The sequence below is a fragment of the Cygnus atratus genome, chromosome 1, assembly GCF_013377495.2.
Source record: "Cygnus atratus isolate AKBS03 ecotype Queensland, Australia chromosome 1, CAtr_DNAZoo_HiC_assembly, whole genome shotgun sequence".
NCBI lineage: Eukaryota > Metazoa > Chordata > Aves > Anseriformes > Anatidae > Cygnus > Cygnus atratus.
Window position 1 is genome coordinate 48,011,556 of NC_066362.1, and position 133,588 is coordinate 48,145,143.

A 133,588-nucleotide genomic window follows, 5' to 3' on the forward strand; every position below is an offset into this window, starting at 1 on the left:
CTTGGTTGCTTCAGAAATGAGCCCAAGGGTTGTCTTGAGCCTCTTCTCACTTAAAATCTCATTGATTTAAATCTAAGCCAGATCAAAACACGGAGAGTCCTCGAGGGCAGATCTTCCCGCACCCTTAGGAAACAGCTACTGAAAGAAGTTGGAAGTACAGCTGCCAATGCTGATTTTCAACAGTCCAGCCTCATCCTTGCTCCAAGGGGTGACATCTCATGATCTCACGTGTGACTCTCACTGCTACCCTCTGCCTTGTGCTGCCCCATTCAGAGACCCCTTGCGCATGCCTGCTGTGGAGCTGTGGTTCTGCCCAGCTTGGACCTATACCAGAGCTGGGTGTAGCCTCCTCCTTGTGCATCCAACAGCTGTCTACAGCTCCTTTGGTGGTAGTGAAAGAGGTTGTGGGCAGTATTCATTAGCATACTTTTCCAAAAAATTAGCACAGAACTCTTTGTATATTCTTGGGCTAAGCTACCAGTCTCCTACTTTGATCATGCTTTTGCAAGGGAAATGTGCTGTGATTCTTCAGTAAAGCTTCCAGTAATAGCTTAATTTCATACTCATGACTGGCATATGAATGGAAGCCTCCACAATAAATTGCATTAGCTTTGCAAAATCCATTAAGCTTTTTGTCCACTGAAGGGCTTTATTTCTTTTTGTCACTGGCACAGACATGTTGTTGATTGTCTTAATGGAGTTGTGATCTGTCTATACACCTTGCAGCATTCATACTTTGATAGGTATGTTATTGCCATTATGTGGTACTAAGGTTTTTAGCTGTTTACTTTTAGCCTGGCAACTACAACTGGTTTCCAAACTGCTCTAAGCCCCTGATTAATACCTTCCAAAATCTAGCCTAATTCATAGTGCCGTAAGTAAACCTCTGTATTATCCAAATAATATCTGCAGAAGCTACTCCAATGGTAGCTTGAGTGTTCAGTGTTTGAGTTGCTTGCAAGTGATCTGCTTTATTTTGTGTCCAGCTTGAATATAGCAATTAAAAGAGCTTCAGAGTGTCTCTGCCTCTCTGGGAAAGCTGGCCTTCAAAACTGCAATCCCCTAAGCCACAAGGCTGTTCATTAACACCATTACTAGTGTAATGAGAATGGACCCGTATGTGTGTAAAATGTGTGAATAAGAATGTCTGAAATCTCCCTGTGTTCAAAAGAGGGTGCCCACGGTCTAATTCCCACCCCTCCATTGCATTTCAGCTCTCTGAGCCTCACTTGCACATGTTAAAGCTCAAGGTTGGGTTCCAGTCCCCAGCGGACAGCCAGCAACCATGTGACACAAAGGCAAGGGGTGGAGGCAAGACTTGGAGACCACTCAGCTAAAATGGTGCAAACTGTTACCTACAGCAAAGCCTCCTTACTGGGAAAACTAGAAGAACAACTGCTAAATGCAACCCTTGCTAGCAGGCACTGGTGGGTGAGTTAGCTGCCTAGAAGGACACTTGCAAGGTGGCCTGGAGATGCTCACAGTTGTGTTTTTTTATTATGTGAAGAAAGGGCATCAGCCTCTCTTTCAAAAGAACAATAAACTAAGTAAATTTTAAAAACAAACAAATGAACAAAAACCATAATTACAGTGACATAGCTACTGACATAAAGTAGTGAAAACTGTAGGCTGGCAAATGACTCTGCTGCAGACAACCCATGGATGAAAGGTTGTCCCTGTAGATAAATTCTCTGATAGAGCCCTGACACAGGCAAAGTTGTTTTTTCCACCACCTCCATTTTAAACATCACTTTCATAGCATTCCTCCCTCTCTTCCCAGTCCCCTCTGCCTTGTACTGAAAGTGTCTACATGTGAAGTGGACTTAGCATGAAGCTCTGGGGCTCTTTGGACTCACTACAGCAAATTGCAAATGATGTGATCTGATGGTATGAAATGAATAATCTCTGCAAATGGCATGGTGTACTAGCCTGTTTGCTGCATTAGTCAGACACACGCTTCAGTTCAGCAAAGTGCTGCCAGAAATTCTGACCACACCCAGAAAGAAACATGAAAATATTCCTCCCAGGAAAACAGAGAGCTTATTTTAGTTAATTTTTCAAACGAGATGGTGGCCAGCTAACTGGATTTGACACAAAAAGAGAAAAAAGCAGTATAGCCTTCCTTCCTCACAAAGGAATTATAAATCATTCAAAGGGCTCTTTAATTACTGGGCCATTACTAAAATGCAGACAACTGCTGAATGTGCGTGAGCATATATAAGGGCATGTGTCAATCTAGGGATAAATGTGTCCATGTTCATAGATCCTATGCAAGTGGACTTCATATCATTAATGTTCCCTTTGAAGGTTTCAGAATAGAAGAATATAAGAAATAAAATTAAAAAAGCTCTGTTAGGTCAAACACAGGCCCAGCCAGCCCGGTATCCTGACTCGGAGAGTTGCCAGCAACAGATGCTTCGGAAAGAATATAAGAAAGCAAGCAAATATAGAGTGATCTGACACTTCCAACAGTCAATTAGGGGCTGTGGGGACTTTCTTAAGATGGAGGCTACATCTGGAGCCCAGTTCTTAATAGTCACAGAGGTGCGTACTGCTCAGGTGGTCTATCCACACGCCACAGAACTTCACCTTGTATCTGAAGACCAGCACCAGACACTGCACTCATCTGCTGCAAGAGGACCTACCACCACACTTCTCTGCCCCCATCTCTTGAAGAAGCCCCCACTTTGGGCAGTATTCACCCCTGGGTTTCTTTGCTGAGACAGCCAACTAAAGTTATTATAATTAATTTAAATTGTGGTGATGGCCTCCCTAATTCTGTTCAGAGAGGTTATTATACAGCTATTAGACTGCAACAAAATGTGGCCACTACTGATCTGGGCTGGTTTGAATTAATGACCCAGAAATGAATGGCTCTGCATGCTATTAAAAATCTGCCAAGCCATGCCAGATCCCATTACTTTGGTTTATTTGTAACCTGTCATGAAGGACCCAATGTAAATCCAGATCTGGAGTCAATCCAGAACAACTCCAAAAGGCAGCTCCACAATCTCTCTCAAATAACAGAGTGGCGTCTGGCTATTTTCACTTGGCGTGTGACAGTGGGAAAATATTTATTTCTGTGGGTTTTTGTTCACCTGGACAAATGTCAGAGGATAGTGGAAAGTGACCGGTGAGACATGAAGAAGGGCTTGGACGCCCACCTTCCGAAAGCCATCTACTGCACTGGTATTACTTTGTACATGTAAATATGAGAGAATTTTCTTAAATTTGTAACTCAGGTCAGTGTGCACCTCCAGTTTGTACTTCATGGGCTCCAGCTGGCAGAAGAGTGCTGGGTTTGGCAATGGCAGGGCAGCAGGCCTTGACACGTGCCGTAGGGCATAAGCTGGAGCAGATATCCCTGTCACCAGTGACTTCTGACTGTGGTGGTTAGTTTGAGCTGGTGGGACCTTCCTGCTGGGACAGGGCCACCGCAGCCAGGCTGGTGCAAGCGGCCTTCCCAGGGCATATTTCAGCCCCAGCCCACCGCCCGTGCCTGGCTCTGTGGAGCTGCTGTTGCTGCCTGATGTGAAGCCTAGGTACCAGAGCAATAACTTCAGGCTGTCTGTGTCTACCAGCAGTGAAACAAGAGAAAACCAAGAACAAAACGCTGGGAGCAAGTTGTGATCACTGGGGCCTGGACTGCTCTGGGCTGCTCGCACCACCATGGCCTGTAGGACAGCCCAGGTGTGCTGGCGTGGCACTCATAGCATGGCTGGTTGCCACATGGGCTTAATTCTGAAGACTGACAGTTAGGGATGAGCATGCCCGTGGGTTGAGTCAACCTGCAAAACATTACCCCTTCCCTCCCTGTTGTTTGTGAGTGACGTGAAGGGCTTTTCAGATGAGGAGAAGAGGAGAGAACGTGGCCTGAGCACCCTGGGCTGCCGCTCCTGAGCAAGCGGCTGAGCAGGCACCATCCATCCATCCCAGCATCGAACTGCAGCCCTTGATCCAGTCCAGGCTTTCTGCAGATCCCTACTGGAAGGAGGCCATTTTTCTTGAGTGTATTTCCAAGAAACAGTTGACAGGCTTGGCACAGCTATTCCTGGAAATGTTCAATAGGTCATCTTCTGGAAGAGAGTGCTGACTGATGGAATTGAACAGATCTTGTTCTTCACTCCGCGTGCCGCTCGCTGCCTCCGTTGCCATTGCTTGTCATCTGCACCCACCCCGTGCCCGGGACCCCCTGGCACCGTGCCCCCGCCACAGCCCTACCTCAGCATCTCCCCCGGGCTCGGCGCTGCACCAGCCTCGCACAAAGAGCACCCTGCACCGCACGGGCCCGCAGGACTCGGCATATTTGGAGTCTTATTTCCTTTCTGGCAGCGCTGCTGTGGTTGTGCTGCGCTGCCAGAACAATTGCCGCATGAAGACGGACGGCCCCAGACTGTAAATTGCAGCGCTGCCCACTCGCACACATGCGCCGGTGCGACGGCAGCCCTGCACGTGTACGGCCGCGCGCTGCCCCACCGCCCTGTCCCGGCTTGTCCCGCGCCGTCACGCCGAGCCGAGGCGCACGCCGGAGACGGGCTGCTGCTTTTGCAGCGTGTCGGGGTTTGCCAGCAGTGAGAAAGCATGGGGTGAAGTCATGCTGTGAGAAAGTAGCTTAAGGTGAGGAATGCTGGCGAGGAAAAAAAACAAAGATCCATGTTGGGTGGTTTCTTCAGCACTTCTCGTGCGTTTAACCTGTTACTGGCAGTAATTACCCTGACGAGATCTATCTCCTTCACTGGTTTTGGGGCGGACCCTGGCACCTCTGGCTCACTGAGGAAAAGGTCCTGGACACTGGCGGCAGCCCGTCTGGGGCCAGGGCTGCTCAGGATGCTCTCTGGCACTCCCACATAGCCGAAGGAGTGATGCCGGCCAGGCTGCCCCCGCTGCCCCAGCAGGGATGGGCTGCAGACAGGGAGTCCTCCAGCCCACCCAGCTGGAGGTCATCAGCCCCAACACGTGGAAGGTGCCAGGGGTGCTGTTCTGAGAGGTTTAGCGTGGCTGGGTTTAATTCTGGCCTGGAGAGCACCTTATCACATTGAAGCGTCTTTGCTTCTGTACCAGCATGGCTCAGCAAGTACCTGCTGGTACCACAAGCAGCAGCCACGCAATGCTCCCTGCCTCTGTCCCATGAGAGCAGCACAAACAGTGACTGCCTTTAACTGCCTCGCCATGAGCAGGAGGTGGGTAAGGGCTGGGAGGGCCGGGCAAGGTGCTTGGCTAGGTAGGATATGGTGGAAAAAGCCTCCCTTGCCTCTGCATCCAGCCTATGGTGATTGTGAGGGTCTAATACTGCTTTTGCCTGGTGTCCCATGAGCTTTCTCTTATTCTCTCAGCTCTGCAGTCTGTGAATGCAGCTGTTCACTAGTATGAGTTTTAAATGGAGTCCTGCAGGTTCTGTGTTTTCCGTATTCAACTCTATCCACAAATAATGTACTTGCTCTCTGCCAGGAGTTTAATTGCATCCATATCTGTAAAAACATCAAGACAAAACACACTTGGCTCAGTTTCCCAAACTGGCATCAGACCTGCTGGATCCCCCAGCAGAGGCTCGGAGAAGCCTTCCCTCTCCCTCTCTCACATCGTGGATACATTGCACTGCTGCTTGATTTACCACCTTATTGACCCCTTCCTGATTCCCATTGGCCTTGAGCTCATCTTGTCCAGACTGTGGGCTCCTAAAACTAGCTTAGCATATAACTGCAGAGTACAACAGGTTTTAATAAAGAGCCATGAATTTTAAGACAGGAAAAATGAGGACTGGAAGGTAGTTGTGCTGGCAATGCAAACATGGGCAAACATGCAATGGGCAATCAGTCCCTGCATCTCAGGGGCACACCCACTTCACACCTTCCTATGCACTCTTAGATGTTGTAAGACTTCCCCTTTCAAAAAAATCAAAGCAATTTGCAAACGACAAAGTACAATCACTGCCCTATTTTACAGGTGAGTGGAGAGAGGTGTGAAGAGGTGCTACACTGCTCACAGCTCCCAGGACCCCAGGCTACCGATTCCAAACAAGAAGCTCCCCAAAGAGGACCATGGTGCTCGAGGCTGTTCACCCCATTACAAACACAGGAAGCAGGCTAAACCATGAAGTTTAGCCCTAAATGGAGACTTTCCCCAGAGCTGGGGGCAGGTATGAAATAATAGTGTCATTTTGGAGAAACTGATCCAAAGACAAAAAGTTGTAACCCTTCTGAGTAGAGAATGAGAACACATCTGTACTGTTCATGAGTAACTCCTTACCTCCAAAGAGTGGGACTGGGGAACACTTGGCCCACAGACACCCTCTTATGCCTGGGTGTAGGTTGGGATGAGGGCTGCCTTCCCTCCTTCCCTTGCCCCTGCCCCTGTGAGTCCTCCTGTTCCTGAAGATACCCCCAGATATACAGGCACCATGGGCATTCTTCCATATTTCTCTAAATAAAGCTCGCTGTGGGATGCACCTGCTCTGTAACATTGACAAAGCTGTTTTTCCAGATCTATGTCTTCTAATCCTTTTTATGCATTAATCAAAACCTTGAATCATCATTCGTTACTAAGTTAATTACCAATTATGACCACTCAGCAAATAATTCAAAGAGTTGACAGTGGGAAATGCCCTGTCCTGTGCAGTTTACAAGAAGAGCTCTTGCAAAGAAAATCTCTAAAATAAAAAAGGAATCATTCATAGTGACACTTTTGGAGGTCCTTTACCTCTAACAGGATGACTTACAGAAAAATGTGAAAAAATCATTAACCAGCATTCATTTATTCATTCAGAAAGAGGTTCTCAGCAACTTCACATAATTTTCAGAAGCTCATGGACACCAGGGAGACCAGCTGCCATGCCTTCCCCAGGGGCCTGGGGCTCCTGCCCCAGCAGAAGGGAAGCTGCATCTTCATGCTCCCTGTGGCTGGCACAGGGCTAGTGGTGGGAAGATCACCTGGAGATGGAGGCTTTGCAGGATCATGTCAGGCTGAAGAATATGTCTTTCACCTGATCTTCAAGAGACCACTTTCTTTAAAGAGAGACTTGCCAAGTCTGCAGAAAATGCAGTTTATGGGTAAATGCACATAGGTCAGGCTAAGAGTGAGGAAGGGGTAGAGCAGAAGGGATCAAATTGTGTTTTTTGAATAGCTGTAGGAGAACTCATCCCTCTCTGTCTGAGAAAGAAATACTAACTTAGTCTAGGACAGGATTCACATGTAAGCTATATCTTTTAAATCATACAGTGTTTATTTATAGAATATGCTGTCCTTCCCTAAACCTAAATTCCCTATAGTTCAGTGTCTTCTGATAAGCAGCTAAAAGTCAGTGTTGCTTTGTCATTTTTGTTGATTTTGTTGTTGTTGTTGTTGTTGTTGTTTTTTTTTTACAAGCCATTTAGAAATGTCTCTTCCATTTTAGTTGCTTATATATCTCTCTGCTGTCTGGCCAGCTTGTGGCTGATAATCCTCAGTGACTCACAGATAAAACCTATTAAAAAAAAAAAAAAAACAAAACTAAGCAGTGACGCACCAGATGTGCAGTGAAATTTTAAAAACATGCTATGACTTTTTAGGAATACATGCAATTAATATTAAACAGATGCCTGAAGTTTCCTGCACAGCTGTTTCTCTATTACGTGTCATGACTTTTAATGGCACTGAGGTGAGACATACAGACATGAGGAAATGCAAGGCTATTCCAAATTCAAGCTTTTAAAATTCCAGCAACAAAGAGAAGAAGAAGGAAAAAAAAAAAAAGAGAGAGAGAGAAAAAAAAAAACCACCAACAACCTACCAAACCTCTCACCGTGCAAATGGAACATTTTTGCTCCGGTGCTTCACAAAGCAGACAGTGAAGAATGTCTGCAAAGGTAACATATAAGGTGTACTGCTTGGTTGTTTATCACCTTTGTTAGGCACCATCATCTTTATTGGCTTCCTCTGATATATTTATTTTTGCAGCAGAGATCCACTCTGTGTTTATACACAGCTAAGACTAGAACTGGATTACAAGGCTGCATTTTGTTCCAGAATCCCTCTTGCTGTGTGTGAGCTGTTTATACAAACTGAGTAGGTCTTTTTCCAGGGAAGCTTGTCTACCAAATTTCAATTTCCTTTTATTGGATACACGAGCCATTTATTACCCCATGAAAGGCCTCCCTGAAACCCACACTGTCAGGGCCCCCACGGACCTCCACGTTGGGCGAGGTGGCAGCGGTACTGCAGGGGCCATCCATGCTGGCAGCCAGAACCGTCGGGAGCGTTCAGTTCCTGTTGGAGCATGTTGTCTCCAAAGACCAAGTTCTGGGGTGGGATTCATTTAATCTGACAGGAGGGACGGGGTTCAGCTCAATAAATGTCACGCCTACATCTGAGACAGGCATCAATTATAGTCACTGGGGTGGGGCCTAATCTAATCCTAGCAAAAACATGTGGAAAAGTAGATAAATTGCACCCAAAAGGGGCCCGCTTCTCTCCCTTGACTATAGAAGGATGTGATAGGAATCAGCTGTGATGTAGGCATCTCTACCGTAGATTACTAAAGTTAGATTAATCCTTCCCTGGCTTTCTAAAGTGGAATGGTTGGCCAAAGCAATTCATCTAAGTTACCTCGATAGCCAGTAAAAGAGATCCCTCTAGATGTCCCCCACATCTATCTACCTGGCAGGTGGGCTGAGCTGTGGCCGGTGGGGCCCACCTTCCTTCTGCTGGCTATGGGAGAAGCGTAGGCTGCACGCCTGATCCTTAGATGGCGCAAGTCAGACGGGAAGAAGCAAGGTCTCCATCTCGTAGGGTTACCTTGCTTCAGGATCACACCCTCAGCCATGACCTCAGTAAGGCCTCATCTCGTCTTTTGGCTGTCATGTCACAAATGCAGTGGTGCTTGCACGGTTCCTGGGATATCTTTCCTGGCTCCAGGGTTAAGCAGTTAAAGTGACAGAGGAAAGCCTCTGTATAATAAGCAGCTCCACCTCAAGAGATGGTCCTTACCTGGAGGATGCGGTCCCCACTCCCACCCACTGCCGTCCATCTCAAGGGGATCTCCTGAGGCCGCAGGTTCCTCCAGCAGCAGCTGCTGTCACTCCCTGTGTCCCTTCGGAGGCTCATTGAAGTTCTGATATGTGCTCTCTCTCTATTCATTGTGCCTTCTCTGGGGAGTCACAGCCAGTTTATCAGCTACCAGGAGCATGCTTTGTGGGCTGAAAAGCAATTTCCTTTTCTCCTCTTATTGCAGGAGCCTAAAAGGGGTTTGATTTATGCCATCAGTTTTAGATTTAAAAATCTTCAGCTTCACCTTGGTACATTTCCTGGAGATCGGCAATGCTTAGTATAGTAAGCATTTAGTAATGCTTAACAGATGAGTAATTCTGTTATGGCATATGATCATCTTCTATAAACCAGGCCTGGATTTTTCCTACCATGTTAGTTATAGCCACTGTCAAATGGTGCTGTTCCTCTTTTCCTCCTTCACTTACCAAGCTTATGTCCCCAGGAGAGTTCACAGCAGCGAACATGGCAACACTCTGCCGCTGCTTCTGATCAGCTGCACTTCTGGTATACTTTTGTGCAGCACTCCTACTTTGTTGCTGTAATGGCCCTTAAAAAACATAAGCATTTGCCAACATGCTCAAGTACACGAGAACACAATGGCACTATTGGAGAAATGCTGGCTTTTTAATGAAAAACTCTGCTGTTTGCCAGGGGAAGTGGCATTCACCACTGCATGGACAACTGAGACTCAACAGGCCGCACACTCCATTACCGGGTTGCTACTGGGCCCGCCACAAGTACACTGCAGAGGCGGTTTCTCTGGGCAGGTCTACGTGTTTGCCTGGGTACGGGTGCCCCTGCCTGCTCCTGGCACAGTGCCTCCAGCTACTAGTTTCCATGTTGTTATGACTGGTGGAGCCCTGGCTGCCTGCAGAGCCAGTCAGGCCTGGCTTCTGCCCACGTGTGAGTCCTCCCACAGGACTTCTCTGGCTGGTAGCACTGGTGGTACCACCACAGGGTAGGGGGCACATGGGAGCGAGCAGGCAGAGGGCACCATGAATGGTTTCACCCTCCCTGATGGAGGTCTCTGTGCCGGTGAGTGGTGAGAAGGAGCAAGATGGACTGAAACGTGCTGCCACAGTCCACCCTGAGGGGCCATGTGAGCCCACAATGGGGCATGTTCACCAATGGGGCAGGAGCATGCACCTATGCATCAAGCCCAGCACTCACCCATTCCTCTTCTTGCTAGTGACGCTTATTTTTGTGACACTTAAGAGAACAACCTAGGATGAGACACTCGAGAGAGGCTTTGAAGCAGCCAATGTTTCTGTTGACTTTTCATTTCGTTTCCCAAGGAACCAGCTATTTTGGGTGCGGGTTTCTCTGAGCCAGGCTGTGTATTGACTCGCAGTCCCACACTGGAGCGGGGTGAGTCCCTCAGCGCTCACAGCAGCAGGGAGGTTTTGTCATCCGATGGAGTCTGATCTTCCCATGATGTCCTCCAGCACCACAAGGCTGGACCCAATGGCTCGAGGTCAGGCAGGAGGTTAAACACCTCCCCAGACTGGGGCCCAAAAGCCAGCAGGAGGTCTGGCACGAGGCAGCCGGGGTGGCACATGTCTGTGTCCCAACGTTGTTCTGGTGCTCACGTCTCCGCACGAGATGGTGGTGACGGCTGCGTGCCCCTCACATGGCACTAGGAGGTGACAGCCGTGGCCAGGAGCGTTTGCTGTCAGCCATGCTTGACTGCGTGCCTGCTGGCACTTTTTTGGGATGACGGCTCTGCTTCAGTCACTCATGGTTTATCACCTCGGAGGATCCCTTGCCTCCTGGGATTAACTTTTGGATATGGCAGCTGTGTGCCCTGTGAGCAATGTCCCTTCTAGGAAAGCACGTTAAACCTGGACCCAGTCTGTCAGCTGGATTTCAGGGTGAAATCTGATGTGTCAGTTGTGTCTGCCCAGTGAAAGAAAAAAATAAAAAGACAAATCCTACCTGCTGTGGCATCTGCTGAGGTCAGGAGGACTTCTCCTGACAAAAGGTCTTGTGGCAGGGGCAGGGAGGTGCTGGGAGCCAGCCCTCGGCTTTGGAGTTCATTCCCTCCTCTCCCACTGCCTTTACTTTTGTCGCCCTGCTTGTTGTCCCCTCCATGCTCGCGCACACGTGTCCCTCTCCGCCCTGTTTGCTTTTCCCTCTGCCTTTAGCAGGAGCTGCGGGGGCTGAGTCACCAGAGCCCTGAGCTGCCACCGAGGCAGGGAATCTGACAGCCCATGGCACAGAGCCTGGTCTGGGGCTGAACTGGAAAAAAAAGCATAGTCCTCAAACTCACAGCTCAGCCAGACTCAGGATTTCACTTCTAGTCTGGCTTTCTTCAGATGGCTGCCTGTGCTCTCACGTGCTTCTGTGATGTGACTTTTGCTTTGGAATGCTAGCTCCCGTCACTTTTTGTGCAGACTTCTGTGGGACCCAAAGACTTGGTGCTTTGTGACAAAACCCTTGTGTGTCGCAAGGAGAAAACCCCGTGCTCTGCCCCCTGAAGGTGCACGCCGACCCGCGCCGCTCTGCTGAGGCTCCTGTGCTGCACCCTGCTCGCAGCGCAAGGTCGGCTCGCTCAGGCAGCAACCCCCAACATTTATGTGGTAAATAATCCAGAGCTTGCTACAAGTTAGTCAGGCTCCTCTCGTAGGAAGCCTGTAGGTGGTAGCCCGAAGTGGTTTCTCAAATTTTGCTAAGTCAGGGCCGGCAGTGGAGAGGAAGAATATTTAATTATGGAGACTCATTTTGCATGCAGACATCTGACCCGATGGCACAGAGAGCCCAGCATGAGGCGAGTAAAATTCCATCAGAAGGGTTGATTTCCCAGGTCCATACGTGGCCGGTTTGTTAATTCTTTTTCTCAGAAGTCTTTATTATTGAGAACAGGGGTGTGTGCTGATTGCACGCTGTTTCTTGGAACTTGATGGGAGGCACCGCACCGGGAGGTAGCTCGGGATGGGAATCTGAACAAAAGGTGTTGCTTAAGCATTTTGAAGAATAATCGAGCACTTGTTATGCAGCCTGCTTAATAACCTGAAAGAAGGATCCTTATCAGGAGGCTCCACATGTTCTAGTTATTCAACTGCTTTCTTATTTAAATAAAGCCTAGCAAAAGTGTCCATAAAAATAAAATTACCTTATAGAAGACAGTATCACTGGGGTCTGCCTGCTCAGCTCATTGAAAGTTACCTATTTTCCTGTTAGTATGCCTTCCTGTCCTTTTTTACAGGGCTGTTGGGTGCCCCTCAGGATCTCGAGGGCAGAGACTGGGCTGCGTACACCCAGTGCTGTTCCTGCCAAGGTACCACCACGATGAATGGGGCCATCAGCTCATCCCTGCCAGCCGCAGCTGAGCGGGAGCACTTGGAGCTCACGGGGCTGTGCTGTGTGAGCCGGGAAGCATCACGCTCCTGGCAAAGAAGGTATTGCTAAAAAATCAAAATGAACGTCAGCGGAGCGTAAGAAGCTCCGTGTGCCTGCTTCCTAGGGAACGGTGCTCAGCGCGCGTGCGTGAAGAAACCGCTCTGGTTTGTGAGGATAACTTAATGGCTCTCTTAAAAATAAGCCAAAGCTCACTGGCTTGCACTTGCCGAATGGCCAACAGCAGGGATCCTTACCACGGGACCCCCCAGAAAAAACAACAAAAAAACATTGTCAGGAAATAGCCCTGAAAATACACCCTGCAGGAGAAGCACTGCTGATGTGACATCTCCCAGCTGAGGCTTTCCCCTGCCCCGAGCCCACTGGTGTCTGTGCCCTGCGGCAGCAGCCCCTGGGGCAGGCACATGTGGTGGGTGGGCACGCACTGCTCCGGCAGGGTGATGGCAGCACTCACTGAGAGCAATAGGCAGCCAGCAGGCGGGCACAGCCTCTGGGTGCTCTGCAAGGCGCTCCTAAGGGGCTCCTGGGCATCCTCTCTGCTGAATGAGCCTCCTGCTGGTGCAGAAGAGCTCCGGGCAGCATCCCTGAGGCTGGTGCCTGCTCTGCACACCCCAGGAGGATGTAACACTGGCCATGGCAAGGCGTGCTGGATACTGCGCTCCCCCCGGCCACTCTAGGTCTAAGTGCCTGTCCCTCTTCTGGGCAGATGGCTGGTCAAGGACTTGGCTCATTCTGTCTTCTGTGCCCTTTTCTGATCCTCTCTTCTTTTTCCTTTCTCATGGCGCTGATTTTGAAGTGGATAGTGCGAAGTAGCACTCGAGGCAGAGAAAAAAGGACCCCGTAACCCAGAATGCTTCCTACACCCACAAAAAGCCTTCACTTTTTATTGCCCCAAATTCATAAAGACTGCTTTTCAAAGGGAGGTAGTAAAAGTACCACGCTTCAGCAGGTTCCAATTAGAGACGGCCTAATCCAAAGCGCATTGAAGTCAATAAGAGACTTTTTGTCTCCTTGCTTCTGGGGCCTGGATCCGACATCCATGTCAGAAATGGCATCTGCAGCATGTGCAGACATTTTAATGCAGTCACTGCTGCAGAAGTGCCAGGAGCCTTCCCGCGCCATCAGCCCCTTCAGTAACCGCTCCGCTACACTGATCGTTCAGCCCTCCCTGACAGCTTCAAGGGGAAATTACCAATTCATCTGTCTCACAACTAAAATGCCAGCTTCAAAAGTGAATTCTGCTAAAATACATACTTTTTTAATCTGGAAAGACGTTTTGAAGTATTATTTCCGTTTTCAGCAACCATGCCTCTTTTTCAGAAAGATATTGTATTCAGGCCAAAAAAGAAAAAAAAAAGCCAAATCACTGGGCTTATTTTTAGGTCTATTTATCAAGTGATAGAAAGGCACCTTGAAAGTAAAAATTATTTTCGTTTAGTGAAATTTGGACACTCATTGTAAATTCACAGAAAGAAAAATCATTGTAAATATGCAAACCTTTTAGGAACTGCCTTTTCAGCTCTACTTCTGCTGTGTGTTGAGATTAGTCTATGGTTATTGAGAATATGGAAGCTTATAAATAGATTAGCTCTCAGAGATTGTTTTTATTTCCAGTAAGAAACAAAACTGGCAGCATGACTGTATTTAGATCAGATCAGTGTGCCTTTTATATTCTTTGAATATAATATGACTTTGTTTATTTTTCCAGCCTTTAGCAAAATGTTTTATTCCATAGATCGATGGCTGCTGTAACATATGACTCAAGATGGAAACGCCCCCTGCATCATCTGGGAGAAGCAGCTCGAAGATGACTGCATTTTAGTTTTCCTCTATACTCCGGGCACTGTTCGGAGCAGCATGAAGCCTCATTGACCCGCCTGCGCCCTGAAGAGGTCCCTCCTTTGTGACAGCCCGTGTTGCTCGGTGCAGGTGGGAAGTAGTGCTCTTAGTCCTTTCCTATCGCTGTGCTAAAAGTTCACCTGTACTCACAGGGTACAAAACAGCTTTTATAAAGCCTGCTTACCACTTAAGAGAATTTAAGTGGGATCTCAACCTCTCCTTTACAGACCAAGGAAGAAAACCAATGGCTGCTTTTTCCAAGAACTAGAAGTCAAGCCATCCATTTCTGTAGAAGGTCCATCAGGGGCCACTTTGCTTTCCTCTCTCAGGCCACCTAAACGCTGCCACAAACCAGAATATAGCGGTCACACAATTTTCACTCGAAAGGCTTTTTCAGCTTCAGCTAAGAAACCCCAGTGCATCAGAAAACACTTGTCACTGGCCATACCCTGCCCCTTGCTGAGCCCCCATCCCAACCTGTGGTCAAGGTGGCCACAGGCCCCCCTGCCCACCACGAGCAGTGGCCGAGGCAGGGCTGGGGTCCGACACCAGAGCTGCCACCAGGTATGGTGGGCAGGGAGCCCCATGTCCTCACCCCAATGTGCAGCAAAGGGAGGGACAGGCGCTTGCTCACGGGGCTGCCTCCATCCTGAACAATGAGAGCTGGAGTCACTGGCTCGCCTTGTGAGTGACATTTAAACAAATAACATTTGCTCCCAAATTAGCCAGAGAAGAACAAGCCTTTTAAGATCTTTTGGCTGGCTTAAGAGCGAATGAGAGGCGTTGCTATACATCTGAAGAATTAAATTGTCTTAATTGCATCCTTGTGTAAAATAAAGCGTTACATACAGAAGAAAAACATTTTTAAATGGATGGAAAAATACACTGGATTAAAGGAATACTACTGTCAAGTTAAATGTGTCCCTGTATTTGTGTGGTGCAAAAACAAGCTTCAATAAAACTGAAGAGTCTAATAGGAACATTTCCATGAATTTAAAAATAACAGCAATGGAAACTGTCTCATAAAATAAGTAAACCTCTCCCTTCAATATTTGCAGCTCAAGTATTTCAGCATTAATTTAGGGCCTGGGAATGTGAAAGTAACTATAAATTATGAATTCAGCGCTTTGTTCTACAATACGAGAGACCAGGTTTTAAATTCCTTGTCTAGTCCCGGCTCTTGTCGTTTCAGTACCACTGCTGGGATGCAGAATTTAGCCCATTTAAAGACCAGTTTAAAGACTATGGAGAAATTGCCCATTATGATAGTGACCCATCAAGCTTCCAGTGGTCCATATTAGATACCTGGAAGGATACCTTACTTGTTAGGAAGGCTTCTTTGGCATAAGATTTCATACCTACTCCAAACTATTTTCTTAAAAATGCTCTATATGGGGCTAGTTATGGGTAATCTGACATTGGTCTTGCAAAAGAAGAAAGTAAAATCCAAAGTTAATCCAAAGAAGAAAGTACCAGGGCTTGTGAGCACACCCACTATTACACTGCTTTACTGCCTGGACTGGTCCTATTCCCTAGCACTGTGTTCAGGCTGGTTTAACTGGGGATGGCTCCCTTGGCCACCCCTTTGTGTTCAGACCAGGGCCGTGCTGGCTCAGAACACGATAAGGTATTTGCATTTACGTGATGGGGAGCTTTCTCCTGTAAGTCAGGCTTTTAGTAGTTTCTCCTGCTCCCCATTTCCAGCTTTTGTTCCTCCAAGCTGCTGCCACTGACACTGCTTTGCCCCTCTTCCCTAATGTGCCAGTCACACTACTGCTTAAGTCCCAGCAGAACAGGTTCAGAGTTCTCACATCCCCTGCTCCAAGCCTTGTCTATATGAATTTGTGAGATGTCTCTACACCTGCTCTAGCATGGTTTTCAACAAAAAGTATATGCTGGCATTAAAGCATCGTGAAATAGTAAAATAAATAAATAACGAGGCCTAAATTGCTTATTGTTTATTTTGGACTTCTTGGTAGACTTAAACTCTGTAAGTAGTTGCAATAGGATATAATTAGTTAAGATCTGAGTGAGGTATAACAGGATCATGATTTACTGAAGGTCAGATCTGTATACAGAAGACTAAAATACCATCTGATTGCTTCAGGACCTGCAGGAGAACTGATCCTGCCAGGATATGTTCTCTGTTTCCATGCTTCTGAAATACACTGCAGGCAGGATGTCCTTAAAATTTCTTTGTCTTTCCTAATTTCCCATCTTCAGGAAAACTCTTCAAAAATCTGTGTAGAAGAAGAATTTTTAGAAAAAAGGCAAAAAGGCTCATTCTTTCTCTAGTACAGAATTCTGACAAGGCTGTTAATCTGTTAAATTATATGGGGCAGATCCTATAAGATGGGAATTTATCTGGCAATGACTCTGTATAGATTAAATGGTCTACCAGAACTTGCTCATAAATAGACCTGGAAACCGTGCATCCAAACTTTGTTCCTAATTTAAGGTACAGTAAAGTGTCCAGAAAGAATTTAAATTCATTCAGCCTCTTATCATCAGGTCTCAGAGAGCAGCTGGCCACTCCTGGATATATACCATACTGCAAAGACCCCTTGGACATCAGCTTATCTTCCAGTTTATTAGCTGAGATAAACATAGACAACCTAGAAGTCATTTCATAGGCACCTTCTTGCTCTGTTTACCATCCCCTGCCCATCCTGTGATCACTTTTCTGCTGCATATCTTTCCAGAGAGTTCCCCACCCATGCTATGCTTAGAGACAGCATACAAGCACAGTGCCTGCCTCCTTGGAGAAACCTACATCCATTAAATAATAATGGGAAAAAACCTCACAGGCATGCCATGTTCCCGTTACTTCCGCTTGGGGCCAGTTTCAAAGGTAGACTAAGGTGGCAGCCATCTACCCTAGCAAAAAACTGTATGTGCTAAAACTTCAACAAATGTGAAATGGGCCACCTGCAATAACTGTTATAAAATTGTTAAATTAGTAACAGTGATTATTCTCATTTCTTACTGGGATATCAGGGAACTAGCACGGAACAGCAGTAAAAAAGGCTCCTACACAGTCCAGAATATAGGTTAAACCAAGTGTTGCGCCCGCAATGAAACCAGAAACCTTGCTGAACTCACTGCAGGGCCTCCTGCTTGCAAGGACTTTAAGTGTCACCTTATATCCCCGTTGGAATAGTACAAAAGCGAACAGGAAAGAGTGATCCATTTTTTAATGCCTGCTAAAAATTAATCTGGCATGAAAGGAATTATAAATCACAAGATGCCACAGAAAACTGGAATGTATAAGCTTAATAAAATCACAGTTCTCAATCCCAGTTCTTCCAGTTTGGTGCACCAGATCTTCAATACATCTCAGTGAATCCTCTTTATTTAATTTAGCAAAGTGTGTGAAAGCTCCCAAAGCAAGGCTTCACTCGAGCATGTACTGTATCACAGAAGGATCCACTTCTTCTGCCATCAGACTGGCTTGCAGACTTTGGATTGTTGCTTTTTTCCCAAAACGCTGTCTCCACAGGACAAATGCTGCTACAATCTGTGACTGCACATTGTGAGGGTGATTGACTTTACATCGATAGATGTCAGTATGGGACAAACCCAGGCACAGAACAATATGCTCCCATTCAGGTCCCAGTCTCTTTGCAAGCTTGTTCATCTGCTGATCTGTTGGTGAGCTCTTCAAAATACATGGTGCAATTTCAGTTATGTCTGTAAAAAAAAAAAGAAAAAGAATATGCATACACATCTCTAGGCAATGCTGCAAATATTAATGTAAAACCTTGACAAAGGAGAGAATAAGCAAAGCCGAGGTGAAAGAATTAATTAACTAGAGAAACAGAATGCACACTCAACCAGAAAAATGAATTACATAATCAACCAGAAGATTAATTAGAGGAAAACTAATGCTCAATGGACCTTATTAGAGAGCCTGGAGCTTCTGAATGTCAAGAATCCAGATACCAGAATTCTACTCTGAAGCCAAGACTTTCAAAAGTAATTATAGATTTTGGGGTAGTGAACAAGAAAGGTTTAAAAGGAACGTGCTTCCAGCAGTCAGCACCTTCTGAAAATCAGTCTGGTTGTACGAGTATGAAACAGTGACAAATGACAATACCTTATTGCTCCTGTCGTGTGACTCTCTGTTTATATACTTCACAAATAATTGATTCCTTAGTTACCAGGTATTGCCCCATTTTTTTGCTGATGGCTGTTCACAAGAAATTTTTCTGTCTCCTAAGATGCTACTTACCAGAATATATTCCCCTTTGTGCCCTCTCATATATGGCAAATCCATCTTTGTTTTTTTTCTTCTTTTATTTGAATAAACTGATAAGCATGGTTCAGGTGAACCCCTATGAACAAGCCATCAACACCGTTTCCCAAAATAAAGCATAAATGTAGCTGTAATTATCATTGGTAAAAAAATCTCTTAGGTACCGAGCCAAGTATTTCTTAAAAATACAAGTGATCTCTTTGCTATGGCAATCTGGTCATTTCAAAAACAACAAACAAACAAACCAAATTAATTAAAAAAGTGTTAATAGCAGAGTGAGACGACAGTGCTATTCAGAAATACGCTGCAAGGGTTCCATCCCACCCAACTATAGATAGCCCCTCCTGAACTCATCGTGCTATGATTAATTATTGCTAAGGAGAGAAACAGGCTCTTCTAGGAGACGATCCATTTCATCAGAAAGAAGATGTCTAAAATAGACCAGATGAATTGCTCCTCTGAAAATGCACATTTCTCTCCGTTGACTATAAAAGGATCGCTGGGTATAAGCTCAGATGTTGACGTCGATGCTGTAAACACCCAGCGCTGGTGAAATGGTTCTCTGCCTGCAAATTCAAACCACAGACCAGTTGCTTTAAAAAGGTGCATTTAGAAAAGCAGTGTATCTATAAAACATTTTCAGTCTCCGATACCTTTTGAGATCACAAGCTGAAATGAACGGTCAATGCTGGCTGCAATTGCTACTCTGCTTTTGTCACTGAAGATACTGCGTCAAAACAGAACAAAAATATCCTCAGGAAAATGCTAATTATAGCCTGCCAATCCAAAGCAGCAGCCTCCCTCCAGAAGAGCTGCTCTGCAAAATCTAATTTATAGCTCCTATACCATGCTCACAGTCTCTGCCACAGCAGAGCAGCAACACCTGAAAGTACCACTCCTTCATTTCCTCAAAAAACAAAATGAGTTTGCATAGAATACCCAGTGCCTGTGAACATTTGTACTGCTTGAGCCCAATCATACATGAGTGCTGCACAGAGATGCTGTGAGTAAAGGCAAAATTGCTTTCTGAAGAGCATCGAGGTGTCATGGTTTTGGCTGGGATAGAGTTATTTTTCTTCATAGAGGCTCACGCAGTGCTGTGTTTGGGATTTTTGATGAAAATAGTGGTGATAACACATGGATGGTTTCAGTTGTTGCAGAGCAGTGCTCGCACAGAGCCAAGGCCGTTCCTGCTCCTCGCGCTGCCCTGCCAGCGAGGGGCTGGGGGTGCACCAGGAGCTGGGAGGGGACACAGCCAGGACAGCTGGCCCAGGCTGACCAGAGGGATGTCCCACACCGTGTGGCGCCATGCTCAGCAATAAAGCTGGGGTAAAGAAGGAGGAAGGGGGGACGCTGGGAGTGATGGCGTTTGTCTTCCCAAGGAACCGCTCTGTGTGACGAGCCCTGCTTTCCTGCAAGTGGCTGAGCACCTGCCTGCTGATGGGAAGCAGCGAATGGGTTCCTTGGTTTGCTTCGCTTGTGCACAGCTTCTGCTTCACCCACTGATCTGTCCTTATCTCAACCCGTGAGTTCTCACACTTTTAGCTTGCTGATTCTCTCCCCCATCCCACCTGGGGACAGTGAGCGAGCAGCTGTGTGCGGCTGAGCTGCCTGCCGGGACTAACCCCGGCCACTTTGATCTCTGTCTCTGGATTGCTAAAGGAACTGGGGCAGCGGCTGGTTTGGGAGCAGGGCACAGGACGCACCGCTTTCCCCACAGGTCACCGAGACAGCCCAGGCTGTCCCAGCTACGACAGCAAAGGCTGAGCATCGAGGCCACCCTTTGGCCTCAATGGATCGTGAGACACGAGGGTGCGTGCCGGGATGGTGGCCCCAGGCCACATCACAGAGCTCAGGAACACCCGATCTCCTCAGGCCTTATCCGCAGGCACTAGAACAGATACGCCTGTGAAGACAAGGCCCCGTGGCCTACAGCTGCCCGTGCTGCCCCATGGTCGGCTACTAGGCAGAAGCCCTGTGCCCCAAGGAGTATGACCTGCCAGCCTGAGCCTTTTGCTCTCACACTGGAATTTTTACATCCAGCAGAACGATTTTATGGTACTGAAATATGATCAAGCAGGGAGGCCTAACAACAATACATGTCAGCTTGTCCATCCAGCCTTTGATATCAGGCAGATTTTTTTACTACAACAAGTATCTTGCCTTCAGCCTGTTATCAGCCCTTTAATAAGAATAAGAATAAAAACCATCCAGGAAATCTTTTCATCTTGAGCTAGCATCTGATTCTAATATGGATGCAGAAAATTCTGGGACAGAAGCCAAATGTTAAATTTAATACAAAGGCCTGTTATTTTAGGCCCATTTTATTTTCTGTGATAGCTCTTTTTCAGCTCCCATACAAAGTCACTGAGAAAAACCCCAGACAAGTATTACATGACAGGTAACATTATTTAGAGGCATACTGAAATATTTAGTGAGACCATTTCGTTATGGTAAATGCAAAATCATATAAAGGTTTGGATATGATCTAGGACTAATAACACTCTTAATTTAATAAACACAAGGGCATTTCAGGTAAAAGGGAAACACATTTTCAGTCCTCAGCACCCAAGCTGCTTTGGACACACTGCGAAAACATTAAAGATGGCTTTTTAAAGTTATTTTTACTATAGACCCTCACTTATAATCTGCATTGGTCAGGAACAGGCTGAGGGAGGCAGCAAGATTATAGAAAAAGTTTCAATTATGCAGATCCTCCAACTACATTTGAGAACTACTTTTAGGAAACCAAGACATCAATTTGCATAAATCCGAAGCTCTTCTAGCTTTAGGTGGATCCCCTGTGAAGATGTACATGACAAAATAGACGCAGGCTTAGGGTCAGAGAATTTGTTCCACACTGTTGGAAGAAATGGGGCCTGGGGATAGGTGAACTAAATGGCATCCACTGGGCTGCCTGTTTCTTATCAGGCTTGCTGCAGTGCTCTGAAGAGTGTCTTACACAGGGACCTGGCAGGTGATGAAGGGTTTCCCTGGGAAGATCATTCGCAGCGTTTCTACCTCTGGTGAGCACACCAAGTGAAAGACCACAACAGCTGTGGACATGGTCTGTGCTGTGAAGTGCCACGGCTGCATGCTGTGGAGAGAGGGAGCCCAGCCTGCTGCTGCTCACACCAAAACCACCAAGCGCCTGAGAAACGGCGAGCTGACAGCTCTTTGCTGGGGAGCGAGCTGACCTGGGTCTGCCTGCCAGATTGCTGGAGCAACACTGGAACCATGAAAAGCACCCTTCTCAGGGCTGGAAGCAGGGGGGATGTTATTCACCCTAGTTTTGTAGTAGGAACAGACCCAGAGAAAGAACTGCGGCTCCTTCTGTTTGAAGTCGCAGCACGAAGGAACAGGTTTCTCCCCTTCTCCACCTGCTCCTTGCCGCCAGCTCTAGCTGTTCAAGGAAGCTCATCCACCCTAAACCTTTATCCCATCTGTCCCAGTTGAAAAAAACTACTTCTGGCCTGTGTGTACGTGTGTGCTTCCAGACCACTGCACAGACAGGGAGATACGGCCATGCTGGTGAGCGTGGACAGGAAACAGACCTGGATATAAATAGAAATTATCACAGATATGGACCAGACAAAACAGAGTAACCCAGATACCAAAGATATGTCTGGGGCAAAGGCATCTGGTTGCCACTTCTGCATTTCTTTTCCTTCAGGACATTTCCAGCTTCCAGCATGAGACTACAAGATGTTGTAACAATCAGGGGGGTGGAAAAGGAACTCACTCCAGCTTGCCCCACTTTGGCAGAAGTGAGAAGATGTAACATAAAGTCCAGTGAAAAATGGGCTTCGAATCACTTAAAAACCTTTTTTTCACTTTTTTTTTTTTTTTTTGCTTTTCTCGTCACCATCTAGGTGACAAGAAAAGCTGAGATCATCTCAGCTGATGGCTGTCTTGAGCCACTGAAAAATCTTTACCAGCATCAAGGAATTGACTTGCTCTCGATATCAACGGAACTCAGCAGGGAGCAAATGAGCTTGGCTCCAGCATAGGGCACAGCAGCGAAAAGCATCAAGGCATTTTTGGGTGATCTGCAAAGTACCCAGCTGATTCCTCAGAACCACCAGCAGCCCAAAATGCCTTACGGTTTTGTACAAAGCACTCTCCTTTATGGCAGTATGGCTTCTCTGTGTGTGGCAAAAAGCATCTGTAAGAGTTTCAGAGATCTTCCTCCCTTATGCAGTCAATTCATTTTTACATGATGTAATGATGTAACGCAAGGAAAAAAAAATAAAAAGACTTTCTGGCTTTTGCCATCTGCTATGTAAAAGGTACTTTGATGGAAATAATGTACCTGAATCCAAAGTGATGAAAAAGTCCCAGTCAGCTACAACCTAATCCTGTGAGGACAACTCCATAGCAGTTCAGGATACCATTAGGGAGCCAGGGATAACATGGCCCACTTGTTATCTAATAACTGCTGGTAAATCTGCCCCTTGGGAAAGGAGGTTCTGGGGACTGGTTTCTTCTCCCAGCACCGCCTCTGTATTTTATCTATTAAAATGACCACGTACACACTCACTGGATAAGAAGGAAGAAGGAGACCTGATCTCTCTGAGCTGTACATCCTAATGCCGAGATGCACAGACATGCTCCACTTCATTTCCTTTCTCCAGATAAATCATTCCAGCAAAAAATAGAAAGATTTCCCTGGGAAGGGTCAAGAACACTCCTTAGCCTTCAGAATGGAGCCTGGTGGAGAGAGAGAAAACTCTCCTGGGAAGAAAGGGGTATGCTGAGACACAGCAAAATTGAATGCAAGAGTTGTTGGCTGAAACAATGCTAGGCAAACGTTCTAATTATTGTATTATCACATCACAAACAGGCAGGTGATTCTGGACTTCAAATTTTGCACAGCTGGGAATGAGACTGCAGAAAGGAGTAGTTTCTTAGGTATGCATCTGGCCTCAGCATCTCCTGTTGGTAGGTGTACGGAGTCCTTCACTGATCTGGACTCAAGTCCCTAACATTTTTCACTTGACCCCCTAACCGGAACCGGATCATAATATCTAAACAGTTCAAAGCAAGCATTTCAGAGTCCTCTTTAATCAACTTTCCTGGCATCTGGAGTACATTTCTTCCCTGAGAAGTGCTAAAGTTAGAGCAAGCAGTCCCACAAGCAACAACCCAAGAAGCCTTGTTCACCCCAGGTGTGAGTCCTACAGCTGACTGACTCCTGCTTCAGCCACATTCCTCACAGGGCCTCTCCAGCTGCCTCCTAATTCTCAAGAACTTCATGAAATCAATTCTCTCCACAACAGCATCTAGGCAGGCTTCCTGAAGTTGGCCAACAGATTTAGAAGCTCCTAGGGGTAGACACATATACACAATGGCCCTCAGAAGAGGAGAGCACTGTAAGCAATACAGTAGGAAACCGCACCAAAGATGTTGGGAGCTCCCAGCAACAACACTCCACAGAACAATCATCACTGATGCACCAGCAGCCAGTCACATTTGGAGCTCTTCAGCTAAAGGAAAACACATATAATGAAGAATTTGTGCCAGCCTCTGCTTCCCTCCAGCCCCTTCTGAGTGCAGCACACTTACTCAACTAGTATGAACCACGGACACAGTGCTGGATACTGAACGGGCATGACCGTGGTTGCCAGACTGTGTGCTGTGTATTTTGGCAGGTGTGTTATGTTCCAGAAATTGTTTAATGACTAAATGTCATAGTAGCAAACAACTTGCGTATAACCATGTAGATTCGCTTTAAAGTGTAATCCCCTTGGCCCGAGCACAGCAGGCAAACTGGGTCTGTCGTGAAGCAGAACAGCACTTGGAGGATCAGGTTGGGACAAGCTTTCAAGAGCACTGAGGTGGGGTTGCAGAACCTGAATTGGAAGGTGAGTGTGTAACGCCCCTGGTAAAGGAGGGAGCTGAGACTTCAGAGAGCTGCAGCCCCTCACGAGCTGCCAGAGACCCTGGATAAAAGGGAAAGAGATTACAAGTCTTGAGGGCTCCCAGTGGGTGCTGTAATTCACTGAAGTCAAAGACCAGAAGGTGAAGGTGGTGATGGTGAGAAGGGTGGAAAAAACAGGTTAACTGCTAGATAATTGCAGGGGGTGGGTTGGCTGGATTTGTTAGAAAAGGGGATGGGTGGTGACAGTGGGCCTCCTTTTGTGCACTGCTCTTCTGCTTTCTTCTTCAGCTGTTCCCTCCCAGCCCTGTTCTAACAGGCGGAACGCAGGCAAATGCCTGCCCTCCTCGCACAGCACATCCAAATTCACCAGCACTAAGCCAACCTGCGGCAATGGATGGCTGGAGTGCCAAATGGGAAAGTATCATGCTAGATATACAGCATTTGGCAGCACTGCAGCGCTTATTCTGTCCTGTGCAAATTAAAAATGGTAATGAAGCACCATAACGTTATTTCCTTGTTGTGAACTTCAGAAGGTCTGATTCAGGACCCATTTAACATGAGAAACTAGCTCAAATCACTGATCAGTAAAAAAAGTAGAACAGACTATCCAGAAACCAACCCCTGCTGTATAATTTGGGTGTTGTTTTTCTTCTTGTTGCTGCTAATTAAACACCAGACTGATTCAAAGGCAGGGAAGAGAACGCTGGTGTTTTGTAACAGCTCCAAATAATCATGCTCCAGGGAACGTGGAAAAATATTTCTCTTCCATATATCACTGTAGAGCTATTTTTTCTATAACTCTGTGAACAACATGGATCATGCAACCCATCCAAAGTATATTGAAAACCACTATGGTCCACCTCCTGGTGTCACTGGGGATCAAAAAGTGTTTTACCAGGGAGCAAGAAAAGCAGAACCATATCCTGTAAAACCTGAACACTGACAGCTGACCCCATTATAGATATCTTTCTGTACATAGGGTTAATACGCTCAGATTAAAATAATTTACAGAAAAAGATTAAAATGACTTAGAGAAGATGTATAGCCTTCTGCTTTTAGCATGTGTGCAGCTGTTTCTCTGTCAAGTTCGCAGACTGTGGTCATTGTTCCACTCCTCTGTGCTTGTTAGCTCCTCTGTATGTTTCTGCTCACTACCAAAGAGACAGCCATGCCTACCTCTTTCAACCCGTTTGAGTATATCAGAGGACACCATTTTATGACTGCCAAGTATACGCTTATCCCTGCTTGGGAACTCCCTCTCCTTCAACAAAACTGAATCAACATGGGAAAATCCTAGGGATGGAAAACCTACACCTTTGCAGGAACAACAGGTCCAATTAGCTTCCCAAGAATGCCTGTATAAATCCAGAATAAATACTATCTATTGCCTCTAATGCAATCAAAATCAAATCTTGGTCAATTAAATACTCAGACTGAACTACAGAATGGAACCTGTACCATAAGCACATTTGAAAAAAAAAAATAAACCAACGGTAGAATGCTGCACATTTTTTCCACTGACAACACTACAGCAAAACGAAATTGACAGAGAATTTTATGTTGAGTGTATGCCATAGGTATGCTTCACAACTGAAGGATTTTAAAGTTTCTGTAAATTGATAATTTGTGGTCTGATGAATCCACATAGTCATTAATATACAGAATGTGTATGTATAAAATCCAACCTCTGTCAATTACGGATCATAAAATACACTTAGCATAAGTGTACTTCTATTATGGTAATTTACATTTCCACTTCTCATAATTAAATTATCAAAGACACTAATCAAAATGAAAGTAAATATAAATTATTAAGATTGGCTGTGTTCTTCCACATCGTGCTGTTTTTTTAAACTTGCACTACAAGATAGGAAGTTCTCTGTCTTATTTTAAATAAATTTGAATCTAATACCATGGCAGTCAACATGCAGAAAAAAAAAATGTGGCCATGATTTTGCAATAATCAAATCTATGGCAACTTTAAATGGTCTCCCTCAAGTGAAGCAGAATCCACCCGTGGTACCAAGTTCAACTCCTTCCTGCCAAAATCCTCCTGGGATTCTGCATTACTGCAATAATTAAAAGGTACATATATCTTCATTCACTGGCACTCTCTTCTCCTTTGTGCTCTCTAAAGCTCCATGCTTTGTGACATTAAATGCATTTTTGGTACTGGGGTATGAAAAGAAGGCAGCATAAAATTTTGTAAATTTACAGGCAATTCGAGAATGCAGATGTTCCTATTTGGCTCGATACCAGCAGCAGCTAGTTCATGTATTCTTTATCACTTGCTAATGACTGCATAGTAGCTGCGGATGTGGCAACAGACTGCTAAAACCTGAAACATAAACATTCAGATTTTGTGACAAAAGTTTTCAGTTGTATTCTCACTACTCAGTTCCAGTAGCTGCCCAGTTTTCTTGAACGTTTCTGTAATGTGTCTTACACATTTTGTACTTCCACAGATTTCTGCAGTACTACTGATGGCCTTCAGTACCAGCCCATGTTTAATCCATGTTAAACAGATTGACAGGGAAGCCCCTAAATAAATCCAAGCTGTCTTAAGTTTTCACCCTTTTCAAGCCGTAGGAAGCAACCCCTGTGTTTGAGAAGCTGAAACAGATCCACGTTTCACTTTTCATTTGCTTTTTATTGGGAAGAGCAGGGATGAAGTTTCAGCAGTTAATACTGTGGATTTTATTCTGTGTCCTGTGTGAAAAATGAAAGAATTACGATCCTATCTAGTATTTCTCTGCAGTTGCATACCATGAAATCAGATAAATGATTCCACAGATAAAATGATGGCTATAGATGCATACAAGGAAAATAATATCTGTGTAAAGAAAACACAAACACAAGAGGTTATAATAGCTGCTCTCTTTTTAGGCTGGATTAACTAAGCTTTACAGACAAGATTGGACTGAATTATACTGTGTTTTCATACTTTAGTTTTTGCAGGATTTGATACTGCTCTAGTACCTGAAGTGGAAGCAAAATTTGCTTGATATTTCCTATAGATTTCCATATTGTTGTCTGTAAATAAGCCATACGCACCAGCACTGAAGCCACAGCTAATGATTGCATCCTTGCAGTGACACCTTTGGTATAAATCCATGAACAAGCGTGGAATGTCACACTAAGAAAAAAAGCAACGTCTAGTTAATGGAAAAGTTCTGAGGAACACCTGAGCTTTTAGGAATTATTTGGAAGAACTGCTTAAATACAAATACTGAGCATTCAGATCGTGGCCAAAGATTTTTCTGAATATGCCTTGAAAAGTTATATGGAAAGAACAGGTGTGCCCGTGCTTTTGGAAGCTAGGTGCACCCATTTGCTAGCAGAAAGCTACCTGATTGCGTAATAGAGCAGAGACAAGAGTCCCTGGCTTTCACGCCATCCGTCACACCAAGAGTCAACACTAGAAATAATGCTGAAAATCAAATTCTAAAGCATGTCAGTGTCTATGTAATTTTGAATGCTCTGCAGTTCTTAGTGAATTCAGTGGAGTTCAATAATACTCATGACACATTCAACCATTAATTACCAGTCTGAACCATACAGAGCCATCATTTCCCTCAATCAAGTCTCTTCTCCATACTATCACAAATAATAATTAACAATCGGTGGATGGTTGTACGAAGCCATGACGACCATAAAGCGCATTAATACTTGCAGTAGACTTCTCGTGGTTCCATAGGAAGCAAATGTTTACCCAGGTGGGCAGGGCAGCTCTGACAGAGCAACTCACCCACTCTAAGTGCAAAACAAAGACAACCGGAGCAATTAATGATTATTTTGTCAGCTATGTGACAAACTCATCATGCAACTTTTGTCACGGAGATTGAAATTTAACTTCTTGTGACAGAAACCACTTGAATGCTTATTTTAAATAGCTGGAGCTGTCTTTCAAGGAGCTGAGGCAAGTATTAATTCCGCTGTTCCTTTGCAAGTAAGAGCCACGGCAGAATCTACAGGATGTTTATCTGCTGAGCACAATAAGTAAGTATTTTTTTTCCCAGCAACTTTCCTACCAAGAAATCTTTCTAAAGGCTGCAGCATTTCAACAATAAAATCATGCGCTTGGACTTAGCTGTAGATGTTTCTCTCCTGCAACAACAAAACTAACACTGCCAGCATTAAGGGCTGTTTTGTTATGTAACACAACCAGTCACACATTTTTCCCTTGCAGGACTTAAACCAAGTATGACAACAAGCCATTATACTTAGCCTTGATAAAACTGTTCATTCTGCCTAGAGATTTTTCTTCGAGCTGGCTCTTCTTTTTGCTTTGGCTTCAGTAAGTCAGAAATATCAGAATCAAAGATCTGCACAACAGATGGAACTCGGTTCAGAAGAATGCCTTTGGCTGGTGAAGATCTTTGCCTGGCAGGTGTCAAACCAAAATTAATACTGCACATATTATGCTTTACCGAGTTTCAGATTTTAGCCAAGTGAGACTGCGTTCCTTCCTGACCACAAACATATATTAATAGAACGAGCCATGCAGAGCAAGCTAAAACAGTGCTATCATTATGCTGAATCCTTCACTGCTTGGCATTTTATTCAATCATTTACACCCATGAGAAGCAAGTAAACAAAGTGCTACCAACAGGTTAGCTGAGTGTCTCTTTATAAACATTTTGCACAGGTGCAAAAGACTTCACAAAGTTCCGTAAGCAACATGGACTTAGATCCCTCCTGTTTCTTTTTCCCTCCTTTTCTTGTGTCAGGGCCTTTTTCCTTAAAGGCTTATGAACTTTAGTAGAGTTTCTGACATTTCAAAATCCACAGAAAAACTGGTACTAAAATACACTGCTCAGCTACGGCCGGTCGCTATGCCTGGCATGCCAAGCCCGAGTTTCAGCAGCCCGAGTCATAAGGCAGGGTTTTCCATAGGTGCCGGGAAGGGGAGCTTCAGGTGTCATCATCTGCCCCTCTGCATTTCCAAAGGAGTGGGAGGTTCAGCATCACAACCGGCCCTCTCTCGTGCCAAGTCACTTGAAGATTTGAGAGAAATTAATCGGGAATCTCATGACTTGTTTGACACAGCTGTACTGCCTAAAAGCAATTTCAGCTGACTGATGGGACAATAATTTTAAAAGGTCACAGTCAAAGGACTTTTAATTATCTGTAAGGCAAACGTCAGATTATATCTGTGTGTGCATATGTGCGTATATATACATATGAACATTCCACATTTCTTAATAAAAAAGATGAAAGTCTCGTAGGTATCTGCAAGTCAAATTCACTCCCTTTTTAATTTCATTTCTACAGATTTGGTTTAGGGAACTGGCACACCACCCTTTGAGGAAAAATGATGGAAAGAGGACAGTGGGTGCAGCCATTGCATACCCAGAGGACCTATTCCACCGAGCACTTTACGTGACCGGGGGGCCGGTGAGTATTTCTTTCCCCTCTTACTCAGTACTGATCTAATACCCGGCAGGATTTGCTCTCCGGCGTGCTTCGTGGCTGTCCAGGGACACGGCACTCCGACCAACTGCGCTCATTAAAGGTCCCAAGGCAGTACTGAAAGTAATGAGGTGACTCACTGCCGTAGCCATGCGCTTGAAGGCTGTGGGCCCTATTACTCTTTTTCTCACTCAGAAATAGTATTTTGCCAAAGCGACTGAAGCAAGTTCAAAATCAAACAAGCTATTAGCAAACACGTGTATTACTTGGGATATTTGTATAAGATTTATGCCAGTATTAGTGGGACAATTCCTATACAAAACACAAACATCAAAAATCCTTGTGCTCAGATGATTAATTTTCCTATCTCACACATACAGAACAATGTTTTCCCTCACAGCTTTCTAGTCTACTCACTGCCAGATTTTGATCCAGTATCAAAATTTCAGTCACTTCGGCTTTTGTGTGTAGCAAATCAGAAATAAAAATGTCTTAACATCAGAAATGAAAAGGCTGGAAGATCAGACAGACCATAAAAGATTTGTTTTACTTGGTTTGGGAATTTTACATAACTATGCTTAACCTAAGTAAGATTGAAACAAAACCAAAAGGCAAAACAAGAAACTAGACAATTCTGTTCTGTCCCAGAGATGCAGAAATACAAACTATGTTTGTAACCCCATGGGAGCCAAAGCTGAAACTGTGCTACGAACAAGCAAGATGGGCTGCTTATTTGCTCCACAACTGTTCTTGACATGACAGCTATCTCCTAGAGTTAAAAATGGAAAAGCAATCTCAAAGAAGAAAAAAAAAATCTTAAGCAAACATCTTTCTAGTTAACAAACTCATAAACAAAGAGATCAGGGCTTTTTATAATGCTGACAATTTTCGTTCTAGAACTGCAAACTTCACTGTTTTTCTCTTCCTTCCTTTTTCAGAGGAACTGCTAGGTACTGCTTGACTTTAATACAGAAATAAAACACGTGGCGAAGCAATGACCTTCTAATTGGTTTTGGTGTTAGCCAAGGCTGACTATTTCGAGCCTCACGCTAAACATGTTACCTAATTTTGTGTGGGGGTTGCAGTAAGAATAACCAAATGTTTTTGAGATGCAAGGCTGACACATTCTGAGAAAGTGTCCTCAAATTTCCATTTGAGGAAATACAACATACTGCATCAGCATATATGAACCGAACTTTACTGTGTAACAAACTACACAGAGCCCTGCTACCTAACCTGACCTTCCACTTGCACATTAGTGTGCATAAATATGCTAATAACAGGTACAGAGGGTTCATGTGCAAAGTTGACAAGTTCAAGTGCAGAAGACAGATGAAAATTTGGCTTAAATGTTTCAGTTTTTCCTCAGTTTGTGAGATCCCAACTTTCTAAGACGATTATGAAGCCTTGGAGTTCTGTCCTAAAGATGTAGGATTGATTTATATAAACATCTTTATTCATTTTTTTAGATTGAAAATGAGGTCTTCTTGTCCACTTGAAAGAGGTCAACAACAATGTGAAAGTACCTCTGACTCGGGCCTTTTAAGACACATTATTTACTGCTATTTATACTGTATTTAAATTGTCTTAACTCTTCAGCCACACCATGAAAAGTTCTTGCTACAGACACCTTGGCATCTAAAGATTTATGAAGGTATTCACTTCCAAAATTGCCAGAATGAGTTGGGATACTCAAGACAAAAACTACAAACAGCCTCAAGAGTTTTCAGGAAATTCTGTGCAGGTAGGCTGTGAAACTGTGGACAAGAATCTCAATAACAGCACAAGAAGACAGCAGTCATCTTTAAACAAGCCAGATACAAAGTATTTGACTCAGCAGACCTCTGCCATAAACCAAGCCAGGAAAGCACAAGGAATTTTTAATATTGTTCTTTGTGTCTTGCAATTATTTCCACACGCAACTGGAGAAACTTAGGCAACCAAAGATGCTTGCATCTGTAAGTGCTGCAGGAGCACGCTGCCTACAGGGAGCAGAAGTATGTTTGGAACTACTGTGTTCAGCTTAATGAAGCAATTTCAAACAACATATACAATTGTTTCAGATGCACAACTGTAAAAAAAAATCATAGCTCTGTAGCCCCACAGACTGCTATTTTAAAGACAGTTTCATTAAGAAACACAGCTTGAGAATATCTGTCAGAAAAGATCAGAGCTTCACGGAGGGACAGCGGGAGGCAGCTGAAACAATCTGCAGCACAGCCCTGGTGCTCGTCGGTCTCTGACCCTGAGAAAAAGTGTAATTACTGCATGAATATACCTATTAGACTGAAAGAGAAAACCTAGGGAAAGGCAAAGCTCTGCTAGAAAGAGATGGTGAGAACTCCTCTGGTTTTATGCAAGGGCCTACAGCTCTGTATGTCCCAATATGATAAAACTTTGTTAGACTGACAACACAACTGTAGCTTTAATTTGAAGTTCACATTTTTCTATGGGAATCATTAAATACGACTCACTTGCCCTGTTCCACAGAAAAGCAAATCTGCCTCTACTTTTTATTCCTCTGAAGCCTTAACTTAATTGTGCAACATTTGATTTAGAAATATATTTGAAGATGTTTTAGATATTACCTCACTTGTACACCATCCCAGGCTTTCCAGGAAATCTAACCCAACAGCCTTCTAGCTTTGCTTATATCTGAACTACTGTATTTTATGGCTTCCACACTGTACTGTCTGGAAACTCCCAGTGAGACTGGCCTCACTGTATTAAATATGAGCATGTAGGAAGGACACACACTGTGCTGGAGAGTTTTCAATCTCAGGCCTAGACCCTGAAAAAGGCTTCGCACGTATGAATTTATGTATGCAGAGGATGCCATCAGAGAGTTCCAACAACTCTGAGGAGCCGGGCCTACACAGGTGAAGAAGGAGAAGCATCGGAAGGGATCAGAGAGACAGTAAGGAACAATCTAGGTCATCCACACTCCATTTCCTGCTCATGACGACTGCTTTGACAGGTGTCCATCTTTAGATGCTGGTGGAGATCCATTATGCCTCTGCTGTTTTAACCATAAAGCTTAATTTATGAGGTCCTAGAAATGTAAATAATAAATTGTCCCAAATCCTTGTAAGTATGGAATTGAAAATACTGGAATTTGAAACTCCAGTGATATACTGATAAGCAATGGGAGCAGACTGATGGTCAGTAGTTCTTTGAGCTAGAAGGGCTGAAATGATACAGAGACTCTGTGAGACATGTCTTTGTTACAAGGCTGAGGCTCCAATCTTGCAGTTCTACTCAGTGCAGGTCCTCCTGACACTTCTGACCCATGGAGCTGAGGCTCTACACAGAGGAGCTCCCCCACACTTAAACTGCTGGATGGAAACAGCGAGGTTTCACCCAACCGTGTTTCATATAACTTCAGTGACCACCGGTAACTCATTAAGATATCTGTAAATATCTCCTGTCTGTGAGACATTCCTGCCACAAGTAGTCTGCTCCTTGCCTCCTCCCGCTGCTCAGCCTTTGCAGGTAACGCCCTGATACACAACCACCGCAGCGGTCCCGCTGTGTGACGCGTGTCATGCTGCATGGAGGTCGGTGAAGTGCTTCACCCACGCCAATAGCCCTGGTAGTTTGTTTTCCTAAGGCAACTGTGGGCCTTTGGCACCTTCTTGTTGTGGACACAGGTGCTGTCACAACCATTTCTCAAAGGAACTGCTGCCTTCACGAAAAGCTACACCAAGACGACAGAAGATTGACTGCCACAGCCTATCCGTGCATCCTTCAAAGTCTGCACCTTGTCTCCACTCTGCTGGTTGCTTCTAGTTTTTCATAAAGTGGAATTCAAGACATTGAGATTAATTTGAAAAAACACCTTTGAGCCAAATCCTGACGTCTGCACTTACACAAAGTGATAGATTTTCCCAGGCAATCCACAGTGTGAATTGCTTCTGGTCTCCTACTCTTAGCACTGACTTAGACCTCCTGCCGTCTCATCCATCCCTCCTCTCTTTCCAGCCTTGTGCTGTGGCTGGCAAAGGCTCCTGGAGCTGCAGCAGTGTGCTACCCCCGTGCCTTCACGAGGAACACAGCCCCTCCTGATCACAGATGTGCAAGATGCAGTTGTCTGTCACACAATCCATACTGGCCCAATATGCAGTACTTTGGCCAGATGGGTGGAATCCGTTGCGCCAAAGGTGTGTTGCAAGCTTTGCTGTAATAAAAATCCCATCCCACTTTTAAACAATGAATTTCTTTTCTCTTTTTTCTTCTTTCTCTAGCTTTTTCGCTCCTTCCCCTCCCACTTTTTCAAGTGGGAAGGAAAGCGACAGGGAGAATAACGATTTCCTCAGCTTCTGTTGGAAAAAAAACATACAAAAAATTCCACCACGACACATTTTTCTTCTTCTTTTTTTTTATTTTAGTGAAGTTGAGAATCCATTTTTTTTATTAAAAATTTCCTACATGAGTGCCCAGCTAACACAGGCATTTGGAGTTGAAGGCAGCAGGGAGCTGGTAACTCTCTACCTCTGCTTTGTTTATCAGAAAGCCCAGCCTTGTGTGTGGCAAGAGGTTAGCCTGAATTTTTCTCTTAAACTGCATCTTCAAAAAATGTTTTTCGGGGTCTAGGATGTATAAATCACACGCCATAGCCCAGCGTGGAAGCACAGCTTGCGATGCTTTCCTTCTGCCAGTTGGCTTTACACACCCCCGGTGTAATCCCCACCGTCTCCGCATGTTAGGGAAGGAGGGAGAAAAGCCCCTGTGAATTATGAGACGACCGGGGTGGACAAAAGCGAAGCAGCTTTCCCTTGTGCGGAAGGAGAGGCAGAGACAGAAGTGACCAGCGAAGGGCAAGACACAGTCCCCAGGACCACAGACTTAGATGATTTTGATGTGCAGAGGCTTGAGCAAGTTTGGGATCCCAGAATCACTGAGGAGGGGTGAGCATGTGCATGCACTGCACGCTGCCTCTGTTTCTACTCGGGAGTCAACCTTGTTTAAGGCTTGCTTTGTCTTAGCAGATGGCAAGCACGATGGCTGCTGGTTTAAGATTCTTCTGCCAAACCAGCCCCCGGCTGTTTTCAGAAATAAAGAATGCTGCTCTCTTTACCAAAGCAAAAATAGCTCCTCTCCAATTCTCTCCCTCAAACTATTATTTTACGTGTTTCAGGAGTAAATATCTAGCCAGACTACATAATTGCCATTACACAATTTTTAATTAGCTACCTACAACAATCTTACCGCTTTAAGCGGTGGTGGTGGTGCTTTGGTTTTGTGGTTGGGTTTTTTTGAGGCTACAGCAGAAATCTGAATTCCCAGCTGGAAAATCCCACAGTTCAGAGCATTACAGCACCAGGTGCAGAATGCGACCTGTCGCGCTGGTCATACTGAGTCTGCCACAAAAAAACTGTTTGTGACACAAGAACAAGCCCAGACCTCATTTGCACTAGCAAGTATGTAAGGCAGGACTGCACCAGAAAAGACAGTGACGGAAACACATACTGATTTAGTTCATTCCTTCTGCTGCTTTTTTTTTTTATTATTATTATTATTTGGCCAGGAACCTCCTATAAAGTTTGGCTGTTAACCCAACCTGCCTGTGCCAGCAGAGTCTTCAAGGGCATGCTGCAACTACCCGGCGGCACGGCTTCCTCTGGGAAGGCTTCCTTCCCACAACGCAGAAGGGCTCCCAGATACTGCGAGATGTAACTCAATGCCTCCCTCAACCAGCAGCAGGGCGTTGGCTTCCTCATGCTCAAAAACTACCTACAAAACACGAAATAAGTGAAAGTCCAGCAACCTTCGCTGGCACAAGTAAGCTCCATGCAAACCAACAAAAATATCAGCTCTTGGAAATATGATGAGGTCTGGGGACAAACAATTCTCATACTCTTTCCCCTACGACTGGATCTGCTTACACCTGGAGGTACGGACGGAGGAAACACACCAACCACACACACACACGCATGTAACTTCTCAGCAGACCACCAGCAACTGTTCAGCCAGAAAGTGCAGCTGGAACACAGCAACCCTACGCAAGTGATAAAGCACCGATGGGCTGGATTTTATGGTGTCAGCCCCAACTCAATAACAGCATCACAGAGTATATATATCCGTCAGCCAAGCCAGCTGTTCTCCCAGGTTTCAGCGAGCCTTTAGCTGCAGCGCGTGGAATTGCTGCTTTCCACATGGAACGTGTCATTGGGAGCAAAGTCTGCCACGGCAACTGCAACAGCACCGCACATTCTCGGTGTGATAAGCTGTAGTCAGTGGAAAAGTATTGCTTTGTGAGCTGAAAAGCAAACCAAACAATGAGCAATAAAGTCAGGAGCTTCAGGCCAATAGTTCTAATACCTGGTGTTTGTCCTGTTTCCCAAAACCAAGGACAGTTTACGCATGCTGTAGACACTTTCTATTCGCAGCAGTGCTAGCGCTCTTTATGTACACTGCACGTGAAGCGTCCTCTAGTCCCCACACAAGACAGCCTGATATGGACCCACCCTGCTCTTGTTCTTGTGAGGAAATATAGGAAGCTGGCAGAGGCAATGGGTCCAGATATTCTGCAACAGCATCAGGCAGAAAAAAACATGTGTGTCCTTCCTTGCAAGGCACCAGGGCCCTCCCAGGATTATTTTAATTTTGCCTGTGTCGAGGGGAGTGGAGAACGGCAGGCAAATCTGTGGCAGAGCTGAAAAGCCAGGATTTCTGGAGTCTTGGTCATGCACCATAATTGCAAAATCATGCTTCCTGTCTTCCACGTACACAGCAAGTCTTCCTTCCCCCTTCGTCCCAGAGGGGATGGGATTATTAGGAATTTCCTTAAGCTTCCCTTGCTTTTTTTCTTTCCTCTTTCCTTACCCTGACATCAAAAAAAGATCACACCATTAAATGTAGTCTGGACTTTTGCTTCCAAATACCTTTCAGTACGGATAGGACCAAAAACCAATGGAATAACCAAGCAAGTCACCCTATTATGCAACAGATGGTTAAACTATTTGTGTCGGTAAACTGTGGCTTTCATTCCTCTGAAGGCTGCTTTCCTCCAGGGGATTCCAGTAACTGGACTAACTGAAGTGTGTTTTGACAAGTTATAACAGCACAGAAAACCCACCTATGAAATTACATCCTGGTAGCATCTTCCAAAGTAAACTGAAATCTTGGTATCACAGCTCATTTGGGAAACTACTCTGTTTTCATTTGTTATGAGAACATAGCTTGAGTTTTTTTGTAGATAACAACTGTTCTTATACCTAATGATATGGCTTAATCTCCTCCAGAATTAGGTTTTTGCACCAGCACGGGCGCTGTAGGATCATCTCCTGCGATTCTCACCATAGTAAGAATAATTTATTTTCATTTTCAGTCTTAATTTATTTTCGTTTCATCTACTTTCTTTCACTGTATGTAATTCCCTCACAAAGTCACCAGATCATCTCCAGTGTTGTCTGTCTGTCCCCAAGATGCAAACTAATCAAAGAAAATGCAAACAAGGTGCCAGTGTAGATGCCATCCCGTTGGGTGGGGAGGGACACTAGCAAAGTTCAAGGCTCAAGCAATGCTATTCTGAGGAAGGCTTCTTACTACTAAAAATGTGCTCCGCAGTAGTGCCGGTGAGCCCTAGCCATGTGCTGGTGAGGCCTGTCAGGCACAGCACCTCTTCCTATCACGTATGTTTTCTTGGTTTATTCCCTTAAACCAGAAGCCTACCGGTCTCAGACTGCCATGGCGAGAAAATATGTGGTGGGTGGGAAGCTCTTGCTGAAGTGAGCGGGCCCCCTCGCACAAAGCACCGCCACCAGGCAGAGAAGCAGACCCAGAAGAGATGAGTGACGGCTTGCACAAGTCCCGAAGTTGCTGACTACTGAAAGCAGGAACAATAAGCACAAGGGTCACTCTGTCTGTGTCCTGCTCTTGCGTTCCTCCAGAAGAATTTGCTGCTGCCTGTTCTCGGAGAAAGATCTTTGATTGCCATCATTGCAATTGTTAAAAGCAGATAATCTTTGACATTTGTGACTGTGCTTTCCCCTGTCCTGACCAACATGTGTGCCAGCAGGATTGGGAAACAGCCTGCACAGGGTGGGTAAGGGCAGAGAGCAGCTGGATCCAAGCTAAATAGAGAATAACCAGTCCAATTCCTCCCTGTTAAACCCGAGGTTTTTGCATCGTGACTGAGTTTAGGCTAGAACCTCTTTAATATGGGGCAATGCTTTATATACAAGTAATTTAGGATTCAGAGGGCAGATGGCTCCAGTTCCAGTAACCACCTCTTCTTCCTCCGGTAAGCTTTAAAATGCTAGTGGTTAGAGCATTTTGGACAGGGAGGGACAGACTGACTCAGTTCCTACTCCCAAGTGCAGTTGCTGCCTGGACGAGTGAGCACATACGATCAATATCCATCAGGAAAACAAAGGAGACAGAGGCCGTGAAAAGGAAGGAAGTTGCAGACTAAAACATTTCATTTTTCCATATTTTTCCTCACAAATATCCCAAAACATAACGCAGACAGATTTTTTGCAGAAGTGACCAGGATTTATTAAAGACAGGATATTGATATGAAACATTCATGACCCTCAACTTAGCAGTATTTCTCTTGGATGGGGTAATGAAGTGAATTTATTACATATCAGTGCCAAGAAGCTCATAATAAAAATACAGATTATAGTTCTCAGATTCATCAACTCAAACCAGATATTTCTGAAAAAAATACGCTGCAGCAGAAGGAAGAATGTAAGTCTCATAAGTTACTTGGGTTACCAAAGCTGCATGTGAAATACATATTTTATCCAACAGCAGGATACAAAGTAAATGATTTGATTTTAAAATTCCGGAACAAAGGCACTCTGTGAAGACATGAGAAGGAGAACCCTTGTTGTGTTATCCCAGGTGTGGGGAGTAAGGGGGAAGATATATAGTTATGTTGGACACAGACAAAGCAAGCAGAGATTTTATTGCATTGCAAGTTGCTGATTTTACGAGACTTGAAATAAAATAATAAAAGATGGATAAAGCAAGATAGAGAAATACTGCATCTTCTCAGGAAGCTTGGCTTCAGAGAGGATTCAGACAGAACACGGCCACAGCAGAGCTTGCCATTGATCCTGCCCTGATCGCTTGCTCTCCTATTCGCTTCTGCTTCTGACCTTCGCTTCTTTCTCTGCTGGGCAGTATCTACTGGGGAATCAGCCAAGGAGGATCCATTTATTAAATTCTTAATAGTGAGCTTTGAATATTTCATTCAGCTTCCGCCACGCTCTCTGCAAAATGGGAATATCCCTCTTCAAAACGTTCCCAGAGCTTGCCTGCATCGCTGCATGGTCTGCGTGGCTTCGGGAAGACTGAACACATCAGCGTGCTGTGAAAGAAGGAACTCATACATCTCGCGGTGTGACTGAAGGCACTGTCACACGGAAAGCTTCCATACATCACTGTGTAAGGGACCAACCCTTTAGTGACTCAACACTCTTCATACACAGACATGCTACCAAGGGGAGAAGTTTATTTTGAAGTTAGTGCCAAGGATTTCCAGGGTTTCTAATTCCTCACTTCTTCCAGCCCATCCTCAGGAAAAACAATGAATAAATAAATAAATAAATAAATAAAGCAAAGAAAAATAAATCAAAGCAAATACCATGGTGCTTCTAATTTCCCTCCAACACAGAACAGGCAAAAAAGCATTTAAAACTGCTTTAGGTTTGGGAAATTACTAATCATGAGATCTCTAGTGTGTGTCTGTGTTTAGCAGAGAATGTAATGGAAAAAAAAATAAGAGTATTAGTGACTATCCAAGAAAGATTTCAAGAAAACAGGGTGGAAGGGAGTTTGTTTGGATTTAATGTTTCCCCAGCAGCATCTCTAATCCAAACATTACACCACAGGTCAAATGGAGGGGAGCCAGAAAATGAAGCACATTAAAAATAGCCCTTAAAAAGGAAAGTGAAAGTGACCGGTCTCATTCCACCTTTTGTGACCATGAAATGCAAATTCTGTGATGAAAACCAAATTTGGGCTCTGGTGCCATCACTGACTGTACGTAAATACAGCAATCTATGCATGCGAAGTCCAACAGAAAAATACAGAGGCAGCCTTAAAATTCTTCCAGACTTAGAAATCCAAGCTGGTATTACTGCTTGTAAGTAAACTTACGTTAAAATATTTCTTTTTTTAACTGATAGGATTGATTTAGAAATCGTGTTATATCAAAAAGCTGTCACATGTCAGTTTTAAATACATTAACTTAGTTTGACAAGTCAGCGCTATAAAAACTAAACAAATATTATGCCACATTTGAAATACAATGAACTGTCCTCAGCCCGTTGTCCTAGCGCTTCCAAGCTGCCTCCTCGCAGGCAGAGAAGTTCAGCAAAGCTCTCACGAGGCTGCCTGCCACCAAGACCAGAGAAACATCTGCATCTGGCAGCTGCCTTGGTAGCAATTTATAGCCATAAGGTTAAGTCTTCACAGCCCTGTATCTGAGCTAACAGCCTGGTTCACACATTGCAATACTCAGTTTTCTTCTGGGTGCTCCTTTGAACTGAAGGAAATTAACCTTTTTTAATGTTTGATAACACTCAGACTTTGCATCCTGATGCTGATAGAGTCTCATTTCGCCTTTATTTCATGGGGCCAGGAATTAGAAGAAGTTAAGGGGAGAGAAAGCATTGTGGCCATAGAAGGCAGTGACATCGCCCCTAGCAGATCCTCCCAGACAGGAGAACCGCAGTCCCCCCCAGTGCCTCTCAAACTGTTGCAAAATGCCTGTAAGGCATCTTTTCTCTCTTCTCCAGGTGCTCCTTGAGAACGAGATGTGCACCATTAAACAGGGAGCCAGAGGGTTAAGCACTACATTGCCTGAAGAGCAGAGCACTGGAGGCCCGAACAAGCAAAATGCCTTAGTCAAAGAAAAGACAATTCCAAACTTCTTGTCATTGAGGAAAAAAAAGCGATCTTACCAGAGGATGAAATGACCAGCAACTTGCAGCAACAAAGCAAGAATTATTTGAGCGAAAAATCTGAAGCATTCTCAGGGAGTGCTGACAAAGCTTGAAAAAATTAATCTCTCCTGAGGCTGGAGGGAGACTCCCTGAGAGGGGGGACACCTGCCCAGCCTGACGTGTCATCTTGTGGGAAAAGCAGCTAGGGAGAAAAAAACGAGCAAAGACGAGTTCTCTATTCTGGAATTCACCCAGACAGGGAAACTTGTTCAAGTGCTGCAAGCTGATCACTTGAGGCTTCTGAAAGGAGCAAGCTCTGCATCTCTTAAAAGGAACAGGCTTCATGTAAACAGCGCTCCGGGGAAAAGACGTTGATGAAAGGTATTGTGCTGTGTGCTTAACATGAAAAGAGAACACTGCTCCAAACAGCTAAGGGCTCTGCAGAGGTCTGAACAAAGGTAAAGTGGGAAATGCAGACTTGCAAGATTTCAAGGACTGGGTTTTGATGGGGCCTTTACGTGCCTTCCTGAATGGTGAGACTCCCTCAATGTGAGAAACAACTCACAGGAATGAGAAACACCAAGCCATGCTCCTCTCCAGACCTTGAGCACCTCGCAGAGGGCTACCAGGAGGTGCCTCCATTTGGGGTTCTCTGCCCAGAAGCCTCTTCCAGAGCTGAACAAACCCTTTATTTCACAAGCAAGCAATGTTACAGTCCGCTCTAATACGATCTGAGGACCAGTGCTGCCGCTGACCCACTTCATCCAGCATCCCTTGGCACCCACCGTTCATTCCTACTGTTTGAATCCACACCTCTCAGTGCCGAGAAGGATGCTCCAAGCTCTCGTCCCTGCTAGTGAAGCCGTTCTTCTGGCTGCCTTCTGACACAGAGAGCATGCGGGGCTTTCTAGCATCCTGCCTAGGTGCTGGGGGTGTTTGCGCTCAGCCTGTTACCTCCTGTGGTTGGGATGAGCCTGACCCCTCGCATGACCCTCAGCACGCTGCACAGTTTTTAGGATGATAATAAAAGAGTCAGTTCTGAGGCCTTACGGGGCCAATTTCCCCTTCAGACCCGTGGTTTCGGGAGGGTTTGCAAATGGCCAATAAAACTCTGGGCCTGAGCCGCAGGAGATGAGTCTGAAACAGAGCACAATGAAACTTCCCTGTCGCAGCAATTCCAGCGGAAGCCAGGGAGGAAACGGGAAAATTGAGTCAATTGAGTAAGCAGTCGTGGCCAGGAATGTCTTTCATTTCTAAACTGCCTGATTGAAAAAGAGAAAAAAAAAGGGGGGGGGAGAAAAAAAAAAGGCTGTGGTAGAAAAAGCTCAGTCAATCAATTAGTCAGTCATTTCCAGTTCAAATATTTCCATAAGTGCTTGGCAGTGTTTTCTATGTAAGGGATGTCTACTGCTGGTGAAAGATTTCTTAGATGGCAGAGAATTCCTCTTGATGACAAACTCTCCTCAGACAAACTCCAGTCTAGGCAATTTCCCTTTGGAAGCCCTCACAACTTGTTAATTTGTTCAAGGATTTTGAGCCTTCTTAAAAGAAAAGCCAGTTGGCTATCAGTTGCATTTCTGAACCTGATACACTGAAAGAGAGAGACAGTACTGAAGTGTAGGAAAATTCCTAAATTTAAGACACCAGTAACATGTTATGTATCTGACCTGAATACTCTACCTTCAGAGAAAACATTTACACAAGTCTTTGATGTGTCCCAAACAGCTCTACAAACAAGCTGTGTTTAAGAATAATTTTGACTATTACTGAAATTCAGCCTCATCTGAATTATAACTTGGCAGCTGAAAGCTGGCAACTCTTAAATAGAAAACTATACAGCTGAAAGTAAAGAGGAATCCTGCAATCTTTTATATTCTGATAACCTAAACTCCCCCTTAAGTTATAAAATCTAATTAATTTGAGATTTGGCTGTGTCGTTTGAATTTAGGCATCTCTTCTTACAGAAAATATTGTGGGTTTTTAGTCAGTCCCATGAGCTCAATAGAGATTTACAAGATAAGGAGTTCGTGATCTGGCTCTGCAAGCGGGCGGCCGTTATGTTCCACTTATTAAAGCTATTAAAGCATATATGAACATCATGGCTGGTCTGTCATCTTCTGCTCCACTGCCGATGGGCTATGTCCTTTGAGATCACCTTTTATGCTTCCTGCATGAATCAAATTGGTCATGCAGGCTTGCTGGAAGTCCAGAAGGCTTTGCCAAGAACCTAGAAGCTGTTCTCTCCGATCCATGTCTTCCTCACAGCCAGACAACTGCCTCACAAGTCGAGCACTGTTCATACGAACGTAACACGCCTGAGTCCAAACTGGAGAGCAGGGCACAGCCAGACTCTGATTATTAATCCCAGATCAGACCATACTCCCACAATGGGATGTACATGACAGCAAGCACGCAAGCAGGATTAGGAAAACTAATGACACAAAGGCAAATTTTAATTATGGCACGCAAGTGCCTCCACTGGGCAAAAATATCTAAAAATATCTACTCCTTTATTCCTAAACTTCAAGAAGTCGTTACAATGCCACTAATGGAGGGTCTGCAATCACAGCACTTGGTGGCTTTGTCTTATTTTTCTTAATTTGTTATGCTGGCAAATTACATATGAGGACAGATGACAAATATTCCTCATACTGGAGAATGCTCTAATGCTTTCTTATAAAGAGATCTAAATTATGCCATTTCTCAGGGTGTTTATTTTTTTTATTTTTTTAGCTTTGAAATGGGAAGCGAAGTGCTCATCAGCTGCAAAGTGCTACTTTAATATCACCCATGCAACAATTACCTCTGCAATAACCTTCATTAGATTAAATTACATACTATCCTTCCTCAGCTCAGTGTGAAGACTAGCTGAAGAATAAAACAAGAAAAAAAAAAAAAAAGGATTGGAAAGCCATTGTACAGTACAGTGCCTGTATAACAAAGGTGAAGGTACTTGCTGCGTGGAAACCATGCATTGCTTAAAAGCTACCTGCCTTTGTTTGAAGTCTTAAAACCTAAGAAGTCCCTTACCTATTTCAATATTCATTTTACTGATGCAGTGTCATTGCTGAAAATACACATGTATGACTGAATAATTTGAGTTTTGCAATACCCAGTCACGAGGAGTTAAACAATGAAGAGAATTTTGCTGTCTTAATTTTTAATAATTCTTGTCCCAACCCAAATATTCTCATGAGGTCTCTTTCCATATAGAGCAGAGATTTATTGATTCCCTTACTTTCTCTAAATAACCAGTAATGGTCTGTTTCTTTCTATTCCATTCTAAAAATATGTCTGTCTGTACTTGCTGGCTTTTAGCAAACATACGTAGCTATTAAAACTTTGAGTTTTTAAAGTGTGATTTGCTCTGAAAAGTGTCTCATCAAAATGACATTGAAATTCTTCATGGTTTATGTCTCAATGGCTTCCAGATAAAATTAACTTCATTTACAAGGCATACGCTCGGGGGGAATTTTTCATAGTGTCTTTTTTTCTCAGCCCCACTGACTGCCTAGGAGTTAGAAACTCAGCTGCACTCTTTTTGATTTAGACATTAACACTGGTAATAGCAAATATGCAGGACAAGACATGCATTTAAGAGAACAGAGCAGTGTAAGCAAAGGCAGAACATAATAACTGAGAAAAGAGCTAATTCAGTGACACTGAATAGAAAATAGTTCATAACTGTACAAAATAATCTGCATTCTGAAGAAAAAAGCAACAAAAGTGGGACTGGTGGGTTTCAAGATGCCGTGGGCAAGGCACATTCTTCATTGTCGGATAATTCTGCAGCAAGGCCATAAACAGCACCAGCAGTGAGAGGAGATTGAGAACGACTGTACCACAAGGGTGGACTCTAACAGAGCTGACTCTAAGATGAAGGGTTCTGCTTCAGGATCTGCAGCCCCAGAGCATAGCTTGAATACTGAGCTATGGGTCTCCTCTGCATCCTTTGATAGGCAATGTGCTGTGCCAGGACAGACAGCTCAGGGCCATGGCCGTGGGCCCTGTCATGGCACCTCCCCACTCCATGCCTGGCTCTGGACAGCTGCTGGTCCGGGTGATGTCTTGCCTAAGCTGGACCAGTAACTCTGATCGTGTGTGTAGCCAGCATGTTTGCTGGAAAGAATGTGGAACTGCTTATGGTCTTTGACATACATTAACACTGTGAAGCAAGCACCAGCTGCTGAAGTCTCCATGGAGAGTGGACTTTGCCAGCTCTACGCTAGCTAGCTTGGGTCTCTGAAAGTGGTCATGGCTTCCTCTCCTTGGCCTTTGGAAATCTTGTTGAAACTGGGGGAACTGACTGAGAAAAAAAAGGAGACCACAAGCAGCGGGACAATGATCTGTGTCCCTGAACTCATGCTCCTGGAATAAAAATGTTGGCTTTGTTAATGCCTTTGTCAGCAAATAGATCACAGAAAGCCCCACTGATCTTTATCAGCTCACTATCAGCTTCTTGAGAATTGCCCTTCCGCTCTACAAGTTCACAAGTTTATCTTTACCTCCCGAAAGTGAAGAGCTAACAGATACTCCATACAGATAATCATCTCCATCAGGAGTTCGAGAGCTCTCAGGTTTCCAAAGAAGCATGAAGGGACACTTTTTTCTTGTCAAGTGTCACCAAGATCATGTCTATCAGGTTCTCCACTGTAGATTATTGATAAAAGTGAGAATACAGTATCATATTTATGGGTCAGTGTTCCAAAGCATTCATGGGATGTGATGTCTTTTAAACACCGTATCTGGAAGCTACATATTCAGCTAGGCTCCCCACATCATTTTGGAAACATCTATGGTTTCTGCACACACAGGGCAGGTGCTCCAGCCTCAGCTGTGTTGGTGGGCTTTCAGTGAACTCATTCCAGTTTATCAATGTCTTCCCTGTACTCGGGGAGCCAAAACTAGCCACTGTATCTAGGCGTGATCAGACGACTGCTAGGGCAGATAATCAGTTATCTCTATCTACTGGCCCTGCTTCTCTTGACAGAGCCCAGGACGCTGTTGGCCCCCTTTGCTGCTGGGGCATACTGCTGGCCTACGTTTGGCTTGCTGTGTATCACAGCCCTACAATCCCTCTCAGCACAGCTGCTCCACAGCCAGTCAGTCCCCCGCCTGTATTGCTGCCAGGTGGTCTTCCTTCCACGTGCAGGACTTTGCATTTGTCCCCGCTGAATTTCATAAGGTTGTCACTGACACATTCCTCCAGCCTGTCTAGGTAGCTCTGAACGGCAGCCTTGTGCTTTAGCATACTGACTGGTTCCCCTAGTTCGATGTCATCTGTAGGCCTGGTGAATGCACTCAGTCTCCTACACCCAGGTCCCTGCCGTTAAAAGGAGCATGTCCCTGGACAGGCCCTGCGCTACTCCACTTGCTGAAGGTCCAGGTTGAGTATGACCCATTAACCACTGACTCCAGTCAGTGGAGCAATGACAGATGACTCCAATGACTCCAAACATTGACTCCAAACTCACACCACCACAGATCAGGAGGCTGCATCACCTATGCGAAAACGAGGGCTTTCACAACAGCAGTATCACAAACTGCTTTGTGAGCTGCAGTGCTTCAAAAGATCATAAAAATGTATGTGCTTATCTTATTGGCACTAAGTGAGTCTGTGGACACTAAAAAGCCAGCATCTGTGCACAGAATACATAATCTTCTTGAAAAGATTAGTTGCCCTCATACTTCCCATTTGGTAATCATATTTTTATATTTAGTACCTATCACCATGTCAGCAACACTCACTGAATACAAAGGAAGAGAAAGACAGATGCAAGCCACCCTTGAGCACAGGTGCTTACCAGGTTAACAGGCAGCTTATACGTTAAAAAAACGGTAAGGAAAAATTAGCTTTTTTCCTCACCCTACAGTTTGCCAAAATCACAGACACAGGATGTTCTGGAGGCTAAAGTAAAACTGGGTTCAAAACAGATTAGAAAAATTCAGAGGATAAATAATTTCCAGTGACTACAAAACACAGGGATCCAAATGCTGCTTTAGAGACACTTAGGTCCTCTACTCCACCAGTATCTCCTACCAGCCTCTTTCAGAGGTACAGTACTGTGCCAGGCAGGCTTTTTCCAAGCCAGTCCACAGCTGCTATTAGGCCTTTCTAATAAAGAGAAATGGGTAAGAGGCAATGAAATGTGTAACACGCCAACTGGCCAGTTTGGATTGCACTGAGAAGGTGGGAAAGGTGATGTGGTGCAGGACAATGTGAGCACTCGGGTATGGCATTTGAGAGGCAGGGCTGAGATTAAGTTTTGGTAAGATATTTGTAAGGTCATTGTGACACTGATTATATACAAAATCCACAAGTAGGGTAAATATAACAAAAACAAAATGCGATGATCTGATCTTATGATTTATAAAAGGATCTGTATTCATGGCTTCCTCCAAAATGAAAACTCTTCATCTCAACAGAGCAAGATCACCAAAACGTAAGTATGAAAGAGATCTTAGGCTGCTAGAAGAGTTATGCATTTTAAGAATCTCTCTTTGATTTTAGTAACAAAGCATGTTTCTGCTTACACCAGTTGACAACTTTAAGTACCAAATGATTTATTCTGTGCTATGATAATTTATGTAAAGTATGACTTAGAGCAGGAACCATATGTAAAATGAAGATGACACTTTGCATTTACATAATGGTCCCTGTTTATTCCCTTAGTGTGTAACAAAAAGCCTTTAATAAAAATAACAACAAAAATGCACTAATTAAAGCAATGTTTCACAGTCAAAAAAAAATAATCTGACAACAAATACCAATTTGCCAGTGATGTATTACTTCCTATCATCTTCTCAGCCCTATGCAGAAGGACCAGAGCTATTACTGTGTTCTGAACACAGCTCCCCAGGAATTGTAATTTACTGATTTCTGAAATGCATTAGAAGTGCTGTTCTTATTTTGAGGCCAGTAATTTGCATAAACAACTTTTCTCATAGTTGGAGTTTCTCTAGGCGGGTCAGATAAGAGCAGGTAATCTGCTTAGCAATTCATGCCAGAGATTTCTAGAGAAGACTAGTGGAGTTGATGGGAGCTGAACCCTTTTGTAACTCTCAGACATGGTTCAGAACGATCTGTTGTTTCTGAGTCATGGGCCCACAGACACAATTCAGCCAGATGTGAAGCATTCTCGATGCCATGCTGGTTTCAGTGGGAGGACCATAAGCAGTGACAGAACTGTGACCTAGCTGCAGGAGTCGCAGTGTACCTTCTGCTGCCATAAGAAAATAATTTCACTAAATTATATGGGTTTCTTAATTGCTGAACGCATTATTAATTCATAGCTGACTCATCTTCAAGGCCTTACACACGCTTAGGATCACAAGAAAAAAAAACACATTGTGTTCGTAGTACCTTCCATCCAAGGATCAGAGAGTATACTATCCACACTGCTAGGCATCTGTGAATTAGCCAAATGTTTTCTCTGTTGTAAAAACGGGCATTTTGAGTTACATCACTTTTGCTCCTTGCCCATCCTCTCCTTGTATCTGTTCTTCTAGAACAGTCTGACTGGCTTCACCAGCAGTCAGGTTCACAGAAGGACCACTTGGGAGCCACTTGATCCTCTCTGAACTGCAGCGTGGGAGGTCAGCCCAGGCAGGGCCTTACAAGTCCCCGCTTCCTCCCACCAGCCCCAGTCTTAAAATTGCATCGAGAGGATTCTTCTCGCCTGTTTCCTTCCTAGGTCTTAACCACATGACCGTTTTTCCTCTCCATCCTGGAGAATTTGGGGTTCCTCAGCTCCATCCCCCTGCGGTGACACCATGGCGGTGAAGAGCAGCTCCCCAGAGCACCTGCTCCGAGCTTCTCCCTCATCTTGCAGTCGCTGAGTTTTGACTGGGGGTAGATTACCTTGTCTTTCTAAATGACTGTATCCACTTTTTCTACCCTCTTCAAGCTTTTCTGTGTATCTAATCCTACTTTAAGCAGAGTTTTTACAAGCGTGACAAATACAGGACAAATTTATGTTTGTGTACAGTGCGTCTTCCAGAAAATCCTCTAGTCTTTACTTGCAGGTATGGGGAAATATTTAATTTGCCAACCAGCAATTTTCTCCAAAGGTTAGCCACCTCTCTTATTAAAAATGCGAACCCTGCTTCTAATTTGAATTTTTCTGGCCTCAGTTTTCAGGCACTGATTCCTGTTATGCCTTCTGCTCCTGTTAAAGTGACCTTTTGGCAACCCACTATTTTAGCATCAAGTATGTTTTCCCCATGCACTTACACAGTACAAATGACCCACCACTTTAGTTTCATTTTAACGGGAGAACTCAAACTGTTAAGTTTAACTGTCTCCTTAAGTAATTGGAGGTCATATTAAAATATATATATATAAAAAAAAATCTTGTTTTCCTTCATTTCTTCATTCTGTTAATCAGAGCAGAATGTTAGAAATATCCTCAGAAACGCAGAAATAAGCAAGACATCCCTGCTTGGCCTAGTTATACAGCATGACTCAACAGTGGCCACAGACTTGCAGCACATTAAAACGTGGTTTTTTGTTTTTTTTAAATAAAGAAAAAGCACTACTTATGCAGGCAGTGAGCCAAAGTTACTCCCTGTAAATCTAGTATAGTATTGAACACTTATAAATGATTAACTAGCACGGAAGCTAGAAAGTTAAAGTACAAGAGAAAAAAAGACTCCAACATGAACAGCAACACTACACAAAATTCCAGTCTCCAGATTTCACTGTGATTTAGCTTACGGTATGAATTTAGTCACATTTAAAAAGCTGTAATAGTGCACTGTTACGTGGCCTTCTTGCCTGCAATGTCTAATAACCTTGTAAGCTGCTACTGCTAACCTCCTGAATCCAAAACTGAAGAATGTTTTTGCATTGATTTTGTGACTTTTGTGCAACTAGGAAAAAAAACTCTTGAAAAGGTTTATTAATTATTTGTTAAATTAAAATACATTTCCCATCTTAAAAGTAGCCAGCTCCAGTGAACGAGAGACATGGACACATTGCACTGCATCAAGTGAAGGTCCAGGAAGATGATAAAGGGCTGAGAGCAACTGGCACTTGGGGGGGGGCTGAGAGAGCTGGGAGTGTTGAGGCAAAAGAGAAGGCTCAAGGGGATATTATCAACATGTGGAAATACCCGACAGGGGGATTGAAGACGAGCCATTCTTCTCAGTGGTGCCCCGTGACAGGATGGCAGGCAATGGGCACAAACTGAAATACAGGAGTTCCACTTAACTACAAGAAAAATATTTTTTACTGTGGGAGTGATCAAGCACTAGACGAGGTTGCAGTCTCCATCCTTGGATGTATCCAAAACCTGACTGGTCGTGGTCCTGAGCAACCTGCCCTGGTTCACCCTGCTCTCAGCAGGGTTTTGGACTCTATGATGTCCAGGGGCCCCTGCCAACCCCAACCATTCTGTGACGCTGTGAATGTGCATTAGGGATATCGTTTTGCCACTCAGAGAAGTCACTTGCCCTAGCTGCAAACCAATGTGTTTTGAAATTCCATGCTCTGTGCAATTTTGTTCCCCTGGCCTTTTTGATTAACAGTTCTTTTCCTGTGCCCCATCCACTCTGTAAAGTATGAAATTCCTCCAGTCTGAAAGAGTCTAATGTGTTCTGGGGATGAAAAAGAATGAAGAGGAAGATAATACAGGATGAATGGTTAAACATCACTTCTTATGCTAGCAGAAAATAAAGCAGGCTATATTTAGAGAGGTCAGCAAATGGACTCTTGAAGATGACTTTGTCAACACCCATGATAACTGGGACCATCCATATGGTTGAAGTTAGGTGTGTGATTAAGAACTCCATTGAATAAAGGCCTGAATTCTGCTCAGCATATGGACAACGTTTACAGTACAAAATCAGCCAAAAAAGCCAAATTTAGGAATTCTCAAATGCAGTGGTATCCCTTATGGGTTTTCACTAATTCTCCCTCCTACAGAAGATATTAAAGCATGATGTACTAATGTACTATATAACCAGTAGCCCACTGTTCTTTAACATACAATTGGCCCTTAAGGTCTAGAGGACTGAGGGAAGAAAGACAGGGAAGTTCTAACCAGTTTCACTACTGCTCACTAAGAAATCAGCTTAGCCACTTGTCCTCAATTTAATTTAGCTATTCTAGAGGGAAAATAAAATGAAAATCTGGGGACAGAAAACTTCAGAATAGGTAGTGGTGTTCCTTGGGAGTCCCACTCTGCCTGAAGTTTGGTTTAGGGTGTTGTTTTGGGTTTGTGTGTGAGCATGCTTTTTTTTTTTTTTTTTTTGGCGACTTTGAGAGAAATACCTGAGAGCTGTGTGTTTTTATGCTGCACAGAAAATACCACTTCCTACCGGACTGGTGAACAAATACGCCCTAACTGCATTCAAAGAACTCTTTTTTATTATTACATGAATAAAAGAAACATGGAAGGAATCAGTTTTTCCCTTGCTTGCTCTCTCTCCTTCACATAAAATACAAGACAGCCCCCAAATGAATTTTACTGTTTAACACACAAATTAAAAACTGCAGCTTTCCTAACTCTCGGGTTCCTTATCAAACACCATTAAATTCTCTAAAAATACTGATCACATTCCACACCTTCTGCAGATGTCAAAGACTGCCATTTACTTCAAAGCCCCAAGGGGCCTCCAGTTCCCCTTTAACTCCAGTGAAAGCAAACCCCAATTCAGAGAGGAAAAAAAAGAGATTCAGTGTTTTGGCCTTGACACACAGATTCTATTAGAACGAGCAAACAAACCTCAGGGAGAAAAGAATACCAGGAATGGGGGGATGCTCTGAACACTTAAGCCACCTGCTCTAGTCTTTTTCACCTCAATGACTGTACCCAAGTTTCAAGGATTTCTTTACTAATGGTGGCTTTAGAAAGCTCCGATTTACCATGGATGAAAAGTACTTCAAGTCACTTTAGAAGCCTAACAGTATTGTAAAAATGAAAAACCCAGCACTGACCATGTCTGATCACCCCTGGTTTCTGCAAACCCCTCTGCTATTTGTATCACTCCATCAAATGAACCTCACGCCAAATGGATGTTTTGGCAGTGGTCCCAGACATATGCCACCAAGTCCCAAGCAGCTCACTGTGACACTTCTCCTACTAATGAGAAGGAGCAAGCTTCAGCAGCAGTTCCTCAATGTTCTTCCCTCCCTGCTCTCCTGGGGTACATTCCTCATGCCCTCTCCTGCCTTTGAGAACGGGTGGCCCTGGGAGAAGGTGGGAAGGGAGGGATGGGGAACTGCAGTCTGTGTCCTACGAGGACGAGGCCGCCCTTGCTAGGAAAACCATGGGGAACTCAGTTTGCAGTGGTTGGGCAGGGATGGCAGGAGGAGACCCACAAAACTGACCACAGCGCGAGGAGGGCAGGCTGGCAGCCTCCATCACGGAAGACAGAGGCCATGTTGGCTGCTAGTTACCACACGCTCCTGCTTCTCCTGCCCTGTGTTGTCTGCCCCCCTCCTTCATCTTCCCCAAGCAGGTGAAGGCTCCCCCACCCCTGCACAGGTCCCCTCATCCTCGATGCTCCCTTGGCTCTGCCACCTGAGGCACAGCACGGCCTGGCCCGGCCCGGCCCCACCATGTAGCCCACATTCCCCTCAGACAGAGGTGTGTCCCAGCCTGGCAGGCCACCGTGCGGCATCGCCGGGAGAGGAGAACAGCAGAACATTATACGGTGCAAAAAGCCGCTTGGATGGGAGGGCAGGCGGCTGGTATGCGAGAGCAGGAAGATTCTGCAGGAAAAGCTGCCGAGCAAAGCCAAGCCCAGCTGAGACACTGAGTGGTAGGCACAGCAACAGCAGGAGAGAGCAAAAGTAAAGACAAAGATCTTCCTTCAAAAGAGCTGGAAAGGATTATGTAGGATGGTGACCACATCTTTCCTCAACCATTCAGGCCTGCCTTCCAGCTAAGCAGAAAAAAGGAGAGCTCATTTTTTATTATGTGTGAAGAAGCTCTGGGAAGCTTCTTTTGAGAAGAGCGGGTATTCCTCAGTCAGGGGACAAGAAACAGATTTTTCTTTTGCAAACTGCTTCAAGTACTAAGATAACCTGGGCACTGGTTTCTCCCCGAATCCCAGGAAAAGCCCTACTGGTACACAAAACGTTCATAAGCAGAATAGTTGGCCCATTCCAGAAAGCAAACAGATCCACCAGACCGTGACAGCACGTGTGCATGCTGGAAAGCAAAGTGGACACTTTTGGGAGCAGTCAGAAGGGGAATGGGTGAGGACAGAGGCCTTGGCCACGCACAAGGCCCAGAGGTCTAATAGAAGGGACCGAGGTTTTGGAAACCAGGGAGTGGAAGCGTAAGCAGCTTGATGTTTCTAAGGGAAATCAAGAAGAGAATCATGACTGGGAAAAGTTGCTAAAATGGAGAGAGCTCTCTAAGGAAGGCACTGAAGCATATATCCATCACATCCATGTCTTCCCCTCCAGGGAATTGGCATCTCCACTCTATGCACCACGCACCTGGCTGGGGCTGTGTGCATGCCATATCACCAGGAGGGGGGAGTCCCTGCTGCCGCATAGGCAGGACCTAGCACAGCTCTCCCTGTCCAGCAGAAGCTGCCACAGCCCTGAAACCAGATCTAGCATTCTGCTAGATCAGCAGAATTTGCTCTATGGATAGCCAAAGACAAGGGGGAATGAAGGCAGTTTCCCAGTGTGGCTTTGGGGTGTGACACGAGCCACACCACAGAGCCCTGAGTCAGCCTGCCTCCATCTGCAGGGCAGAGGCCCCTCTTCCCAACAAGCCCACCAGAGGCAGGGACTGGCAGATGAATTGGCTGGCACACTCTCAAGGGGACAGTCCTGCAGAGAACAGGCAGCGTGAGAAATCACTGGGCATCTCTGGGTTAAGAGGTTTTGGACGGTTTACCTTAACCAACTCTGTGGTCAACATTTCTGAATGGGAGAAAACATTGCAGTGTGTTCAAGAAAAAGAAGGTTCCAGCCTCCTCCAGCGGAAGGAGGGGATGACAAGCTAGAAACAGACCTAGTAGGTGCCAACAGAGCCACTGCCTGAACAGCAACATGCTAAGGGCAGCAATCTGCTGCCTCTTCCAAGCAGGTGTGCCTGTGGCGATGGCAGCCAGCACGGGGTCTTGTATGTAGCACTCGGGAGTGGCACAGCTTCAGGGGTCCAGCACACCTCTCCCTTGGAAGGCCTTCTGCAGATTGCATCACAGTTAAAACACATTTCATCACCAGTGAACACACTTTCCTTTCTTATTTTCAGTTATCTACCAAGAATTCATTTGAATGAAGGATTACCCTCCAAGACAGCACAGGCATTTATCACACTCAATTTCAACACCTGGTCCTAGTAGCACAAACCCAGAGATGTTTTTATGGAGGGATCTTCTATTTTTTTCTTGTCATTCCTATGTATTTCAGCAGCCAGAGACTTCTTACCAACAAGATCATGCTGTGTAGAAAACTGTTAAGATCTAAATAATTAATCGTAAATATTAGAAGCTTAGTTCTCAAAGTGATCCTGATGGGAAAAAAAAGAGCTGCAAAAAGCAGGATAGCCAAATAACACAACTGATAGCAACATTTTAAGTGAGTCTGTGCTAAAAGGCCAACTCTGCTGCTGTTAGGCAGGGAGAAAATTGCAGGCTGGGATGAAAACATGCCTTGAAAATAGAGAGCTTCACTCAATTACCTTCTACAATGAAGTGAGAAAATGAATGTCACCCCTGTCACCTGCAAAAGAGTAAACTCAGGCCAGTCTCCACCCACAGGTACAAGTGCCAACATGTCAAGCAAAAACATGCCTATCAACAGGAATGTAGTCTTCTCAGCACTGAGAAGGCTATAATTCAATTTACTATGGTTGGCATAAAGCAAACACCAGCTATAAGAAAGGAGATGGAGTCAAAGATTGTATCATTGGGATCTTCAGAAGCTCATCCGCAGAGAAAAAAAGCTTTTACCCAGGTAAATGCAAGTGAAGAAAATGAATTGCAAGGCAATGTTCATACTGGAAGAAGGCAATCAGAACAATTATCTGCCCCAGCAATCTAAAAGAGCCGCATTAAGTCTTGAAATCGGTATCCGTGTATCTGGTTCTAAAGGTCTCCTACAGAACCTGAGAGAAACGCAGGTGTTACGTGCTCCTGGTTTATTCCTTGCTTGGTTATCAACCGCCACTCATTGGTACAGGGCTGGCTCTCAGACGGGAGAAGTGAGGAGCACATCCCGGCATGCGTGTCAGGACAAGGAGGAGGGAGGCACACTGCTCTGGGAGGCGGCAGGTCTTAGCTCCTGGGGGGCTGCCACCAAGCTGGTTGGATGGAGGCGAGACAAGGGCTCACGTGTCGGCCCGTGCCTGCTGGAGGAGAAGCTGCTGAGCCCCAGGTCGGATGGGAAGGGCCATGGCCAGCCCTTTGCAGAGATGCGGAGGAGCAGAAGCTGCCCCTGGTCATGCTCCCTGCTGGGACAGGGCATGAACTGTGTGCAGCAGCCACAGGCACTCCTCTCCCTGCCGCAGGGCTGGGGTGCTCAGCCCTTACTGCATTCCCCGTCCCCCTGCCCAGCAGCAGCACTGGTTGTGTTTGGCACTTCTCAGATCGGGGAGGGGCAAAATGGAACAGAAAGAGTCTGGGAGTCACAGTTCTCCACCAGCGAAGAGGCAAAACAGGGACAGAAACCATAGGAGATTTTTGTTTGAAAGGACAATATGCCAGGTCCGGTCCTCCAAACTTGCACCTACTCAAGTGAATGGTTCACTGAGGGAATGTGACATGGGGCATGACTACTACAGAGATGGGTCAGGTTTAGCAACTTATCTGAAAACCAAACTTCAAATCACTAACATTTCCTGCGTGTGGTGGCAACTGATTTTGCTACCAGCTGTCTGCTTCAGAGCTGCTTTCCCCAAAGCTCCTCTTGCACACATCAGTAATACTTACTCATACAATAAAATCGGGCTGTGATAAATAAAGTATTTGTGACTGTACACTGACTGAGTACTGGGAGAGCACTTGCATTCTCAGCTGACAACTCAATTAAGTTAAGCGCAGGGTCTTTCACCAAAGACATTATTCACTTCCCTCAGATGGCAGAAACTGCTGTAATCCCAACCAGGATTAGTGGAGCTGTATCATTTTACATCATTGGGAACTGGCCTGTTTACCTTAAACTGCATTTAACTTTATAGACTACTTATTTCATCTCTTCCCCGGAGTGATTATTGTTATACTGAAAAGAGAATGAGGTGAGCCACGATGGATATTAAAAATAAAACAGGATAGGTCTGGCTGCCTCCATCACGGAGGGCAATAATAGGGCAAGTGAATTTCTGTTTCTGAAAACAAGCTTAAACTCTGCTGATGTGATACCTGCTTGTGTTTCACACTTACTAGCCTAGTGTTTCCTTCTCCCCTGTTTTTTATTAATTTAAAATTAAAAATAAAATAAAATAAAATAAAGGCAGCATCGATGATCAATTTCAGTTTGCAGCATCTGGTGCCGGTGACTAAGGGAGGGATGTCATCTTCTATTCTTCACTAAGAATAAGGTTGGTCCCACTAGCTTAAGAAAAAGACTGTTATGGTTTCCTCTGAGTACTGAGCATCACTGGTGCTGGGTCCTGAGAAGTGAAAATAAAAAAGGCAGAAAAAGACTAAAGATAGAATACTTCTGAGGAAATAGTTGGAAAAGGAAGTGAATAAAATCAGAGAAAGGTCAAGTTTTGGCATCTTTAATGTGAAAAACAAATTAATAGGAAAATGGTAGAAAAGAAGGAACTTACTACTTTCACAGAAACCAAAAAGAACAAAGATCAGATATGTTTCATTCAAGTGCAGAGGAGAATGTCGAGAAGATATTACATAATTTCTGCATTTGAAAAAACTCGATTTTTATTATTTATTTACATATCTCTTCCTTCCTTATTTGGTTTGTTATTAAAATCGCCCTCTTTTGGAGGGCAATGTTTGTTTAATGTAGCAAGAATGTATCTGCAATTACTGTCTGTGGGTTTTTTTGCTCCACAAAGTGCAATTAAATTATATTAAACATGTTTACAAGATAGCACATAGAGTAACAAATTAGAAACCTCTATTTCACTGCTCTTCCAAACTTAAAAACAAACTCCCTGAATTGAAAGCTTTATGTTTTCAATTTCTAAGTAGAACATTTCTTAGTTCCAGAATTCCTGGAAAACAGTAGGAGTAACTGAGAAAAAAACTAGGAACAGTAAAAGCTCAACAAATAGCAACTGTAACTTAATTAAAATTTACTTAATTTCTTAGTCAACTACAGAAGACAACTGCAATTGTAATAGAAATTCCGGTTTCTTATTCAACTATCAGATTGAAATAATTAATCAATATTCTATCTGAATATGTTTTTAACATAGGTTTTGATGGAGAGGGAGGATCATCTACTGATTTTTCGAAAGATTTAAACTATGCTGTTCTGTAGTTAAAAAAAATCTTCAGTCTCGAGAGAGAGTGAAAATGTAAAGCTCTGACTGTGACTCCACTAACAAACAAGCTTTACTGAAGTAATGATTCAATAATTCCCCAATTACTGTAAATGATTTACATGAATGATAAGAAATTATTCTGAACATTGCCTGCATTTTTTCAGGCTTAAATATACGATGAGAATTAATCTTATTAGAAATCAGCCATATTAAAGAAATATGTGTCTTTAGTCCATTAGTTAGGCTTTTATACAGCTTCAACTAGCGAAAAGTTAATTTACAGAAGCATCTTCATTTTTCAGGAAAAGAAAATATTCTCTGAAATTGCAACTTTAAAGTATTTCTGTTAATACATGCAGTCCAATATTAAAAAGCTTTCCTGCAATGCTGCCGTGCTGGTTTTGTTGGTATGTGTTCTAGTCAGATGTTTCTTTACTACAGTAACAAGCTATATTAAATTCATCAACTTTTACTACACTGTATGCAATTCCTCGATGTAAGTCTTTCTATTAAGCAATTCACCAAGTGATTACGGTATGTATTTTCTTGAGAAAGAAGCCAGTAACCATGGAACAGATCCAGCAGCCTTGGAACCAGCGACGGAGAGCAGAAAAGAGAGCTGTGTTCAGGAGCTTGGAAGAGGAAGGTTTTTTCTCATTGTTTTTGTTGTTACAAATGTGAGGCGAGGATGAGAAAACAACGACAGTGACTATGGCTGCGGTGGGGCAGACCCAAATAATTACAAAGACAACAAAGATGACTGGATATTGAAAGTGAGATGTCCCTTATCCTCGACTGGGTATTTGACAGATCCTTTTTTATACAGGAAGACGACTGGTACAGCTCCATACCGTGGCACAGACTTGGCACAGATTTGCAAAAACAAAACAAAACAAAACAGAAAGGTCTCAGAAGAAGCCCCTACATAAGGATGATAATGTGAGCTGAGGAAAACAGCATTACAAAAAGAGAAAAGAACAGAAACATCTAGGGACTGGACACTGAGGAACAGCCTGGCACTGTACTGAAGACTGCAGCTTACACAGAAAGCAGGATGATCCACGGACAGAAGGATTGGAAAAGAAAGGAATCAGCTTCATAATGACACCAGGAACAGGAGGAAGATATATATACTCGATGGGAGACTGCTGTTAGGAAGATCTGCAAAACCTGTCATGCGACTGGATCTAGAAGAAAAAAGAACAGTGTGTCAAATGGATACAGGATATGGAGTTAGGCTGGAAAATTATCCTGAAAAATCTTGCTTTTAAAGGTATGGCAACGGGAAAAAGAATGTCAATGAGGGAAAAGAAAGACAAAAATGAGGAAGAAAACAGATCCAATACTGCAGAGAGCAGTAATTGAGAGGAAACACAGGATTATACCTAATCCGGTGAGGGAAATGGATGTGGTTAGTGAGAAACGAGTAAAATGTTTGTGTACTAACACTTAGGACATGGACCAGAAAAGAAAAAGAGGAATTTTAATTGCTGGTGCAAAATGTGAAGCAATACATTGCAGGAATAACAGAAAATGCAATCAGGACCTAGACACAACAATGTTCAGGAAAGATGAAAACACAAGTAAAATGATGGGCAAAAACTGAACATGAATAGTATCATTGGCAATGATAAGAATCGTATTTATAATACAAAATCTGTTTAGAGGAAGGAAGCTTTGCAGCAGTCTCTGAGTTCACTTGCAGCAGATTTTTTTTCCATTTTTCCCCAAAGAAATTTTTCACCTGAGACTCAAAAGACAGAATTCCTAGTAGAAAACAAGATTTTAATTTAGGAGATACAGACAGCAGAACACATGGAACAGCAGGGGAACAGATATTTCTGGATGTGAGATTCTATGTATTTCTTTACCAAATAACTATTTAAACAAGAGGGCCTGTGCGTATTCTCAGGGTTGATTTGGAAGTAGCAAAGATATCTATAATACAATTGGATTAAGAAAATAATTAGAAGTTGAGAGACCATTATTTGCTTTTGTTTAAATTAAGCAGATAAGCAAAATGCCTGTTATAAAAGTTCAGGACTTCAAAAGGGCAAGTTTGATAAACTAAAAGGAACCACTTTATTAAATAATCATCTGGACCAAGGAGATATCAAATCGGAAGAACTAACTGACCTTGTGAAGCGTAGATACAGAAATGAAACTGAAAAAGGAAGATCATGAACAAAAGGACTAAAAGCAAAATTTCTGCCATAAACTGGAAACTCATCAGGTGAAAATGTCAAAGATGACAAACCCATGAAATCACACAGATAATCCCCCTGAAATAATCATAAAAGACAAAGATTCTTCTGAAGTGTATCAGACGAGTTTCTGTTAGATACAAATCACTGCCATTCTGTAAAGCTTTAGAAACCAAGAGCATGGAGCACTGAGAAAAGTTTTTATTACCCATATTGAAGGAAACTGGCCTCAAACTGATGAACAGCAGGGTTATTAGAACGGTGATGGGAACAGACCAGCTTCTGATACAAGAGAAGAGGACCTGAGGAGCTTGGCTTGGTTAGCCTCAGGAGATGTAGGCTGAGAGGGCTACAGAATGTGTTTCTATAAATATATCACAGAGGAAGTAAAAGAGCTATTTAAGCAAAATGACAATGTTAACTGAAGAACAAGTGGATATAAACAGGCCACAATGAAATTTAGGTTGAAGTTAGAAGAAGGCTTCTAGCCTGACCACACTGAGGTTTTGGAACATATTTTTAATAACAGTAGTGAAGACAAAGAACTTAACAGGATTTTGATCACTTTGCAAATGGAATAGCAGGAGGAGGTTGCCTGGAACAGTGAGAGAATGAATGCTAGATTCAGGAAATCTTTTCCATTCCTAATTTAAATAAAAATTTGTTCACTGAAACTTGGCAGAAGTTATTCAATACTGTCTTTTAATGGATGTCTTTGTTACTTCATGAAATGTACTTAAAAGGAGTGTTAAAAGGAAAACCTGTCTGTTGAAAGACAGCATTGTATTTTTACGATATACAAACAATAAGTACCCTGGAATCCTCACAAGTACATTGAAAGGCATTAAAAAAGTTGCAGCAAATTCATTATTAGCAGTGATAACTATAAAAATGAGGAATTACTGAAACAGCTTAAAGTTCATGCATTCTGGAGTTATGTATTTTGGTAAAATTCCCCAAATCCAATTCCAGATTCCAAGTGAAAATTCAGTGCAAATAATCCGATACCTATTCTTTATGCCCACTGGAAGCTAACGTTCAGACATGTACAGCTGTGCTGCAAAAGAGGCTCTCTCTTTTTAACACATTCATCCCTGTGCTGCCCAGTCCCCAGAGCTCCTGGATTCACAAGGAAGGGAGCAAAAATGGTAGGAAAAAGTATTTAGAACTAATACAGGGTTGCAACATTTCAGGAATTTAAAGAATTATTTTACCAGGTTTTCTAGAAAACACACACACTCGTGATTTTGAAATAATGCCTCGAGTAACTGTCTACAGAGGAAACCACAGTTTCTCTCTTTTGGGAGACTACAGAAGGATTTAAAAGTGAGCTAGTAGGAGATTTTAATCTCAGAAATTAAGTTACTGCAAATAAAGTAAAACAGGTACTATTTTACTACTTAAGAAGAATAGGTACTAGACCTTAAAATACTCACAGGTGAAGAAGGACCAGTGCAGTCAGCTCTGAGGTACCGCTGAAAAATAGCCTTGAAAGATTTAAAATTACTTTATTTAATTGATGATAGGAAAAACTGTCTGTGGTTAGGACAGTGGACTGGGACTTAATAGTTCAGTTCCTGAATCTGCCATAAACTTCAGGGAAACTATTCATTCTGCTGCTCAATTTGCTGGCTGTAAAAGTAAAATAATCATCTTTTTTCCCTTGCCCTACATCTGGAGGCCTCCACACCTGGAGACCGTGACTGACGAGAACAACAGGGCCTGTTCTCATTTTACGTTCTCACATTACTGGGACCAGCGAGTAAATATCACAGTATGACTTTGGCTCCACTGGCTTTTTCCCAGTGTGTCAGCTTCTGGTGACTGACCAGGCTCAGCTGTAAAGTAAAACCATGCAGCAGCCTGGCGCTGAGCGACCGCAGAAGTCAACCAGTCAACCACGCTCCCCTCCGCAGGCTGCCCCCGGTCACCGAGACCACCAGCTCTGCTACTGCTGGAGAGGGCAAGGAAGCTCCACAGTCCCAAAAGGAGGAAACAAACGGGTGAGCATAACCCCCAAGACCACGTATCTCATGCCTCTCTGGGACCGGTGAAGAAATGAGCCTCAAGATGTGAACGTGCTTTGTGCTCTGCAAGTGCCCAGTCACGGCCCAGCCATCGCCATGCTGAGGAGCCGTCTGCCATCTGCCATGTCCTGTGACCCGTTCCGTGAGAGGAACACCAAACTAACGCCGAAATGCAAGCAGTCATGAATGACACTGGCAAGGCCCATTTTATATTAATGCAAAGACCGATGGAAAAAAATGTTGTGGCATGTATCCCGTCTGGATATAAACTAACGGCCACTACTCCACACCAGGACTTCCAGTATAGTCCAAGTGTCGCGAGCTGCAGTTCATAGGCTGATCTGTGCTGGTCTGGATCAACCTGAAAGATCAAAGCTCTGGCTTGTAAATGAATTACATGTAAATGGGAGACAATTCAATTACAACCACACTTCGTATGGTATCAAACTGCAGTCACAAACACTTGTATTAATACGCCCTTGTCTTCAAGTTCGAAGGTCATATTTAGTCATACTGTTACAGTTACAGCTTTTCTCTTCACAGAACATATGCTACGTGTAAAAGTCTTTCTCTGGAAACTCCAGCTTTATTCTACTTCACTACCTCCCAACAACATAACAAAAGGAAGCGGACAAAAAAAATGTTCTCAGTGTAAAAATCTGCTCGCAGGCTTTCTCTCACAAAACCCCGCTGCAGGCCCAAAGACACTTCTATAAAAACAAGTATTACCATATTTGCATAAAAGTTGTTTTAATCCATATTTTGTAGTAAGGCCTTTCATAATTTTCTTGCTGATTACAACCTATACTGCAACACAGAAAGCCATTTGAGCTCCTGTGAATTTCAATCTTCATTTAAAAAAAAAACAAAACATGGCACCTATGAAATAATAAGCACTATTAGTATGACACGGAACAAATTCTATCCGTCTGGAATGCAGGGAACATATTTTTATTATCTTCCTTCTGACTGCCAAGAAATTCAGCTCTGGGATGAAGCTGCAGAGTAGATGGAGTGGCTCTTTCAGCAGCTCTGGAAGACCACCAGTTTGCAGTAACTTCCACATCACAGCACATATTATTTCACATTACTGCTGAATGACTACACCAACGGCTGCAGATTAATCCTACACAGGAAAGAAATAATCAATGCTGAAAGCTGCGCCTGCCGGTATGCAGTCACTCATCTTAACACTGCTGTGGACTATTTCATGTGGGGAGACAGACAGCAGACACTGTCCTTCAGTCCTTCAGCACGTGGAGCTGCTTTGTCGTGCATCGCACACTGACAAAAGGCAACACTGCAGTTCTTTGTGCAAGGCTTTACGTAAGGAACACCAAACTGACACCCTGAGGCAGTCATGTGCCAGTATTTTTCATCAGAAGCATTCCTCAGGCTAAAACAATCCCACTGGCTGACTTCACAGTGCCAACCGTGAAAGCAAAAATGGCTCGTGTCAGCCTGTGAAGAGCCCTGGTGAAGGAGCAGGTACCAGAGGAGGGAAAGGCCAGAAAGAAAGCGCCTTCCTGTGGGCAGCTATTTCCAGAACTGGAACTTGCCCTTGGGCTTGAAGGTACCTGTTTTTATTAAATAGTCATTAGGGGCTACATCCTTCGTGAGAGTATACTGGTGTCAAGTGAACAGCGTTTGGGAGACAGAAATGCATCTCATGCAACAGAATGGGGGTGGGCCACCAGTTACAATCTCCAGACACGGATGCCAGACTTCAATATGCACCTTCCCAAGTTAAGGGTGAGAAAAATCCATGAGGGGCTACGAAACGGGGAGAGACAAATTCCAGCTCACGGAGCCTCTGAACACCTGCCTGCAGGAGGAGCGTGGCATATACGCACCGCTATGGGCACATCCCGTTCTCACAGCTTTCCCCTGGGCACTGGGCTACTGACTGCAATTGGAAATAGGTTGCTGAGACAGATGGACTTTGTTCCGGCTTTGACTGGCTATCCTTGGACTCATTTCACGTTCCTGTTTCCTCTGTTCATGCAAAAAATACACACATGACATGCTGTTTCGAAGAGTTAACATACAGCCTAAAAGAAATCGGCGACACTTCGTATAACACTGCCAGCCCTGAACAGCTTACGCACAAGGAAGACAAAACAACAGAAAAATCTGGAAATGACAGGGAGAGGAAGTTTATTTTGCAAATTCTTGACACAGTAGCCAATTTGTTTCTCAAAGTTTGTTTCCATAATTGGTAGGGACAATGCTTCTACATTATCGAGAACTCTTTGCAGGATTCATGCACCTTTGCAAAAGGTAAATGAAGTGAGAAGCTCTGAAATTGCTACAAATCTGAGCCACACAGTAATAAGCATGTCAATACCTTCTAAAGCCAGAACTTTTTTTTTTGTTTTTTGTTTTTTTTTTCTCTCACATTACTCCTCAATATTAGCTCTTCTAATACACAGTGTAAGCGTAAATTGAACTTGCTAATGAAATGGATGCAGTGCTCTCCCTCCCATACCAAACCCCAGAAAGATGACTTGAGAAGAAAGTCAGGGTGGTGTTTTATCTGCCACATCATGAGATTTGTCTTCCTCTGCTTATGTGGGAGTAACAGCTGTCACTGTAGAAGATTCCCAAGATGCTTCGTTGATCTTGGGTAATCTCGAGAATGCCACGACATCCCACTCTGGTGTTGATTCCAGGAACTACCAATTTCACAACCATAAGCCCAAACACTGAGCGTGCCCCTACAGGACCTGCACCTACCCTGGCTTGGCAGGAGGATTCTCGAGGTTACATTGAAGACTGTTCGCTAAATTTTCTTTCCTAATCTGTATGGCACTGGAGGTGGGGCCGGGACTAAGAATGTATGATTTAGTGCAAAGCTCTTCCCTCCTGACAAACCTCTGCTCCCTCCATGTGAATCCAAGATCCTTTTGGCTTTCCCAGGGACTGCGAGAGGATACAGCTCAGCCTTTGATATTCTTCCTGTCTATACGTCGTAATGAAAAAATCAATGACCAGAGGGAAAGCATCAATCTGTCAGGATGTTCCGTGTCACAACAAGAACAAAGCTCCTGAAAATCTCCCAAGGCAGCCAAACTGCAGCTGAAGACAGGAGAGGCTGTTGCTTACAAAGCATGTTCCTAATTTTTGCTTCTCCCTTCCTGTCGTGGGCAGAACAGTCCCAGCTCAGGAAATTTTACTTAATTTAGTTTATTGCCCATTACCACAACATTTTAATTACTTTTTCAGATATCGAGGGGAAAAAAGAAGATGTGAGCAACGAAACGGTTGGGGAAACACCTTTCCTCCCCCTTCCCCAAGCTCCAGCAGCTCTTCTCCCCGCTTCCTACTCCCGGTTCCCCTTTCCCCCGCGTGTCACAGGCCCTGTGAGAGGCAGGCCAGGCAGGAGGCTGGGTGTACTGCTGGCCCTTCCTGTTCTGCCACCCATCCTACTGCCTCTTCTCTGCCACCCCCTGCTTCACCCATGGTCCCTCTGAGAGCAGCCCCAGCCGCGGTTCCCTTCCAGGAGTCTCCTCCTGCACGTAGCTGCTGCTCCTCCTCGGGCAGGTGTGGGATGAGCGCTGGGGCTGGTGGGGCTTTGGCACCTTGCAGATAACCCCCACGGTGCCCTGCAGCCCCCGCCACCCTGCAAATGATACCCAGTGCCCCCGACCAACAAAACCCCAGAAGCCAGAGCTGCTCTAAGTCCAGAATTCACACCCCGAAGCCTCTTTTCCTACCAGCAAAACGAGGAAAAGCAGCAGAGGCCAAAACATGACCTGCCCCAGCATCTCCTAAAGCCTGCTAAACAGCAAGACTACAAATAAGCACGCAGCTGATGTCAGCTAGACTGTTTTTGCAAGCGACTCATTCTATTTTTTTCCAGACAAAATTACTTTTCTCTGCAAAATCCAGTTTTCCAGGTGGGTGTCTCTGGTTTGGTGGGAGGAAAGAAGAGGGAAAATGCACGGCCGGGGTTTGGGAAGGGGCAGCGAGTACATCTGCCAGGGTTGTAGCTCGCATGGCCACATTGGCAGGAGCGTGAATTTTGTGCCAGCAAAACTTTCAGGGCAATGCCTCAAAAGTATCAGCTGTAAATATTTATCTTCTGTGCTTAACAATCCTATTGCACAGAACTATTCGATGCTGATGCATGCACTGCAGGGACATGAGAAGGGGAGGAGAGTCGGTGCCCACAAGGTTGCCTGCTATGCTCCTTCTAAGGTAAATTTTCTGTAGTATGCGAGCAAGAAATCACCAGCTTTAGAGAGAACACACATTGGCGTGTTTTGTTTTCTCAAAGAAGTGTGGAATTTGAAGCCAGGTCCTTTGGCTTATCTGTTGTAAACCATGACTGCTTCTCAGCGCCACACCACTCAGTATTTCCTAGAGAAGGGATTCTGAGAAAAAGAAAGAGCCCCAGTTCCCTAGAAGCATTAAATTAACACAAGGGATCTGTAAACGAAACAGCAGAGGTTTGAAAGCCTTACCCTTTACTGTTTCCTGCTTTCTTGGAAAAATCTCAGTATTAAAACAGATTGGATTACATTACAGGGCTAGTTGCTGCTGAAGAATTTTATTTTGGGTTATAAAACACAATGTTTGCTGTTTTTTCTAATTCAATTTGCTTTCACCTTCATTATGTCACACTGTTACTAAGGTTCCTGTGAGAAAATGCAGGTTATTATTGCCTGCAAACTACCCCAATTATCATCTGCTCTCACTTTGCAAAGTAATCATGGGTAGAGACTGTGTAGCAAGTATAATGCTGACCTAAAGAAGTATGTCATACTTTCAAACCCATTTAGAGCTTTTGCTTTGGGCATATAAAAATTACATTAAGAACTCATCCCCCCCCCCCCCCACCCAAATGCTAACATCTCTCTGAATTCAAACAAACACAGAGCACAACACTATCAAGCAGTTTACATCTCCGAACTGTAAAATGTAAACAAGGGATCAGAAGCGATCTTGCAAACCTTTGCTTTCGGGAGTTTGTGCCGTTGTAGCTAAGCTTTCGGTTGGAGTAACAACACCAGCAGCCTCGCACGGTTGCAGGATCATTTCACCACGAAGGACTGCCTGCGACTGCGGACCTATTCCCGCAGCCCTGACACAAAGACGACTCGCTTTTAATGCAGTGGGAATTTTTTTTTTTGCTAGGTGATAGCCACAGAATCAAGCTTCCCGAGGAGAATAAATTCTGAAGCAAATTTTATACTCACATTTAAATGTTTTAAGTAGGTGAAGTGAAAATTCTTGGCACTCCCAAATGACATCAAAGATCGAGGGAGGAAAAAAACAGAAGATTCTTGGTAGCAATATATTTAGCACCTTTCTTGGAATGTAATTGTTACTGGAAACTTTGGGGGTGTATCCACACGTATTAACCACTCTTGCACAGTAAAGTCTGGTCTCTGAACTCATAAAAGAATTACATGATATTCTAACTACCTCAAAAGGCCTGATAATAATCATAAAATCACAACGTTCTACAATAATCCTAAAGATAAAGGGAGTAATTAATTTGCAGCTGGAAATAAATAGGCAACTGCATATGTTACTGCAGCAACATTTTTTTCTGCATACTGCAGTGATGCTTCTCACATTGCAAGTAAGAGCAGAGTTAAAAATATAAAAGTAGCAGGCCCAGACAAGTAATTGACTTGGCCAAATTTATACACGCATGTAAAAATTGATTTAACAATGTTTTTTCCAAGTATCCATCGGTTATGGGAAAAATGGGGGGGAGGGAGGAGCGGGGGAAGTTTACACTGAAAACAAGTGATGCAGGTCAGAACCAGGCTGCTTTTCCTGTTGTCTCTCAGTAACATTCTTCTGCGTGGTTTAATCTTCCTACTGCCACCTGTATGTTAAAACACGGAAGTTTTAATGCAGAACATTTCATGATTCTATAGTGCTTGTAAGCAATGCTACCTCCTGAAGTGGCACAGCACAGCACTATGGGTTTTGAAAAGGAATCGGGTGAGTGCAAATCTGTAGCCTCTGCCCAGCCTGGGTGCTTGTTCGTCAGAGTTTGTGGGCATTTTGCTTTAAAAGTAAGAGAACAACAGTGCAGCACATCAAAAGCCCCTACAAATTCCTCCCGGCAGGTACTGCAGCACCGCCACCCCTATATTTAGAGAAGATGTACATCAAAACAAAACCAGAAAGCAGAGCCCCTTTTAAGCTAGGCATGAGGAAAATATAAATGAGGAGAACTAACGAAATTGACATCAGAGCCCTGAAGATTTTTAAATTATTTATTCTTGTTCTCTTTTACATACTAATGTAGTTTCTAATACCATGAGGAAAAAATAAAAAAAGATATAAAAACAATTATTACAATATTAAGCAAATAGCTAGAGTGTAAACTGAAATATTTAGGGTGGATTGTGGTGTTGTTTTTATTTTTTCCCAGAAAGTTAAACACAAAAAGCATGGCTCAGACCTGCCTACAATTTGCAGACAACTTAAAATGACTGAAAAAGAAAAGAAATTAAGGTACTATTCACCCAGATGAATTCATAGCTGAGCATTCAGATCAAATAGCAAAAAGACAGTAGCTCATATAATCTTTAATTTTAAATTTGTAATTTTAAAAACTCAGTCACAGAATTATAGCAATTTTGACAGCACAAGGAATAAAATTATGGTTCATACAGAAGCATTTTCTTTACCAACTTCACATGCATCTATTAAGTTATAATAGGGTAAAAAGATACTTGCTGAAGGAAAAAAACTAGATTTTGTTGTTCCATACACAATATTTCTGCTCAGCTCTCACTGCTTTCAGAATGATTTTCTTTGAGCTCATCTCTTTTGGAGCACATTTACCACAGACCATGAGATTTTTCTGAGTGCTACCACTTTCTGTCTCTGGACACGAGGGCTGCTCTCTATTTTAGCAGTTAAGCTCTAGCTACATAAAAAGCACAAAACATTACTGGACTAAAAAAATACTCTAGGCTGTCATAACCAATAAATGTCTAAATGTTTATAAAGCAAGCTAATGTTAAATCTAGGTGCTCCGTGTGAGCCACAAACATCCCCAATATAGTGCAATTCAAGTAGGAAGGAAACAGACCAAATTCTTCTCACTTCTACAGTGCAACCCCTACAAACTTCTGGGAAAATCCTGATTTCAGTAAAATCAGACTGATGCTAAATGACTGCACTGAATTTTAAGGAAGTATGCATTTAAACTCTGTGTAAGGCTCTATGCCCATTTCTTCTTCATATATACATGCGTGTGGGCGTACACCTAGTTTATACATATATACATACACCTGACTTCTTCAAAAATCTTAAATATTCATCAAATATTGTGTGATAACCAGTAAGTGCTAATCTACCCACAGCCAACAACAGTAACAAAACTATCCTCAGAAAAGATTTTTCTTAGGCTCTGGATACTTGCAGAAACAGTTCCACATTATTAGTATTTATAACTAAAAATCATTCCACTAGTAGATTTGTGTAAAAAATACAGACATACTCAATATTTTGTGCGAGTCTTCAGAATAAATATAATTAGTGAATATGGTATAGTATAAGGTTTTTATTCAATTTTTGAGACTGATGCACTTTTTTTTTTGAAGAGGCTGTGCTAGCAAATAGCTTTTAAGAACTTACTGAATATACAAAATGTATTTATTGTGAAAATTATATGCTTGGAAGATTATACTCATGATTTAAATGCAGATGATATGACAAAGTATTTGCTTTGAAGAGAGGGAGGGACGGAATTAGAAAAGCAAGGTCATTCTCTCTGAAATATTTAACCAATTTAGTGAACTTCCTACTCTAGATCCTATTCATGATATTCAGTATGAAAACAAGTGAACGAAGCTTGATAATAAAACCGGGGCAGTGCTGTAATCAGCAGTCTTGGGTGCAAACTAGTAACTTGCTTAAATGTAGGATGTGGGAGAGGTTCTCGGCTGATGGTCCACTGATTTAGCTCCGTTCAGTGGGACTGTGACAGCTTAAATGAAACCAAGGGCTAACTAACCCCACCATTTTGCTGTTCGAACAATACAATGTGATCCTTACTTTAAGGAGAAAGGGAGGGCAAGATTTCTAGTGGATTTTGAATACCACCACCTGAGTTTGTGTTTTTCTTTATTTCTAAAATAGGCAGAACTCTAGAAGTCAATAGTAATATCACACTGTAGATGTGGGACCGAAGTCAATAAGACACAGTAAATTCAGTTATGGGAAACAGCTTTGAATGGTTTTAATTATATTTTCCTAGAAAGGCTTATAGAATGTTATTGATATTTGACCTGGATAGTTCTGTTTTCTATTACAAAGTACATTATATCAATACAGCACCATATATGTCTGCATTCAGCAGTCCTTAACCCTTTGCAGGCCCCGAGTGAAAGGGAAGGCAGGTGGATTTTTTTATTTTTTAATCTGAGAAAAGCAGACGCCACCCAACCAGTCACCTGTCAAAAAGCATTAAACCTCTTCAAAGTAAAGGACTGGTGAGGTCTGAAACACCACCGTGCTCTAGCACGATGAAGAAAGAGAGCAGACTATTCATTTTGAGCACAGTATTTGTATGTTAACTACATTAGACGTCTTTTATTTTACAGTTGCCTCACTCTTCCTCCCTCCCAAAGCCGGCTCATGCATCTGGCCTCCTCCTGGAAGCCTCCGCCGTGTGCTGCTTTCAGAAGTGCTCATTCCAGCTGATCGAATCCTTTATTAAATTAGGTACCCCCATCTTGAAGTTTAAAAAAAAAAAATACAAAGCACAACACCACCAAAAAAAGCAGCCATACAGAAGGAACAAAGGACTCCAGTTTCTCAGAACTATAAATTTCAAGTCCATCTGGCCTGGGAGGGGGACAGGGCAGGAGCGCAGCAGGCGATCCAGCGGTGCCCCGCGATGCCGCAGGTCCCAGGTGCCCCAGCCGGGGGCTGCAGGAGGTGCGCAGCCACCACCACCGCCTGCCCCGAGCAGAAGGCAAAGCAGGCCAACTTCCCCGAGGCCAGGCTTTAAATGGGTCGTAGAACTGGGAATAAAACTCCCAAACCATCCTGCTTGCCTGGATCGGGCACGATTCAGAAGGTCGCAGCACAAAAGCAAACAAGCACATGGATGAAATTAACAGCTTGGTGCAAAGGCAAAATTATTGCAAGAGAGGAGGGCTGTGACAAGGCTAGCAGCAGCTGAACAACGTGTGTTTGGGCTCAATCTGAGCACCGACCTGAAACCTGAGGGCTGATAAACCTCAAGGAAAAGTGGGGAATCTTCAGAGATTTGGGCACTATCAGCGTGCCTGCTCAGGAAAAAGGCAGGATTTTAACGTGCTGAGGAAAGAGCAACCACCCCACTACTGCTAGTAAATACATGCATACACCCACAGGGACGCAGCAGCAGCCCTCCGTGCTAGTTCAGTAAGGGCAGAACCGCAAACGGGCCGCACAGTGCTTGACACGGGAATGGAAACAAGCCGAGACAACAAGGTTCGGGTGCCTGCCTGAAGCCGAAATCAGTGTAACACAGAAAGTCCGAGCCACAAGTTTGACAGCAAATATAGGTTAGAAATACACGGGAGGAATTGGTAGAATAGGCCAGGAGAGTTGTTTCAAAGCCCTGGCATGCTGCTTGGAATGATCTTTAAAATCCATTTAAAAGAGAATATACAGTGAAAATGCAGCAAATGTTTTAAGAAAACAACCTTCTGCCCAGCGAGCGCTCTGCGGGGCTCTGCTCTGCGCTGACACGAGATCAAACCGAAACCAAGGGGGCACCAACAGACAGAGGAATTTTTTTGCTTTTTTTGTCCTAAATACCAAAATAAGCTCTCTCGTGCTCCGCAACTTAAATGCGACCATTAACCCTAGGAAGGTAGGGAAGGAATTTTAAATGGCAGAAGTTTTACTCCTAACCCAGTAATACGAGGATCCTTTCACGTTCCTCAGAAACTCAGAAACTAACCAGCCCAACGCTATGTGGAGGGATGGCACATCTGGGAGCGGTTTGAGGAAGCCATCTACTGAAATGTAAGCAAAAGGCTCTTAGGGTAGTTTATTGATGCTCCAGGAGGAAGTCTTTCAAGAGGCCATACGCCCATCAGTGACTATAATGATAGGAAGTAAATACGGCTATTGCGCGGGGGAAGGGAGCCTACTGCCCTCAATCCGAGACGCGACTGATCTCTGGAAGTGCGAGACGCATGGCGTTTGGGGAAGTGCACCCATCGGGCCAGAAAGTAAAACAAAACATCGATCTGACCACACGGGGTTTAGAGGAGAGTTGACAACAGCATGTTAGGAAACGGTCCGTGACCTACAAAACCGGCCACAAAAAGGAACAGTTAAGCCCGGGTGAGTAAGCTGAGAATTATGAATGCATGAGAGCTACGAAAGTGTCCTTTAAAGAATAAAAACCTTGCTCCCTACCAGAAGAGAATGGCGAGCCGCCTGTCCAGCAAGGCGTGAATTGAAAAGGCCATCTGAGCAGCAGCGGGACGTGACAGGCAGGTCTCCGACTGTGGTATCCCCATCCCACCCTCACCTTTGCTGCTGATCCAGCACCGACAACTCCTTTTGCCACAGGGGTAGCACTATTTGCTGCTTTCTCTGAATGCCCGGCTCAGAGTCATGTTGCCAGACCCGCTGTTCTTAGTCGTCACGAAGAAAAAATATATATTCTTCATGATGAAGGGGGAAGGACTTGAGAATATTGACCTTCAAGGCTAAGAAATGAAAGCCAAGCGTTACCTACACCCCATGCAGTGGCCAGGCTGCAGTGACTCCCTGGGGTGCCCCAGGAGGAGGGGCAAGGATCTCACACAGGGCCTCCGGAGACCTGGCGTTTCGGGATCTTGGGTTGGCACCCAGACGAATTTAGTCACGGTCCAGATCGAGACCAGAGTCCCCCATTTGAATCTCTCTTCGGCAGGCACAACTTCATGTAAACAATCAGCTAAGCCCCATTTTCTCTGGTGACATTGTTTCAAGAACGAGAACAATAAGATGGCATGTGTAACTGTGGCCCATCGCAGCCACCCTTGGGAGCGCAGCAGACAGTCACATTAGCTTTTTTACATCGGTTTTGTTATTGAGTTAAAAGGGGAAATTCTTTTTCCAAACATTTTATGGGCAGTCAGCATGTCCTGAAGAAAGATTAAAATGCATGCAGAGTAAATTACAGAATAGCTTAGGAAGTTCAAGAGCCGCAAATCACTTGGTTGAGAAATTCTGAAAAAAAAAAAAAACAGAGTAAAGCAGCAATGGTACTTGCTGATAGAGGAAACTGAACCATATAAAAGAGCAACTATTCCTGAAAAGTCAATTGTGTGGTGCCATTTTTTAAAGCAGTCAAGTCGAGGCAGAACATGACAATTAATGTGCCAGACGTTACCAGCAGCAAGCCTTATCTCAGTTCCAGGGGAGCAGCACAAGACAAAAACACCTGGATAACATCGTGTAGTCAAATCAAAACAGGTTAAATAAAGGAAAAATGAGGTTTTTGCAGCTACTGAAACCATGAGCTCAGCTGAACAACTACATATACTTCAGATCATTCTCTTCCAAATGCAATACAAGGTGCTGATCACAATCTGCTGAAATGCTAGAAAAACTGATGTAGTTAACACAGATGTCTCCTGCGGTGAGTTATGAACGCCTGGCACACCTCGGCTTCATCCCGGTGTTAAACTCGCCTCCAGCAGTGAAAGGCGCCTTGCAAAAACACTTTGAATCTTTGGAAAATGCATCCGCTGAAACATCATGCCTCTGCGCCCCTGGGCCCAAAGGTCTTCAGTATTACACCCATCGGCTGCATCTTCTTTTATGAGTTTTAAACACATACTACTGCAAAAGCTTTAGTGCCTAAGAGTACAATGCCCATGCAAAAATCAAGGCTTTCAAGGTTTTGTTTGTTTGCTTGTTTAATTTATGTACTTCTTTATAAAAAAGGATGCCCCTGTTAGGCTTCGAGAAGCCTGGGAGTTCTGTCCCTATTGAAAAGAGCTCTCTCACTAGTCCTAGTGCCTAGGAGCAATATGAGATGTGACCTAACACTAATCCAGTTTATAGGTTCAGCTTTTCCCTGCATATTTCACAGGGCAGGTCACAGAGTAGACCTGAAATCTAGCACCTTCACCTTAAAATGTATAATCATAAAAGTCAGCAGGTGATATGATGACTTCTACTTCATAGGTGAGTTTTTTTACATCAATTTAAATAAATTATTAATAAATTATTAATAAATCAAATTATTTTCTTCTCACTGTTTAAAGGTCCTATTGTGTATTTTTCTTTACAGATTACATTGCAGTCCAACTGTTCAACCACAGAAAAAGCAAATAAACAAACAAACCCACATCATGTAAAGAACAAGTAAGCTATAAAAACACAGCCTTGCCTAGTTCCCAGAAGCCTGCTGGTTTGCGAAATCTTTGATAAAAAATATATTCTACCTGTAGTTCCTGTTTCTGATGGTCCACCAGTAAACAAATACTAAGAAATGTGATGAGAAAACACAGAATGGACTGGACTGCATACATCAAGAGCACCTTTACCTTAACTTTTCATGATATTCAAAGTGTTGATTTGTGTTCAAAATCAAAAAACAAAACAAAACAAAACAAAAAAAAACCTTGAAGCTTCAACTTGTAGCAAAAAGAGTTACAATTGGCTTCACCTCCAGACAGCAGTGATCTTTTATAACTCCATATCAAGACTTCATAATTAAACTAAACCAATTACAAGGCTTTGAAGATTAACTGAAACTCTAAAAACCAGCTGTAGACAAAGAGCAAATTTCAGCTTTTCCTCTGGCTTTTGTCATGAAGAAAACTAACCTGGAATTAAGTGCTGGTGTATTTTACAATGTAAATATAACACACACACTTTCTGTACAGGGGCAAAGCTCCAGCTGCTAAGTACTCCTTGTTCAAAGTGCAAGAAGCTTTTCTGAGAAGACTGCTCAGCTGGGTGCTGCCTACAGTGTAACACTCCCAATTTGTACGGAGGAAAAGGAGAAAATGATTTAAAACAATTCTTAAGACAAGCAATTTAGCTTTCTTCTGTACCGAATATAATTCAATCATGCAGATTTCCCCATAAGACGACGTCAAGAACAGCATCAGATTTGGCTGTTTTTCTTTTTCTTCCCAACACCGAACATTTACCAGTCAGCCTGGGTGCTTTGCAAGGTAAGAGAATCATGGTCTGCCAGTAGCACCGATTCTCTTCAACAAACTGTTTTCATCTACTTAACCATGTTAATTTCTCATAGGAAATAAACTACTTTTATGTATGTATATTCTGAATTCAAGCTACCAAGAAAGGGTGACCCTCTAAAAGCTGAGAACAGCTCTCAACACTTTCTCATAACCTTTGGGCAAAAACAAGCGTGGAGTTGGTAGTAGTTCTGTCAAATAACTACCTCCTCTTTGGCATTCCTAAAGCACCAACCGCCTTTGTGTGCCGACGCCAATCCTTATTTTATAAATCTGGAATGAGGGGGGAAGATTATCTGATAGCACATTTCCCGTATCTTGATCCTAAATCATAGCTTGTTTTGAGTGATTGCATTCTGCCTCCACCTCCTCTGAGGTAATCCATTTCTGTGTTCCAGACATGGCATGTGCACTTTCTTCAGGTACGTGTTGCATTATCACTTTGCATGAAAATAATTATGACTGTGGTGTTAAAAGATAGAACTTTGACTAGCTACTCCCAGTCAAATCAAAAGATCAAACCGAGTACTAAAAACCTATGCCTAAAAAGGCAGTCACCGAAAACCCCGGAATGAAACGCTTGTCCCTCAGCTTATGGGGCTTCTGGACATCTGTTCCTGAACACAGTTCTGACTGGCTTTCCCACCTGGGACAAGCATCAGAGGGCTAGATGCGGGAGAAGCCATGAAAATGACTGCATATGACAAAAAGGAAGAAAGAGAGAGACTTGAGCGTCCAGAGATTCAAAAATGTATGAACGGAGTGCCCACACAAGGCATCCCTGGCATCCCTTTCCAAAGACATGTAAGGAACCAGCAGATGCCACCTGGCACCCCTCTGTCTGGAGACAAGACAGCAAAAGGACTCCTACCCCACTGTTTGGATTCCCCAAGTGAAGCTTCCTTCTCATGGTGAAGTGGGTGTCCAGCTTGAGAGAGCCTAGAAAAGGTTAATGGCGAGTTCCTTGACTCAGTGGATATACTGAGCAACACAGTAAAACCTCAGCCATCCCTCCTTTTTCAGCTAAGACTTCATGGGTAAGGAAGCTTTCTGAGCAAGTACAAGGCTTCTATAAGAAAAGGAATATTCCTAATAACATAATGGATCCCACAGATGGGAAAAAAATTCAAGGCCTATATGCCTCTACAGCTCCAAGGTGAGGCAAAGATCTGCCTGTCACAAACACTGACAAGTTCATAATGTGTGCTCTGCAAGGATAGGATACGACTATGATTAAGTCTTGAGAAAGCCCCTTTTTCAAAACCAAGGTAAGGAAATGTATAAAACATAGTATCCCATCATCGGTGAGGGTCTGCTACAGAGCTGCAGTGATTTAAGGACGAAGCAGGATTCACAACTGTGCTTTAGAATTTATAGCAGATACACTACAGTCTGGAAAAGATAAAAAGACCATGATGGCAAGGGCAAGCATGAATGTTACTACTGCAAAAGAAGGACGAACAGCTTTCGTAGTAGAAGGATAGTTTATGGTTATTTTGGCATGGACAATTTTTAACCAAGGAAGAAATGATATCCAAAACCCCAAATGCGATAGTCTACTTTGGTGCAACGAAGGAAATAAGCACATTGATAGCAGTTCCTTATGGTGAAGCAAACCAGTCGTTTCTGGATACTGTCCCTCTACATTTTGTGTGCCAAGGGAATTTTGTTTGTAACCTCATGATACCAGTGGACTTGGAAGCTGATAAGAAAGGACAAGAAATAATACTGGACCTACTCCAAACATCCTGACAAAGGCAGAACTTTCAATTCTAAGGAAAGGTCCTAGTAATGACTTCGCTTTTTGATCTTTAAAGAAGATGTAATAGCAATGTTCAGTTTGTTCATAGAAATGCTATTGAACTCTTCACTGGTATGTATGACCAATGTGGTTTTTGTCTCAGAATTAAATCAGCTGTATGTTATCATGCTAACTTGTCTGTGAAAGGGCTGTGCATGTGGAAATAGTGCAATGAGAAGGAAAAAGCTACCCCGAATGAGGAAAAGACACAAGTGACTAGAACTAGGCAAGGACTGTCAAGAAGGGGAGTCATTTAGAATCAGGCACGCATGGAAGTGGTATAGGAACACAACTGACGTTCCAGGAGATATTATACCCTGGTCATGTATTAGCTTACTAAATAAACCAAAGGACTTAATCTTTTCAGAGAGTAACTCTTCATTAATGGTATGGTATTGTAAAGGCTTTTCTTGATGCACAAGATTAAATTACCAGTCTAAGTAACTAAATGGTGGTAGCCCTAAGGGAGGAAAATGGGCTACAGCAATGACTTGTACAGTCAATAGGAACTGAGCACTAGAAAAAGTAAAAAGCCACACTTGAGGCATACAATAGGAGAAAAAAAATTTATCAGTGCAAAGCCTATAAGCTCACAAACATCAGCTGGTGCTACACCAGAAAGCTAATTAACACCTGGCAGTACAGTCTCTTACCACCTCCCTCTCCTCAACCAGTAATACGGATGTTTTGCAACTGTGTTCCCACTCAGATGCTCCAGGATTAACAGTTATTTGGCCCCAGTTCCAGGACTTCTGGTTAGTGCAATGGTGTTCTCCAGCACTCCTGAGCCACTTGTGGAAAGAGTTCACGATCATCCCACAGACAGTAATGCAAGCCAGTGATGAAGCCTTAAGAGCTCCAAACTTGTCTGAGATGTACATATCCAGACAATGTTGCTGACAGTTTCCCAGAATGAACCCGCAAAGTAAGGACAGTAAGTACAAAAAACAGCGTCTGTTTATACATAAACCAGAGGGTTTGCAATTTTACCTGACAGCAAATTATTTAGTACAAGAAGCACTAGTAATGCTGTATCCTGAACAAATAATTCACAATTTTTCCTCAGTCCATACCAGGAAGAATCAGTTGGCCCCAAAGCAGTATTAAGATATGGACATCCCATACATTTCCTTAGTTTAGGCCTCTGAAGCTTTATGGACAAAAATACCTGATATTTGATAGCATTCAAAATGCTTAAATTGAAAAACAAAGCTCAAGAAGTATACAATGGTGAAATTCATCTTGGGGGACACAATCAAAAGGGAAGGACACTGACATGTACACACAATCTAATGTTGAAGACCCATGTGGAAGGTCTACGCACAAAAGCAAAAGGCTAATTCTGACTTCTCTAACATTTACAGGTGATTACAGAAGACGTGCAGAGAATCTCAAGATATTACCATTGCTTGCATTACTGAGATTGATTCAAAAAAAAATAAATCCCGAAGTGTTTTCAGCACTTATCAAAAAGGTTTTGAACAGGAAGTAGTAGTATATTTGGGCAGGTAGAACGAGAGGAGAAAAACCAAGCACACTGCTTTCTTAAGCAGAAAGTAATCCCTGTCAACAGAAATACTCCGTGATACAGAAGGAATGTTACCAAGTGCATGGGCTGTTGAGCAGTGGAAGTGAAAGCTGTTCAATCGTAAGTTCAAGGCTGTAAATCACAGTTCCTTTCTTATCTGGCTTCACAAAACAAACAAGAAGAAATCTTCTAAACTAGAGCCTGGTATGCAAAGAATTTTATAAGAGGGTGCACATACCAGAGGCACAATGAACGCTGCAGTCGACATATAATCACACTAGGAATGCCTCTGATCAGCATTAGCCATGAAAACACTTTGTTGTGCAGCAGGCTAGTGCATGAAACGCAAGTGAACAGCAGATTTACATGCCAGTTCTTCCTGATATTAGGGAAGGTACCACACTACTGAGATTCACTTTTTCTCTAAATAATTTTATGTTTATTTTTTTTGCACTATTGCAAGTCACAAATTGATTAAAAAAAAATAAATCCAAACAAGACACACAGTACCTCGTAATATCCCCCTGTACTCTGTGCATCCTTCAGTCACAGTTGTTTTCACTCCTACTGACTGTTTACACATCGTGTCCCAGTCCTGCAGACACTTAAAGTAAGATTAGACACAAGTAATCCAGTCAAGGCCAGCAAGCATGCCTACATGCATTCAGGCACATACACAAATGTCCACAAGATGAGTCTAACAAGCAAATATATTAGCTCAAGCCTCTAATTACCTATTACAATTAAACCAACTTTAGCAATACACATTTCCACTAATTGGGATATGGATGTCATGTAAAATGACCTTTCAAGTCTTTGTCTTGTGCAAAGCACCAGACCAGTGCAGTGCCACACCAGTAGCTGGCCAACTTACTTTTACCTAAACCAAAGTATGGAAACAGCCTTTTAATAAAAGGGTAGACATTCGTGCCAAGCAGGTATTAGTGTGTTTTTCTTACCTATATTCCACCTACTGATCATACTGGGAGCTGAAAAAAAACTTGCCATATAAGAGAACTAGGATAAATGTAAAATATAAACAAGTAGTGATAAATGAAAATAGGGCTCACAGTTACAGCGTCAATTCTTCTGGTGTCAGATGCAAGGCAGAAGCACGGCACTATCACCAATCCCTTTCTCCCAGGACAGGTCTGAATTATTTCACTAAAATCCGTGTACAATTTCTGGGGAAAGTTAGGTGCATTAAGAATGGGATTCATACAGGCCAGTGCGCCAACTGAGAAGCTGCCTAAATTAGCCCATATGAAGCAAGGAGGAGAGGAACTTGAGCCCTATCCTCTCTCTTCCTGGGGCTTAGATATGTTTCTTTCAACTGCTGGGAAGTGCTTTAGTGTGATACAAATTCAAGTCTCTCTCTCGAAGTGCCACAAATTTACTGAAGTTGAAGGGCCCAGTGGTCACATGCAGCAGAGGTGTGCTCTCAAGGGAAGCAAGCGTCTTTGAGGCTACCCACACGGCAGCCTCCCCACAGCAGGGCCATGGAAGTATTCAACTGTTCCAGCACGGAGCCACAACACGAGGGACTGGAGGCCCCCTCCTTCAGAGGGGCCCTCTCCACAGCACCACCAGACAAAATGGAGGTATATGCTCCTTGTCCTGCCACCAGCGGCTGACGGAGGCTGCTCGACCCCGCAGGTAGCGCAGAGAATCCCAGTGGATGCGGCCCGGCAGGCAATACGGCTGGAGAAACACCTCACCTTGCCACACCACGCGCCCCGAGGCAAGCAGCCATCAAGAGGCGGGAGGCCTGGGACGTGCCCTGCGTGCTGCAGGTACTTGGTAAAAGCTGCAGCGCCCAAGGGACCTGGTTGCGGGTACATCCAGCAGCCCAGCGAGAAGGACTGAAGGCTTCCCATTCTGGGACCCGGGTGCCTGCCGAGTGCAATGCCCCCATAATCCTGCGTTGGTTTCTACTGCGAACAGCCCGCTCGCATTCCTAGCAGTAACCTCAGGTTGCCTTTAAAACAAGTGCTTTGCAGGTGAACGTGTTAGGTCCCCGGCGAGCACATGAAACAAGGGGATTATGAGAGCATTCTGCAACCCTGACCACAGAAATCACTGTTCAAGGACAAGAAGAAGAAACTAATCTCTCACGGGATGTGGCATAACTGGATCACAGAGAAATACATGACTTATTAATTAAGCAAGAGTGGAGTAAGAATGAAGAAAATATCTCTTTGAAGAGCTGAGAGAATACCGCCATCAACTCCAGTAAACAGAATCACACTGGAATAAATACTTTCTTTACACAGACCTACTAGAAAGTACTGATTTATCTTTTGTTCCAGCTTTCCTTTCTCAGCAGTTAATTGGCTGAGGATTCGCATACCCCTGCTTAAAGGCAGCACTGGCTGCCCATTTCGGAAGCCCCAGGACTGGCAAGGACTCCATTAACCCTTTAACTGTTTGAAGTTACGCAAAGCCCTTCCACTCAGTCGTAGCACACGTATTACAGAGATCCAAAAACTGAAACAGGCTGTTCATTAAAAAGCTCAACACATCATTAACTACAAATGAAAGGTAAGACTTTCAAAAGCATCAGCACAGGACTAAAATTGCCGTCTTTAAAGCCAAAGGGAGCTTACCCTTGACCTTGAAGGGTGGAGGGCTGGGTTAACTTTGAGCATTTTTGCAAATCCCAGGCAAGGTGGTGAAACACTAAGATTAAGAAGGCTGCCAGAAGGAGTGGTGTACTAATGGCAATTTATTCCCCTTGACCTGATGCATTAATGCTTATTTCCTGCACACACAAACTGTGTAATATAAATCAAATCAGCTCCTTCTCTAAATGTAGATTGGAAGAAACACTGAAGCTTCACTTCAGTTCATAGCACTGCGAAACAGAGATGTTTATCAAACACATGTACAACTTCTTGTTGACATGTGAGGGAACACAAACCTATTTACAGACAAAGAGAGCAGGGAGAAAACTTTAAAAAGAAAATCTGAATGTATAATGGAACAATGGTTCAATGGCTAAAAAAAGCAACAAGACTGGTTTTCGGTTTACACAGACAATTGCCAAACAGATAAAAATTGGCTTTAAAAGTCTTGTATACAGAATCTTAAATCTAACAAGATAAAGTGCAGCTGCATCCCTCTGAAGTTACAATGAATGCTGCTTGGTTGCTCTAATTCTAATTCACATAAACATATACGACCAAAACCAAGTGAACTAATCTGCGATGAAAGCTCAGTTGAGTATGGCAAAGCAGGGAGGACTTTCAGATACAACAACCATAAATAATTAACTGTATCTTAGAGAAGGTTTCTGACCTTTGTCATACAAGTGACATTTCCAAGTGAGAAGGAAGTCACATCACTGCTGATCCTCTCAGTCAACAGGCAAAATGCCATAGCACATGGGGTCTGAACTAGTAATAGCTTTTCAGCTGCAGAAGTGACGTTGCTTTAGAGGACGAGACATAGTGTCAGCGTAGGGAGGAGAGCAGTGTATCCATTCCTTCAGCAGAGAGAACATTTCAGTCATCAGTGGTAAGCTCATCAGCGTCCTTGATCGTCAAGTTACCGGTGGTCCTAGTCTAGTCACCAGGAGCCTGGCCCATGACCTTAGAGAAGCCAGGCTTTCACTGTGAGGCACTAGTTAACATTTTTACTGACTCTGGACAGCTATGCAGCTGCCACAACACATGCAGGCTAAGGTGGGTGTGTTTGTTTTTCAGTTTCTTCTTAAAAACAGACTTAACAGTCTTATTTTATAAAAGACAATAGATTTCCCCCCACAATGGGAATACCAAGATTATACAAGCATTTCCAGAGAAAGCTCCAAGGCAATTCTGGAGGTGTAAAAATACAAGCTGGACAGCTCTGAAGGAAAATATCCATGAAGAAAAATTTTGTGAAAAGTAGTCTAATAATGCTTAAGTAGGAACTTCTCTCAGTTACTCTGAAGCAAATATTAGTGTGTGCCTATAGACAACAAGAAGCATTAATTAGTATCAACAGAATGCCTATACTGATAACATAATGCAAAAATAACAACTACATTTTCTTTTTTTTTAAAAAAAAAAAAAAGTTTAGAACTGGCTTTATCAAGCTGTAGGATCAGGCCCTTAGTAGGGCATTTCCCTTCTGTTCCAGAAAACAATGATTATTGTCTGCACAAAGCATTTTCAATGGTTCCCATGCCACATTCGGAGACAAGACCAACAGTGGGAAGCTGGCAATAATTAACAAAAGATTTCAAGGATCATAGAGGACTGCAGCTATGCATGGTTTTGGAAATATAAAACGCTGCCATGATTTTATCATGCCATGATGCAAATTAAGGAGGAAAATGGACAGAGAATTGATTGATTAACTACTGACCACCACCCTTTGAGCCCAGTGGTCCAGCTTTTATCCACTTACCATGCAGTCCACCCATTCAGACCATACTTTCCCAACTGGAATGCTAAGAGACTGTGTGGAAAGCCTTGGTTAACTCAAATTAAACAAAATCTATTCCTGTCATCCACAGAGGTAGTCATTTCATCAGAAGCTCAGTTGGAAGTTCCACTTACAGCCAAACCAACCTCCTGCCATGCCTGTTTGTTTTTTTTTGTGCACATAGGAATGGGCTCTTTTCGTGCTTTGAAGACGTTTGCCCTGATAATCAGTCAGATCTCCTGGGTGCTTTTGTCCTTCAGAACTTTATCCTACGGTGTTCAAACGACCAGTTTCACAAACAAGGTGAAGTCCATGATCTTTGCTCTGCTAAATGCCTTCCTTACTTCTCTCAGGATCTTAAACTTCAGTGCTACGTGGTAACTGCAGCCAAGACTGACATTAACAATCACAGCCCTAAACTGTTGCTCACCTGTGAGTAGCAAGGTCAGCAGAACACCTTCCTTAGTCCATCTAGGCCACTCATCAATATATTGTCCCTTCTGCACTCGAAAGATCTCCTGGATTGTACTACTGTGTCACATTTCCAGTAAGTACCAGGGTGCTTAAAATTCCCTTAGAACCAGGGCCTGCAATAGAAGTGCTCTTTTAAGAAGGCTTCATAGCATATTCCGAAAACTCAATTTGGAAGAGACCTCAGGTCTCATGTCCAACCTTCTGTTCAAAGCAGGGTCAGCTTGAGATCAGGCCACGTTGCTCAGCATCCTATCTAGCTGGGTCTTGAAAACCTCCAAAGATGAAGACTGCTCATCCTCTCTGTGTCTCTGTTCCACTTCTTGACGGTCCTTACCATGAAAAAATTTCTCCTCGTAGCCAGTCAGAACCTCCCATTTCAACTAACACCCATCATCTCTCATCTTCCCACCATGCATTGCTGAGAAGATCCTGCCTCTGTCTTTTCTTGATAATCTCTTTGCAGGCATTGGAAAGCTGCTATCAGGTTCCCCCAAAGCTTTCTCCTTCCAGGCTCTGCCTCCTTTTGATCAGACAGTCTAACAACAGATGCCAACACAATGCCTCCTGCTGAGCTCCCTATCTAGTCCTCACCCACATGGTCTTGACCAGCCCGTTGCCCAGACAAGAGCAAAGCTCTTTCCATTGAAAACTCCTGCACAGGCTCTTCCCCTTGAATGGCAGGATGGAGAACATTGCTTAGGCTCCATCCCTTCACTCTGGATCACTGAGCCCCACGGTCATCCTCAATCTGCTGAAGTATTACTAGTGCCCACACGAAAGAATAGCAAAGTCTGATGATTAGACAGGCCTTGGTAATTTCTCTGATATCCCAGATCCAGTCCCTGGGGAAGCAGCAAGCCTCACAAGTCATCAGGTCTGGTCAGCAGATGGACGTCTCCATTCCCTGTTACCTATTGCTTGCTCCTAGTGGCACTGGTTATGAGTAGTTGTTGATCAGGTGCAGCTGGCCCAAACATCTCTCTTGACAGAAGTCACTCCTCCTCTCCTGTTTTCAGGGCACTATACATTCTATTAAATCTTTATCATTAATAGCCTCACGTGTCTGTGTTACTGAGGATGACACCAAGTATGATTATATCCTTCTGTTAACATATGAAAGAGACTAGACAGGAAACTACAGTTCTTATCAGCGGTGCCTATGATTTAGGCTTCTCAAAGTGAAAAACTTAAATGTAAGCAGCGTAAACACAGCTGCTTATGAACACGGCAAAAAAGTAACAAAGAAAATATTCCTCAAACTATAAAAAAATAATAAAAATCTTACAGTCATATGCACATTAGAAGTGAAATATATATGCAGAACACTCTGCAGAACCAGGGAAGTTGATTACTTGTCCGAATCACGATGTATGCTGTTTATTGAGTGTGTGCGAAGACCTTTAATGCCAGACTTCACAGATCTCACTGCGGTCACGAACAAAGCCAAAGCCATAAATGTAACACCTGATTTTCAGGGGAGATGGGAATATGGAAAAGTGTTTGGGAAATTCTCCTGCAAAGATGGAATTGAATCTCTCAAGAGAACTAGAGAACATTTTCTACAGCCTCCAGGCACTGGGATGTGGCACAGGGGCATTCCTTCATCTCCAGGTCAGTCCAGTGCGGCCAAGACTGCTAAGCCCATCCCTTTCCTTCATGGGAGGAAACTCCCTCTTCTGTCACTGGACTATACAAGAGAGAGGAGGGAAAGAGAAGAAAGAAAAAAACACCCTCTTCTGTCCACCATTTTAGAGAGAGAAAAGGAATTTCTCAGCTGCTCTCCTATCTGACATCCAAACGGAAAAGACAAGAGACCAGGCTGTTTCCTCATTGCATTAGAGGTGAGAGGAAGCAGGATAGGAAGAGGTCAGGAAGCAGCCAACAAAAGGTAAGAAGAGATGTTAAACTTCCCCATGTCCTAAAGCTGCTGCATTTGAATCAGAATTCTTAGAAATCTACAACCCAGCTGTGGAAAAGGACTTTGGTAAAGCTGGGGGGGAGGGGGGAAGGCTTTCTCAGCGAAAGTACTTGTTTTGCTTTCTTTTGCATTTGCATGCTTCATCCAAAGTGTTACACAACATGAAGCTTTACAGAGCTATACAAAAACACGCACTCCACATGTGGCCAGGGAAAGACCCCGTCCCACCAAAATCTGTTCAGAATAAAAAGCCTCACCCAAGTCTAACAGGATCCTAATGCAGACTGCTGAGTATTTACCACAGCAACAAAAAAAAAAAAGAAAAAGAAATCATGCATTAGAAAATATTCCTTGCTTATTGTGACAAAAGAGCTTTTCCAAGATGATTCTGTAACTCCATGCCCCAAATTCACTGACCACTTTGCCAGGATAGCAACGGCTGCTGCAGAATTCCACTGGCAGATGCTGTATCTCACATTTTCTCTTTCTCAATATGCTGTGATTTCCTGTGGAGTGGAGAAATAATCTATACTACAAAGAGGTGCAGTACTAGCACTCTTAGAAGTAAATAATTTTACAGCAACATAAAGTATATATAGAAATATAATACTTGAGTGAAGAAATTCCTGAGCAAAGAGAGATTAGAAAAACACTCTGATAAACAAATGCCTTCAAAGCTTACATTATTTTACTCAGTGCAAAAAATATTGGGTAACTGTGTGCTGTTCCTAGAAAGAACGGAATTTTGTTGCCAACAGCTGTAGTTTATCAGAGGAATTATAATACTATATTGAAGATTTACGCTCCTGACAAAGGCATAAAGTTATCCAAACTAGGGCAGAAAAAACAATAGTCTTCTAATGAACCAGATGCTATTTTTGTTAACTCTTACTACAGCAGAAGTTATGATCTTCAAAAACAGACGCTCACAACTGTGGTTGATCTTTACGATGATTCGTAAGTCCTTCAATAACACTATACATAGAGTGAACTGTTTTATCACAGGTTTTTAAACAAGCAAGAAACACACCCTTATCCTATTGGAATCGATTAAAGTCAAATATTTACCTCCAAAGCACATGACTAAGTTTTCTTCCTGACATTTTTGGAACTTACAGTTATGTTTTCCCTACCTTAAGAAAAGGTTTCCTCAAGATGTGCCATCTGCCATCTGACAGGACCATACGAGACAGGACAAAAGTGACCCTAGTCTAAAGGCTGCTCTACTCATAAAGTAAACAAGCAAGGGGAAGCAACCTTGGGTCTCTTTGCTGCATTTATACGGACAGAAGTAGCCCTACCTGCCTGCATGTCACGCTCCTGATTCCAGTGGAAACTGTTCCTCATGCTCTGCAGGATTAGGGTCTTCTGTGCTCCTCATAACTACAGTAGCTAACAGCACATAGAACTATTATTTTTAAGTCAAACTGATATTAAGCAATAAAACTCAGGATGTCAAAGCTTTTAAGGCTCATTTATTTGCAAGCAGCCAAGCAGCATACCCTGGGTTGAACCGTGGGCCAATTTACAGTTACGCTTTGTGCTGTTCCATGAACATCACACCACATTACACAAATTGTGAATCGACAAATCCATCGCTTTAAAACAATCTGCCCAAAGCCTCACGATGAGTCAGTGGCAGCATCTTGTTTATGTCTCAGACTTTGGCTTCCATTTCATAGCTGCTCAGTCCACCAAATCATAATTGCACTGCATCACCAAAAATGTTATTATTTCCGTTCTTCTGAAAGTCCTGTTTACTTTGGTTGTTTTTGTTTGTTTGTTTGTTTTGCTTTTACTAGGGGAAGAAAATAAATTAAAAAGCTTCTTAACAATTACAGTTGTGATTTTTTTTTCAAAAAAATTGGGAACCAACAAACTATATTTCTCAGCTGATCCACAGAAAAGATAGAAAGCCTGATCTATTTGAACCAAATGCACAATAATCCAAAGGCCTACAGAGAAAAATCACTGTGCAAGTGCCAGAGTTTTCACTACAGATAAAGTAATAGTATACCTGTACTGACTTTAAAAATACTACTTGTAGTCAGTAAGAAGTGAAAGACTTCAAAATAAAACCCTCCTTCAAGGAACAACTTGCCACCGGTCCTTAATCCTGCAGAAGATCTGCAAAAACTGAGAATATTTTGCTTGAGTAAACAGAATTTTAATTGAGCATAAACAAGTGAACAGCAGGCATGTGATTTCCATAAGTATGCATGATTGGAAGGAATAAAGACTTAAAAATCTGGGGCCATGAAACCAATTTCAATTTTAAAACTCTTATGGTTTAAAAAAAGGTAGCATGTACATAGAAGGCTCTTTTCATTACAAATGGATTCTTTAATACAAATTGCCAGTGACAAATCACCATTTATAAGAACTGTTTCCAATAAGGTAGAAGTTATCTAGCATAGCACTAAAGAATACATTTAATTTTAAGCATGCTTACAGTTTTATTAGAGCCAATGGCTTTTTCCATGCTTAAAGCCAAGCATATGCTCAAGTACTCTGGTGAGACAAAAGCTTACAAGTTTGTTGTTTAGAATGCAAAGCGAGGCTTTTTATCCCAAACCACATTTTCTTGCATGTAATCAGCCGTGATGATGTCACCATAGTTTCCAATTCATTTCAGGGCACACTCATCATTTATTAGGACCCAGATGGTGCTCTCTTTCTCTGGCTTCTGAAGGATATGCCCAAATATTAAAACAGGCTTGGCTATCTGCCCCTTATCCTGTTCTTACACTCTGTATTGCCACAGTAAAAATAACAGTAACCTTTGATCTAATCTGGAAATCTTCTCTAATTTATACACACGATTTGGCAACATCAAGTACAGTCAACCCACTCGAAACCAGAGAACCTGATATGCGTAAATACAGCACGTTAATCACAATATATCGGGAACAAGCAATCCACAAAACAGTCAAAAGAATAAAAGCAGAAACAATTTTTCTAGTAACAAAATAAGGGACCTTGACTGTACTTGATGGCTGTGTGTGTTTTTGTGGAACTGTAAGGATTATTCAACAGCTTAACCGGCTATTAGCAAACACACACACTGATTTGTAAGGCAAATAAAGAGCATGACAGGATCTGTCATAACAGCAACATCTTTCAACACCACAAGTCTGTGTTGTGCTGACAGCTCACGGTGTTTTCACCCATGGGCAGCACACAATATTTGGTCTCCAAAAAGTTCTGAAGATTATTTACCATCCCTGCAGCTGTGGAGCAAGCGTAAGGCAATCTCCACAGAGGCCCAACAGAGCGATAAGCTGTTGTGATATTCCATAAAAATGTCCTAAGGTAAAATAATGCCACATGTGTCCAGCAGATCTTGACAAAACATTCTTGAGTGCGCAGCTAATTCAGACGCAGGTGCACATGATGTTCAACAGTCCTGAGTCACACATCTTCCCAAGCTTAGAGACTCATGCAAAGCACACTGACACTGGAAAAATCACACATCACGTGCATCATAATATGACCAAATCCAAATGGGGTGGGGGGAGGCTTGGAGGGGAAGGAAGGAAGGTTAGTGAGTTCCTATTTAACTATCATTACCTACTACTATTTAACAACTAATGCATGTTGTAAGAAAATAGGGCAAGAAAAATGTATTTTAAGCAGCCTTCTTGACTTGAAAACAGGTCAATAATTGCATGCACGTATTGGTAAAGAAACCACTTTGGAATGAAGATCAAATCCAGAAAACTCATTTTAGAACTACATTTAAATATTATAAAAACAGGGATTCGACTAAATAAGATTTTAAAACATCCACTAGGTTAGCTCCTAAACTTTTTGTAATACTAAGCAAGAGCTAGTAATTTTGGTGGTAATAATACTAGACATTTGCACTCCAATAAACACAATAAACCACATAATTCTAAATTAGTATATGCTACTAAATAAATTAAAACAGCATTAAAATCATAACAATAAAGTTAAGTAAATAAAAACTCTGTCAGTCCAGAAACAAAACACCACAAAACATATATAAAGCACACATTAATCAGGTATGGATGGTGAAGAGACCGCTGTTCAGCTAGTGAAAATTACTTTTTATAGCCCATTCCCTTTGTAGTAATGGAGCCTGGGTCCTCCTACATCTCAAACTCTCCAAAGGCAGCTGTAGAAGAGCTGCTGTCTCCCCACATCCAGAAACTCAGGCTTGCTTACACCCCAAACTTTGCAACGCTTCCTGGCATCTGGCTGGTTCCAGGAAATTCAGGCTGTGCCCCGTGGTGCTATCACGCTCTGTATCTATATGACGCATAACTTGAAATTACTGGTATGTTCAATACTTTCAAAACCACAGCTCGAGAATAAGCTTGGAAACACCAGCAACAACAACCCTGGCCTTACCTGCAGGATCTTGTACTGTCATTTCCTTACGCTTCGCCTTCAACTTGTCTTTGACCCACGGGAATTCCTGTAAGGACTCCAAGAATGCATCAAAAGCTTTGGGTCCTCTAGTAGGGAGAATATCAAGGAGCATCATGGTTTTCCTTTGACTTGTGGTTTGGGATTTTATCTCTTGAACGTGACTGTCTGTGAGAATCCCTTCTTGGTAGAGATACTGAATAACCAGTCCATCCACCAGCACCTCTGTACAAAGCTCCAGGCGCAGGGAGCGTAAAAGCTGCTTGTCTCTGGCATCCATTTGGCAACCTAGAGCATGAGTAAAGGGGAAGGCATGGAGATTAAAATACTTCAACCCTGAACATCCAGAAGTGATGTCCGATACCCAATAACCTTTAGAAAAAAATGCCAGACTCAGAATCACCAACCTGGGAAAACTGCTCATGGTCCCCACCATCTTCTCTTTGCTCAGATTACACTGTCTGACAAGCTAAAACGCAGCCATTTCTGGGAAATATTAGACAGGAAGAGAAGCTTTGGCATTGTGAAGACCAGTGCTTGGTTGGAATAAAAACCTTGCCAAAACACCCCACTCGCTAACTGGTCAAGGTCCACACCAAAGCAGCTGGAACGTTTGCCAGTCCAAAAAAGACTCTATCCCCAGAAAGTTAAAGAGATGTCACAAGACCCGTCCCCAGTGTCTGAGACGTGACGGCTGCTCTTTTGCTGCAGCAGTGCAAAAGCAGCAGCAGGACTGCGAGGCGCAGCGCAGCCAGCCGGCAGCAGAGCCAGCAGGTAGCTCTGGCCTGCGCAATACATTTTAATTGTAGCCAGGGTGGAAACATACCTCATGCACCAGGTTGCCCTCTCCCCTCACTCATCCTGGAAGGCTGTTCTAGAAATCGACAGATCTGATGATGAGAAATCTTCCCCAAATTTCCATCTTAAATTTATTCACCTTCTATTTATAGGTGGTTTTGCTGCCAATACTGTTCTTTAGCTTAGACAGCTCCTCTCCCTCGCTGGTATTTGCCCTTCTAATGTGTTTATAGGAAGCAGTCGGGTGCCGTCTGCCAGCTTCCATTTCACTTGACTAACACTCTGACTAGACAAAAGCTGGAAAAGATGCATTTTATAGCCACTCTGCAGAAGACGAATCAAGGTCCAGAGAGACCAAGCAGCTCATCCAAGATCACATCAGGACTCAGTGCCAGAGCTAGGAACTGAATCAAGATGTCTAGTCTAGTTCTTAATGACAAACATATCCCCAGGACCATTAATGGCACTTGAAAAGGAAAATTACTTAGTAATACAATTAAATACTTTCTCATGACTAAATCAAGAAGTCAAAAAAAATGTAGCAGGTGATTACTAAGAGAATTTCTGGTGATTCAGCTAGAAGCTGCTGTACTAACAGCCTGACCTTGCAGGAACTGCACTTCGTTCAGCTTAAGGACACAGGGAGAGATCAAGGTTTTCAAAGCTTTTGCAAGAGACCTAAAGTCTTTACATTGTCATAGATCCTTACTGACTCCCAAGACAAAAAAAAAATATGTACTAGAATTAAAAAAAAAAAAATAACACCTTGTAATCAAGTACCATTAATAGTTCTCTTAGTTAAAAGCATACTAATAATTTGAGAGCTCGTGTAACTTCATTTCATTGTTTGCAGGTAGTTATGCCTGGCCTACTACATGACCTAAATTATTTTTGCTAACTTTTGTAATGGGTTCCATAATTTAGAACAGTACGTATGACTGTGCAGAAAGGTAATAGTTGCCTCTGATTACAGAAGTTATTTTTGTATAATTAGATCTTATTATATGAAACATTAGTATTTCATTTTATATAAATGAAAATATATATGAAATATATAAATGAAAAAGAAAAGGAAAGACAAGCCTACACGGCCTGACTGTTGAAATTTAGGGCAGGCAATCAACAGAACATATAGGCACATAAATGGCATTCGGGACAGAATGCAGGAGCCTATGGCCAAAAGAAAGAGACTGGAAAACCCCATCTGTGGCTCCCCCTGATAAAGGCACTTTCTGAAAATGCTTTCCCTGAGTGCTGAAAGCAATGCTGGATGGCAGCTTCCCAGGAGGTTACCCAGTACGTTTCTCTGTGCTGATCTGAATTTTGAGGTGCTCACCTTCTGTCTGGGGTCATCTCGGAATTGAACAGCAGCTCTCCTGGCACACGTCCTTTAAAAGGCCTAGTTTGCTAGGCATAGCTCAAACATCAAACTCTGACACGGAGTGAGACGACAGTGAAAACAAGGTAAAAAAAGAGAACTGGGTATCTCGTCTGACGTTAGGATGCTCATTTTGGATGGGTGAAACTCAAGATTCTGGTCCCTAACATAAGCTACTTCTGGAAGCACTCACCAGACTACAGCAAAATCAGAAAAAATAAATAAATCACAAAGCAGATCCCTGCAATTTCTCCCTTCCAGAATTCCCTGTCTGCCTGCGAGCTCACCAAAGTGTTTGCAGAGTTCAAGCCAGGCACCCAGCCACAGCTCAGACGGCATTACCTAAACCCAGGCAGAAAACTCTTTCCAATGCTATGTAACCCTTCTGCTTCACCCTCGGCATGGGTCATCCAAAGTCCCAGCCCAAGAGCCTCACCCACGCGCGGAGCGAGGAAAAACGAGGTCTCTGGCCACTGCGTAACACGCGACCAGCTCCCCTTCCTCGTGGCCAAAGTGGCCAACGCTTCTCAAACATAAGCCTTTTCACACCGTCTCAGTTCGCACCTTCACACACCGGGAAACGCCTACTGAGTTACGAAAGTGAAATGGAAATTTCTGCTGAAAAAGGCATTTGGCCCACGGGCTTCAGAGCGAGCCCAGCCCAGGTTTTAAAGCCTGTGGGGCTGCTTCACGCCAAGGCCACTGGCCCAGTAAACCTTCCAGGATGCGGCTTTTTTGATATTTAGGGTCTTTTTAAAGATTAAGTGTTTCTTTATGTGTGTTTACCATGAGGAGGAAGTGTCTGATTCAGGAACTGGAGAGCCAGATAGGGAAACGTTATCGGGATTTCGGTGCACATAAGTGTAGGGCCAGAGTTTAATGCGAAAGGTAAACGGCTCCAACTAACATCAATCACAGGCTGTATCTAGAGGTCCAAAGTAAGCTCTCGGGTAAATTTCCTCTAGAGATAGCGGTGCTGGAGGGAACACGAACAGATGAGAGCCCAGTTTAACCAGAAGATGACACTGCTCAAACCTTCCCTGGACACTTCTATGGACTGTGGAGCCCAAGGGTTTTTGGTAGGGCCAAATTTTAACAAACACACCTGTAAAGTATGCGGAACGAGCACAGCCCTCGCCTTTCCGCCGCACCCACACGCACACCTCGGGGTATTTCGGGACCTGCCGCTGCACGGGGTGCCCGTGCAGGGGACAACCCAGCCCGCAGGCTGCGCCCCCCCGCCCGACCCCCGGCGGCCCCCCCCGGCCCCAGCAGCGCCGTGCTGCCGGTGCCTCCCCGCCGGCTGCCATTCGCCGCCCGGCAGGGCAGGGCCACGGCCCGGCCCGGCCCCGCGGCGGAGCAGAAGGAGCGAGGCCCCCGGGGCGGCGGGCGGGGGGAGCCCGCTGCCCCCTGCCCCCGCCCCGTACTTACGGGAGGGAAGCGGGGAGCTACCGGCGGCGGCACCCCCGCCCGGCCCGCTCGGCCGCCACCATCTTTGGTGAGGGCTCCGCCGGAAGCCGCCGCCGCCGCCTCCCTCGCCGCGGGCCGGCCGGGGAAGGGCGGGGGGGCGCCGCCGCCGCCATGTCGGTTGTGGGCAGCGCGGCGGGCGGGCGGGAGGCGCGGCGGGGAGCCCGGCCCCGGGGGCGGCCGGCGGCTGGAGGGGCTCGGAGGCAGCGCAGGCACCGCGCCTCGGGCGGCACCGCCGCCTGCTCCGGCGGGACGGGACGGGGGCTCAGGGCCCGGGCTCCTCCCGCGGGAGCCCGGCCGGCGGCCGCCGGGGCGTTGGCAGCGCAGGGGGGGATGTGCGGGGTGTAAGGCGGCACCTGAGCGGCCGGGGCGGAGGCAGGCTGCCTTTGGCACCGTGTGAAGGTGTGTGCGCGCTCGTTTTGTGGCCGTGTAAAGGCGTGTGTGTGGCGGTTTTGTGGCCGGGGACTGCGCGCGTGGCGGTGTTAGAGCGGTGCCTTGGGTTTCTTGGCGAACGCCTCTACCTAGGGCCGCTTCCAGGTAATAAACTTCATGCGAGGGCTTCGGGTGGCTTTCAAATAATTGATAGATTGTATTTTATTCGATAATTGATGGATTATATCGTATTGAATATTTGATAGATTATATCTCGGTAAATAATTAATGGATTACATCTTATCCGATAATTGATATATTACATCTTATTCAATAATTGATGGATTATATCTTACTCCAATACATCCGTTAACCAAGGTAAATGCTTTTGTCTGGGGCACACGTTAATCTTCTAGGAAGACCAGCTTTAGATCCGTCTGTGTGCTGTGTCCTGAAAGCATGCCGGGAGCACGCAGCACGCCGTCGGCAGTAACTAACCTTGCTGTTGCAGCCAAAGTGCAGCGTTTAAATTTTCATGTCATGGGTGGTTTGTAATACTGGCTGCGAGAAAATACATTTGTAAATGATCTGAGCTGACACCAGGGAGCAGAGAACACCGCAGTCAATCTGTAAGATCATCCCTCAGCGCAGAGCTGCATCACTACAGATAGTTTGCTTTCTTAACTTATTGCCTGTCTGACTGCCAAGGTTTGGATTTCTTTTCCCGATTCTAGTCACCATCTAAGGAACTGTGTTATCTCTAGACTTGGAGTGACCAAACTTGGAGACTTGAGATGTCACCTGGCAGCTGCACTTAATTGCAGATACCGCACCTACATTTTAAACCAGAAAATGAATGCAGGCAGTTACATCACTTGCATTTACTCCGTCTTTTTGCCAGATGAGGCAGTTACGATTATTTATTTTATACTGTCCAAGAATATCTTAGAAAGTTAGCAAAACGTAGGGATATGCATGGAGCAACTCCGGTTCCCACTCACATAAATAGCAGCAGCCTCGTTGTCTTTAGTACAGCCAGCATTAGTCACGTCTTTGCTTGCAGTCTAAACATGCAAAGAAGGAAAGTGGTGAAAGGAAACAGATAAGCCTCAGAAGGAAGAGGATAACAGCGGAGGTCCAAGTCTCATTAAAGGGAAAATCTCGTGTTTCCTTTTCCTTCCACTGGTTTGTAAGTGGTGGAAACTGTAAATGCACTACCAGTGGTTCAGGTTGATCAAGAGATACAAGCCAAGCATTGATTATGCAGTGTGCTTACACTGCTGCTACAGAACAAGGATGCACACAGGTAAATACCTCAAGTCCGAGCAGACAAGCTCTTCACTCTTCATTTCAGTTCTGCTTGGGTTCAGCTCTGTCCACAGTTCTTCCAGGTTTGGTCCGAGTTCAGCAAAACTTCAAAAGAATGGTTCAGTTCCATTCCAGTTTTAGGAGAAAAAATACTTGAGCCAGGTTGGGTTCGGCTCAGTTCCCCGCTATCTCTGCTCAGATCTGAACACTAAACTTGGCTAAACATGCAGACTACAGAAGTATTTCCTAGCCTGTATAGATCAATGGGCCACTGTCAGTCCTGCACATCAGTATCATCAGACTTTGGACCTAAAACCTTGTTCACTGTGGTTCTGTATACAGGGGAATCACCAGTGGGCTTCAGACCGTGCTTCTGTGGACTGCTGAATTCAGCATAGCGAGTCCAAACCTGTGGGAGCCAGACTAAGTGGCATCTCTTCTGACAACACTATTCTCTTTTACACGTGTCTTATTCCAGATTAGAATGCCACATTTTAAAATAAATATACCACACACTTTTTAAAAGCTCACTTAGTAATCCAAAATCTTTTTAGAAACTCAGTACAAGTATAATAAGCTTATTTAAAAAAAAAAAAGGCATTTGAGAGGATCCTCTGTGCTAATTAGAGTTAAACTCCATCCTTGCATGTATGCATTTTCTTTGTTTTCTGCATACTAATTTGTTTCTGCTGATAACGAGAGCCAAACTGTGTTTTTAAAACTCGTACAACCAGATTTAATCTATTAGGACTATGCTGTTTCCAATTGTCTGTAGGACAGCATTCCAACTTTATGGACAAAAGAGAAGAAATATGAGCCTCTAGATTTGTTTATTAAAAACACATCTAATTAGCTAAATCTCTCACAAAACCTCTGAAATGAAGACGGAAAAAAGAAACGTATTATATGGCTGACTGTCATCTTTAGAAAGATGAGCACAGAGAACATTTCTGACTGTGATGTATCTCAAAAGCACTGTTAAAATAGGAGCCGGGGCGGCCCAAGCTCTGCGGCCTGAGGGGCAGAAGAGGGTCCTGCGAGGCACTGCCACCCACCACCTGCACAGGCGGCGCTCCCTGCCCTTCCTCCCCATCCTCTTCCTCACCCTCACGCCGCTGCACGCCCCTTTGCAAGCGTGGCCCTCCCGAACGCCAGCATCTCGGCGTCCTGCGCCAGCCACCGAAGGCCAGGCTGGTGCCTGGGGCGGCTCTGAGGGCAGCGGCAGCGCCTCACCTCCCTGCCGGCACCTGCGGCTCCACCAGCGGCTCCTCGCTGCTGCAAGAGGGTGCCAGGCTGGACCGACACCTCTTCCTAAGTTCCCCCTCATTCAAATGGTAAAGGCTTCGAATTAATGCACTTCAAAGAGAGCACTGGGTATGAAACAGAGGTGACGCGTCACGAACGTCCTTAAAAGTGTTGTTTATTAAAAGGCATGTCCAGCATGCAGGTAAAATATAGCACGGAAAGTTTCAAAACATTAAACCACTGGGGTCCAAAGTGACTATGTAGTGCCCGTACATTTACACTCGTTTCGATAAGAAAAAGAAGTGTTTGTTAGCAGTACTGCATTAACAACTCCTAGTGCTGCTTGGTGCTAATAATCCCTGGCCAAAAACTGCACGTAGGGTAGCTCTGAGAAAAGAGGCAGGCAGCGAATGTGAAACTGGCATATTCGTTCCAGAGAAAAGGAACCTCTGCAGTGAATTGAAATAAAAAACCTGCGATGCGTTTGCAAAATGTGACTCAATATTTCTCCTGCAAGGAATTTTCAGTCCATTTTCTTGAAGCATATGAATTAATGTAGTTCTCTGTTTGTTTTTGAAGTTTAATTTAAAGATGCTTTCAGGAGACAGCTGGAAATATTGAAAGCCTCTAAGTAGTCCAGACTTCTGAAACTTTTTTTTCCTTTTATGTAAAGCAAGCATTTTACTTATGGGAGAACAAAGAAATTAACAAATTATTCTGAAAATTAAATACTGACAAATAAGTAAACGGAGTTAAGATTCAAGCCTGAAACCCTATCACAAAATGAACTTCTTTTGTTTGCAAATTACAGCATATGAAATGAGTGTCTAGCATTTCAGATAAAGCCAGGGAGATTCATTTTATTTGAGAGGAGAATAACTACCGATTTTTGTCATCCACTGCTTCTTTCCCAGGCTTTGAGCTGGACAAACCCATACAGAGCACATCTATTTTTAAAGGCTCATACTTTCAGGTTAAGCGTTTGACGAGCTAGTAATGATTCATGGAAAGTTTTTGCAGGTAGCCTATCCAAGGATTTGCCACTGCTTATACTTCTTCCATATGTCCTGTTTTCAAACAAAAAATACCCTTCGATTAACAGTCCTCGTACTCGATTTTCTTCCCTTTCAAAACGAAACCTGTGGCGTTCGTGCTTACAGGGGGCTGGCTCGGCAGCCTGAAGTGGGCACTGCATCTTCCATCGGGGGACTTAAAGGAAACAGATGAGTTTCCAGACAGCAGTTATCTTCTCGCACTCGGTTTCCGCCTGCAGTACTTCAGCTCCCAGAGGAGCTGTGATGCCACTTCCACCGCAGTGGAGGCAGACAAGAAGCTGCCTTCCCTAACTTATTCTCTTCTCTCTGCTGAGCAAGGCAGCCACTCAGAGACATCACCATCGTTGTGGCTTAAATGCTGACAGTGGTAATTGAAAGGCAAGCAACTCCTCGCCCCACGCTGAAAAACTACGAAATGTTAAGCTCGCCTCCCGCTTTATAGATATGGGAACTGCAACTAGTACAGGCTCAGTCACACTTAATGTTGTTCTTCTGAAAAGCAAGCGAGGCAGCTAAAATTTCCATAAACACTAGCAGCTGATCCCCAACTTCCCCTGCCTTGCAGACTGTCAATAAGCAATGCTCTAGGTGAGAAAAAAAGAGAGAAAAAAGCAACTGCCTGGCGTGGGGTTGAGGTGCCCAGAGGAACCCCTCCAGGCTGGGCATTCCCACCCAGCCGGACTGAGTGTGGGTGCAAAGCTGCAGCTGGACAGATCCTGTTTGGGGGCTGCAACCTGAAGAGGTACAATTAACTTCTAACAAAGCATTTTGAAAAGCGAGTTTACAGCTTTCAAATGTCCACCCCGCAGCTGTTTCTGTTACAATTCTTGTTACCAACCCTGATCTAGCGTCTGAGAAATAATAACTTCAGTAAAGTAGAAAGAAGAATTTGCACTGGGCTTTCAATCTTTCCCACGTTTAACATACCTCTGCATTTACCATTTGTTAACTGACAGTGCACCAAACTACAGTCCTCAGCTACAAAACACCAATTATGTAACAATTGGTCTGAAAACAAAAGGTTTGACTTGCATAAACCCTGCCTGCCGATGAAAAAGAAATTAAGGCAGGCACATTGAATTTGGGGATTTTTTTAATGTATTTTGTTCTGTGCAGCAAGCAGCACTGAACTTTTCCTGAGTATTTCCTACTGGAACCCTTTTCAAGTAACTGCCAGCTTCTTTCTTATGCTAATTTAAGGAGCTTTTGCTCCTGCAGTTTTTTTCCTCCTTTGTGTCACAGAAAGTGATGATATTATTTTGGTATCTCAGTTCCTGGAGAGCTAGTGGCTCCAACTCTGGGGAAAAAGCAACACCAACAACGACTAATAATAAAATAAAATAAAATAATAATAAAAAGGTGCAATCCTTTTTTTTCAACAGGATTTAAGCAGAATAAAAGCCACAGTTTATCAAGGAGATTAAACACAGTAATTACTGTGCTGTGTTTTTACATTCCCGTAGACTTTCTCAGAAGAACTGGCTACTTCGAGCCCCTAAAGATAACCTGATAAATAAACACAGCTAATCCCTCATCCCCTTGGCAACCCTGGGACCAGGACAGACTGGTTTTGCTATAAGCTTATTTTTTCCCCCCCCTGAAGTTGAGTTATCTAGCCAGACTTTCTTTGTACGTGCTTTACAATCGTGTGCTGACACTTGCCTCCCCTCCCTCGACTTCTGAGCTCTACCAGAGCACCATAGCCCTGTCTGCACTCTTGTGGCTTAGCTCCTCGCACACATCTCCTGCCAAGTGCCACCTCTCGCAGGAGCTGTCCCTCCTGCCCTCTGTCCCCGCTGTGAGAGCAGGGTCCCCCACGTGCTGTGCCCTTCCCCGTTGCCTGCAGCGTGCCCCCCGTCAGATGTGGAGGCGATGCTGGCCGGCAGTGTCCGGCCCCGCCGCCCTTCGCAGCCCCGTAACAGCGGCGCTGCCTTCCAGTGTCTTTGGCTGATCTTCAGCCCATTGTGGAAATGAGCCCGTTTGAGCAATACCGTGGCAAACTGCCATGGTGTTGTAAAGTGAGCTCGGGTCTGGGTGATCTGAAGTTATGTGTCAGAGGAATGCTGTTTCCAGGCATTTCCAGCCGTGCGAAGGGCTTAGCAGCATACTGGGACCTGCTGAGGTTAGCACTGAGGAAGAGGAGGTTTCCGGGAGATACCCCAGTAGCTTGTCATCCCCACTGCCTTTTGCATACAGACCCTCTTAAGTAATTGCTAGCTATTCTGGAAATTGTATGCTTTATCTACTAAACCTTTCCTTTATTTCTGCAGTTTTCATTTTTTTAACCCCTCCTCTGACAGAGAAGTTTCTTACAACTACTGAAAACCAGTAATAGACATTTTAGCATCCCTCAAGCCGTTATTTCCTCCAGCAGTCACTTTGATACCCAGATTTATTTTAGTGATAGCAAAGTCAGCAGAGGTTTTGTTTTGCTTTACTTCAAATGACTGGTAGACCCACGTCTGAAAGTCTCTCTTCTCATTCCCATCATGTGCTTCGGACGAAGAAGAACAAAGCAGTGACACAACTCAACTTACTTTCTGCTAAATCCTAAGCTTATATCCAAAGGAAAAAGTCCATAGGAATTTTATGAGGAATACAAGAAAAAGCTCTTGAATAGAAAATGTGAGTAAATGGAGCTTTTCAATTACATGTGACAGGGTCATTCCCCCACGGGAACACTTTTCTAAGACATGAGAGGTAACTAAGAGATAGGAATTCATGCAACCACACAACACTGTCCTTCCTATTGTAATGAGATTCTGTTTCTTAAGGTGATGAAATTTAGTGAGAGTCTCAGATCTCAGAGCCCCGCAGTTTTCCGTGAGGACTAAGTTCCAGACTGTTCTAGGATTTAACAATAAACAACCCCCACCCCATATTCCTGTGAACCATTTTCTTTCTCGCTTAGATATTGTTTATCTAGAATGTGGTTACATAAATTATAATTAGGACAATACTGAGGAGATCAGATTAAAATAAAATTACTTCTAATGCGATGGGTGCAGCTGCTTGGTTGCATTCCCACTCTACCCACCCATCTTGTGCTTGAACCATTTTCTGTCCCTGGTGATAATACCAGTGCCAGGGAAATGCCCAGACAGCTAAAATGGAACCATAGATCACATTTCTGCTAGGTTTAGTGCTCGGCTAAATCCAGCCACAAACTGCATTTTCATCATCCATCTTGGGGAAAAAAATAAAAATAAAAATTAATCATCCGCTTTTATGATTGTGGGATTCTCAGCTTTTGTTTAATTTGAACAAAGATGTTTTCAGAAACTAACATTCCAGGCTTAGACTGGAAAATCTGAAAGCTCGAGACTTAAAAATGGAAAACTAAACCAACACATGGAGGGAAAAAAAAAAAAAAGATGTAAAACTTATTATAGTCCTTGTCATGATTTTTGGTTGACTCACAGGTGTTGAACCTGTGAGACTGACTTCACTGAACACTCCATGCTAGCAATTTAGGGTGACATATATCAGTTAGAAGTCATTTTGGGAATCTGAAGAGCCCGCAATTTAAAAGCTAGTGCTGTGAGCAAGCCACAGCAACATCCATAAAGTCAAAAACAAATTAAAAAATAACAATTAAAAAAAAAGCGCTGCACCTTTCTTTAAAATGTTTGGACCACAAGATTGTGCCTGAAAATTCATGGGGTCTACATGCAAGACTTTTTCACCACTGTAATCTTAATCATGTGCTACCCTTGCATTTTTTGTCCCAGAGCGTGTCATCCCTCCGTGCTGCGTTAGGGTGAAGCCGAGCTTGCAGCAAGCTACAGTAAAGCTCGGTTTTACGAGTGTGATGCATCAGCCCTGGGGCTGGCATCCTAATGAGGACAAGAGCTCCGCTTTCATACAAAGAGGACTAGTTCCCCCTCCAGTCTGTTCAAAATATTGTTCGTAGCTCCGAGCATATCCCGGCTGCAGACCCTACTTCTTCCTGACCGTACCGAACTCGAGGGACGCCGTACTCGGCGGGAGGCCGCCCGTCTCCTGGCTCGATGCCGCAGCCCAGGCACCCCTGCTGATTAGTAGCACGCATTGCCCCCTCTCGCCCCGCTATCTTCAGCCTGCGGTTCACCCACACGCACTTCGGGGCACCCCCGGAGCCACCCCGAGCAGCGCTGCATCCGCCCCGTGTCTGCCGGGGGCAGGCCTGGCCTCGGCCCACCCGCAGCAGCTGCGTGGCGAGCCCTGCGTCTGCCCCGCCGCCTCCGGCACCCGACGGCTGCCTCTTCTCCGGCTGCCTCGTCCAGCAGCGGCGGTCGTCACTTCAAACCCCTAGGCCGGGGGGGCTGCTTGGGAAGGAGCTCGGCTCGCCACCACGGGTGGCTAACGGAGGTGACTTGTCCTGTACAGCAGCTACCTCATCGCCGGGTGAGGGCCGGACAAGAACTGCAGGAAAGCAGATTTGCCGAGTGACGTGCTCCCAGGAAGCCAGCTCCTTCCCTGCTCCGTCCGCAGGACACGCTGCTCAGCACCGCGGTGACACGGGCACGTCCAGCCAGGTGACAGCGACCCGGCCCTGCGGCGCCAGGGGAAGCGGAGGGTGGAAGCCGTCCAACACGGCTGCATTTTGGCAGGGCGTGGGAAAAAAATTACGTAACAAAAGCTTTTGTTTTGTTTTTCAGGAGAAAACTGCCCCCAGCCCATCTCTACACTACTGCTCGCATGAAATTCGGGGAGAGAGAATGGCAGCCGAGGAGGAGGAGGGAGAAAAGCCACCTTTGCCAGAAGGGGAACAATGCTGGCATACCCAGTGTTTGCCAGGGGGCCCAGGGACCATCCCCTACACCTTGGCATCCTCCCTGTCTGAGCAGCCGTGCCACTCAGTTCTGCCTATGCAATTGGGACAGCCCAAGTGCACGATGCTGGAAATCCCAGTGCCACCAGACATGGGCCGGGGCCCCAGGGTGGGAAGAGGGACACAGCACCTGGGTAGCACCACCGGGCGGCTAAGTCACCGGGAAGACAAGATCGGTTTATGTTGTTTCTATTTCAGCCTGGGCAGGGCTAGACTACAGCAAGTCTTGACAACCCTCCTTGTTCAAACACAGGTCTATTTGCTTTAATTAAGGTAAGCTAGGGAAAGAGTTAAAACTATGAAATTGTTGACTGAGAATGCATCTATGCCCTAGTTTCCCTCTGTACTGCTCTCATAGTACCCCCACCTGGATATTTCTTCTATTAAATACTTTACATTTAGAGAGAGGAAGGGGTACTGAGGGTCTCAGCCCCACCTTCCAATTTGGGGGACTGCTGTAACACACAAAACAATGTCCCATGCTAATATTAACCACGGGAATTCAGCAGGCAGCCTCCAAACCACTAATCTGAGCATAAATCAGCTATACCTCTGAGCAGCCCCACAAAGGCAAAGCAGGGGTATTCACCATCACTGACCTAGGTACGCTTATTGAAGTGTTAGTTGGGAAATGCTACAGGTTCTTAACGTCGTTGTCTTCTGAATGGTAGCAAATCCATACGTACAACGATCGAGATAGGTGTGCAATCTGATTGCTTTTATTGAGTAATAGTCTGATAGCTACAATGGTGAATTAGAAGAAGAAGAAGAAGAAGAAAAAAAAAACACAAAAAACCAATCTCCTCAAAAAAAATTAATCCAGATTTCCCCATATTTTGGGAAAGAAGCTGAAGAAAACATTCTACACTGTAGAAGACAGCCGTAACTGCTGATATCCATGCTTTGACATCGGAACCGAGTGACTGCAGTTCTGCAGCGTGGAGTCCTAAAGCCTCAGCCAAAAGAGGCTTAGCAGTAATAGCATGGATATATCACCACCGGGAAGATGTTAACATGTTAACAAAGATTCTGGGATACCAATCTGGTATAATCAGCAACATACTGGGTTCCTATGAAAGATGTGGCATTTCTCCTTAATATCAGCTTTTAGAGAACTTTGAAAAACAATGTTTTAAAGTGATTGCTTTCAGTTCCCCTTTCCTTGCAGAAAAGCACAGAAATTAGAGTTCAATAAAAACTGAATGGATGATCGCTTTTTTGACTGGATTTGATTAGTTGCATAACTTTGGCAAGATTATCACAGTGTGATCCAGTTAAGCTCTCAGGATTATATGAACACCAGCACCAAATGAATCTCGGAATCAGACCACTGACAACTTCTGCGCTCTCGTACGTCTTTGACCACTTTTGTGGTCTCTCCCCGTCCCACCGTTCCAGTTAGCACTTTGCAGTTAGTGCAACTTTTATGCCATCGACAAAGAAACACGATCCGGAGGGGTTCCTGGCTTCTCGCCTCTCGCAAGGACATCCCCGAGGATGCAGGCTGGGATTATCCTACATAAAGTCTCCCTTTGTGGCATCTGAAATAAAAGCCTTTCCCCAGAACTGCCACTGTTTTGATAGTGAATTCCATGCTGAGCCGTGCAACTGGTTACTCAGTTCTTTGGCTGATTTTAAGAATTGCATTTAAAAGTTACTCTACGATGGAGGCATTGAGAAAAGATAGCTATACCTGGTACCGGTACTCTTTCAAGTACTCTTTTAGTCTGGTTGGCAAGGGCAGCTCCCAGATCTGATTTGTGCACTTGTTTATCGTTATCCGGCAGCGGTGTTGCAGGGATGGAGCTGTCGTGTAGAGAGGCTTGTTCAAGTAAAGATGAACCGTCCCGTTCGAGGGCGTTTCGGTTCTGTCCTTGCACATAAGCACGTAGTACTCGATCAGATGCACCACGCTGTTGAACTGCTTCAGTCGGGACCTGACGCAGGTGATGGAGTCCAGCCGAAACTTGCCGTCCTGGTACTCGATGCGTAGGTTGGTCGGTCCCGCTGATGTTTTTACCGAAATAGTCAGCAGGTACTCTGAATGCGAGCTGTCCCGAACCAAGAAAGTCCCTTCGGGGGCATCCTGTAACCTCTCCTTGGCTTCAGCAACACTCATGCTGCCCCAGTACCATCCTGTCACAAGAGCAGAGAAAGCAGAGTTTTACTTCTTGCCGGCCGCCTGTTCGTTTAAGAGCCGCCTGCTCTTCGCCTGGCGGGGCCGCAGCGCCCGTTCCTTTTGCAGTTGCAGGCTGGGGTCCTGCAGGCGCGGTGCCTTTGTGCTCGCTCCCGGGAGCGATCCGCCTGACGGTGCCTCCCCTCCCCGCCCGGCTGCGATCGGGGCGCGCGCCCCGCACCGGGACGGGCTTCTGGGCACGGAGGGGCGGCGAAGCCGCTTCTCCCGCTGCCGGCGGGGACGCGACGATGCCAGCCCCTTCCCCGCGGCCCCCTCTCCCGGCGGACGGAGCTCCGGGCACCGGGGCTGCCCCCGGCGCCGCTCCCCCCGCCGCCGCCCCGGCCTCCCCCTCCCGGCTCTCCGGGCGCCCGCCGGGGCGCGGCGCCGCCGCCGCTTTCGCTTCCCCCCGGCACCGCGGGGCCGAGCCCCCTCCGCGCCGCGCCGCCCCGCTCTTCCTCCTCCTCCTCCTCCTCTTCCTCCCCCGGGGCCGCCCCGCTTACCTGCGCGCCGCAGCTCCTCCATGGCCGCGGCCAGCCGCGCCGCCTCCCGGGGCTCCTCGGCGACGGGCGCGGCCGCCACCGCCGCCCCGGGGCGCCCCCAGCGCTCCCGGGGACCCCCGGCGCTCTCCAGGGGCTCGGCGGAGCGCAGGGTCATGGGGGGCGCCGGGGGCGCCGGGCCGGGGGCGCCCGGGGGGCTCCGCCGCCGCGCTCAGCGCCGCGCAGGGGGCATGGCCCCGGCCCGGCCCCCGCCGCCGCCGCCTGCGAGCGGAGAGAGAGCGAGGTTAGCGGGGGCCCGGCCCGCGGGGACCGCCCGGCACCCCCGGGGGGGGGCCCGGCCCGAGGGACGTCTCCGCCGCCCCCCTCCCCGCCGCCGGGCTCTCGCCTCGGTGCCCGCCCGAAGGAGCCGCGCTCCGCGGCCCCGCACACGCGGGGATGCGGTGGGGAGGGGGCGAGGGCTGCGGGACGCCCCCCGCTCCCCCCGCTCCGCCACATCCCCACGCGGGGACCAAAGCCCCGGCCCCGCGGGGCCACCAAGCCGGGCAGTGCCACCGGGGGGCGAGGAGGGGCCGGTCCCACGCGGCCCGGGGGGCTCGCAGCCCCCTCGCCCTGCCTCCCGCCTACCTAGCGGGCGCACCGGCCGCCGGTCTCACGGCGGGGCTGCTGCCTCTCGTCCCCGCAAGTTCCCCGCGGCGCAGCTCGGCAACTTTTCCCGGTTAAACTTCGCCGGCTCCTGCCGCCGCCAGCCCCCGGCCGTGCCCGCCGCCCCCCGCCCCTCCCGCGGCGCCCCCTCGAAGCCGCCCCGGGGACCGGGCGCCGCCGCCTAGCAGGTGCGGCCGCGGCCGCCCCGGAGACCCCGGGACAGCGGGACCGACCCCGGCCGGCCGTCCCCTTCCCCGTCCTCGGGGGAGCGCGGCGGGGCAGCACGGGGCGCGGGGGGGGGGGGGGGGGGCGTCGAGGGAGGCGCGGCCCGGCGGCGGGGCTCCGGTGGCGCGGGGCACGGCACTCACCGGGGCTCGGCGGGACGGGACGGGGCTGCCGCTGCTGCTGCCGCTGCTGCTGCCGCTGCCGGTGCTGCCGGTGCCGGTGCAGCTGCCGGTGCTGCCGGTGCCCCCGGAGGCGGGGCGGTCGGGTCGCTGCGGCCGCCGGCGGCGTCAAGGGAGCGGCGGCATCGCGGTGCGGGCGCACGCAGACAGAAGGACGGACGGACGGGCGGGCGGGCGGGCGGGCGGGCGGCTGCCGCTGCGAGAGCAGCAGGAGGAGGAGGAGGAGGAGGAGGGAGGAGGCAGCAGCAGGAGGAGGATGGTCCTTGTGGGGAAACAGCCCCCGCCCGCCCGCCCGCCCCCCTCCTCGCCGGGAGCGGGCAGGAGCGAGCGGTCCGTGCCGCCTTTGATTCGGAGGCGCGGGCATCCTCCCCCCGGCCGCCCCCCCGCCCGGGCAGGCTCCATACAAAGGCTGCTTTCCAGGAACTTTCCAGGAACCGCATCATGTGACGGCCCCGCGCCGCCGCCGCCGCACCGCTCCCGGGCCGCGCCACCGGAGCCGCGGCACCGCCCGCCGGCGCCCCGCGCCCCCCCGACGGCCCCGACGGCCGCCGCGCTCCCCCCGCGCCCGGCCTCCGGGGCACCGGGGCCGCCTCCCGACCCCCCCCCCCTACCCCCCCCGCAGCCCCGGCCCCGCGACCCCACCGGGGGGGGCCGGGCCGGGCCGCGGAGCCGCCGCAGGTCAGTGCCCGGGGGGGCGGAGGGAGGCGGGGGGGGGCGGCGGGGGGCACCCCGCAGCCTCCGGGCACCTGAGCGCGGGGGGCGCAGCCGGCCCCCGAGCCGGGTTTCGGGAGCGGGAGGGGGCAGAAACAAAGCGAAAGCGGCCCCAGCCCTCCCCGGCCCCCAGCAGAAGGTCGGGAGCGCCCTCAAAGCCGGCGGCGGCGTTGGGAAGGCGAGGTTTTCGGGTCGGGAGGCGGAGGAGATGAGGGGTGTTGGGGGGCCGAGGAGGTAGGAAGCGGTGCCAGCTCGTCCCCAGAAAACCAGGGGGGTGCGGGCCAGCCGCCGCCGGGGGGGAGGCAGCAAAGGGCGTGCGGAGCCGGGCGGCGGCGGCGGGGGGCTCGGGGCAGCGACAGCGACAGCGACAGCGACAGCGACAGCCCCGCCGGTGCCTCGGCTCCGTGCCCCTAGTAAATCGTGGAGCCGAGCAGCTTTTTAATAACGTGGCCACCGAGGAGTTCTCCGAAAGGCTGCTGTGATTTTTCAGCGCGATTCTTGAGGATGTGGGTGAAGAGCGTCGGAGTTAATAATTCGCCTTTTTCTTAGAAATCGCTGCTGAGTTTGGTAGCTGAAGCGATTCCTCTGCAGGAAAAAAAAAAATTGCTTTGTTAAGCGAACTGCTCAGCGTGGTTTCGTCTTCTTGTCGTGTCTGGGTGCTTTCGAATTGAATTTGTTCTGTTTATGAAAAAAAGGTGGCTTTAAGCACCGACAACAAAGCAGGTCTAAAATGGGGGCTGAAAGGCAAACACGGTCTTTCTTACTTAAGCATTCTCAGAAATGGCTTAAAACAACACAAATGTTGTTCAATTCAAAAAATGAAGGTCATTTTTGTCCTTGTTTTCGTCCGGGCAGTTCAGATAGCCTCGGGTCCGGCTGCCAGTCGCTCCTGTGGAATGCCCACTGGCTTCTCCCTGGGTAGACGTGAGGAGGGGACAGAATAGGTCTGGGTCCTCTGCAATTTAGTTAACACTTCTGCTACCAGTGATGGGAGACCTTGCATAAAGTCTAATTTACTTTTTTCAAAACTGCATTGGCCTCGTTATGTCCAAAAGATTTTTTTTTTGATGGAATACTGATTTATTTTTATTGCTAAAATCATTCTCCATATGTATGTGCAAGTACAAATCTTTTTCTCCAAAATATATAACTTTGCTACAACAGTCCTCAAATTAGGGCTCTTCCCTTAAAGTTCACAAATTCATCTGAGAGAAAAGCAATGTATCTTGTCCCGATCCAGAGCTGCTTTTCACAGCTGTTGTAGTCCTCTTTTCCTCTGTTATTTATTACTGGCATTTTTAACGTGGATAGGATCTCAGGACTTGCTTTGCTTCTGCTGTTTATTCGTCGCTTGAAGTCATAATAATTTGTTTCTAAAACCACAGCTGGCTGCTAGAAAGGCACGGAGAGGAAGACTGTGATTTATGTGGTGAACGAGAAACAAGAACAGGAGAATGCAATAAATGTTTGTTACTTAAAACTTCAGATATTGTTATGAAAAAGGTAGAATAAAAATTAAAGAGGCAGTATATCAGCAGGATCTTTCCTAAATGGAGTTCTGTTAAGTTTTCCATGGGAAGTTAATGTCTCTTAAAAATAATACTAGAGGTCTGATAAATTTGCAAGAGTAATGAAATTCAAACCTTGAAAGTGCAAATCGATCTTTAAATGATGCTTTTGGCACCTCGTAAGAGTACCTCGGTGCAGAGCTGCCTTTATGCTCTGCGCTGAGACTCCCCCAAGCTCCAGAGGCTCAGTGGGAGAAGGGGACGTTTCACTTTTTCTTTCAGCACTGTTAGTTAGCTGCTTTCCTCCTCTGTCTGTGCGAGTCTCTCACACAGCCACAGGGGAGAAGAAAATAATTTTTAGTGTAAGAAAAGGTGATTAAATTAAATTACTTTTGGGATTATGGGCCACATGTGGTGTATTAAAGTACTTTAAGCTACTTTTTAGCTTCTTTGGCATTAGGATGTTTAATACATACTTGCTCTGCCTTTAGTGCTTTACTGGATAAGAAAGCAGAACAGAGCAGGAGAAAGGTGGGAAATAGAGAAAAAAAGAGAAAAGGAGCAGCAGGGAGATCTCAGGCTTTGAAAACCAAGCTTTCCATCATGTAAACAAAATCAAGTTTTTAATTTGCCATGTTACAAACAATAATTCTTCAAATTAGTAATATGTAGTGATATGAAGAGAGAATTACTTTGCATAGACAGGGATTTTAAATTCGTAAGTGCAACTCAAACCGAGTGCTTTATTTATTTTTGGTGGCATGTTTTGGGGTAGCAATCCTGAGACAAATACTGCCTGGATCTATAGGGTTATGAATCTTCTGAGCCAGTTTTCATAGTGTTTCGTCCTGCTGGGGATGAAAGGCACGAACTGCAGAAATCTCTGATTTGTTTTCCAGATCCTTTCTACCGTGCACAAGTGTTTTGGTTTGGGCAGTGCATCATCCATATAGTAGATATTTAAAATCAAGATTTAGATTAATAGTGAAGACATGAACATTAAGAGTTCTTGAAAACAACAGCAGAATATGTTACATTTCTGACTTGTCAAATGTTCACAAAGAGAAAGGGAGGGACGAGTGGGTTTATTTTTCAGTTTTCCTTTAGGCAAAAATCCTTCTCATGACCAAGGAAGGAGGCACCAGAACTTTCCCAACACTGAAGTGCCTGTTGCTAGAAATGGTTTTCACTTTGTTCCTGAAAAGTATGCCAAATTTACTGGAGAGCTAGCACGCTGATTTATTTATATAATATGACGTGAGTAGAAAAGGGGGTAATGCATTTTTGGCCCGGCTGATTTTGCTAAATTTGCTTTGATTCGCTGAAAAGTCTTAAAGCTGATTTATTGAGCTACCTGAAAGAATAAAAGGGGCCTTTCCTTGCTCTCTGCATCCCTGTGCCCTGAAGATGCTGTGTAGCAAATCCGTGACATGCCCTTTGGTCAGATAAAATATGCTTCAGCTAAAAGGCTCGATATTGCTCATCAAACATGTCTGCTTATTGACCAGAGTTTGACAAGCGTTTACCCGAGCGGATGTAAATGGCAACGTGTAACTGCCCTGCCCTGTGGTCACGGTGGTCAGGCAGCACGGCTAGCTCTCGGGCAGGGGAATGGGAATATCGAGCCTTTCCCTCCAGCAAATTAGAGCAAGTTAATTGTGGATACACACCACGAATAAGTCTGCGATGAAAGCCCCTGGAGAATCTCTCAGCCTGCAGCCAGGAGGAAGGTTTGCTTGCTTCACAGAGAGTTCCTAAAACGTAGCAAATAGAGCAGAGAGAAAACAAGTATTTTCATAAATGGGATCACACGGCTCTTTCCAGATGCCCGAGGAACAGAATGTTTTGATGAAATAAATTATGATGTATACCAAACAATTTTACTCTTAACCAGCTGCCACCTTATTTCCTGCCATTTCTATCCATTCGGATATGAATGCTATATCTTTCTTAAGAATATACATTTGCCAAAGGAGAATAATCAAAAGTTCAGTGAGTGGTTTCTATGAATTGGTGGTGTTCTAAAAGAAATCCAGCACTTGTAATTTAAAAGCAAGCCATCAGGAGATAGCACTAAGAGCAGTATGCTGAAATAACATCCAGATTGTTTTCTTTCAGAAATGGCTGAGAAAAAGAAGGATCATTTCCTTCGGTTCGGTGGGTAGGTAGACGAACAGTCAGCAGCAAGCCCGAAACTCTGACCATAGAAAGGTGGCATTTAAATCCTTCTCCGTCTCATCACGTGCTCTGTACTTCTTAAAACTTACGGTAGCATCCAGAGGCCTCAGCTGCATCGAGTAAGAGGTTCGCTAGACACATTTAGGATCTTTAATTAAAAACATGTTACATGCGGTGCTTTTATAGTTTCTCCAATTTACTATTTAAAATTTTTTTAAAAAGAATAACAAAAATATTTTGGCTTTACTTGTTAAGGAAAAGTGGCATGTGATGGCACAGGGCACTAAGTATAAAAAAGGGGAATTTACACAGTAGTGTTCACCTTACCCCGTGTTAGGCTTCTTCATAAGCAGGCAGCCAAGTCTGCTTTGTTAGTTTTTTCTCATGTGAATATGCAGTGTCGATCTGACCAGGATGAGCTAAATATTGCTGGGAGTTACCTGGGGATGGGCTGTAAATATTCGTGCTTTGACAACATTTTCTTCCCTTTTACCCTTCCTTTTTATCAACACAATTGGCAAGAAGACTGCTAGCAAGCACCATGTTGATAGCAGTCGTTTTCAACAACTGCTAGGAGAGTATTTGTTGTGAATTTTAATACTCAGACTATAGCATGCGATGCTGTGACTGTACTATTTGTTTTGCTTGTTTCTTGGCTGAGAAAGTGTGTATATACCTGAGAAAGAATGCATAGGTGTGTACACAGACGCACACCTATGGGTACATATGTTTGCACTCACCCTCTTTGAAGTTCTGGATGTTTGGAGAAACATACACCCTTGTCTTTGTTTCAGAAAAACCCCAGAGATAGCACAGCTGAAAGCACTGTGAAATCTTGCATTCTTGTCCCAGCTGCTGCCAGAAAAAACAAGCCTTTTATACTTGAGGAGGCTCGAGATGTTTTCTTGCCAGTTGCGAGTCCTACTTCTCTGAGTAAAAGAGAGGAAGTAATGTCTGTGAAACAAGTTTTTTTTTTTTTTTTTTTTTCTGACAGACAGCATGCAGGCAGCTCTCCTGGGCTCTGCCAATCTGTAAGTAATTAAATTTCATTTGTTGGCAAGCAGTCATCTCTCGGACTAATAAGGAAAATTAAAATAGGTGGTGCAGTGGCTATCTCCGAAGGAGAGTTTTGAGTGCAAAGTAAAATGGGGCTGAAGAAGAAACTGGGTTATATGCCTCTGAATAAACCGTCTCCCTTCAGAATAAGATTAATTTTAAATCACTGTTCTAGTTCTTGTATTGAAGATGGTTTAATTCACCCAGAGCTATTTGGCCCTGAGGATGAATTCCTACAATTAAGTGTTTATGATTGAAAGCGCTGCCATGGAAAGCAGACAGATGAATATCATTTCAGGAGTACTGCGAATCATTAAGAGAGTAGTAGAACCTTTTCCCAGGCTGGAGCCACTCTTAAATTTCAGACTAAGGCTATTGTGGACTTCAGCATAAGGCCTGACGTGTTGCTACACCTAGGGGTTTGAATAACAAGGTGATCGATGGGCATCAATGCGCTCCTACGATTTTAAACTTCTTACTGTCAGTGAAAATATTCAGCCCGTGGCATGTGAGTATGGTGCTCACCTCAAATATGTTTTTCAGATCGGTGCATTTAGTGTTAGCGTCGGGAAATGAACCTGACCTGCTTCTGATGCTGCTTTTGGCTGGCGACCGAGGTGTCTGCTTTCCCTGCCGCCTCACGGGGAGGCTGGGCGCGGAGCATCCCACAGCCCGACCAGGCTGCAAGGAGACCTGCTGGCTGCCAGCTGCCGACTTGTGCCCGTCCTCTGCCTCGGGAAGGCTCCAGGCATCTCGACTGACATGTTAGGAGTCACCTGAAGCACAGGCCAGACGGACAGACCGGCGTTTGGGGGCTCGGCAGCGTTAACGGCAGGCTGCTCTTCCTCCTTGCGGGAAGCACATGGGTCCGCAGCTGTCCTCCCCTGGCCGCCGCCTGCCCGTTCCCAGGAGGGTTGCCCCTCCGCGAGCAGCTCGGCCAGCCGTGTGGCGGCCAGAGCAGTGGCAGACAAAATCGGATGGGCTGCTTGAAGCAGTTTCTGGCTCCCCTCGCTCTGTACCTGAGCCACCTGTGCTGCCTGCCGGCAGCAGGGACGGGAGATTAACTCTCGCATCTCCCCCCGAGCAGCTCCAGCTCTCGGTGCGGGGTGTGGGCGCCTTCCCCAGCTGCAGCGAGCTCAGCGCTGGGATCCTGGGAAGGGGGCACAGGGGGCTCATTCTGCCCCAGGACCGGGGGCGAGGGCAGGAGCCCCGCCATCTGACTCCAATCCCGTGCCATATGTGACTCGAAGTCCTTAGATGCCCTCTGCTGCCATGTACCAGAATTAACAGATGGCTCTGCGTAACCAGACTCAGATTTGCAGAGGTTCGTTATTATCTCCGTTTTTGTAAACGAACCGGGGAGGGGAAATAAAATCCGGAATTATCAAAGAACATGCAAAGCTTTGCCAAGTTTAGCTTCGGGCTGGGAGTCTCTTCTGCCTTTCAGTGCCACTGTCCTGTACTTGAAAATTTTAGCATTACTTTTAGCTTCCTCTTCGGAGCTCACTTCTCTGACAACTGATAAGCAGGTCCCTCTGGGAATTAATTTGGCCCAGAGAGACGCCCAGCAGTTTTTCCCCGGCATTTCAGGCCCCATTGTGCTAAATGGAAGGAGGCTGCAAAACCTGCCGCTGTGGTCAGGCTTTGTTCGGGCAGGGGCTAAGGGATGGTTCAGCAATTGGCCGCCTCTTTTGCATGAGACAGGCCAGCGCGCAGGAGTCTGCATCTATATGGAACAAGAGTGACGCTTCTGCCCCACATACTTGCCTGTGTTAGGACAGTTTTTGTGTGCTGGCAGGCACACAGCAATCCCAAATCGAACACAGCTAATCCTGGAGGGAATCCCTCGACGGGCTCCAAGAGTTGAGTGGTTTTGCCGTGCGTGAGCTTTCGCTGTGTTTGTTACACCAGCTCCCGTTCCCTCCCCTGAGGAAAAGCCAGGCGAGCACTTCTAATTCCCCAGCCTAGTTCCTGATACAGATGTGAGCGAGCGGGTTTGGTCTGTATGAAGCCTGCAGCCCCCTTTTGTGTACATTTCTGAAGCTGCCTTACTTTGCCCGAGGCCAGCCTGTTGTGCTGTAGGGGGCTGGCAGCGGCAGGCAGGCGGCACGGCGGAGCAGCGGCAGTTCTCTGGCGGGACGGGATGGGATGGGATGGATGGGATGGGATGGGATGGGACAGGACGGGATGGGACGGGACACACGACCACAGGACCCGCTGCAGGTGGGCAAGGGGACGGGCGAGGGGGACGTGCAGGATCCTCTGCCAGGCTGGTGGAAAGAGAAACCCAGCGCGCAGCGGCAGGGTGAGCTCTCGCGCTATGCTCCCTTTTCCCTCCCGCCCTTCCCTTTTAGCCACCCGGGTGTAGAATATGCTGCCTACATTGTTCAGGAGCTTTCTTTTTTTTTTTTTTTTTTTTTCCAGAACACAATCTCAAGCTCACAGAAGTCCGCAGCAAAGTCTTGCTGTGAATGGGGTCTTTGTTCTGTGAGACTGTTTCTGAAGACTCCTGGCTCTCTGTTCGTCTTTGCATACGAGGCTGAAACACAAATTTGTCCATATGCTTTTGTTTTCAGCACGTTCGCGTCCTCATAACTCCCCCTTTCTCACAGAAATGCTTGAAGCTCTCTGGTAGGTGTGCTGTATATTGTCACGGTGGCTAACCTGTGAAGCTGTGCTGATTTATACCACCTGACAGCACGCTCCGTAGCGTGTGTTTTTACTAAATCCATATTTTTCCAATTTCTTCATGCTCTTGCAGTGGCAGTTTTTTTCAATCCATCAGGGAGTGGGATCCTGCATCCAGAGTATGTAAATAACAGCTGTTTCCACTCAATTTGCATTTATATACTTAACACTTCAAAATAGATTATTTCTAGAAGCTTTCACAATCTGGTCACAATTCCTACTTAGTCAGAGGTACTGGGGAGATGTTAATGAAACCCCTCTGGACTAGCTGAGGAAAAAAAAGATACAGCTGCAACAATGAAATTCCCCAGGCAGGATGGATCGGTTTTGCCTCTGACGGTCGTACTTCAACAAGGCATGAAGGATCTCTTTTCATCTCCTTGGGCATCTTCAGCATGATTTCTAAGCAGGTGACAGTGTGCCAGGTAAGGAGAGAAATTGCCACAACAACTGCGCTGAACTGGTGGAGCATTTCTAGCAAAATTAATTTATTGTGTGAGTGCAGCCGAAAAGGAAAAATAATGGCAAATTATTTATAGTGAAAAATTTATTTGCCAGTGTCACAGCTATTTAAATGAATTAACCTGTTACATCCTGAGAAGAAAACCAGCTCTTTAATTTGTTTTGATATGACTACTTTCTTTTATTGATATTTCACTAGCCCTGAAATGAAAATACAGCATTTTAATTTAAAAATGCTAAAATGGAGATTTTAAGAAATTAATGTTCATTTATTATTTTTGCCCAGAAAACTTTGAAAGCCTTTCACCTCCTTATCCCAGGATGCCTCAGCCTGAACTATTTCGTTAGATTTCTTAGATCCTCTGAAGGCTGAGGATTATGGAACATTAATATTTATTGACCTTCACTTCATGTCATTTACTCTGATGTGGACTGTTGGAAGAGATGTTTATTCCTAAACCCAGATTTTTCCTTTTTATTATTATTATTATTTACATTATAGAAATGCACTTTTCTGTATCTGTAATATTGTTTATCCAGAAGAAAAATACTTTTATGTTTACTGCAGTCCCAACAGGGGCATCTCTGAACTGGGTCCAACGATGCTGAGGACTCGAGTTGTTTGGAGAGAACAACAATTATGTGTGTGAGTTGTTGCTTTTGCATGTCTCAACAAGCCTGTACCAGAGTCATTTTAACTAAGTGGGAAGAACAAAGACGATCTGAGCTCAGGTTGTCTGTAAAAACAACTTGGGTTCCAGCTACCTGGTTTCAGAGGGCATGTTTGTATTTCTAAATTTAAAAAACTTCCTGATGCCAGGAGGACTGACTTGTATTCATGATGACTGGGGCTACTTCCCTCTAGAGAGAACTCCCACTTCCACACTCCTTGGGCTCTCTGTGGTGCCCCCGCAGACCCAGCATGTAATTATGATTTTTTTTTTTTGTGTATCATTTCAGCTCAAAGTATCTGAAATGATGTGCAACCGTCCTGCGGCCTGCTATAACGGTGCTTCCCTAGTGTGAAAGCAAAGGTACGTATTGCACGTTCTGGGATGTGGTTAGGCTTGAGGGTGCATGGCCAGCTTGGGTAGCCTGGAAGACAGCACAGAGTGGAGTGGAACAATGTGTGGCTTTGGGACTCTCCCTGCGAGGGTGTGTGGCCTTAAAGAGGGCTGAAAGAGAACTGGGTTAGCAGCAGCCCAGAGCTTGACCTGCGGCCCACAGCAATAAGGATGTGCTCAGAGGGGCCCAAGGTATTGGCCTGCTGCACTGTACCTTTACTCTGGTAAAGGAAAGGGAGTTTTATAAAGATACAAGGCATTCTTGGAATATGACAAGTGAATTCATACTTAAAGTCAGGATTAAAAGTTACAAAATAACCAAAAATATGAAAAGAGATGTGAACCTTTACAATACTGTATACTAGCATAAACAAATGGTAAAATAATCAGATTTCAAGGAAAATTTTCTCTGCCATTAGCCTATTTTTTAACTGAAAGCCTCAAAGTGTCTTAACTGAAGAAGGAGTCGAAGAGCACTGCTGCAGCACAGCTCTGATCCAGTACAACTCCTACAGATCCTGACCAGAAAAATGTGTGTGTTTTGAAAAGAAACAATACATTAACTTGAATATTTGAGTAATGAGAAAGGCTAGCAATTTTTAAGAAGCACTAGTCTTTACATGAAACTATAAGGCTCTGCTTTAGTGAGTAGGAAATATGTCTGTACAGCAGTGCTTTGCTTTAATGGTTTAGACTTTTACTTAGGCTTCTATTCTACAGGGTAATGGCTTAATAGAGTAGCCTAATCTAACACAGCCGCTTTTCATTGTTCATTTGAATTTTCTGTGATACTTACATGGTTAAACTTCTATTAGTTTTGGCAGAAGAGATTACAAAAATCAGCTTGTCCAGAATTCTTTTTCTATGACATCTCGTTTCGCTGGTAGAAAGATTCTTTCGTTGAGGAATTGTAAACTTTGGTAGCAGTCAAAACTGACATCGTTTAAAATAGTAAAGTGGGTCTGATCCAAGACTGTTGTTTCATCTTGACAAGCAATAAAGCTGAGTGTAAGCACAACTATTCTCTGTATTTATTACCTATTTGATTTTCAGAAAGACTAGTTGGCAAAGTTTCTCAGTTCTGTTGGCCATTCCAACCCCCTGTACTGCTTCTAGGTGATGAAAAACTTTGTGATACATATATTTGATTATAATCTCCCACATACATCATGGCACTTAATAAATTGGTATTCCAGGCCAGAGCTGTTGCCCCCCTAGAAGCCACAAAATGCAGTTACAAACCAAACATGCTCTTTGTCAACGCAGCTCCCACATAGCTCCTACCAACTTTGGGTGTTGCACAGTGGCTGAGTGGCTGTAGTTACATAAAGTGGAATTACCATTCTTTGTAAATTGTATCTAAATTTTCGGAGAATTCTGTGCAAATTACCCAGTAAATTATCATTTGTTGTGTTCATTTTTCTGTAACCAACAAGAGGTAACAGTTGGAACCATGAGTGCATTAGAAGAGATGCTGTAAAGATAAGCAACTATCTTATTTCTTCAATGACTAAATAAAATGAAACAAAACATGCAATGGCTTAACTACCATCTTTTAGCATTGGAGGGCTAGTTAGACGTAAGGAGGTGAGAGATTAAAATCCTATACCCAGTTTATTGAAATTATCAATAAAATGTGTGTGCATTACTCCACAGAGAAAACAAAAAGCAGAAAGATAAAAGAAATCTGTTGCAGTGAAGTCAAAACACATTACTTCATCTGTTCAGCAAGAGAGAACTGCTTATTCCTTAAAATATTTTGCTGACTTTGCCAACTTTGTATTGCTCTCAGACTTTCCCCCCAAACAAAACAAAGCAAAACAACAACAAAGAGTAAATATGTTTTCATTTGCTAAGATAGAGACATCAAAATCTCCACTAAGCTCCATCCTCCCTTCATAGAAAACAGAAAAAGCACCTCCAGGAAGCAATGTACAGTTTATTCTAGACATTCATTTCAAAATGGGATTAACTGCCTTGTTGAGGTACTGTTTTGTGTGTGTCAATTGACTATAAGGTGAGCCTACAAAGATTAAATCAGTCTTGGATGTCTAACTGGTTGCTGTCTCAATGTTAAGAGACAGGTCCAGCTCTTATGTATTGTAGGTACACAATTAATCTGAACTTTGTTTTAATGAAAGAGAACAACCCTGAGGAGAAGGACCTGGGGGTTTTGGTTGATGAGAAGCTTGACGTGAGCCATCAATGTGCGCTTGCAGCCCAGAAAGCCAGCCTGGGCTGCATCAAAAGAAGCATGGCCAGCAGGTTGAGGGAGGTGATTCTCCCCTTCCACCCTGTTCTTGTGAGACCCCACCTGCAGTACTGCGGTCAGCTCTGGGGCCTCCAGCACAAGGACCTGGAGCTGTTAGAATGAGTCCAGAGGAGGGCCATGAGGCTGATCAGAGGGCTGGAGCACCTCTCCTACAAAGACAGGCTGAGGGAGTTGGGGTTGTTCAGCCTGGAGAAGAGAAGGCCCCGGGGAGACCTCACAGCGGCCTGCCAGTGCCTAACGGGGGCCTACAGGAGAGCTGGGGAGGGACTCTGTGCAAGGGGGTGTAATGGTAGAGGTAATGGCTTTAAATTAAGAGAGGGGAGATTAGGATTAGATGTTAGGAAGAAATTCTTCTCTCAGAGGGTGGTGAGGCACTGGCACAGGCTGCCCAGAGAAGCTGTGGATGCCCCATCCCTGGAGGTGTTCAAGGCCAGGCTGGATGGGGCTTTGGTCAGCCTGGTCTGGTGGGAGGTGTCCCTGCCCATGGCAGGGGGTTGGAACTGGGTGGTCTTTAAGGTCCCTTCCAACCCAAACCATTCCATGATTCTGTGACTGGAACAATGGCTTAAAGTCAATTTATTATACCATAGTGTTAAAGCAAAACGTGCACCCTCCATCACAGAAGAGTAGCGTATGTCTACTTAATCTCTTTGTTATATAGCCTTGTGCTCTCTGGGGGAACAGAATGAGCATGTGAGAAATTAGAGCAGCTCGCATACTAAAATTCATAAAGACTGGAATAACCAAGAAACAGCGTTGGCTTTAAACAGAAATTGCTGTTGTGACAAAATAGGGGAGATGCAGCAGTGATTCAGTCATGGTACAGCAGAATTTAGAGATGTCAGGTGAAATTCAGGCCTACTACAGCCATCAACAGATAAGAAGGGAACTTCTCCATAGCTGTGTATGGCTGGGGGGAAGGGATGGATAACCACTATACCTCCATTTTAGTCATGAGGAACTGAAACATAGACACAAAACTTGTCAAAGGAGCATATGTGGCAGTTGGGTCCCATTATTCCTGCACTGTTGACTCATTTTTTCAAAACCTCAAGGTGTTTTTTTTATTTTTATTTTTTGATAAGTATGAAGACAGGTACATCTCCACTACACATTAGAAGAGTAAAATTGGTCAAAGCAAACAGGAAAAGTCCTACAAAAGAACCTTTACCTTTTGAATCCAAGCACTTTCAGACCTGCTAGTAAATTCCTTATTCTTACAAATTAAATTAAATTAAATTAAATTATTACCATAGTGTTAAGTTTCACAAGATAGCTAAATTGCCTATGGTTTCAGACAAGTCCAGTAGAGCTGTTGTGCAAGATTGCCTCCCGGTGGTGGTACCAAGGATTTGCAAATGACATAATTTGCACACAGACAAGGCAAAAGCCTGTTTTAAAAGAATGCTTCCTTTTTTTAATTCAGGTCTAAGCAGAGAAAGTGAAAGAACTTTCCTTTCAGTTGAACACCAACATAAATTTCAGTGTGATTTTAAATGGCCTGAATCGAGGACAAAACTTCTGATATTTGACTGAAACATTTTTCTAGTGGCATAATAACAATCAAAGCTTCAGCAGACTTTTACTGAAACATTAAAAAATCAGTAAGACACACCCAATTGCATACTATCCACAGCAACGAGGCTAGCAAGGTCTGAAACACTTAGTAACTATTCGATACAAAGCAAATGACTAAGTGCCTAAACTTGGATAAAAGTGCACCGGAGTAGACTTACCATTCTTTGAGTTCTATGCAACTCAAGTTCTCAGTTACAAAGGTAACACACACACACAAAAAAAGAGCAACAATACCTAGAAATCCCAAACTACCTTTCAAACGGATTTTTTAAAGACAGCTTTATGCAGCTGTTCAAGACAGAAAATCAGGAGGACAGCTTGGAATTACTGTGGAAGTAGGACTTAAATAAATTCTGCTTCAACTGACCCAGCAGATTTAGTATAACAGAACAGGAAGACTGAATGGCAGTGTAATGCAGCGAAAGATTTTTAAATTCTCACTTTATGGATTAATGTAACAATAAAGTTAAATAAAATAAATAAAGTGGCAGAGGGTACGTATAGTGTGTTTTATACTTGGTTTCCAGTAACTGGTCAGAAGAGTAAGTACTTTAAAGGTAGCAGTCCAGCACAAAAAGGATTTTTAGCCCTCAAAATGCCTGAAAAGTGTCCAAAAGCATTTGGGAAACATTCAGAAATCGAGCATTTCTACAGTGACTGTGGATGTTTGATCACCAACAAGAGTTTGACAGGCAGGAACAGACAAACATAGTAATAACATTACAACAGGTTTCCATAAAATGTCTTAATAGAATTAGGCAGGAATAAGCAAAAGTATATGTGTGGGGAGGAAAATAAATACTTGAAAGTTTAATCCAAGAAAGAATATATTTTCTTAAACTGGAATGGAGTCAAAGAGTGACACATTACATCTCAGCTTTCCAAAACAAAGGGCAGTTCAATTTTACACAGTGGAATGTAACAACACTAAGATGTAAGCTTCTCACTTAAGGACCAATGTCAGTACCTGGCACCATGACTTGATGCAAATACTAAAATCTGCTACATCTCTAACTACTAAAAAACTCTTTAAATGTGATTTCATAGGCAGAAAAAATATTTTTTTTATTCAATTGAATTTGCAAAGGATGCAGTCATCTTTTTCATAGATATACCTTCATGATAGCATCTTTGTTACCATGTGAGCAACGCATCGTATCACATAGAGCCAAAATCATTTGGGTGATGTAGGATTAAACATGGAGTCAGATTAATTTACAAGCATAACAGAGAGAAGCAAAACTATTTTATGCTGTGCCATGATAAACCATTATTGGCTAACTGGCATTAGGTTTTAAAAATTCATCTTTAAAAGTAATACCAAGATAAAGACTTAGAGTAGCTTAACATAGCTTTCTAGAAGTACTTAATGACAGCCTTTTTGCATGCATCTGACATTACTTTTACACAATTAAAGCACTCAAGGAAAATGAGTAACTCCACAAAAAGTGGTTGTACTTCATACTAACAATGACCAGAACTAGACTTTTTGTATGGTACTCAACTTCTAGCAAAACATATAGATAGCACATGCAAAATGACACCAGACTAATGCAAGAAACAGGTACCTTCCTAGCTTATCCAAGTTGCCTTGGAATGGAAATACAATCAAAATATATGACACATGGGATTTTTTTTTCTTCATTATTTACTAGGATATGCAAAGATGACTTAATGATGTCACTGGGATCTCTGCAGAAGCACGATGTTCCAAGCTGGCCTTTTCTACCAGAAGGCTGATGCCTAAACTGTAGACTGGAGTAAAGGATCTATTTCTGAGAAAAAATGGTAGGTGACAAAATATTTTAATAGCAGAAACATTTAAGGACTGCAAAATGCTAAAGGCATGAATTAGAATAAAACCATGTTTCTTGAAAGCATTTGATATTATAAAGGGCCAGTCCTTCCCTCTTTGTAAGCTGGAACGAGCTGTGTCTTTTCACTGATTGATTACCCAGCTAAAGCAAAGAACTCTTCCTGCCCTGAGCTACAGCCATTCAATGTATGTATGAACATTGCATCCTCACTGAACAATAGTTGGAGTGAGTTTAAAAAAACAAAATCCAAAGCAAACATACACAGAAACATCTCAAATATTTGGGAATGCCAGGCGATTTAGAAGGATGAGTGATGCTGTAGAAGCTGAAGTTTAACCAAGTTGGCCAGTTTTCAGTACATGACAAGCCTTAAATTCTTTAATGTCAGCACTCAAAGCTTATCTGCGTTTCAGGTACTTGATTTCCAAAAACACCAAACTCCAGCATGTCCAGTTCTAGAACTCCCATTCTGAAATATTGCTTCTATTTATTCCCTTTACTAACGACAAACCTCTGGCCTGCTTTAATCAGATCACCCTGTCATGTTACACCCAGTTCTAAGACTAGCACGTTCACTGACCCTGCACATACCATATTCTTTTGAGTCCTTACTTCATTACTGCAGTTTTGCTGTTTTTCTACTGTTAACTAATTGAAATAGGAAAAAAAAAAACCACAAATTCAGTTAAACATGGTTTATTTAAAACATTCATGTAGAAGTGACAAACATCTCACTTTCTGTAATTTTTATTTCCAATAAAGATTAATAGCAAATTGCTGATGAACAAGAAGTTATCTTAATTATCTGTCTTTAGGAGGATTAGGATTCTTCCGTCTTCTATGATACCTGGAAAAAAAAGAGGCTGCAGTGAATGCAAGCTTTGGAAAGTCTTTGATTTTCCTGACATTCTTCTCCCCAGCTAGTAGTCTGGAGGTTACACAAGTAAGCAAAACACAAGATACACAAGCACAATCCACAACAATTCATTAGATGTCATCTCTGTTGTTCATGAAGTTACATAACACTACTCATTTCTATCGCTACATCTGCTACAAGCACGCACTAATCCAATCAGTTCTACAGCTGAATAGGTAGTAAGGCTGCTGTTTATTCTTAATCCTTTATGTGAAGTTAATTTTATTATATTGTCAGGTTTTCCTCTGGCTAAAATGATTGCTACAGAACAATCAGGGGTACAGGAGTTATGGCAGACTGTACTTGAAATACTGTAATATTCTGCAAACTAAAAAAAAAAATATATATTTGCAACAAAAATGATTTAATTACATTCCTACATTCTTAATTACCCACCCTAAAACAAGGAAGATACAGTTTGATGCTCATTAAGTGACAGCTACCCTTTAGCCATAGGGAGTTCTACCATTTCATCTCTTTCACCTGTTCCCAAAACACAACAATTTTAAAAAGTGTGATGGGGACCAAAAAAATTCTCCCATTCTCCCTGTATCAGGTCTCCAAGACTATAAAGTTAGCAAATGAAGTGCAGTAACACAGACTGGAAAGGAGCTACGCAAACTAAAATGCCGTTTGTTTCCAGTGGGGTGTCTGAGCGTACACAGTCTCTCTAAGCCCAGTTGGGCATGCTTGTACCTCTCCCAGTAGCTTTCTGAACACAGGGTACACCAAGGCACACCTTTCCTCACTTCAAATGAAAAAACTCCACTATTCTCAAGTCTGAGAATCACATTTTCAAGCTGTATTAGGTGGTGTCCATTGAAGGTGTAACTTCACTTATGCAACTTTAACAAATAACCCGGACCAGTAGCTAAATAGATAGTATGAAAAATTTCTACTCCGAGGTATTTTTCCAGAATCGCAAAGGCTATCAAAGGGGCAGAGTTAAAAAAAACCACCACCACCAAAAAAAAACAACAGAAATACAGGCTTCCATTTACACAATATTGCATTTAAAGTTGTAGGCAGTAGCCCATGTGCTAACAATATCTCATCTCACAAGACATATCCGAGGCTGAATTTGGTCATAAATTATTTCTGTGTTTCCCTTTACCTCCAAAAGGAACAAACACTGGAAAGAAAAAAATTACTTACTGTCCTACAGGATACCACCGATGTTTTGTTGTGTAAAACATTTTGCTGAGCTCTTCAATTGTAGGACCTCTACCATCCTTTAGCTCGTTTTCATTCAATCTGGATTTCAAAACTTGATCAAGTGTTTCTTCTTTATTATTCACTGGATCTGGCCGTGGTACGGGCTATAAAAACAGTAGCGCATGTATTTCCTTTTACTCCTCTTTGATGAAAAACAAAAAGTCAAGCTACATTAATAACATTACCATTTACTAGCTGAAACCAAAGGAATAAAGAAGAATTCTCATGAAAGTACAGGCTATTTACAACAACAGCACCATCCCCCAGTCAAAACCACATCACCATGGGGCAGATCTCTGGAAACATTACCCCAGGTGCTGGAGCTGATTACTGTGCCCCTAAAATCAGCGCTGCTGTCATCACTATGGCTGATCTTTACAATTCACTGGCTGAATCATAAGCATCAATTTACTGACACAGAAGTACTCATATTATTCCTATTTATAAGTTTATTCATACTGATGATCATCATTTGGTCACACTGCTAAAAAAAATAATCTTTAAATGGGTTGTACTTTGGAGAAGAAAGTCACTTCCTAATTGTGCATCAGCTAACACCAAGATATTTGTTCCCACCCTAAAACTTACCTACTAGCACTGCTACTAGTATTTTTCCCTGATTTATAGCCTTTTGTTCCTGAGAGACATGTAAACAATAAATTTTGAAATACCAATATGTAACTTACAGGCAAAGAGTGCTAAACTAAGTTTTCAGTGGAAAAATTTCACGTTGAATTATTTCAGCAATGCAGCTACCATTTGCAATATTTTACTAGCACATGAGAATTGGAAATTGATACAAGAAGCATAGTTTCTCCAGTGTAAAGAACTCGCTGACAGTACTACTGATGGATTAAAAAAAAAAGTCAGTATTTAAATTTTTCTGTGGAGTTTATGAACCCATGGTGCTGAATGGAATTTAAAGCTCGAGTTGAAAATAGCAGCAGCAGAGGCACTTCTTCATATCCTCTTGCCCAGACTGCTGCACCTGTGCATAGCAGGATGTGTGAACCGTTGCCTGAATTTCAAACATCCTCTTTGAGGAGCATGCTCTTAGAAGCTCGCTTTTTCTGTAGCACACAACTATGAGTATCTCATTTAATTCTTTGTTAATTACTGTATGCTGTAATACGTGAGCATTTCTTACTCTGTAACTTTCCCTCAATTCAATTAAAAATAAATGCCCTCCTCAGAGCAGCAGCTACATTCATCATTCACTTACTGCACAGATATGCTGATCACATAAGAATTACCTCAGTCTTCCAAATTACGAAAAAAAAAAAGATGCCCTAAAAACTCAGAACTGCTGTGCTTTTACACGACTAAGAAATATAAGTGTGTATACGTGGACATACTTTTGTATACTCATATGGAATCTCAAGCGAAGGGTGGTAGCAGACAATCGTCTTCAAATCTGATGTCAAGGCAAGTTCCACTTTGCTATAAAAATAAAAAGTTACCTTCTTAAATATATCCAAGTTTCAGAAATGCTACGCAACTGAGCACTCGATTCCCAAAGAAAACTGTATTTCATCCTGAATTCATGAATTATTTAGCACTCTTCTGCAAAATAATACCTAAAAAGGGGTCACAAATACTTTATCTGAACTTCCTGTGAGTTTTTCTTTCAGCTACCTCGGTGGTATTTTTTTTTCTTTTGGATAGAAAAGAAGAAATAGCTAAAATGGAGGACTACAAATAGCTAGAAATATTGTTTGTAAAAAAGTCTTTAAGATGTTGAATAATTACATATAAAACTAACAACAGACAGGGATAACAAATGTCAGTAATATCTAGGACAACACGCCTTTATAAAAAGCGTGGCGCCAGTAAGAAGGAATACGAAATAAAGTTCTTGGGTTTCAACCTTTATATTTGGTAACAGAGGGTGGTCAGCACAATAAACAGAGTTCTACTGAGAATTTCCTTGAGGGAGAAAGACTTTTCTCACCTTCCTTCCCTACTTCTATGACATAATAGCTGCCTAAGAACTTCTACAACGCACATGTTGCATTTCTCACTGTTTGTATCATCTCTTCCAGTTTCTACTCTACTTGAATCACCTTTTCCAGTTTCCCATGCAACATCCCAGCAGTTCCCGGACTTTGTCTTAACAATAAGCATCAGTGAAAATCACTTCTGTTAGTTACTTTTGCTCTTCCACAGACAAAACTGTAGCGGTATTGGGGTCATCAACAGGTTTTGAATTTAAAATGAGTCACGCATGATTTTTCATTATGCTTATTTTTGAAATATTAACTTCAAATTAAAACTTTAATTTTTTAATAATAAAACTTTTTAAATTAAAATGTTAAATATTAACTTTACGATCATGAAGATCAGAAATAGTATTTTAGTTTAAATTATAAAATGTACGTCTCCAAAACTAGCATCATATGACAACTTCATGACAGAGCAAGTAGCCTGGAATAAGCATCAAAGGGAAAGGTCACACGTCAAAGCACATTAAGGTACCAGTTGTAGTCTTCAGGGAGAACCGAGTACGTAGATTTACAACAAGCATGATATACAGCTCCATCTGCAAAAAAGTAAGTCACAAACACTGATGTAAAAAAAGCAGAGCTATGCCAAACATAAGAATATTTACATTTTCACTACAATCTAAGTCAATTGGGGATTATAATCATATTCACTTTCAGATTAATAAAACTCAAATACGGTCTGAATAGAAGCTCACTTTACCGTGATTTGTAGTGCTATCGAAAATATTGTATGTAGGTAGCTATATTCTACTTTTACTTTTCCATTATGCTGTTTTCCTAAGAAACATCACAGTCTTTAGAAAATACCGACAGATTTCCCTGTTATATTCTTTATATACCCTGACTCTGTATATATTTAAAGGGTGAAAAACATTACCATATGGCTTACAAGGAAGATCATCTGATCTGATTCTTTTTGTTTAATTCATAGCAGCATTCACTGGAAAAAAAAATTGTACTGTGCTAGAAACTGGTATGCACGCTACACAAAACTACAATGTCTTGGCTGCTGTAACATTAGAGAACGTTATCCCTTCCCCAGACTCCTGTTACTCCAAGGAAAGCAATCACAAGAATTACAAGTAGTAAAGGGGAGCATACTGGACTGTACTAGCAAACAGACTGAGGGAAGTGATTATCTCCCTGTACTCGTCACTTATTAAACCACATCTCGATACCATGGCCACTTTTGGGCCCTCTGATAAAGATAAAATGGAATAAATTCTGCAAAGGCCCACCAAAATAGCTAGGGGCTGCAGCCCTCTGAGGAGATGCTGAGGGACCAAGGCTGTTTAAGCCTACAGTTATGATTTAGTGTAGACTTTTCTCAGCATCGTTTATAAGTCTGAAACATTAAGTTTAAATCTTCAAGTATAATTTAACTAGCGGTTGGAGCAGTGTTATTTACACACTAATTAATAAGTTAGAGGAGTGTCATATGTGGGCACTGGAAAAAGCAAATCAAGACATCCTATAATAACTAAAGAGAGAAAACAGAATATCGGACTTGATTCAACAATCCACTTCCATGTTCCTGTTGCTGCAAACAGCGCAAAGAAGGGGCTCGCAAAGAGCAAATTTCAACGTAGGACCCCAATCCCACCACCACTTACTCTGCAGCGGGACCTGCTTGCAGGGAGCTGCCGAACGCCTCCAAAGGACGCGGGACCACGCGGTTCTGAGCAGCGCTGCCATGCTGACTGCAGGCAGGAAACCGGTGCTGGGCAAGATGGGCCTGAGCGAGACACGGCCCCGGCCGTGGTGCAGAGCACCCTCTGAAAGAGACCAGCGCCGTAACTGCTCGGGTACAAGCGTCAGCAAATCAATTCCTGACCTTCAGCACAAATAAAATCCGTGCAGTATGTTACTTGTCGTTTGTCAGTCGTTTACAAGTCCTTACGGTTCCAGATGCACCTGTCTCCTAAGCGGTCAAACACGGCATAAAGCTTTATTTATGGATAAGTATCTCTGAGGACCACGTACCGACCCAACGCCCCCAAACACCCCCCATGCACGGGCTCCCCCTCAGCCCAGGGCCGAGGCCTCCCGCCAGCCACCACCCTGGGAGCCCCGGCGCGACACGCAGCTCCTTTCGGAAACCCAGCCTGCGCCGGCGCTGGTCACAAAAATAAAAGTTAATTACACAAAAGAGGGGAAGGGGCCAAGCGCGTCCCCCACCTGCGCGGCCTCCTCCGCCCGCCCGCCCACCGCCCCGGAAGCCGGCCTCGCCCCGCGCCGCTCCGCTTCCGGCGCCCACCCCGTGGCCCGCTGGGAAATGTAGTGCGGGGGGCGCCCCGTGCCTCCCGGCGGTGCGGGTACCCGGGGGAGGGTTTGGGGGCGAGCCGCCGCCCGCACCACAGCCACAGCCCCCTGGGCACCGTCCCTCCAGAGGGCGTTTCCAACCCGGGTGTGTCAGGCCTGCACAAAACTCACCCGGGTGCTGTTGGAGACAGAAAGCATCTCAGAGGCGATGCTGTGGTTGTGCAACAGCGATAAAAGAAGCAGGGAGAGACAAAAGTCGGTTACCTGACATGCTGCTGTAGGACCTGACGTGGGTCCAGCACTATAAGTTTCCACATGCCCATGAAGCATCTCATCTGTGTCTCTAAGGCACGTCAGCCAACTGTGTGGCAATCCCTTCCACAGAACCGCTCCTTCAGAGAGCTACAGATAATGCGACCTCTTCCAGGTATCTTCAGCCTGAAGACACATTGCATCTTTTCTGGTCTGTGGCATAGGAATTTCACGCAATCATCAGTGGAAACCTCACGGTTTCAGCAACATCTGACTTTGTTCTGCAGTTGCAGAGCAGTTAGCCGTGCTGATAACCTCCAGAAGCCTAGCAGGCATGTAGCCAGAAATCTCTGGTCAAGAGCCGATTATTCCCACAGATCGCTCCCATGAGCAGTAGCAAATGTTTCTTTTTGGATATTTTTCCTGACAAGTGGGAGATGAAAGGCCTGGAATACTGGAGTCAGTAAGCCATAGAGAGAGGGGCAGAGAGGTGCCAAAATGCTTTACAATCTAGGTTTCATCATCTTTCCAAGGTACAACCAAGATCAGAAACTGCATCTCCACTGCAAGACTCCTCTGTGCTTTCTCCATCATTCCCATCAAGTTTCTGTGTACAGCCACAGTGATCTGACCTGCGCTCGGGCACCAAACAGAAGCCACACAGTTCTGTGTATCTTCTGCTACGTACCAGCTCGTTATTCCCACAAGGAAATTGCTGTGCTAGGATGAGGTCAGCTCTTGGATGAAGAACAGCCTTTTGAAGCTGAGTGCAAGCAAGAAGGTGGTTATACTGATGAACAAAGAAAACATGTTGACGATTTTAAGCTCAAGGACAGTGTTGACAAAAATAAATGATTATAAAGTGTCTGAAAGAAATGCAGTCTGGAAATTACTATAAGGAAGTGAAGTCGTGTTTAAGGAGTGAAATTCTAGAATACCTTGTCCATAGGTATGGTGGGGACAAACCGATTTACTTCGGACTGCATCTTGCTGACTTTATGAGCACATACACTTTGTTGTTGTCGCAACGTGGGTAGTTGCTTGTCAGGCTTCTTACCAGGATCTTGCACGTGGTACAGACTGGTCAATGTGACCAACAAGCTTCCTAACCTGGGAAATTTCGTAGGCCAACTGTATTCAGCTGTTAACCGCCAAGGAGCTAATTAATCAACAAGATTATAAAGAACAGCGAAAGATCTTGATCTTGTAGTTCCTTACATATGTACACATATATAAGTTTTTAGTTACCTTATTTTTTTTCCACACAGCCAATGCTATGTGCTCTTTGGAGGGAATGTCTGGTTCCACACAGGAGGGAAGCCACCAGGAGGATTACTGGTATCTGTTACATAGCACTATCACATCGTTAGTCTTGTCTTTCACGTTGAGACAATGGCATACCACTTACAGGGTTTTTTAGAAATCTGTAGTAATGTTTTGTGTCTTGTATATACTTATTGGGAATACTTGACAGCCCTCTCAAATTTTGATTCACAAAACAGCCTCCGCTAGGCTTTCAGATTCCCTGATTTTATACCCTCGTTAGTTTTAAATTAGAGGTAACCTGTGGGTATTTCTTATTCTGGAAATGCGTTCTTTTCAAAGATTACTGTAGCGGCAAATCTTGCAACCTAAATCCCGGTTCTAGAAGGTTGCAATGGAAGACACCGAAGAACTTTATTTTTAAAAACTAAACCACATTCCCTGTTAAGGTTCCAGACTATTTTTAGATGGTTTCTAAAAAAGGGTTTGGGAGACAGTATACGAGGTCTACCCCCTCTCTGACACATAATGTTCTGAGAGTCTATTCTTAGAAGCATGTTCTGACAGATTACAACTTTCTGGGAGCAAGACAGGAATTGCTTAAGGACACTCAGAAGCGTGACTACACACTTCTCAAGTATGTCTGGAGATGGGGTTATTAATAACTGCCAACCGCATTGCTTGCTTCAGCATACTGTGGGCAGCAAAGAGGAAAGTTGCTCAGTCTGTGTTGGCTGAGCAGAAAGGAGATTTCTCTGTCCGTTAACTGCGTGGATACTATGAAGGCACCAGCGGTAATTCCATGAGTTGCTGACCTCTTCCTGGGACTTCAGATCTCTGAAAAACCTCGAAAGCATAGTTTCTAGATTGCTCTCTTCCTGAAGAAAAAGTGTTAGCTTTTTCGATCTTACTGGAGCAGTCAGTCATAAATTTCTCCAGGAAATATTTTAACTGATTGAACAGTTGATTCACAGTTAGGCAACAAACCATGTAGTAATGAAGGCAGGGCTGTGTTGGTTGGCTCTGCTTTAGAGGAACAAATATATAAATCAGGGCTGGTATCTAGATTGATGTGGTCTTTTTTTTTTTTTGTCAGTTTTTTTTTTTTGTGTTGTTCCCTCCATCTCCCCCTCACCTTGTGGGAAATAGAAAATCCAGACTTGGCTGTTCTAGCTCTCTTGCTGCAGTGGTATATTTAGGAAATTGTTTCTTAGTACATTCGTTAGGGCTGCTCATTGGCAAAATGAACATGGGAAGTATTTCTTTTTTTCATAGAAACCAGTGTTTCAAAATCCTCAAGGAATAAGCAATTGGTTTCTTTTGTTTCCATTAAATCTGGAGTAGAATGGTACTATATAATCATACCTAGAAGTGAAACTGAATTTGTGAATGCATGGGCTTGTTTTATTGCAAGGACGGTTTCCTAAAAATGGAGATGGACAAGCCTTTACTCCTGAAATAATGTGTCTTAATCTTTGTGTAGTTATTTTACAAATTTAGGGCGCAAATTTCTAATAAGGCACTGCAGTAAGTAATTAGGGTGTTAATTATTAAATCTTCTCATGTTACACTGTAGCCAGAGAGGTTTCTATATTTTAAGTCAATCTGTAAACACCCAGAAACAACTCCAATGCTTATGTCAATAGGCTCTCTTCATTCTTTCGTAAATCTCATCTCATCCTGTCACCTGTCCATCTGGGTACTGCTAAGGATTCAAGCTGCAACTAAAGTGTTTGTAGTGTATATGAATACAGCCTAAGTAATTTGTGCTTATGCTTATACTGTAGTTCAAGTGAGCAATATTATTCTTGTATTCAAGCAGCCATTTAACAAAAATAAACAAATAAATAAATCAAGAGGTGTTTCCTACAGTTTAGGCTTGGACTCCCAGCATCCCGTTGTGATGTCCTGTGTAGGTAAAACATATAACTGATTTCTTCTCCCAGGACAGCTTCAGCTGGTGCTGCCAGTTAAGATCATTCTGAAGTCGTTCAGTGACTATTGTGATTTTTGCCACGTGAAAAACTGCACTTCCGTGCCTCAGTTTCCCCATTTGTGTGTAAGGATAACAACAGTTCTTTTAAAATACTCTGACATTTACTAAGGAATATTTTTAATGTAAATTCTAAATAATACTTTGAGAATTCATTCAGTATATGTACAGATATATTTTTTTTTGGTTAATCATCCTGTTGAACAGACTTTCTACAACATTTAACAAAAATTGTCAAAATGGTTTTGTGTAAAATAAAGAATCGAGGTTTCGTAAGATTTGTAATTGCAGTAAGACTTCTGTAAGATTGCAAAGGGGGGTAGGAGGAGGAGTAAGATTAGTCATCCACAGGCTCAGCTGGTATGGATGCACCCACTCAATGAGTAACTAGATGACAGGAAAAGCTGTCACAGGAAGACGGTCAGCAGCTGTGTTGAATTGTTCCAGGAGTATTAATTGTATAATTGCAATTATTTGTTTACATCTTCTGTCTACAGTGACATTATAGAGCACCTCATTGGTAAATAAGGTGGTTGCTTAAGTTTGTTCTCAGAACTGCCATAATCCTAGAGATGGTGTGACGTGGCTGTCACAGATTTGTGCAAGGAGGAACACGCTCCTTGTCCTGACTCCCACATAGGTGCAGTGGGACAAGACAGGCTGAGTCAACAGGACATGTCGCTGCTGCTGGAAGGGCTAATCCTATTCCTGCCGCATCTTACTGTGTGTCGTACTGTTCCTCTTGTGCCAGGTCTAATGCCTCAGTGAGCTGGTCAGAAAGGCAAACAAGTCAAAAATAAATAAATAAATAAATAAAACATCCCTCACTCCTCCCATTCCTTTAGCGGATAAGCACCTATGGAAGGAGGGGGTCAGAAACAGAGGGCAGAGTGACCTTGTCAAAAATGGTAAGAGACATCCAGAATTAATTGGTTTAATAACTCGTTGATATTAAAGGGGGAAACTTCACTCCCATTCCCGGAATTTACCTTTGTTGTCTCTGGTGCTTGCTAGGCCACAATGTAAGGCAAATCAATTCACCCTTCCAGCTGAAGACTGTGGACTAAATGGCCGTGTTTCTGCCAGGTTAATGAGGTGAGTCAGGTTAGTAGAATCTGACAAGATCCAGAAGTGAACTGTGGGGAAACACTGTGGATGAGGAAGGAGTGTAGGAGTGGGATGGGAAGAGGAAATAAGGTCTCCTCCTTTTGACAGGTTGACTCAGCTGTCTGACGTAACTTGACCTCAAGTACACAGTTTCACCTAATCCAGTGAGCTACAGTTTGTTCCCTTCTCATCCCCCCAGGTGTTTCTGTCCCCTTTCTTGTGCCAGAACTACACAGCTGTGTGGCTGCAAGCAGCTCAGATCAGCCCACAGATCACCCAGGAACTATTCAGTCTTCTGCGAGATCGGTGAGCTGAGGGAGCAGCAGTGTGTAGCAGAGGACGAGGGCAGGATCCCTCTTCAGCAGGGGTGCAAATACAAGGTGGTGTAACCCTGACATGAAACTACACCCTAAATAACCGCTGCTGAGGCAGCCCTTGTCGGAGCTGTGCTGTAGGAATGAACTCTGGTTTGAATGGGGACTATAGGTGACAACAATTTTAACAAGCACTCTACCTGAATTTGCTTTGAAATACCTGTGTTTGTAACCCTTTATAAAAGGCAACCAACAGCAACAGCAGCTAGACAAGATTGCTTTTCTAAAATGTACCTGCATTTTCAGGCAACCTGAATTCAGAAGCAAGGCATCAATCATGGAGCAGCATTGCTCCCTCCAGGGAGCTGAGGGCACCCCAGTGTGAGCCGAGTGGTGACCCCATCTGTGGCACCAGAGGCAGGAGAGCAGAGCAGGGTGGTCACCACAACTCATCCTGTCGTTCATCCAGGGACCATCAGGCCTGACAGGGTAACAGGCCAGGTCCAAGGGTGGCCCAGGAAGAGGGCCAGGGGTAGGCACGCTGAGGTGTAGCTCAGGCAGGGACTGAACACCCAGATCCTTCAGAGGGTAAGGGTGGAGGCCCCACTTGAGGCCAATCACAGCAATTAAGGTCCATTTGTGCACTCAGGGCCCTGACACACAGCTGTGGAGTCAAAATACCACGTAACAAGGTCTTTACTCATCTAAGGGCAGTACAGCTATCACGTTCCTCGAGTCGGACTCAGTGATCCTTGTGGGGCTCCTCCAACTCAGGATATTCTGTGATTCTATGATTCTGCCTGAGCTGTGGGGTTTGTTTCAATGATATTGGGGAAGCAAACAGCAACTTACAGCTCTACGAGACAATCAGACAGAACTCCAGGCAATAGTTCTAATGAAAAATCTCAATTTAATTTAAACAAAAGTATCAATCTCAATGACTGCCAAACACATAGCATCTTTATCTTTCAACCTACAAAAAGAAAAATACCAGGTTGAGTTAGGGAAGGCAGCTGTCTGAATGAAGATGTGTGACTTCATTGATTACAATATTCAGGATGAAAGTAAAGCTTTATCTTTCCCCCAATAAACTTTTATTTTACCAAATAAATAAATAAATAAAAAGATTGCTGAAACACCTTACAAATCTTGACAAATTACCTGTGTAGTGTTGTGAAAATCTAGTTTTTCAGATCTACTTTCTCTTCTCTACTTTTCTCCTGTCTGCTCCCCCTCCCATGCCATCCAAGAAACTTGTACATTTATTTAGGCGGTTTAATGGTATTGCTATATGTGACTTTGAAAAATTGTGTGGATAAGGAACTCCTGTGCAATACTGCTCAAAATATATAATCTAGAAGAGATGAATAAACACATTTTAGGGTCAACCTCGAATTCTGGAGTAGGAGTGTTGAAGAACTAGTTCACCAGCGGAAGTGGAAAGCAGAGCCATACTGGGCTGGATCACCAGTGGCTCTTCTCCAAGGAAGCCTTCCAAGAGACATGCCAAATGGAGGGGGAGCACACGGTGCTATGTGGGCTGCAGTCCAGAGCCCAGTTACACTGGCAACAATGGCTGAGTGGGAAAAGTATTTTCCTTCTGGGATGGACACTGGAAGATTATTGAGGTGGAAAAGCACCAAGAAGGTGCAAGAACCTCCCCACAGGCTGTGACTAGCTGAAGAGACATACTTACATGTTTTGTTCCAGCTCTGATTCAGAGGATTAAGTTGCATTCTTTGGTAATTTTAGAAT

General features: G+C 44.3%; 3 protein-coding genes and 2 long non-coding RNA genes across 12 annotated transcripts; 1 reads left to right on the forward strand and 4 right to left on the reverse strand.

The window, feature by feature from the left end:
* Positions 1–6,735: 6,735 nt before the first annotated feature.
* LOC118250505 (uncharacterized) lies at positions 6,736–11,154 on the reverse strand. Its single transcript, XR_004779470.2, has 2 exons — positions 10,957–11,154; positions 6,736–7,459 (listed from the first exon to the last, which is right to left on the reverse strand). It is a non-coding gene; the product is annotated as an uncharacterized LOC118250505 (long non-coding RNA).
* Positions 11,155–17,553: 6,399 nt separating this feature from the next.
* On the reverse strand, positions 17,554–92,756 carry CRADD (CASP2 and RIPK1 domain containing adaptor with death domain). 2 transcript variants are annotated; one of them, XM_035551703.2, is made up of 4 exons: positions 92,627–92,707; positions 89,427–89,505; positions 89,002–89,307; positions 17,554–17,907 (listed from the first exon to the last, which is right to left on the reverse strand). In XM_035551703.2, exons 3-4 carry the CDS (start codon positions 89,297–89,299, stop codon positions 17,612–17,614), a joined length of 594 nt encoding a protein of 197 aa, XP_035407596.1. In that variant the 5' UTR covers positions 89,300–89,307; positions 89,427–89,505; positions 92,627–92,707; the 3' UTR covers positions 17,554–17,611. The 2 variants fall into 2 exon arrangements, with proteins under 2 accessions (XP_035407596.1, XP_035407595.1); XM_035551702.2 differs by lacking the exon at positions 89,427–89,505 and having other exon boundaries at positions 92,627–92,756.
* Positions 92,757–102,152: 9,396 nt separating this feature from the next.
* On the reverse strand, positions 102,153–104,237 carry SOCS2 (suppressor of cytokine signaling 2). Its single transcript, XM_035551705.1, has 2 exons — positions 104,132–104,237; positions 102,153–103,591 (listed from the first exon to the last, which is right to left on the reverse strand). The coding sequence occupies exons 1-2, from the start codon at positions 104,151–104,153 to the stop codon at positions 103,143–103,145; spliced, it is 471 nt and encodes a 156-aa protein (XP_035407598.1). The 5' UTR covers positions 104,154–104,237; the 3' UTR covers positions 102,153–103,142.
* Positions 104,238–113,065: 8,828 nt separating this feature from the next.
* On the forward strand, positions 113,066–125,104 carry LOC118250567 (uncharacterized). Of its 2 annotated transcripts, XR_004779488.2 has the most exons (5): positions 113,066–113,740; positions 114,346–114,423; positions 114,738–114,811; positions 120,347–120,479; positions 124,682–125,104. It is a non-coding gene; the product is annotated as an uncharacterized LOC118250567 (long non-coding RNA). The 2 variants fall into 2 exon arrangements; XR_004779487.2 differs by lacking the exon at positions 124,682–125,104 and having other exon boundaries at positions 120,347–121,042.
* On the reverse strand, positions 121,189–126,940 carry MRPL42 (mitochondrial ribosomal protein L42). 6 transcript variants are annotated; one of them, XM_035551818.2, is made up of 6 exons: positions 126,821–126,940; positions 126,256–126,417; positions 125,115–125,178; positions 123,995–124,079; positions 122,580–122,743; positions 121,189–121,355 (listed from the first exon to the last, which is right to left on the reverse strand). In XM_035551818.2, the coding sequence occupies exons 2-6, from the start codon at positions 126,335–126,337 to the stop codon at positions 121,310–121,312; spliced, it is 441 nt and encodes a 146-aa protein (XP_035407711.1). In that variant the 5' UTR covers positions 126,338–126,417; positions 126,821–126,940; the 3' UTR covers positions 121,189–121,309. The 6 variants fall into 6 exon arrangements, with proteins under 6 accessions (XP_035407711.1, XP_035407710.1, XP_050564372.1 ...); XM_035551817.2 differs by having other exon boundaries at positions 126,256–126,563; positions 126,821–126,927; XM_050708415.1 differs by having other exon boundaries at positions 126,786–126,894.
* Positions 126,941–133,588: the final 6,648 nt, after the last annotated feature.

Bases quoted from the DNA above. Each gene is read 5' to 3' on its own strand.
- CRADD (XM_035551702.2), bottom strand. From the start codon at position 89,299: ATGGATGCCAGAGACAAGCAGCTTTTACGCTCCCTGCGCCTGGAGCTT. The intron at 17,908-89,001 runs GTAAGGCCAGGG...TTTTTTTTACAG, and splicing joins GACAGTACAAGATCCTGCAG to ACATAACTGAAATTGCACCA.
- MRPL42 (XM_035551818.2), bottom strand. From the start codon at position 126,337: ATGGCAGCGCTGCTCAGAACCGCGTGGTCCCGCGTCCTTTGGAGGCGT. The intron at 122,744-123,994 runs GTATGTCCACGT...CTGTTTTTATAG, and splicing joins TTCCATATGAGTATACAAAA to CCCGTACCACGGCCAGATCC. The intron at 121,356-122,579 runs GTAAGTAATTTT...TTTTTTTTCCAG, and splicing joins CGGTGGTATCCTGTAGGACA to GTATCATAGAAGACGGAAGA.
- SOCS2 (XM_035551705.1), bottom strand. From the start codon at position 104,153: ATGGAGGAGCTGCGGCGCGCAG. The intron at 103,592-104,131 runs GTAAGCGGGGCG...CTCTTGTGACAG, and splicing joins GGAGGAGCTGCGGCGCGCAG to GATGGTACTGGGGCAGCATG.